The sequence below is a fragment of the Pristiophorus japonicus genome, chromosome 16 (assembly GCF_044704955.1).
Source record: "Pristiophorus japonicus isolate sPriJap1 chromosome 16, sPriJap1.hap1, whole genome shotgun sequence".
Taxonomy (NCBI): Eukaryota; Metazoa; Chordata; class Chondrichthyes; family Pristiophoridae; genus Pristiophorus; species Pristiophorus japonicus.
In genome coordinates this window covers 10392845-10537023 of record NC_091992.1, presented here as the reverse complement: position 1 = coordinate 10537023, position 144179 = coordinate 10392845, and the positions used below count along the sequence as shown (strand labels likewise).

The 144179-nt window shown below is 43.5% G+C and overlaps 1 protein-coding gene across 4 annotated transcripts; it reads right to left on the bottom strand.

Moving 5' to 3' along the window:
- Positions 1–28757: 28757 nt before the first annotated feature.
- Positions 28758–139386, bottom strand: ulk2 (unc-51 like autophagy activating kinase 2). Of its 4 annotated transcripts, XM_070856975.1 has the most exons (28): positions 138653–139386; positions 121590–121682; positions 119491–119532; positions 91380–91412; positions 89543–89579; positions 87747–87920; positions 84850–84923; positions 81287–81388; positions 79923–79981; positions 78645–78727; positions 77031–77081; positions 75330–75418; positions 72785–72956; positions 70033–70093; positions 67719–67811; positions 58240–58377; positions 53882–54027; positions 52723–52803; positions 47327–47598; positions 47007–47203; positions 45970–46079; positions 43579–43731; positions 42930–43138; positions 37970–38148; positions 36093–36211; positions 35167–35324; positions 32871–33006; positions 28758–31398 (listed from the first exon to the last, which is right to left on the bottom strand). In XM_070856975.1, the coding sequence occupies exons 1-28, from the start codon at positions 138740–138742 to the stop codon at positions 31331–31333; spliced, it is 3219 nt and encodes a 1072-aa protein (XP_070713076.1). In that variant the 5' UTR covers positions 138743–139386; the 3' UTR covers positions 28758–31330. The 4 variants fall into 4 exon arrangements, with proteins under 4 accessions (XP_070713076.1, XP_070713079.1, XP_070713077.1 ...); XM_070856978.1 differs by lacking the exon at positions 43579–43731 and having other exon boundaries at positions 138653–139383; XM_070856976.1 differs by lacking the exon at positions 67719–67811 and having other exon boundaries at positions 138653–139381.
- Positions 139387–144179: the final 4793 nt, after the last annotated feature.

Genomic DNA, 144179 nt, shown 5'->3' with positions numbered 1-144179 from the left:
AGTTAGGACATGGGGCAGCGAGCACAGGGGGCGATGGGTGAGCAGGACTCGGTGCGAGTTTGGACACGGGCTGCCGAGCTTTAAATGATTAAGGAAGAACAGAGTTAAAGCCTCTTCTGCCCACAGCCACAGCAGGAGCCCAGACGGCTTGCCGTGCTGGCACACTGTTGGCTGGGGCCCTCAGAATCAGGCAGCTCAGGAAACACCTGAGCAACTTTCACAGCAAAGAAAAGATTGAATGGCATCGAATTAAAATCACATCAGTGTTAATGGGCAGATCCTTCAATAGCACTGAATCACCTCCCAAACCCACGACCTCTACCACCTAGAAGGACAAGGGCAGCAGGGGCAGAGCGATTGAACTGACTGCCAGGAACAAGCTTATTGTGTTCAGTAGCAGTGTTTATATAACACCACCATCTCCACGTTCCCCTCCAAGTCACACACCATCCCGACTCGGAAATATATCGGCCGTTCCTTCATCGTCGCTGGGTCAAAATCCTGGAACTCCCTCCCTAACAGCACTGTGGAAGCATTTAAGACTGAGATGAGGAGGAATTTATTCACTCAGAGGGTGGAATTCCCTGCCCCCAAAAGGAGGCTCAGTTATTGAATATATCCAAGGCAGAGATCGATAGATGTTTGGACTCTCGGGGAATCAAGGGGTTATGGAGATCAGGTGGAAAAGTGGAGTTGAGGTAGAAGATCAGCCATGATCTTATTGAATGGTGGAGCAGGCTTGAGGGACTGAATGGCCTCCTCCTGCTACCATTTCCTATGTTATTAGCATCTTCACCACACGGACTGCAGCGGTTCAAGAAGGCGGCTCACCACCACCTTGTCAAGGGGCAAGTAGGGATGGGCAATAAATGCCGGCCTTGCCAGCGACGCCCACAACTCGAAGAGTGATAGAAGAAAAGAGATAGGGGGAGCTGGGGGATGTCGTCTCAGCGTGACTGACAATAAAATATCAGCTGCAATTATATTGGCAGAGTTGCAGTTTAGATTGGAAGTTTATGAGGAAGCTCCCACCTTTACACTCCTAATCTCCGATTCCCTTAATGTGGCAACAGTGTTTTCCTGGTTCTGCGAGTCAGTTGCCTGGAAAGGAAGTGGGATTGACCAATAACTGCCGTGAGCCAGCTCATAGACACCAGCCTCTCAGGATCCAAATTAAAATCGCATTAACGTTATCGGGCCGATTCCTTCAAGAATCTATTGGTTTATCCTCGCACAGTAAGCATCTGGATTTAAGGATGTAATATATTTGCTTCATGGATTCTTTGCTTAAGAATTCATAGCAACACATTGCTATTAAGAACTAGTTGGTTTATTAACGGCAAACCAGTCCCACCCACATTTTCCTTCTGTTATGTATTTAACCCTTTGTAACCTGCATCACACCTGACCACCAGAGGGCCCACCTGTTGGAGTCCCAAGGGATCCCAGCATCCCTTGGGAGCACAGTATATAAGCAGGCCACCCACGAGGTACCTGCACTCTGGAGTCTTAATAAAGGAGCTAAGGTCACACTTACTCATTATAAACAGTACTCAGTCTGACCATTTATTATGAGTGTAACACCTTCAATAACTGTCTGTCCCAGTTGTGACAGAGACTGTAATTCCCATATTGGACTGTTCAGTCACCTGAGAACTCACTTTTGGAGTGGAAGTAAGTCTTCCTCGATTTCGAGGGACTGCCGATGATGAGGTTTATTAGCAAAGGTTTAACAATTACACTACACATTACCAGTTCATCCGCCAGACTCACAACCACCTGCCTCATCGTGGATCCCCCGAACCCAAACTGGCTGGGGTTTTATTGAGTCTTGTGAACATCACGTGATTGGCTAAGCCACTCACAACTCAACAGTAATGTGTCTCTACTTATCTGTAGAGTAACTCCACGAGGCCTAGTGCTGTGCTTGAATTGTTGTGACCTTAGTCTCTTTATGGTAACCCAGAGTGAGGCAGCAATGTGGTGACCAGCCTTTTATACAACTGCTGCCTGGGCCTCCCACAGTTGCACCCTCTAGTGGTACCAGCATAGTATGTACAGAGTATACATATATGACAAACAGCTCTACAACAAAGCTGCGAGCATACTGACAGATGCATACATTACATAGCAGGAGCTAGATAAACACACGAAGGAGAAAGGAATAGAAGGATATGCAGATAGGGTGCGATGAATGGGGATGGGAGGAGGCCCGTGTGGAGGATAAATGCCAGCACCGACCTGTTGGGCTGAATGGCCTGTTTCTGTGCTGTACATTCTATGTAAGTGTTTTTAAATGGGTATAGATTAACCGGAGAAGTTTTAAGCTGAGAAGCTAATACAGCGTTGCAGAGGTTAATTTTTTCAGTGGGTGGCAATATTGCGTTCGCCCATTCTACACCACCATCCTCAGCTGGAAAATGATAAGAGTACTCGGAGCTTTTTAAGGAAGGCGGGGTCCACAGCAGCCCCGAAGAGAATATTTAATTGACAGTAAGAAAGCCTCATGTCATCTCATTACCCCTGGCCCAATGCTTGGCAAGGACAGGCTCTGCAATGTGTGCTCAGTAATCCAACCAATGCCCGAGAATAATGAAGTGTATCTGTGCTGTACTTAGTGATTAAAGAAACGTTATGCCCCTCTGCTTTTTAGAAACAATTTTTTATACATTCTCAGGATGTGGGTGTCACTGGCAAGGCCAGCATTGATCAGAGTGACTATATGCACTATGTTATTGCTGCACTTGCATCCTCTGGACTCCGCCCCCGATGCCTCTCGCGCATGCGCAAACTCTTCGGACCTGAAACCGGAACCGGAACCAGGGCCCCGATAAGTCCGCATGTTGTCCATTGCTGAAACATTGTTTGCGGCCTGCTGTGGGAGATAAAACATCGGAGGTAGTAGGAAAGAGAGAGAGAGAGGCAGTGGGCGGGAGAGAGAGGAGGTGGGCGGGGGGGGGGAGAGAGAGGAGGTGGGCGGGGGGAGAGAGAGAGGCGGCGGGCGAGGGGGGAGACACAGAGGCGGTGGGCGAGGGGTGGGGAGAGAGAGAGAGTGACACCGGGTGGGGGGTGGGGGGGGAAGAAAGAGTGACACGGGGGTTGGGAAAGAGAGAGTGACACGGGGGGGGGCATAGATGGGGAAGCGGGAGGGAGGATCGGAGAGGAGGGGGGAAATCAGGGAAGACGTATCACGTTCTTCCAATACCCTTTACACCCACAGTGGATGAAATCCGGAAGTCACGATACTGTCACGGTTCACTTCATACCCAATAAACCCGTTAACAATCCGTGACCCACACACAATGCCCCATCTATGGCATGGCGGGGGGGGAGGTAAGGTCAGGAACTGGGCTGGAGGGGGGGGGGATGAACTTCAGCTGGGGGAGGCATGCACAGGCTGTTGCGGGGGGGTAAGGAATGGGCTCGGGGATGGGGGAATAAGGAACTTGGGCTGGGGGAAGCATGCACTTGAGCTGGGGTCAGGGATTTTGGAGGATTTTGTTGGTGGCTCTATCTTCTCTGTGACTGCTTGCAGGGGAGTTTTGAAGTCAGAATGGCTCGAATTACACTTTGCAAAATAATGAACTTGGGCTGGGCGGTTCCAATTACACACTCCCGAGCAACTTCTGGATGTGGCTTATCCTCCACAGGGACCAATCAACAATCAGGTCATGTGATAATGGAGTGCCAATCAGACAGAAACAAATAACTGGGTCCTTTATTGTCCATCCCCAGTTGCCCATGGCAGAGAGCAATTAAGATTCAATCACATATAGGCCAGACCAGGTAAGGACGATAGGATTCCTTCCCTAAAGGACATTAGTGAATCAGTTGGGTATTTATGACAATCCGTTAGCTTTTTATTGGTAGCATTTCCAGATTTTAAAAAACTGAATTCAATTTCTTAAACTGTGATGGTGGGATTTGAACTCACAGTCTCCGGAATACTAGCCCAGTAACATAACCATTACCCTGCACCTACCCACTATACCAATCTGTACCTGCTTATTGATTCCCGCCCTGCCTGCTCCAACATGAGCAGACGTTGCTTCAGCCATTATCTCCTTACCCTCTGCAACACTCTCCCCCAGCTCAGCTTCCCTGCCAGGGTCGCCTCCCTCCCTCCCTGTCTTCAACAACCTCTTTCACACCTTTCTTTCCGACCGTTGTTTATCCTCCCCTCTGACCCTCTACCCTTTCTCCCTTCTGACCCTCTTCATTCCCCCTCCTGATCATTAAAGGTTGTGGGTTCGAGTCCCACTCCAGGGACTTGAGCACAGAAATCTAGGCTGACACTCCCAGTGCAGTGCTGAGGGAGTGCTGCACTGTCGGAGGTGCCGTCTTTTGGATGAGACGTTAAACCGAGGCCCCGTCTGCTCTCTCAGGTGGATGTAAAAAATCCCAGGGCACTATTTCGAAGAAGAGCAGGGGAGTTATCCCCGGTGTCCTGGGCCAATATTTATCTCTCAATCGATATAACACAGAAACAGATTATCTGGTCGTTATCATATTGCTGTTTGTGGGAGCTTGCTGTGCGCAAATTGACTGTCGGGTTTCCTACATTACAACAATGACTGCACTTTAAAAGTATTTAATTGGCTGCGTGTCCGGTGGTCGTGAAAGGTGCTATATAAATGTACATCTTTTCCTTTTTGACCCTCTTCATTCTCCCTCCTAACCCTCTTCCCATTCCCCCTCCTGATCCTCTTCCCATTCCCGCTTCTCATCCTCTTCCCCCTCCCCCTCCTCATCCTCTTCCCATCCTCCCTCCTCATCCTCTTCCCATTCCCCCTCCTCATCATTCTCCCTCCTCATCCTTTTCCCATTCTCTCTCCTAACCCTCTTCCCAGTCCCCTTCCCTTTCCCCCTCCTGTGTGGTGACCACTCATTATTCCCCACCCCCGGAAGGTGCTGTGAGAAGTCGCTGGGCATGTAATGAATGTGGATGTTTTTAAATGGGGTCTTTGTTCTATTATCAATAAGGTGATTGCTGTCTGGGTCAATAACATGAGCAAAGTCTGAGATTATAACTCATCGCAGCAACGGGGACCAGTGCAGAGTTGTAGGTGTCCTGGGGACATTTAAGGCCCTTAAATGACAGTAGATCAGCGGAGGATCAGCGGAGAATACATGCTGTCATGTCTTCAACTATCATTGTAACCCATGGATAAGCTGACCTAAGTTGTACACCTTGAGAACACTGACCACAGGGGCGAACTTGTAGGAAACACTCCTAACCTGGACTTTCAGATACAAAAGGGGAAGCTCCACCCACCTTCATCACTTGAGGTCTTGGTAATAAAGGTAACTGGTCACAGAGTGACCTTCTCTCAAGTATGGGCCTCGTGTGCATTTATACTGTATAGTAAGGACATATCATTAGCGACGAGAAACTGGGATTTAAACCACGTGAGCATGGCCACGAGCAGCACAGAAGAAAGGTACTGTGTTGGTGATGATTGAGACGACTTTATTGAGAGACTACAGCAAAGTTTTGTCACTAAGGGAATGGTTGGGACAGGATTCGGCCGACAAACGCAGGGTTCATCTCCTGATGGTTTGTGGATCCAGAAGGTACTTTCTGATGAAGGACCTTCTAGCGCCAGAGAAGCTGGCGAACAAGATGTTCGAAGAGCTCAGTAAGTTGATCGGGGAACACCTTAAACCGGCGAGCAGTATGCACATGGCGAGACACCGGTTTTACGCGCACTGGCGGTTAGAAGGGCAATGGACCAATCGACTGGTAATGGACCTTTTGTTTCCAACAATGGGGCCTCCAGCTTATGCTGGAGGTGTGGAGGCAAACACCCAGCCAGAGCTTGCAGGTATCAGCAATATACCTGCAGAAACTGCAACGTCAGCGATCACTTGGCGCGTATGTGCAGGAAGCCTGCAGCCAGGTCGATGTACGAGGAGGACGGGCCCTACGAGGCCAAATGAATACTGGGGGAAATTGCTGGAAGCTGAAGTTCAGCAAGTTCATGTGGAGCACATTTACAGTTCATATACCAGGACGCCACTGATAATGATGAAAGTGCTCCTCAATGGCATCCCAGTATTAACGGAGCTAGACACGAGGGCCAGCCAGTCCCTGATGAGTATCAAACAGTTCGAAAGGCTGTAAGTGTCCAAGGCCAGGAGGCCAAAATTATTGCCGATTGATGCACAGCTACGGACATATACAAAGGAGATCATTCCGGTGCTAGGCAGCGCCACGGTAGTCGTGACCCACAAAGATTCGGAGAACAGGTTGCCACTCTGGATTGTCCCGGAGGACTGTCCCGCACTACTGGGGAGGAGTTGGCTTGCTGTCATGAACTGGAAATGGGGCGATGTCAATGCAATTTCTTCTGTGGAGCAAGTATCATGCTCACAGGTCCTGGACAAATTTGACTCATTATTTCAACCTGGCATTGGCACTTTCATGGGGGCCAAGGTAGTGATTCACATAAACCCGGATGCCAGGCCAGTACACCACAAGGCCAGAGCGGTGCCGTATGTGATGTGGGAAACGATAGAATGCGAATTGAACCGTCCGTTGAGGGAAGGCATCATCTCGCCAGTCGAATTCAGTGACTGGGCGAGCCCGATCGTGCCGGTGCTCAAGGCGGATGGGTTGGTCAGGATATGTGGCGGTTACAAGGCCACCATCAATCGGGTGTCACTCTAAGACCAGTACCCGGTACCAAGAGCGGAGGACCTCTTTGCGACGCTATCCGGTGGCAAACTTTTTTCAAAATTGGACCTGACCTCAGCTTACATAACCCAGGAGCTGGCGAGTGAGTCGAAGAAGCTGACCACCATCACGACACACAAGGGGTTGTTTGAGTATAACAAATGAACGTTCGGGATTCGCTCTGCCGTCGCGATCTTTCAGCGAAATATGGAAAGCCTCCTCAAGTCGATTCCAAGGACGGTGGTTTTTCAGGACGACATCCTCATCACGGGTCGCGATACTAAAGAACACCTCCACAACCTGGAGGATGTGCTATGCAGACTGGACCGGGTAGGGCTGCGACTGAAAAAGGCGAAGTGCGTCTTCTTAGCTCCAGAGGTAGCATTCCTGGGGATGAGGGTAGCAGCAGACTGGATCAGACCTACTGCATCCAAAACGGAAGTGATCCAGAGAGTACCCAGACCCCGCAACACGACGGAGCTGTGTTCGTTCCTGGAGCTCCTGAACTATTTTGGTAACTTTCTTCCCAAATTGAGCACGCTGCTAGAGCCGCTACACGTGCTCCTGTGCAAAGGTCACGATTGGGTCTGGGGGGGACAGCCAGGAAAGGGCTTTTGATAGAGCACGCAATTTGTTATGTTCCAACAATCTGTTAACGCTATATGACCCGTGTAAGAAACTTGTGTTAACGTGTGATGCGTCGTCCTATGGGGTCGTGTGTGTGTTGCAGCATGTGAATGCCAATGGTCAGTTACAGCCGGTAGCTTATGCCTCCAGAAGTCTGTCCGGGCAGAAAGGGGCTACGGGATGATAGAAAAGGAAGCGTTAGCATGTGTATATGCAGTAAAAAAAATGCACCAGTACCTGTTTGGCAGGAAATTTGAGCTGCAGACAAATCACAAACCCCTAACATCCCTTTTGGCCGAAAACAAGGCCATAAATGCGAATGCATCGGCCCGCAACACAGAGGTGGGCACTTACATTAGCCGCCTATGACTATACAATTCGGCACAGACCGGGCGCCGAAAACTGTGCCGATGCACTCAGCAGGCTCCCACTAGCCACCACTGAGGGGGCAACTGAGCATGATGCTGAGATGGTCATGGCTGTTGAAGCTTTCGAAAGCAAAGTTTCACCTGTGACAGCCCGTCAGATTAAAGTCTGGACAAATAAAGACCCGCTACTGTCTTTAGTTAAGAAATGTGTCCTGAATGGGGACTGGGTAGCCATGTACGGGGCATGCCCTGTGGAATTTAAACCGTTTCATAGGCACAAGGATGAACTCTCGATTCAGGCCGATTGCCTACTGTGGGGAATCCGAGTAGTCATGCCCCAGATGGGCAGAGAGATGTTTATCAGAAAACTTCACAATGAGCACCTGGGCATTGTCATGATGAAGGCAATTGCCAGGTCACACGTTTGGTGGCCAGGGATAGATGCAGACCTGGAACTTTGTGTTCGCAGGTGCAACACGTGTGCTCAGCTGGGCAATGCACCCAGGGAAGCCTCCCTTAGCCCATGGTCCTGGCCCGCCAAGCCTTGGTCACGCATCCATGTGGACTATGCAGGTCCTTTCATGGGAAAAATGTTTTTGGTTGTAGTAAACGCCTACTCCAAATTGATCATTTTAAATTCAAGCATATCCTCTGCCACGGTAGAAAGTCTACGGGCAATGTTCGCCACCCACGGTCTACCAGATGTCTTGGTCAGCGACAATGGCCCGTGCTTTACAAGCATTGAATTCCAAGGCTTCATATCAGGCAATGGAATCAACCATGTCAGAACGGCACCGTTCAAGCCGGCCTCAAACGGCCAGGCGGAACGAGCAGTGCAGATAATCAAACAGGGGATGCTCAGAATCCAAGGGGGTTCCCTACAAAGCCGCTTATCACGCCTCCTGTTGGCCAATAGATCCCGACCACACTCGCTCACAGGGGTTCCACCCGCAGAGCTGCTAATGAAAAGGACGCTCAAAACCAGGTTATCCCTTTTACACCCTACTATGAAAAAAATCGTTGAGAGTAGGTGTCAGTCACAATGTGACTACCATGACAGGAATGCGAGGGCGCGATATTTTGATGTCAATGACCCTGTTTTTGTCTTTAATTACGCTGCAGGGCCCAAATGGCTTGCAGGCACTGTGATTGCCAAAGCGGGGAATAGGGTTTTGGTAGTTAAACTCACCAATGGACAAACCTGCCGCAAACACATGGATCAGACTAAAAGGAGGTTCAGCAACCCCATAGAAGAAGCAGAGGAAGAACACGATGTAGAGTTTACTCCACCACAGGTGACCGAACTAAAGGGAGGAGAGCCCAGTCACTGTGGGCAGTCCGGACAGGCCTGAGGCACCGCAAACAGCAGACACTCAGGCCAGCGCCCAACAACCGGAGCCCCAACTCAGGCGCTCTACAAGGGAGCGTAAACCACCAGAGAGACTTAACCTGTGATCCCAATAAGACTTTGGGGGGGGAGGTGATGTCATGTATTCAACTGTCATTGTAACCCATGTATAAACTGACCTAAGTTGTACACCTTGAGAACATTGACCACAAGGGGGTGAACTTGTGGGAGACACTCCTAACCTGGACTTTCAGGTATAAAAGGGGAAGCTCCACCCACCTTCATCACTTGAGGCCTTGGTAATAAAGGTAACTGGTCACAGAGTGACCTTCTCTCAAGTATGGGCCTCGTGTGCATTTATACTGTATAGTAAGGACGTATCAGTTGCCAGTGAGCGTAATTAATGAACCCCACTGATTTGCAAACCCTGGTGCTTCCCCATTAGGAGGCACAGCTGTACCTTGACAGATGGCTTCATAAAAGCTGTGCAAAATTAGCTTTGATTTGGACGGGTTTTTCATCACAAAGCAGGAACAGGCAAAGCTCAGCCATTTCGCATGTCTGGAGAGATCAGCTGAATTGTGTTTAGAATTACACAAGGCAAATAGGGAAGGGGTAGGTGCAGACTATCCTACCGCGATGGCCTAACCTTGGAGTAATGCTCCGAATTTACCATAAGCAACGCCTCGATTTCAAAATTCTCATCCTTGTTTTCATATCCCTCCATGGCCCTCGCCCCTCCCTATCTCTGTAATCACCTTCAGCCCCTCAACCCCCCTGAGATGTCTGCGCTCCTCTAATTCTGCCTTCTTGAGCATCCCTGATTATAATCGCTCCACCGTTGGTGGCCGTGCCTTCTGTTGCCTAGGCCCCAAGCTCCGGAACTCCCTGTCCAAACCTCTCCACCTCTACCTCTCTTTCCTCCTGCAAGGCGGTTCTTAAAACCGACCTCTTTGACCAAGCTTTTGATCACCTGCCCTAATTTCTCTTTGTGTAGCTCGGTGTCAAATTTTTTGTCTCATAATACTCCTGTGAAGTGCCTTGGGACGTTTCACTATGTTAAAGGCGCTATATAAATACAAGTTGTTGTTGTTGTTGGTTTCTACACCTTTTGCTATCCTACCTTCTTCTCTAAGGCACCCACACTCAAGCTTAAAGCAGTGCAGTTTCTCTAATCTGGCCTCATTGTTCAATCTATTAATGCTGGGAATCATGTGATGCTGCATCTGTTACGTCCTTAACTCTTAAACATAATCACACGAGGCACGTACTACAGACACTGTCACTCTGTGACCTTCACCTTTATTACCTGGATCAAGGAGTGCTGGCCCTGCGAGGGACCTCCCCTTATATACCTGAATCTCCAGGTAAGGATTGTCTCCCACAAGTACACCCCCTGTGGTCAAGGTGTGCATTTCGAGTAAGTATGTACAGTATGTAGTGGTTACATGAGGGTTACAATTGTATAAGGGTTACAGTAGTACGCTGGTTACATACATGACAGCATCTACATGGAATACATTTGTGTGATGCACTGTTTAATGGGTGTGTGATCAATGTTCCCTTTAAGCAGCACTCTGGAGCTGCCGCGCAGCCGGCTCACCAGCTGTTAAATGGGAAAAACCGCGCATGTGCAGTATTGTGAGTGGGCCCCACAGCCCCTTAAAGGGGCCGCACACCCCATTGTGTGCGATACTTCGTTTAATAGGTGTGTGTGATGAAAGATTGTGGGCCACCCCGACCTGTGTGAGAACACCAGCGCAGGTTGGGGCTATAAATAGAGCTGGAGCGCCGGGCCCTGGAACATTGTGGGCGGGAGGTGCGGTGAATGAGGGCACGGGGCCCAGAAGAGCCGAGGGCCCAGGGGCAGCACAGACCTGCCCACACTGCGATATGTGTGCGCACTAGGTCCGTGCAGCAGAGCAGGTCTCCAGTCGTCCTGGTTCAACCCTTGCCACTGGATAAAGGCCTAGTTCTGTCGAGCCCGTGTGGTGGCTGGTGTGCAACAGTCACCACACGTTAAAAAAATCCACGCACAGGCATCTTCCACCACCTCAACTGGAGTTCAGGACTGGAACATCGGGTCCTTCATTGAAACATCTGTGAACTCTTGTGGAAGCAAGTCATCCTCGTTCGAGGGACCGCCTGTGATGATGTGATGAAAGAGGTATGGTCGCAGATTGTCGGTGCGAGCCTCGAAACCTGCGAGGCCATCAGTGCCCACACGAGGCTGGTGGTCTCCACCAGTCACACTGGAGTCCCGGAGAGTGTAGCGTGTAGCCTTTCCGAGTTCCCCAGAGTCACACCCAGACCCACACCACCGGTGACTGGCGACGCCGGTCAAGAGGCTCGCCAGTAAGGAGCCGGGCCTTCCATACCCCGAGCCTCTCCCGTTCATTCCCAGATGGCGTCTCCAATGTCTCGCCCCCTAATACAGCAGGACTCTGGCCGCCTTGCTGCACAAACCCTTGGTGCCACTTTGGGTAGGGGCATCAGGCAAGGGAGGGGGGGATAAGGGTGAGGGCGGGGGAGCCAGTGGTAAAAGACAATCGGGGCAGGGGTTGTTGTTGTTATTTTATTAAAGATTTAAACATTTTCCAATTATGTTAATATTAAGTTATAAAGTTCAGAATGTTTATTAAAGTTTCAATGTTTCAAAATTACATTTACAAAGTTCTAAAAGTTTACATTTTTCATAAAATCTTTTGTTCACCGTAACAATTCCTGTGTAGCGTCTCATTTGCAGAATAAGAGGGGGAATAGTCCACATGGTGGGATGGAGTGGTCAGGCCATGGTCAAACCTGCCGTTCACTCTTCAAGCAAAGCGTTCAATTATGAGCTGCTGATATAAGGCTTTTGCAGCAGCAAAAGCTCCACGAGGCCTCCCCTGTGGTTGTGGTAGGGTGATGGCATGGGTTCCTCGCCAGGCTCCTCTTCCTCATCTTCCTCCTCCTGGTCCTCCATCTCCTCCTCCCAGCCTTTCTCCTGAGGTGGTCCTGCAATCCCCATTGGCAATTCCTGTCCCCTCTTGATGGCTAAGTTGTGCACAATGAACTCAGAGCCCTGCTGAGGGGGGTATGGCAGGCAGCCTCCAGAGTGGTCCAGGCATCGGAAGTGCTGCTTGAGCACTCCAATTGTCTGTTCGACGATATTGCATGTGGCTATATGGCTCTCATTATAGCGATGCTCGTCTTCTGTCTGAGGGTTCCGGAGGTGGGGGGGGGGAGGGGAGTCGTGAGCCAGGTGCCGAGGCCGTAACCTTTGTCCCTGAGCATCCAGCTCTGGCCTTGTGGCTGATGCTGGGGCAGGCCTGAGACAATGCTCTCACGCAAGATGAAAGTATCATAGATGCTCCCTGGATATTGGGCATTGACTTCCATGATGCACTGCGTATGGTCGCAGACGACCTGTACGTTCATGGAGTGGAATCACTTTCGGTTTTGGTAAACCTCTGGATTGTGTAAAAGTTCTCGCAGGACGATGTGCGTGCAGTCAATGGCACCCTGAACCTTGGGGAAACCAGCACATCGTCCAAAACTTACAGCCCCCTCATTCTGGGTCTCCTTGGTCATTGGGAAGCTTATGAAGTCCATCCTGTGTGTGTACAATGCAGCAGTCACCTGGCGAATGCAGTGATGTGTAGCGTACTGCGAGTTGGAGCATATGTCCCCCGCTGATGCCTGAAAGGAGCCGGAGGCATAGAAGGCAAGTGCCGCAGTCACCTTCACCTCCACGGGTGCAGCCCTTTTAGCGCGAGTAGGCTGTAGGTCTGCCTTTATGAGCTGGCATATCTCTGTGACCACCTCCTTTTGGAAGCGTAGCCTTCTAACACACGGTACTTCAGAGAGCTGCAGGTGTGAGCGCTTCTCCTTGTAAACTCATGGTAGTAGACTCCCAAGGTATGGAAAGTGGTCCACGTTGTCCAAGGCCGAGACGTAGATTTTGATGACTGGGGGGCAGTGCTGTGTGGCGGGGTCAGGTTGGTGGAGGACCTTTGTCTTACGGATGTTTAGTGTAAGACCCATGCTTTGTATGCCTCAGTGAAGGTGTTGACGATGGCTTGGAGTTCGGCCTCTGAGTGTGCGCAGACGTAAACGTCCAAGACCGCCCAGTGAAGGAAGAGCATCCGGGAGGGTGCTGAGCACCTTGAGTCTCGTCGCCGAAAGCATGCAGAAATCAAGCGCAGGCAGTGGAAGGAGCGTGCGGAAAACCAGACTCCCCACCCACCCTTTCCTCCAACCACTGTCTGTCCCACCTGCGACAGAGACTGTAATTCCAGCATTGAATTCACTTTTAGAGTGGAAGCAAGTCTTCCTCGATTTCGAGGGACTGCCTATGATGAAACTCGTGGGGAGTAACGCCTCCTCCCCATACGTCTGTGACCTCTTCTCTTACATTGAAAATACTCATCAATAAGCCTTCTTCCAGCTCGACGCCGTATAAATATAGTAGCCAGTATCAATGGCTGGCATAGTATGGCCTCCATCTTTTAAAATGTCCTTTAAAATGAACTATAAACTCTCATAAAACTTCACTATGAAAAACGCAGCCTTCTCCCACTCCTTGTCGATAGTGAGTTAGTCAAGGCAGCAATGGCCACGATATCATTGGCCTATGTCCCAAGACAATAACAGATGATTTAGTGACCCCTCTGGAAAGTGCAGACGTGTGGATGCTGAGTGAGAGGAGGCTGTGCCTGGCCAGGCCTGTCCCTACCCCTCCCCATACAGCCTGCTCTCCGGAGGCCGGGCGAAGGAAGAGAGCAAAGCTGAGCTGGGTGCAAAAAGGAAATGGAAAGATGGTCAGTGGGCAACTGAGATTTCTTGCTCTTTAAAACTGAAATAAAACAGGCACGAGACAGCGATTGGAAAGCAGCCTAAAGCATTACCAAGCAAACATCACTGTGATGCCAGATTGGTACAGTTACGCAGCACTGGAGTGGTGTTTGACATCAGTCTGACACCAGACCTGGGGATACAAGTTCAAGCAACAAGCAGAGCACCATTAAATGCCATTAAAAGCAGCACTATTTTTCCTTGAATGAATTATTCACTGTTTCAATGGAAGGTTGGACTCGATTTAAAGATGGCGTTTCAAAGGTCCGTTTTAAAGATGGCGCCATTAGTGCCGGGTGCGCCCGGGACGCGACTGCTTTTTGTTGGCGGGTTCCCGGGCAGACGCGACAACGGGCGATATGCTCAAAGGTTCCGCCCGGGGCCCGGCACTAGTGCGGCGTCGCCCGCTGAAAACATCGGGCGGGCGTGCCGTCGCAAAGCCACCGCCGAGAGTTCCGGCCGGGGCGCCAAAATGTTGTGCGCCCCGTTTTTGCGCCAAAAGAAATGAATCGTTTTTGCGCCCCGCCCAGGCGCTAAACGGGGTGCCAATGAGCCGAAAATCCAGTCCAATGCTTAACATGTGCATGAAGCGTGACTGAGGCTCCACCTCTTACAACAACACAAGGGGCCCTCTCTCCCACACCATTGCTGGAGCTTCCCCTCGACACTGGTTAACATGGGAGTGGTGTGAAGAGGCTTAATATCGTGTGGACAGAAAGCCCTTCTGTGATACAACAAACTTACATCCATATTTTCCGTGCGTTTCTGCATTTTTAAGAGTGGCAGGTTCTGTTGATGAGAAGCACACAGAGGACTGTGGAGCAGAATGTGTGCAAATCAATACAAACCTGTCACTGAAAGAAAAAAGAATCAATTCACAAATCACATTGTAGCTGCTGGGTTAAGCATAGGCCGCCCTTCATGAACCCAGGAAAAAGGGCGCAGGACTAATAGGCACCTCTTTAATCTGTAGCTGCACTCAATTCCAAGTGCTATTGCATTGATCCTAGAGTGTTTTATAATTACATGCGCGGTTATTCTCCTGAGGAAACACTTAGATCAATAAGCAGAGAATTATATTCTGCCATGTTACCTTCGCATGGACTGACTCACTGAAATCAGGCCTGCTTCTGAATATTGTGCTTGTTTCAGCATTTTTCTTCTTTTTTTGTCTTTGCTGGCATTGATTGCCCGTCCCTAATTGCCCCTCGAGAAGGTGGTGGTGAGCCGCCTTCTTGAACCGCTGCAGTCCGTGTGGTGAAGGTGCTCCCACAGTGCTGTTAGGGGAGGGAGTTCCAGGATTTTGACCCAGCGACGATGAAGGAAGTGGCGATATACCTACAGGTCGGGATGGTGTGTGACTCGGAGGGGAACGTGGAGGTGGTGGTGTTCCCATGCGCCTGCTGCCCTTGTCCTTCTAGGGGGTAGAGGTCACGGGTTTGGGAGGTGCTGCCGAAGAAGCCTTGGCGAGTTGCTGCAGTGTATCCTGTAGATGGTGCACACTGCAGCCACGGTGCGCCGGTGGTGGAGGGAGTGAATGTTGAAGGTGGTGGATGGGGGGGCCAATCAAGCGGCCTGCTTTTGCCCTGGATGGTGTCGAGCTTCTTGAGTGTTGTTGGAGCTGCACTCATCCAGGCAAGGGGTAAGCTGCTGGTACTTTCACTGCCCTTAAGGGAGCTCGGCCCCAAAGGATAGATGTAATTCCTTTTACGAACATACGGGCAATGATGGACAGGTAAAGACCAACGACTCTACTAAGGTACATGTGGCTGCGCAGTAATGAGAAAGGTCCTGCCCAGGCCGCTCATTGGCTTTTACACTGTGAATGCTGTGCATGCGCAGACATTTAAAGGGACCACGCACTAAACGAAACAGGCCATGCAGAACAAAGTGCAGCTCGCAGGGAACATTGGTAAAGACCCTCTGGTGCATCCAGCCCGTCCCACACAATTGCGATACTTTGCGCCTCACAACATTTACGCTCCCCACCCCCACCCAAAGCCAGGTGATCTCCCGGGAGAGACCAAAAAAACAGATAAACACCCCCAGGCCAATTTGGGGCGAGAACGCTGCAACATTCCTCTCCGACCCAACTAGGCGACTGAAACTAGTCCTAGCGATCACTCTGGCCCGGAATTCCCTGCAGTACCTACCCTTCTGTAAGAGGTGATCTCCGCCCCAACCAGAAACAGGTCCAGCTCTCGCTTGAAGGAATTCAGCGAATCAGCATCCACTGCAGAGACGGCAGCCTGTTCCACAGGTCCTCTATTCGCCGGGAAATTAACCATCTCCTGACAGCCAACCTGTATCTGGCCTTGCACAACTTCAATTGTGACCCCATGTCTTCCGTAACCTATTCAATTCTAACAAACTGTCAACTGGAACACAATCTATTCCCTTCATTATCTTATAAACCTCAATCAGATCAGCCCTAAGCCGATGCTTCTCCAGTGTAGAGTACCAACTCTTTTAGCCTATCTTGATAACTCAGATATTTTAGGCTGGGAATTTGTCTAGTGGCCCTCCCCTACACCCTCTCCAAAGCCTCTATATCACCCACCATGTGAGGAGACAAAAACTGGACACAGTATTCCAAGTCAGGCCTAACCAAGCTCTTGTACAATAGATTTTTGAATGTTAAAGGAATCAAGGGATAGGGCAGGAAGGAGGAGTTGAGGTAGAAAAATCAGCCATGATCTTGTTGAATGGTGGAGCAGGTTCGAGGGGCTGAATGGCCTACTCCTGCTCCTAATTCTTCTGTTCTTCCAAGGACAAAACAGTATGCCTCGCCTTGTACTCAATTGTCCTATGGAATGTCAGGTCCTTCATTGAAACACCCGTCAACTCATCTTTTTTGGTGTGGAAGCGTGTCATCCTCGACACGAGGGACTGCCTAATACTACCATAGCAGACATCTGCATGTGTAAAGTTTGCCTTCAGCGATTTCAGGATCATGCTGAATGTCCTTCTCCCCAGCACAGGCCACTGAGGATAACTGCATCGCCTCAGGTATTGCTCAGAGATCAGAGGCCTTAGCACAGAGCAGGGATCGAACCTGGAACTTGCATGGTTTGTGAAGCTCAACACCACATCACTTGGTGTATTTTGCCACTCAACCACCAAAGGAACAGCTAATTAACCCTTGGGGGGGAGAAATTCAATGGCATTGCACCCCACCATTAGCGCCTGCGAGGGGCGGTAATGGGGTGCTAAGGGGTTACCGACCGGGCGCGGCGAATTTAGCGACACCCACAAACTATTCCGGCGGCTTTGCGCTGGCACTTACCGCCTCGCTCTCTTGCGTCCCGTAGATCGTGACATCATCCGGTGCGCAGCGCCCCGATACCGCCCCGGGTGTGATATTCGTTTCCGCCCCCTGCGGCATCGCCGGGCATCAACAACAGAAGGCACGGCCACCAATGGTGGAGCGATTATCATCAGGGATACTCAAGAGGGCAGAATTAGAGGAGCGTAGACATCTCGGGGAGGGTGGTGGGGGGCGGATGGTTGTGGGGCAGGAGGAGATTACAGCGATAGGGAGGGGCGAGACTTGTTTTCAAATCCCTCCAAGACCATGGAGGGATTTGAAAACAAGGATGAGAATTTTGAAATCGCGGCGTTGCTTAACCAGAAGCCAATGTAGGTCAGCGAGCACAGGGGGTGATGGGTGAGCAGGACTTGGTGCAAGTTAGGACTCACTCAAACAACAGTAACAACACTTCAAAAGTAATGCATTGGCTGTTAATTGCTGTTGGATCTCCTGAGGATTTAAGAGGCAATATATAAGTGCAATTTATTGCTTGATCCATTTACTCCTTGTTAGCAAATTTCTTAATGGATGTCGCAAAAGGGTTAAATCAATCTTCATTGTGACGGAGCCCAGCTAGGGGTTGCCCACCTTCCAGGATTACCCTGGAGTCTCCAGGATTTGAAGATTAATCTCCTGGATAACTGCTGTGAGTAACCGAGGAGAAAAATCATGGGGGCAATAAAAAAAGTGTTTTATCTTTTCATTTTCTTTAAGCACTTTTGTTTATTTGTGTCAGCCGTGGCTCAGTGGGCAGCACTCTCGCCTCTGAGTCAGAAGGTCGTGGGTTCAAGTCCCACTCCAGGGACTCGAGCACAAAAAATCTAGGCTGCCACTCCAGAGCAGTGCTGAGGGTGTGCTGCACTGTTGGAGGTGCCTTCTTTCGGATGAGACGTTAAGCCGAGACCCCGTTTGCCCTCTCAGGTGGACGTAAAAGATTCCACGGCACTATTTCAAAGAAGAGCAGGGGAGTTATCCCCGGTGTCCTGACCAATATTTATCCCTCAATCAACATAACAAAAAAACAGATTGTCTGGGTCATTATCACATTGCTGTTTGTGGGAGCTTGCTGTGCACAAATTGGCTGCTGCGTTTCCCACATTACAACAGTGACTGCACTCCAAAGGTACTTCATTGGATGTAAAGCACTTTGAGACATCCGGTGACTGTGAAAGGCGCTATAGAAATGCAATTCTTTCTTTTAACTGGGCGGTTGGAGGTGGGAGATCTTGTGATGAATCCTCCAGGAATACATCCACCCAGAGTTGGTAACCCTAAAGCCAGCTGACACTCCAGGTATCGATTCTCTGATGAATATAGGCCCCTGGGAGAAGGTAATGATGGGCTCCTAGTACCCATACCTTAGGATAAGGCAGGTCCCTCGGGAGAGCAGAGAAAACGAAGGGACAGTGGGTTTAAAGGGTCAGCTTAAATAGAAATGTTTGATCCCAAACAGTCCCAGAAAGAGCTGCCTAAACCTAACTGTTGTGTTAAGCGATCAGCAGATAAAGTTACACAGTATTCAGCCCAACAGTTCCGTGTCAGTGTTTATGCTCCACACGAGCCCCCTCCCATCCTAAATCAGCTCACCCCATCGACATATCCTTCTATTCCTTTCTTCCTCATGTGTTTATCTAGCTTTCTCTTAAATGCATCTCTGTTGTTTGCCTCAACCACTCCCTGTGGTAGCGAGTTCCACATTCTCACCACTCTCTGGGTAAAGAAGTTTCTCCTGAATTCCATATTGTATTTATTAGTGACTATCTTATATTTATGGCCTCTAGTTCTGGTCTCGGCCACAAGTGGAAATATCCGCTCTACGTCTACCCTATCGAACCCTTTCATCATCGTAAAGACCTCTATCTAAGGTCACCTCTCAGTCTTTTTTCTAGAGAAAAGATCCGCGGCCTGTTCGTTCTTTCCTGATGGGTATAACCTCAGGTCTGATATCATTCGAGTAAATCTTTCTTACACCTTCCTCAGTGCCTCCATATCCTTTTTATAATAGGGAGAGCAGAACTGTTCACAGAACTTCAAGTGCGGTCTAACCAAGGTTCGATACAAGTATAACCTGAGAGAAAGTAAGGCAGGAAAGAAGATTCAAATGAAATACAAATCGATGTCAGTAGGAATTTTCTCAATACATTTCCTGGAGTCGCAGATGAAAGGTCCGAGATCCTGTCACCTACAATCAATCAGTCATGTACACAGTGTGTGAATTAGATTAATTGCAAGAACTGGGTCAATTCCCTGGGCCTCCAGAGACAAGGTCAGCCTGTGATAAGCAGAAACAGAGAATGAGAAACAATAACTCAAAGCTGCATAAGCAAATCAGATCTCGGCCAAAATTAGCATAGTGCAGGAGGCAGCTATTCGGCCCATCGAGCCTGTGCCAGCTATATATACTGGTATCTGATTCCACTTATTTTAACAAAGAAAACCCCTTCTGTTCCCGGTGACTGCCCCGATTGTGAACGAGCAAACCTGCGTGAACACAGTAAAGGGGGGCTAAAGTTTCAGAATTGTTATTTTTATTCGTTCTGGGATGTGGGCATCGCTGGCAAGGGCGGCATTTATTGCCCATCCCTAATTGCCCCTTGAGAAGGTGGTGGTGAGCCGCCTTCTTGAGCCGCTGCAGTCCGTGTGGTGAAGTTGCTCCCACAGTGCTGTTAGGGAGGGAGTTCCAGGATTGTGACCCAGCGACGATGAATAGCTCTTGCCGGCAAAATATGGAGAAAACAAACTCACACAGGGTGCCCCCGTCATACAAAAATTAATAATTTTCTATTAGCATATAGGAAATTGGATAAACACTTGAAGGGTGAAAAAATTTTTCAGGGCTATGGGGAAAGAGTGAATGGAACTAATTGGATAGTTCATAATCAATGAGCCTGCACAGGGCTGACTTGCCTCCTTTGGTGCTGAATCATTCTATGATATAACTTGGATTTATATAGCGCCTTTCACGACCACCGGACGTCTCAAAGCGCTTTACAGCCAATGAAGTACTTTTGAAGTGCAGTCACAGTTGTAATGTGGGAAACGCGGCAGGTAATTTGCACACAGCAAGCTCCCACAAACTGCAATGTGATAATGACCAGATCATTTTTTTTAAGTGAAATTGATTGAGGGATAGATATTGGACAAGACACCAGGGATTAGCCCCTGTTGTTATTCAAAATATTGCCATGGGATCTTTTACATCCACCTGAGAGGGCAGACGGGGCCTTAGTTTAACGTCTCATCTGAAAGATGGCACCTCTAACAGTGCAGCACTCCCTCAGCACTGCACTGGAGTGTCAGACTATATTATCATTTCAACCTTCTGACTCGAGGCGAGAGCATTACGCACTGAGCCACGGCTAACACGTTTTAAGGTTCCGATGACACAGTAAAACCATGATCGCGAGACACGAGAAGGTTTGTAAGAGTCATATGGAAATTGCAGTCTTAAAATGCCTATCTTTTTTTAAATCATTGAACATAGATGAGAGGTTGGGGAAATTATGTTATTCCATGAGGTCTGCCATCTTCTCAGCAGTGAGTGCTGGGGCAGATACTGATGGCCAAGTTGGATATCTGATGCATTATGATGTCTGCAACAAAGGATTATAAACACAATGGATTACTTGGAAATTAGAGTCAGTGTATATTAAAATCCATAGCAGTAATGTGCTGCATTATCAATACTTGCTCGGTTCTTGCAGAGCACATTGGAGAATGTGTTTCAAATTGAAGGCAATTAGCCCACGTTGCCTACAAAGTAAATGGAACACCTCACTTATTCGGAGGAGGTGATACTGAAGTGTTTTCACTGTTGAGATGGAATGCACTGCTGCTGGTGAGAACGTTAGATAAAGCGTTTTTTTTCTTCTTCAAACATTGTCAGGGAATACAATCCACCAGCACTCACTTGTAAGCCGTGTGGTACAATTCGCATTTTGGTTTAAAAATCAGACAATTCTGTCTGTTGGCCGCTGCTGTCTGCCGAGGTACAAATCGTTGGCCAATCGTGAAGACTGCAGGATTTTACGATCACACCTCCAACCCCACGTCCAAAGCAGTAGCTGCAGTGTGCACCAAGGACACAACAGAGCTTAGAATGCAAGGCACCTTTATGTAAAACTGCAGTCCACATCATAGAGTGGTTGCCACACAGGCCATATGGCCCATCGAGCCCGTGCTGGCTCTCTGCAAGAGCACTTTAGCTAGTCCCACTCCCCTGCCCTTTCCCTGGAGCCCTGCAAGTTTATTCCCTTCAGGTACCTGTCCAACTCCCTTTTGAAAGCTACAATTGAATGTGCCTCCACCTCCCTTTCAGGCCGTGCATTCCAGATCCTAACCACTTGCTGCCCATTTAAAACGGAAATGAGGAGGAATTTCTTCTCAGAGGGCCGTGAATCTTTGGAATTCTCTGCCCCAGAGAGCTGTGGAGGCTGGGTCATTGAATATATTTAAGGCAGAGATAGACAGATTTTTGAATGATAAGGGAGTCAAGGGTTAGGGGGAGCGGGCGGGGAAGTGGAGCCGAAGCCAAGATCAGATCAGCTATGATCTTATTGAATGGCGGAGCAGGCTCGAGGGGCCGAATAGTCCTATTTCTTATGTTCTGCGTAAAAAAAGGTTTTCCTCGCGTCACCTTTCGGTTCTTCTGCCAATCACCTCAACTCTTGTGTTCTCTGGTTCTCGACCCTTCCGCCAATGAGAACAGTTCCTCTCTATCTGCTCTGTCCAGACCTCATCAAATGCATCTGGCCTTTTGCAGTTAGAAATTACCAACTGACCAAGCTATCTCTTTCTGGCAGTGAAGCAGTTTCTCGTGGCTCTTGGGTTACTGCCATTGTATTCATCAACTCCGCATCTGGCTGCCATCTGATAGCGAGAACGGTGTCTCGGCTGTGATACAGGACCTCTTCTCTCACGAAAAAAAAAAAGTGGTGAAGCATCGTTAAAACACGTCTGCTGTTTACAGCATCCCCTGCCCACCTCACTGAGATTCTGAAAGAACTTTTAGCTGGGACTCAAAACAGAGCTCAAAATTCCACCCAAAATGTTAATTTCAAAAGCTGATGTATTGTTTTTTATTACAAAAGCAAAATACTGCGGATGCTGGAATCTGCAATAAAAACAGAAAATGCTGGAAATCTCAGCGGGTCAGGCAGCATCTGTGGCGAGAAACAGAGTTAAAGTTTCAGGCCGATGACCCTTCGTCAGATTTTCAGCCTTTTCTGTTTTTATATTGTTTTTATTTATAGTTTCAAGTATCATGAGGTTTTTTTGTCAAGATTACCACCTTGAAATCATTGCTGACTTTTCATTATTCTCTCATTAAAAATTTTCAATTACATTTTTGAAGCATCAAAGGGATTAAAGACAGTTCATTTTGTATTGGAATCAAAAATCTAGAGCCTTCTGGCAAGCAACTGTAAATTCTTTCAAACTGGCTTCATAGAAACATAGAAAATAGATGCAGGAGTAGGCCATTCGGCCCTTCGAGCCTGCACCACCATTCAATAAGATCATGGCTGATCATTCCCTCGGTACCCCTTTCCTGCTTTCTCTCCATACCCCTTGATCTCTTTAGCCATAAGGGCCATATCTAACTCCCTCTTGAATATATCCAATGAACTGGCATCAACAACTCTCTGCGGCAGGGAATTCCACAACTCTCTGAGTGAAGAAGTTTCTCCTCATCTCAGTCCTAAATGGCCTACCCCTTATCCTAAGACTATGTCCCCTGGTTCTGGACTTCCCCAACATCGGGAACATTCTTCCTGCATCTAACCTGTCCAGTCCCGTCAGAATCTTATACGTTTCTATGAGATCCCCTCTCATCCTTCTAAACTCCAGTGAATAAAGGCTCAGTTGATTCAGTCTCTCCTCATATGTCAGTCCAGCCATCCCTGGAATCAGTCTGGTGAACCTTCGCTGCACTCCCTCAATAGCAAGATCGTCCTTCCTCAGATTAGACGACCAAAACTGAACACAATATTCCAGGTGAGGCCTCACCAAGGCCCTGTACAACTGCAGTAAGACCTCCCTGCTCCTATACTCAAATCCCCTAGCTATGAAGGCCAACATATCATTTGCCTTCTCCACCGCCTGCTGTACCTGCATGCCAACTTTCAATGACTGATGAACCATGATACCCAGGTCTCGTTGCACCTCCCCTTTTCCTAATCTGCTGCCATTCAGATAATATTCTGCCTTCGTGTTTTTGCCCCCAAAGTGGATAACATCACATTTATCCATATTATACTGCATCCGCCAAGCATTTGCCCACTCACTTAACCTGTCCAAGTCACCCTGCAGCCTCTTAGCATCCTCCTCACAGCTCACACCACCACCCAGTTTAGTGTCATCTGCAAACTTGAAGATATTACACTCAATTCCTTCATCTAAATCGTTAATGTATATTGTAAATAGCTGGGTTCCCAGCACTGAGCCCTGCGGCACTCCACTAGACAAGCCTGCCATTCTGAAAAGGACCCGTTTATCCCGACTCTCAGCTTCCTGTCTGCCAACAAGTTCTCTATCCACATCAGTACATTACCCACAATACCATGTGCTTTGATTTTGCACACCAATTTCTTGTGCGGGACCTTGTCAAAAGCCTTTTGAAAGTCCAAATACACCACATCCACTGGTTCTCCCTTGTCAACTCTGCTAGTTACATCCTCAAAAAAAATTCCAGAAGATTCATCAAGCATGATTTCCCTTTCAAAAATCTATGCTGACTTGAACCGATCCTGTCACTGCTTTCCAAATGCGCTGCTATTTCATCCTTAATGATTGATTCCAACATTTTCCCCACTACTGATGTCAGGCTAACCGGTCTATAATTACCCATTTTCTCGCTCCCTCCTTTTTAAAAAAAGTGGTGTTACATTAGCTACCTTCCAGTCCATAGGAACTGATCCAGAGTCTATAGACTGTTGGAAAATGATCACCCATGCATCGACTATTTCTAGGGCCTCTTCCTTAAGTACTCTGGGATGCAGACTATCAGGCCCTGGGGATTTATCAGCCTTCAATCCCATCAATTTCCCTAACACAATTTCCCACCTAATAAGGATATCCTTCAGTTCCTCCTTCTCACTAGACCCACTGTCCTCTAGTACATTCGAAAGGTTATTTGTGTCTTCCTTCGTGAAGACAGAACCGAAGTATTTGTTCCATTTCTTTGTTCCCCATTATAAGTTCACCTGAATCCGACTGCAAGGGACCTACGTTTGTCTTCACTAATCTTTTTCTCTTCACATATTTATAGAAGCTTTTGCAGTCAGTTTTTATGTTCCCTGCAAGCTTCCTCTTGTACTCTATTTTCCCCTCTACTGAAGTTGCATGTTCAGCCATGAACTCATTGAATGGCGATGCAGGCTCGAAGGGCCGAATGGCCTACTCCTGCACCTATTTTCTATGTTTCTATGTAATTAAACCCTTAGTCCTCCTCTGTTGAATTCTAAATTTCTCCCAGTCCTCAGGTTTGTTGCTTTTTCTAGCCAATTTATATGCCTCTTCCTTAGTTTTAACACTATCCTTAATTTCCCTCGTTAGCCACGGTTGAGCCATCTTCCCAGTTTTATTTTTACGCCAGACAGGGATGTACAATTGCTGAAGTTCATCCATGTGATCTTTAAATGTTTGCCATTGCTTATCCACCGTCAACCCTTTAAGTATCCTTTGCCAATCTATTCTAACCAATTCACGCCTCATACCGTCGAAGTTATCTTTCCTTAAGTTCAGGACCCTAGTTTCCGAATTAACTGTGTCACTCTCCATCTTAATAAAGAATTCTACCATATTATGGTCACTCTTCCCCAAGGGGCCTCGCACAACAAGATTGCTAATTAGTCCCTTCTCATCGCACATCACCCAGTCTAGGATGGCCAGCTCTCTAGTTGGTTCCTTGACATATTGGTCTAGAAAACCATCCCGAATACACTCCAGGAAATCCTCCTCCACCTCACTGCTACCAGTTTGGTTAACCCAATCAATATGTAGATTAAAGTCGCCCATGATACTGCTGTACCTTTATTGCACACATCCCTTATTTCTTGTTTGATGGTATCCCCAACCTCACTACTACTGTTTGGTGGTCTGTACACAACTCCCACTAGCGTTTTCTGCCCTTTGATATTCTGCAGCTCCACCCATACCAATTCCACATCATCCAGGCTAATGTCCCTCCTTACTATTGCATTAATTTCCTCTTTAACCCTGCTTCCTTTTCCTCTCTGTCTATCCTTCCTAAATGTTGAATACCCCTGGATGTTGAGCTCCCAGCCTTGGTCACCCTGGAGCCATGTCTCCGTGATGCCAATTACATCATATCCGTTAACTGCTATCTGCGCAGTTAATTCGTCCACCTTATTCCGAATACTCCTCGCATTGAGGCACAGAGCCTTCAGGCTTGTCTTTTTAACACATTTTGCACCTTTAGAAATTTGCTGTAACGTGGCCCTTTTTGTTTTTGCCTTGGGTTTCTCTGCCCTCCACTTTTACTGTTCTCCTTTCTATCTTTTCCCTTTGTCTCCCTGCATAAATTCCCTTCCTCTAATCTGGAGCCAGAAATTTACAAGCACTTTCCAAAGAACATAAGAAATAGGAGCAGGAGCAGACCATTTACCCCCTCGAGCCTGCTCCGCTATTCAATAATATCATGGCTGATCTGATCCTGGGCTCAACTCTCGACTCCCCTGTAATTCAAAAATCTGTCGATCCCCATCTTAAATATATTCAATGACCCCCTCCACAGCTCTCTGGGGTGGGTAATTCCAAAGATTCACGACCCTCAAGAGAAGAAATTCTCCCTTATTCTGAAACTATGCCCTCGAGTTCCAGATTCCCGCACGAGGGAAAACATCCTCTCAGCATCTACCCTGTCGAGCCCCCTCAGAATCTTGTGTGTTTCAATACGATCACTTTTCAAATTTGAAAACTTTCGACCAACTCGAATTCATTGTTGGCTTCTTATTTACAGCAATTGGCCTTTATGGGAGATCACCTTAGACCCAGCTCTACCTCATAACACTCCTGTCACTATAACACAGGTGTTGGCCTAGTGGTAGCATTCCCATCTCTGAATCAGAAGGGTTGGGACTCTGCTCCAGAGAAGGCAGTCAAGTGGGGACTGCAACTATAGCTCTGAATTCTGGGTTGATATCCAGAGTGCGATACCTCCCTCTGATAGGTGTAGGTGTAGGTATCCCCCCTCCCCCATTGTATAGAGTGTGGGAGCCCATAAAACACTCCTGCCATATCGGATTAACTGCCCTATTGGCTGGTACAAAGATTGCCATGGAATGTGTCATCACGTTACAGCCTGTGAATCCTTCCACTGCTTCACATTGTTCTCCCAAAGTGACAATATGACAACTGTAAAACTGCAGATCATCCAAGCCCTGCCACTTGAGATCTGCTACTGTTTAATAAATGGAAGCATCCATTTTTGGTAGCTCCCTGGTCTGTGCTGAGCCAGCAACGGGTGCTGGCAATGGCGAGGTAGAGGAGGGAAAGTGCAACATCCCCACTGACACCTGGGAGACTCTGGCCAAAGATTGCCCCAAGTGGAGGAAGCGCATCCGGGGAGGTCGCCGAGCACCTCAAGTCTCAGTGCCGAGAGCATGCAGAAATCATGGGCAAAGGCAGCGGAAAGAGCGTGCGGCAAACCAGTTCCACCCTCCCTTTCCCTCAACGACTATCTGTCCCACCTGTGACAGGGACTGTGATTCTCGTACTGGACTGTTCAGCCACCAAAGGACTCATTTTAAGAGATGAAGCAAATCTTCCTCGATTCTGAGGGACTGCCTCTGATGATGAGAGGAGGGAAAAATCTCGAGCATTCATTACTTATTCTCCAATGACTCCTGTTGGAAAGTACAAGTATGTGGACACTAGATGAGAGTAGGATTGCGCTCTGCTGTTCGCCCCCCTCCCCAGTTAAAAAACTTGTTGATATTTAGCATCAAATGTTAGTATTCCTACTATGGAAGTGTTTTTCATAAGAACAGCAAACACATTGAGTGCCACCAAGGTTCTTACACTGACTGCTCCCATTGCCCATCTAGCTGGTTATTTTGATTAGAAGACTCAAAAACTTTGAAATAAACCACCAGCCCAAGCCCTAAGCGAATTCTGAGCATTTAACCGTTACCTGCTCTTGGCAGACATACGTGTATAGTGTTGCCTGGAAATCAAAGCCTTTGAACATTGTTGGGTAGTCCAAGGAAAGAGCTTTACTGGCCAACTTGGCTGTTATAGTAGCTCTAGGTATTTGGCTAATCTGTGGATTTCCTTCATGCCCTCTGACAATCTAGCAATGCCACCCCCCCCCCCCCTCCAAATCATATAAGGCTCTAAACATTAATCCCTTCAAAAATCCACAATCAAGTATTTATCTGTTACAAGACACCTTTTTATACAGGTGGACTACGCTAATGCAAAATACTTGATAAATTATAGTCCATTCTCCATACAGTCTGCTAATGTTCTCTCCTAAATTATGGTCAACCCCCACCTCCCCATCCATCCAGTCTTAATGTTCTCGCCTAAAGCCGCTAACATGTTTGGCTAAGAATCTACAGACATTCAGTACTTCCCGTCACCACAACCCAGCCCATGGCCGTTCTTCACCTGCAACCCTCATCATCATCATCATCATAGGCAGTCCCTCATGTCGAGGATGACTTGCTTCCACGCCAAAAAGGGATGAGTTCACAGGATTAACCAAGACCAGCTCTGCTGCACGGACCTAGTGCGCACACATCTCGCAGTGGGCCCTCGCCTCTTCTGGACAACCTTAGACAGTGAGTGGTGGCAGGTTTTCAGCCTCCACACCCGAGCCTTTCTCTGTCCTCACATGTGTCAACAAGAATCACCGGATGTTGGTGATTTTTCTGCTAGTCTAGCCCAGAAGCACACAAGACCAACTGAAGGTACACTGATACAAACCATCTAATGCAACAAAAAAAACAAAGATCAAAACTGGGAACTTCCTGAAGTGAAGATATTGGTTTAGAAAAATCTTTCCTTGCCCATTTTCAAAATCTTTCCCTTCTCGAGTCCCTTTGCACTGCACACCATTTCCCAGATGAAGAAGAATCTGTGCCTGGAACTCTGTACCTTGCTGCCTTACAAGTACACGTCCAGCATCCTTTTGGTATTCATTGTCTAAGCTCACATGAAGAATGGCCATTTGCATCATCAACTCCTGCTCGAATGGAGAAACATTTTGAAAGATAAAAACAGGGTACCACAGAGTGAAAGAATGCAGGTTTGAACCTGTGATTTTCTGCACAGATAGCTTCCTTTTTCAGACATTGCACTGCGGGTAAATGTGGGAGAGAGACCAGGTGCTCCCCAAATGCAGAGAAGAAAAGGATGTTTGGCAGCAGGGCAGAAAATAGCAGGTGCCTCTCTCGGTTTGTTTTCACCCTTTCCCCTTCCATCAATCGGTTTCAGATTTCATACAACTCAGACCCACAAAAGATAAAACATGAATAAGGTGCTCTCCGACTCTGGAGAGAGACACGCAGAGAGTCAGAAAATTGCAGAATGAAGACAGGACATCACACATTGTACACACAGTCAATCAAATGGACAAATCCATTAATATTCCAGGACAATTTTATTTCTGGCTTCTTAATGTACATCTATACAGGCCATATTAAAAAGGCTGCTACATAACAAGTGAATGTTTCTGCAACCTGATTTCATAAAGAGTATGCATGCCGTTATACACAAATGAGAGGTAGAAACACTGTATTAAAGACCTAATAGTACAAATATTTTATAAATAAAAACAGTCTTCAGAATTAATGGAATCGCTTACAGATAAATAAAAGTACACATTAGTTTCCGTTCATAAAATAAAGCGAGGGGGAAAATGTTGACAAGCCTCATGAACAAGCCAGATTCATTGCTACATGGGAAATATTTCAAATACACTGTCTCTGGGAGGTTAAACATGATTGTTATGAAGGATTTAGTTCAATATTCAAGTATTCAAGCAGCTGAGTAACAAAAAAAAGGAAAACAAAAATACTCAAGGGTGGAAAAAAACTAGTTACCAACTCTGGAACAGACTGCCCAGGGATAGGGGCAGGCCTGGTCTGCTGGGCAGCGAACAGCGTTGTACAAACTAACTAGGTGCGCAATTTCTTTTTTTTTAAAGAAAAGGGCAAGAATTGACACGGTTGGGGGAAATGAAGAAATAGAAAAGAATGTGACTGCTGATTCCTGGCCCACAAGTACCACGCTGCATCAGCCTTCTTTAAATATGTGTACTTCTTTCCAAGTTACCTCTTGCATTTTTTAAAAATTAAATTTTAAATTACAAAAATAAAATTTCCAATCAAGTACTCTTTCAAAGTCTTTCACAAGTGCCACCGGCTTAGTTGCAATCCTCCACCAGACTGCAGGACTCCCGTCTCTTGAACCTGAACCATTCAATCTAATCACACACACAATACAAAAATGGACAATTGTGCTTGTTCATTTGGTTTACATAGATATATATACACACACACAGGATGGGAACCGAATCTTGAATTCTTTACTTAACATGCCAGTGACAATATTGCCTTCTAGAAGCCAAAACCTGGGCTTCAAAACATTCCAAACCTTTTTGTAATCTGGTTCCCAGAGTCCTGATACTTTTTTTCCACCCCTGAAAATACTAAATGTTACATTAGTCTGCACAACAGGTTCTCAATCTACAGGAAAAACGCTTATCTCCATAATACTGTCTGAACAAACAGCATCATTAGCAATATTATCAGGCCCAGTGGCACAGTCACACTTATCACATGCACAACATAAAGCCAGCCCAAAAATATTATTTTAAAGTCAGCAATCACTGGCAAAAAGAGAAAAAAAATACTAGTTTCATTATATACAGACAGTTGCTCTATATGAACTACTCAAGTATTTAATAAGTAAAAAAAAAATGGAAAGGCTTGTAATTAATACAGGCTTTTTTTTTTTACAGTCTTTTTGAGTTGAAGTGTGAAGCACTCTGTGCTTCTTGCTCCAAACCAGACTTTACAATGTCTTTTGTTGAATGCATCGGAGCTTAACCTAAGACAGTTTTCTGGTTTCCTATTTCTTAAATGCAGTGTTTAAGGTGCTCCGTTTTACAAGGAGTTCTGCATAACGTCACTGTTAATCAAAGATGTTCCAAGAATTGTAGTAGTGCAATCAGGAAGTGGTTGTCTGTTGGAGCAAAGTCTTTGTGGTTTCAACAGCTCCTGTCCCCGGGAGCTTAAAAATAAAATAGCAAGAAAATCCCCTCTCTCTGTCCATCAAAAGTGATGCCCGGTTTTCCCTTCTGGTTTACAAGATCACGGGGGAGGGGGTTGGGGGGCTGTGGTCATCCCCTCTCGCCCCGTCGTCAACTTCCTATCCACATAAAGTGCTTGTCTCCTCCTTGATGATCGGTTTCTGTGGTTTTGATATGTATGTGATGTAGCATCAGAAGATACAAGGCAATGCGTGCCTTCGACTGGCTGTACAAGGATCCTGGTAAAACTTAAAACTGCTGTAAATAACTGTTGCTCACTTATCACACTGGTAGTGTCTTTTTTTCTAAAAAAAAACATAAAAGTTTCACTGGCAGAAAGACGACATGTCCATTTGCCACAGTACTGTATATACACAACAAATCAATCAAAGGGGACACAAAGTTCCTCTGTAACCCTGAACGTAGGTTTCTAAGCACCCAATGAGTTCTGTGACAAAAACAGTGGACAGCCTTCAGTTTGACCCTCCTGCTCGTGTTAACACACTCCAGTGATAAGCGGCTTTGGAAGCCAAAAGCAGTGACTCTGCCCCCGACGTCTACCTCTTTGAGGTAAACGGAAATGAAAGAATATGCTACATCATCGAGAGGGTTTTCCAGAAGTATTAAGCTATATTTATACATAAATTTCCTTTCTTTTGAAACGAGAACTCCTCTTTGGTAACTCTTCAAAAAAAAATGTCAATCGTTCTTCACTTTGTGGGTTGGCGTAGGCTGTGAAAAAAAAATAAAACCCAGTACGAACGGTTTTCCAAAATAGAGAGAAAAAAAAACACACACACAAAGGCAATTCCAAGATTCTGGGGCTTGATCCAGGAGACTTGGTGGTCCCTGCTCTGCTCTGCTGCAAGTGGTCCATTTCAGAAGGCTAGTTTTCATAGAGAGCCACCGTACCATGGCACAGTGCAGAGAGTCTGCGTTCAATGCTGGTCTTGTCTGCAAAAAAAAAGTAAAAATGTGTTTATTTAAAAAAAAATTAAAATGTCAACTGGTCCGCCTGTACAGATAACTCCAAATGACGTAGAATTGACCTATTGAAAGGTCAGCTATGGCTCAGTGGGTAGCACAATCACCTCTCAGTCAGAAGGTTATAGGCTCAAGTCCCACTCCAGGGACTTGAGCACTAAAAAAAATCTAGGCTAACACTGCACTGTCGGAGGCGGCGTCTTTCGGATGAGACGTTAAGCCGAGGCCCTATCTGCTATCTCAGGTGGATGTAAAATATCCCACGGCACTATTTCAAAGAAGAGCAGGGGAGTTATCCCTGGTGTCCTGGCCAATATTTATCGCTCAATCAACACAACAAAAAAAAAAATGATTATCTGGTCATTATCACATTGCTGTTTGTGGGAGCTTGTTGTGTGCAAATTGGCTGCCACATTTCCCACATTACAACAGTGACAATACTCCAAAAGTACTTCATTGGCTGTAAAGCGCTTTGAGATTTCCGGTGGTTGCGAAAGGCGCTATATAAATCCAAGTCTTTCTTTTTTCATTTCTCACAGCACGATCAATGGCCCGGTCCACCAATGTTCCCTTTCAGCTACGTGACCCTCTGGACCCCACACCCAGCCAGCCCGACGGCTTTTCAATGGCAACTGCCCATGCCACACTCTGTCGTAAGGAGTTGTAGGAGTCTGTGTGTTATAAATGTGAACTCCCTGTAACTCCATGCTGTTCAGTACTCACTGGCAGCCTTGCGCAACCATCTTGGGAAGATGACAAAATGTGGTCAAAAAGATACGTATTGAAGAGGTTTTTAAAATGGGAAAAGATGTAGAAAGGGGCAGCGGAAGAGAAGCAAGAGCGCGCTCCGGGAAGTAGGGCAAGCTCTGCCACCATTGGTGGAGCAGCTAGGGGGCGTGGCGGTGTCGGAGCCAGAGGACTGAAGATTGTGGCTAGAATATAGAGTTGAGGAGGTTGCAGAGGTAGGATAGGGTGAGATTTGTAAATGAGGATGATGATTTTAAATTTAACCCGTGGGGATGTTGCATCACGAAGCAGCTTTACTTGCAGTTCAGATTTTAAGGAGAACTACTTTACCATCGTAACCATTCCACTGGCTAAGGCCAATCAATCATAGCGTCTGTATTGTCGCTCTGGCCGAGATTAGCTAACTAATTTACATAATTTAGGGGTCTGACCAAACTTGCCTGGTTCAGCTGTTCATTGCCTAACCCTGCCCAACCATTGTCAGAGGCCATTGTTCAGCTTTCTAAAAGGAAGTTTTCATTTATGGGATTAAAACAGAAAATGCTGTCAATATAGAGCATGGAACGGAGATGGTAGTCCAATATTCCAGCTGCGGCCTTTCCAAAGGCCCAGCATTTACGTTTTTCAGAACTGTGTAGTTTTAGGATTTTTTTTGTTTTTAGCTCCACCATTTGAGTCTTTCTTTTTACCCTTACATTTGTGGATGTTGTCAATATCAGCGGGATCTTGCAGAGTCTTTGTCAAGCCTTCCAGCAGCAATGCTGCTTTGTGGTACCGGTATGTGATGTCCTCTGTTTGCTGGAACATTTCATCGAGTGCTGCTGACTGCACCTAGAGTTACAACAATGACAGTAGCAGAAACAGCTGACAATTCACAATGTTCAGTGCACCGTACAACACCCAGGGGACTGCATCAATATAGCCTAGAAATAGACACTTTCCTTAAAGACAATATATCGGAGTAAGTTGTTGTTGAACCAGTAGGGGAGAATCATAGAAATTTACAGCATGGAAAAAGGCCATTTCGGCCCATTGTGTCTGTGCCGGCCAACAAACAGCTATCCAGCCTAATCCCACTTTCCAGCTCTTGGTCCGTAGCGCTGTAAGTTACGGCACTTCAAGTGCACATCCAACTGCTTTTTAAATGTGATGAGGGTTTCTGCCTCTACTGCCCTTTCAGGCAGTGAGTTCCACACTCTGGGTGAAGAAATTTCCCTTCAAATCCCCTCTAAGCCTCCTACCAATTACTTTAAATCTATGCCCCCTGGTTGTTGACCCCTCTGCTAAGGGAAATATGTTCTTCCTATTGTCTCTATCTGGACCCTTCATCATTTTATACACCTCAATAAGGTCTCCCCTCAGCCTCTTCTGCTCCAAAGAAAACAAACCCAGCCTATTCAACCTTTGCTCATAACTAAAATTCTCCATTCCAGGCAACATCCTCGTAAATCTCCTCTGTACCCTCTCTAGTGCAATCGTTCCTGTAATGTGGCGACCAGAACTGCACGCAGTACTCCAGCTGTGGCCTAAGGGAGTGGGAGTGGGACTGATTAGATAGCTCTTTCACAGGGCAGGCACAACGGGTCCCTTCTGTGTTCTATCATTCTAAACTGAATTAAATATTGCTGCTAACTTTACATTGCTTTACAAAGTATTAGATAAGGAAAGAATTGACAAGTATCCAGTGAGTAATCCGACACTTTTGTTGCTGATCTGAAAAATGATTTACTCTCCGTTTAGACCATCCTGAACGAGCCCAGGTGAGATGGCAGACAAATAATCTGGTTTCAGGCTTCTGGCAATGGATAATTGGGCATACGAAAAGCAAAGTGTGCAGAAATGGCACAGGGCGAATCCAATTTTCCTCCCCTCCTTATAAGGAGGCACTTGCCTTCCAGTTTAGTTCTTCTCCCCCCTAACTTCCGAGATCATGAGGACGTTGTGTGGTATATAGCTGACTTGGGGTAGCCTTACAGCCTTTGACTGTTTCACCAGGCCTCCCCCTTCTCTAGAAGCATAACTATCCATCCAGGAGCTCAACATCTGACCAAGTTACCACATGCCGATGAATGTACCGTCCACAGTGAGACTCAAGGATGGCAATGTGAATGTCTGGACTATCACCCCACCCTAAGGAGATCCTCAAGATAATTTTGAAAATAGAAAGTCTAATCTCAATTGAAGACTGAAATCCAAAATCACCATTTTATTATTTCCTTTCCATTTTCCACTGTGTGGAATGGATAGGTTATGGACTCTGCCACAATAGCCAGTCTGTATGCAATCACCCAATACAAAGTATGTGTGACTGGAGAATTGTTGCCATGAAAGTTGCCCAGTGATGCAACATCTATATTGAAAATGTTATGTCTGAACGTACTTCCTGTTGTTAACTTTTCCCATTCCAAATTCCTATGCCCATATTTATAATGTATACGGGTCATGTTGTAATGACACCCTCCCGCCCAGCATACCACCTTCAGTTTTGTATCTCCCAGCTCCTGTGCAGTGTAGAATAGCTCCAACCAGCTCAACTTTCCCAAACTGACGCAAGCTTTTCAATTGAACTATTTCCATTTAACTATAAATGACAGGATAAAATTAAATTATGGAAAAGTAAAGACAGAATGCACAATTTTAAAATGGGGCCGGAATCCCCTGCCCTCAAACCCTGCTTCACCTGAAGACTACATCTGATCTCTATAACCCTGTGTGCAATGCCACAGGATATCGGCTAGACATTAAATAAAAATAAACTGATCATGCTATCCTTAGTTATTCACCTTTACCATACTGTTGGTTGTTCATTACCACATTACAACAGTGACTACACTCCAAAAGTACCTCATTGGCTGTAAAGCGCTTTGAGACATCTGGTGGCCGTGAAAGGCGCTATATAAATGCAAGTCTTTCTTTCTATTACAAAATTCAAATTAGGCAATCCTCTGTCAAAATACCTCTCGAAAACATAAGACACATGACAACAGTTACCATTTCCACAGCATAGCTGTAGATCAGTTTCTCGGCAGTGACACTGTTGATTTCATCCACGAATCTCTGCTTATCGGAGAAGAAGCGATTTAGTTTCTCAGTGAGTTTCTTGCAGAAGGAGATACAGCATTTGTAGCGGTCATTCAAATTTTTAACAACTGCACAAGAGAAGACATAGGGAGGATTACTGCAGCACAGGATTAATCTGATGCTCTATTTACAATTCGTGTCAACCACATTTCATGAAAAATAAATTAAATTAGGCATTTATTCAGCCAAGAGGTGTTTCCTCAATGTTGTGGAAGTTTAAGCCGATGGCATTATTAATATGCATGTACATACATCTGCAACATTCTTAAGTGATGAAGAGTTTTGGCATCAGTGACTGGCTATAAGGTTTCCACTGATAATGCACACGAGAATTGATCTTGTGTAAAAAAGGCAGTGTGTTTTGCTGTGTGTCTTTTTCTGCAGGAAGGAGGAGTGCATTGGGAATTAACATTTTTTCTGCATCAATTACAACTGCAAGGTCAGGTGAAACATAGGGGACTGAATACAGAGCTTGTGCTATGCTACAAATCCCGAAAGCCACAAATAGCATATGCATAGGCAGGTTATTTATCTTTGACATGATGACGACAGGAACTGGAAGAGGAGTATCAAATTGTAGAGTATCAAGATAGAACAGAAATGAGAAGGAATTTCCTCCCGCCTCCAATCACAGTACTTCAGAGAGCTGGATTTTGCAAACATTGCCACTCCAAAGAATGTTCAGTACCAGCCCTGAAAGTCTCCAATTTAATTTTGTGCTCATTTAAATTTACAGGTTGACCCCCCACCTAAATAGTTTTCTCTCCCTCCTGGCCCCCAAAACTGGTCGAAGGCCTTTGGAGTCATTGAATTTTCTGAAGAAAAGGCTTCAGTACCTTGCTTAACTGCTGTCGATGGGTTCAGCTTGCCTGATTTAACCCGGTCTTTGGCGAGGTGCAAAGAAGATGCTAAGAGCTGTGCTCCTTTCATGTATAGCACAAGCTGCTCCACTTGTCTGTAAAATAAATATAGGAATGAGTATTCCGTCAAATGTAGCATTTCACAGTCAGCCAACAAATATCTGACACATCCTCACGTCCCAATGTTCAGGAAGAAAGGGGAATGTGCAAAGCAGTAGTATTCCACACTGCAGCAAGACAGACACATGCCCGACACGAGACTCCCTCAGCAAGCGCTCTACTCGGAACTCCTACACGGCAAGCGAGCTCCAGGTGGGCAGAGGAAACACTTCAAGAACACTCTCAAAGCCTCCTTGATAAAGTGCAACATCCCCACCGGCACCTGGGAATCCCTGGCCAAAGACCGTCCAGATGGAGGAAGAGCATCCGGGAGGGCGCTGAACACCTCGAGTCTTGTCATCGAGAGCATGCAGAAACCAAGCTGAGACAGCGGAAAGAGCGTGTGGCAAACCTGTCCCACCCACCCCTTCCTTCAACCACTGTCTGCCCCATCTGTTAAAAGACTGTAATTCCATATTGGACTGTACAGCCACCCGAGAACTCACTTTCAGTGGAAGCAAGTCTTCCTCGATTTCGAGAGCCTGCCTATGATGATGCTGATGGAGTATTTAGAGAGGATGAAGCCTTGTTTACCATTAATACTTCAGTTCTCCAGTAAGGATACACTTTGGTCCTCAATGGCATCACATTGACAGAAAACTTCTTGCCTCCCAATCTTAGTCAAACCATCAAGGGTAGACATTTTCCACACTGCAGCAAGACAGACGACTGGAGGGATCCATCAGCCAGAGACACACCTTTGTATTACTTAGCAACCAGTCAGAGTGGCAGAACCCCAGAAGTATCTCGGCTGGCTGCTCTTTTAGGTTGGGAATGGTGCAGGAGAAACAAAAGCCCAAGTGTGCATGTACGCTTTTGGAACGGGGAGAAACATTTTACGTTTCTATCACCAGAATGTCTCATTTTTCAAAAGAAAGAAATGATTTGATTGTTCCAAATCACTCAATATTTACACATCATTTAAGATCATAAGAAATAAGAGCAGGAGTCAGCCCGACGGCCCCTCGAGCTTGCTCCGCCATTCAATAAGATCATGGCTGATCATCGACCTCAACTCCACTTTCCCGCCCAATCTCCAGATCCCTAGATTCCCCTGGAGTCCAAAATTCCGTATTTCAGCCTTGAATATATTCAGAGACTCTGCGTCCACAGCCCTCTGGGGCAGAGAATTCCAAAGATTCACAACCTGGTGAGTGAAGAAATTCCTCCTCATTTCTGTCTTAAATGGCCGACCACTTATCCTGAGACTGTGTCTCCCCCCCTAGTTCTAGAGGATAACCATCGGCCAGAAGTCACAACTTTCCTCATCAATGCTGTTCCATGAACGCATGAGCAAGAAATGCCGGGGGGAGGGGGCTCACCATCAGAGTTGCATTTTACTCACCACTCAGCAGTACCACCACCAAAATGGGACAAAATTCACACAGTGCAACCCGCCAACAGAGCTGCAGTCACTGACAAGGAGTTAAAAGTAATGAACAACTTTGTGCTCTACTGCTGTCAGAAGATATAAAAACCATGCCCAGATGCTTGTAACATGCACTGCAAAGGAAGACAGTGAATCGAGTGTATTTTTTAATTAATATATTCAGAGCAACCAGTCTCAATTGCCAAGATATTTAAAGCTTTCAATCCACCAATTAAGCAGCAGCTCCACACTAGATTTACTGACCTCCTCCCACACCCCCTCCCCTCCCACTCCAACAAAAAAGGTAAATAATAGAAGTACTAACCCCCACTCCTTGCTGAGACGACTGATCTGGTCAACCACTACACTCTCCTGGATTTGGTAGAGAGAGGCAGCGGAAGTCCCCAGGTCCAAACTACCTCCTTTCATCACTGCTATGTCCATAATGCATTCTGCAAACGTCAGCATTGTATTCAGATGGCGCAAGGTATCCGTATGCTCTCTCTACAGTCAACAAACAGGAAGAAAAAGTTACTTTTGTTTCTGGACTTTTACTTAGAACAAGCCCAATGTGTAATGTACTTAAGCCAACAGTATCTCACCAACTTCACTTCAATGAGTCATTGAGCAAAAGCCATTAAAAGCTCCTAGTGTTAACTATATTGAGGAGAATTATGTGTAATGTTTAAAATTATTGGTTTCTCAATCATAAAATAAACAAACAGCTCACAAACTAAAGTCTCAATGATTTGTAAAAGAGTAAGTAGGTAACATCACACTGATTATGCAGGCATTATATGTTGTTATACCAAGGCAACAAGATTACCCCACACCGTGAGTGACAATTTCAGCCATACCTTCAGGAAGAAGCCAATGAGAAGAGGGCATGCACTTTCCCCTGCAGTTAAAGGTAGGTAATCCCCAAAAAGCCTTTATGTGCCTATATTCTCTGGAGTTTAGAAGAATGAGGTGTGATTTCACTGAAACGTATACAATTCTTAGAGGGCTTGACAGGTAGATGCCGAGAGATTGTTTCCTCCTGGCTGGAGAGTCTAGAACGAGGGGTTATCGTCTCAGGATTAGTGCTCGGCCATTTAGGACTGAGATGAGAAGAAATTTCATTGCTCAGAGGGTTGTGAATCTTTGGAATTTTCTACACCAGAGGGCTGTGGATGCTCAGTCGTTGAGTATATTCAAGACTGATATTGATACATTTTTGGACACCAAGGGAATCGAGGGATATGGGGAGGAAAGTGGAGTTGAGGTAGATCTTATTGAATGGTGAAGCAGGTTCAAGGGGCCATATGGCCTACTGATGGTCCTATTTCTTATGTTCTTTAAGCTTGCCCCTCAGCAGCTGGTTGCAGATCAGCCGTGACTTACGAGGGGTTTGGTTTCTATTTTAGCATAACCATCAATAAAGTGAACACCTTGGACTGAAGGGAGCGAAGATGTGGGCTGTACCGGCGGGACGGCCAGGGTGGGACAGAGTAAGGATTTTACTGGGGAGAAGGGCATCAAAGGTGCAGGTGAGGGTGCGATTGAGCAGATCGGTAGCTGCAGAGATACCGTGAACAAACCGAGGACCAAAGACTAGACAGCTGCAAGTTTTGAAACTGCCGTTGAAAGGGACGTGGAGGAGAGATTTTTTTTTTAAAAACAGGGTTGGACGCAGAAGGAATTGGGGTTGGAAAGGGAATGTGAGTGGTGAGGGATACAAGTGATCAGAGATGGCTCTGTCTGTGATTGAATCAATGGGAATAGAGAGGCCGTGTGAGATGGCAAGGTCAAGGGGCTACCCATGAATATTGATAGGAGAATTTATATGGAGGGAGAGATTAAAGGAGAACAGGATTGTAGTGAACACAGCGGGAGAGGGCAAGGCGAGTTGAGAGAGAGGTTGAAATCACCGAAGATGAGAAGTAACTTGGTGGCGAGGCTGAGGGAGGAAAGCAATGAGGATATCTCTGAGAAATGTGGCGCGGGGCTTGGGTGGGTGGTAGAGAACGAGGATTTTAAAGCAGAGGTGGAATACGGTGAGGTGCTCCAAGCTGGAGGTGGTGCCAGAGTAGTAAGGGGGGAAGAGACCAGGAAGAGATTTGGTGATAAGACCCACAGTGGCTATTTGGACAGGACAGGTGGTGAAAGGTATAGCCAGGTGGTCTATAAAAAGACCGCATGGTTACCCAGTATAATATTTGTGAGCTTTACATTTGAAAACTTGTTAAAATGTTGTCACGGTCACTATAGAAATGGTCAGGTTTATAACAAAACCTGAAAGAAAAGAATAATTTTATTTATGGTAAAAACAGCACAGAAAGAGGCCATTCAGCCCAACCGGTTCATGCCGGTGTTTATGCTCCACTCGAGCCTCCTCCCTCCCTGCCTCATCTAACTCTCAGCATATTCCCTTCTCCCCCATATGCTTATCTAGCCTCCCCTTAAATGCATCAATACTATTTGCTTCAACTACTCCCTGTGTTTTCACTGACTTCACAAACCAATTGAGAGACAGCAGAATTAATGGAGGGCATTGTGTGCTATTTGCAGGGAGATCACTATCTCCTAAAATAGGTACAGTTTTTTTGTTTACATCTCAGCTGTTCTTTTTCAAACGCTCACTGGAGCAAATGATGCAACAGCACCCGATGTGCCAAATGGCACATAGGATAGAATGTCACATGATGAGCATGCTCAAATAGGAAGTTCACCAGGAGACATGGAAACAGATTTGTTGTTTCAGGTAAACAAACTACTCGAGCCCCTCAAGCATTCAGTTGTACAAGAATTGTCTGTTTAATAACCACCATTATACAATAGAAAACCCAGTCAAAAACTCATTTTCAGTCAGCCGGGGATAAGGAGATTTAAAAGACCACACAAAACAATCCATATAGCAACAGTACGCTGCACTGTCTCCTTCCTTCCTGTCTCGATAATGCGCACTCTTTTCAAAGTGTACAACTATAAATATAACTTAAGCTGTTTCCTGTTATGGTGCAAAGGATAATAAAAACTAGAGAAACAGGCTTTGCAACTGCAGTGGCTCCCCCACGATGCCGGTGAGACAAGACCAAGGCGGCTGGTTTGTAATACAGCTGCAAATCTCAACAAATGGGAACTTGTGGAAGATTTGGTAGGAAACTGAGAAGTGTAGAGGAACAAAGGGACCTTTGGAGTGCATATCCACAGATCCCTGAAGGTAGCAGGCCAGGTAGATAAGGCGGTTAAGAAGGCATATGGAATGCTTGCCTTTATTAGCTGAGGCATAGAATACAAGAGCAGGTGGGTTATGCTTGAACTGTAAAAAAGTTAGGCCACAGCTGGAGTACTGCGTGCAGTTCTGGTCACCACATTACAGGAAAGATGTGATTGCACTGGAGAGGGTACAGAGGAGATTTACGAGGATGTTGCTTGGACTGGAGCATTTTAGCTATGAGGAAATATTGGACAGGCTGGGGTTGTTTTCTTTGGAACGGAGGAGGCTGAGGAGAGATCTTATTGAGGTGTATAAAATTAAGAAGGGCCTAGATGGATAGGAAGGACCTGTTTCCCTTAGCAGAGGGGTCAACAACCAGGGGGCACATATTTAAAGTAATTGGTAGGAGATTTAGAGGGGATTTGAGGGGAAATGTTTTCACCCAGAGGGTGGAGGAGGTCTGGAACTCACTGCCTGAAAGGGTGGTAGAGGCATAAACCCTCATATTTACATGGATGTGCACTTGAAGTGCCGTAACCTACAAGGCTACGGACCAAGAGCTGGAACGCGGGATTAGGCTGGGTAGCTCTTTATCGGCCAGCATGGACACAATGGGCCGAAATAAGAACTAGGAGCACGAGTAGGCCATTTGGCCCCTCGAGCCTGCTCCGCTATTTAATAAGATCATGGCTGATCTGATCATGAAATGGCCTCCTTCCATGCTGTAAATTTCTATGATTCTTTTCATATTCAATGTGAAATTCACGCAGCCAACATCTGCTGTCAATTTCAGGAATCCCATATTTGTGCATGCTGGTTCTAACGCGCTTTACAGCAGCAATTCAATCTCTGGTAGCTTAACCACTCCTGGCCGCTCGTGCTCTATATTGCAGCACTGCTGCTGACAGCATTGCCAGATACGGTGCGGTAAGTTAAACGGGACGGCACTGCCGTCAGAGGTGCTTGGATGAAAAACAGCTGGGGTTTTTTTGCTGAGCTTATGGAGGCAGTAGGTGAGTAGCATTACAAACACTGCCAGCTACAGCAAAGACCAGGATCTTTTCTGGCTCTTTAGGGGTTCAGCACGACGCCACAGGCCAGGGCTGACAGTTTTTCACTCTGTGCTCTGTATATGCCATTGAGTCACATTAACCTAACACTGCGATTTTCCAATGCTGTGGAATTCACATCTTCCAATATTAGGATAGTCCACAGCACAAGGGCTCTTGGGCAATACCACAGTACTGTTTTGCGAAGCAGTTCTGTAATTACAGATAGGCCAGCGATCAACGCACACGCCCCAGAATTTATGGGGTTAAAGTAATACAGGGTCAAACGTTTGAACAGTTCAAGGATTTTTCAGGTTGTCAGGGTTTTGCTGGTACCATCAAACTTCCCTCTATGAACACATTCCACCATCTTTCCCTGCACCCTGACATTAAGGCAATGGAGGGTTGTCTGTGGACGCTAGGAAACCAGGGTTGAATTGCAGAGATGCAAGCATTAGTAATATACAAGTTTTATTTAAATTAACTTTGGGATCAGGGAATATACAGGCAGAATTGTCCCTCAAGAGCCCAAATAGGTGAGACAGAGTCCACAGTAAGGCACATTGTACAGTGTCTGCAGAAGGAATGAATTGATGGCCAAATGGCCATTACTAGTTTCATGCTTTCTTACATTCTTGAATTCGATATCAGGGTGTATTCATTTTTACCAAAAAATTAGCTCAATAGTTCAGGAATCTCTGAAAAACGGAATAATCCTCTGTTCGTGATCATTAAGGCTCAACACTTGTGACGATTTCCTTTTAGAGAAAATCGCATTGTATTTTCCACAGCAAAGTTTAATTGGGCATACCATCTTTACATGGGTTCAAATACTGAAAATGTACGATACAATTAAAATCAATCTATACATTGAGAGACTACATGTCTGACCTTGTAATATTACTTTGGCTCTGGGGCAACATTTCACGACCTGTAATTGCACAAAACAATTTGGTGGCCCAGAGTAACCACTCACTTGAAGGATCAAGTGAAACATACTTGTTTCTTCTTCAGTTCAAAGCGTTAAGGGAGCTCACCTCCATTAAAGTCTCTTCTGGCAGTTCCGGAGCTTCAAATGTGATAAACCCTTCTAAACTAGGAGGCGAGGTACCAAACGTCATGTACTTCAGACTTGACGGACCCTCTGCTCCAGGAGGCGAGGTGCCCATGTAAGCACCAGGCGGAGAGCCCATGTAAATGCGCCCACTGTTCGAGCAGAGAGATCCGAGTGGACTGTTTGAGCCAACTACAAGGAAAAGAGGGAAAAAGTTAAGCAGAAGGAACCTGTGGCCCTCAAGGTATAGTATTTTACTGATTGCTATGGAATAGCAGGAAATATACTGTTATAAAATTATGTAATTTCCAAACTAGGAGGATTTTAAGTCACTCAACCTTGTAAGAACAGTATTAAAGAAAAAAGGCAACTCATGCAAACTGCTGTTCCAAAATACATGATATAATCAAGACCATTTTCAAATGACACTCTGCCAGTATAATGACATCGTAGTCATCATGAAATAAGGGCTGATAAGCCATTTTGGAAAACAGATAATCACACCTTTGATGTCAACTCTCCTCCCCAAACCCCTGACCTCTTTTCCCCAGGTAACCTGTGTTGCAATGTGTAAGGCTATAGGCTGACTAAAGTCATGTATAGTTTTAATTTTGTCAGCAGTCAAGTCTTACCTGACATTGTCCTTGCTCTGGTGACCATGTGACTGCTATGGGGAGGGGTGACACTACTTGGTGGTGAACCTACAGTGAACACCACAGTCCTTGGGCTCACTCCTATCACCATTGCAGGGGAACCCACTGTCAAAACAGAAGCACCTGCTGGAGCTGGGCAGAAAGAAAAATAAATCATGCAAACAGGAAGAAATAGTGCAAAATGTGCAGACTGCAAAAAGCACCGCAATAGGACATACACAAACCACAGAATTTGCAAACACTTTGTGCACTATTTCTACTCTGTACTAAATTAAAATGTGTGAACTGGCTGGGTTCAAGCAGTATGCTGTGGCAATGTTTTGTGTTGTGTAACGGCAGGAGGCAAGCACCTCGCAAACGTTTCTCCACAAGGTGAGTTGTTGATGCCAGTTGGGTCATCAGAGGGAGAGGTGATAATCAGAGGCAAGGCATCTCCAGGAGGAGGAAAAGAAAACAAGTTCAATTGAGCTGCTATGGTGCACTTCAGTCGTGGAATATTAGCTTCATAATGCTCAATCTCCTGGATTACAATTATACATGGGTGCTGGGAGAAGGGATCGGAATACAAAGTGGAGGGAAAATATTGTCATTTTGGTAATCACTCAGATATATGCAACAATACAAACTTAACCAATCTATTCCACTTCTTCACAATAATCTCAAAGTTTTTTCTCCCCCATTTCTTGCTTTGTCTCATTGCCTTTCTCTCCCTGCAGGAGTTGACATGCACTCACTGTAGCCCTGTAGGTTGCAGCCCTCCAATACCTTGCTCATTTAATCATTCTTGCAGCCATTTGCAAGGCTGGGCAGTGGGTGCCCACAGGTAATTTAACAGTACATGTGACTAAAGCTGCCCTCACCCAGTGTGTGCACACTGGCACCAGTAGCAGAGTAACCGAGTGTGTGAATCGTAGAAATTTACAGCCCAGGAGGCAGCCATTCGGCCCATCGGGTCTGTGCCAGCCGAAAAAGAGCTAGCCAGCTTAATCCCACTTTCCAGCTGTAGCACTGTAGGTTACGGCACTTCAAGTGCATATCCAAGTATTTACTATATATGACAAATGTTTCTGCCTCTACCACCCTTTCAGGCAGTGAGTTCCAGTTGGGCCATCAGAGGGAGAGGTGATAATCAGAGGTAAGGCATCTCCAGCATCCCCACCACCCTCAAGGTGAAAAAAGTTCTCCTCAACTTCCCTCTAATCCTTCTACCAATTATTAAATCTCTGCTCCTTGGTTAAATCTCTGCTAAGGGGAATAGGTGCTTCCTATTTACTCTATCTAAGCCCCTCATAATTTTATACAAATCAATTAAATCTCCCCTCAGATTTTCTCACTGCTAAGTCCAGGGACACAGAGGCCAATTGTACCACTTAATTCCCAACCCAGCTTAGAATCAGCTAATTCAGTGCACACCAGGGACGTGCCTGGTATGCAGCAGCAGTGCAACGGTACCTTGATAAAAACATAATAGGAGCAGGAGTAAGCCATTTGGCCCCTCGAGCCTGCTCCGCCATTCAATAAGATCCTGGCTGATCTGATCATGGACTCGGCTCCACTTCTCTGCCCGTTCCCCATAACCCTTTACTCCCTTATCGCTCAAAAATCTGTATCTCCACCTTAAATATATTCAATGACCCAGCCTCCACAGCTCTCTGGGGCAGAGAATTCCATAGATTTACAACCCTCAGAAGAAATTTCTCCCCATCTCAGTTTTAAATGGGTGGCCCCTTATTCTAAGACTACGTCCCCTCGTTTTAGTTTCCCCTATGAGTGGAAATATCCTCTCCACATCCACCTTATCGAGTTCCCTCATTATCTTATAAGTTTCAATAAGATCACCTCTCATTCTTCTGAACTCCAATGTGTATAGACCCAACCTACTCAACCTTTCCTCATAAGTCAACCCCCTCATCTCCGGAATCAACCTAGTGAACCTTCTCTGATGGTACACTGACCGCTCTTGGTCTATAGCCCTATAGGTTACGGCATTGGTGTTCCATGACCCCTCCACTCACACACTAAACAGTTCTTCATCGATAATCTTTGGAAAACTCGCAGCAGGAAAATGGCGAGGGCAATAATTTCAAGATTTGAACAGACAGCTCCAGAATAGCATCAGTGGGAATATGGAAAAGGTCACCTGGTTGCCCTTTTAGCTGAAGCATGTTGCCAAGCATACAGGGATGAAGAGACTTAAAAGAAGTGAGCTGGTGACAAGGAACTTGTAAAAATCTCAATCTAGTTTTCGGTGGAGAAGATAATAAAAGAGATACTAGATATCAAATACAAAACTTAAGTAACTGGCATGAAGACGGAATTGAAGAGATATCCGTATAACAGTATCGGCATCGTAACGAGCAATTTCCTTACCTGTATCCATTGGACGCTCGGTATTGAGACTGTCTGTGCTGCCTTGATAGGTCTGCCCTCCAAATGTGGTCTTTATCACCTGATCTGATAATTTTCCTGTACTTACAGATCTGTAAAAAGATTAAAAACTGATTTTGTCTGGTTTAACAAAGGGATTCCAGTAATAAGCCAAATTTAGTGACAAAAGACAACATTGCGAACACGTGCATGCCAAAATATTCTGTATTTTTGGGGTAAACATTTATAGAAAGATTGCATTTATACAGCGCCTTTCATAACCTCAGGATATCCCAAAAGCTTTGCAGCCAATGAGGTACTTTTGAATGTAGTCACTGTTTTAATGTAGGAAAAACGGCAGCCAATTTGTGCACAGCAAGCTCGCACAAACAACAATGAGATAAATGATCAGATAATCTGTTTTTAGCGATGTTGGTTGAGGGAAAATAACATAAGAAATAGGAGCAGGAGTAGGCTAATTGGCCCCTCGAGCCTGCTCCGCCATTCAATAAGATCATGGCTGATCTGATCTTGGCCTCAACTCCACTTTCCTGCCCGCTCCCCATAACCCTCGACTCCCTATAAATATTAGCCAGGATACCGGGACGAACTTTCCTGCTCTTCTTTGCATAGTGCCGTGGTATTGTTTACATTCACCCAAGGGTTTAACGTCTCATCCGATGGCACTTCCGACAGTACAGAGAAATCCACAACCTTCTGACTTGGAGGCGAGAGTACCACCTCTGAGCCAAGGCTGAAACCATGATTATCAAGGTGAAGAATACAGCAATGCCATGTGGTAGCTTCATCAGCATTAAGCACCCTCAAGCAATGATGCAGCCCAGCCCAGATGCAGAATAAAGCTCACTCTACTCTGTACTAACAGGAAGTGTGAGTCGTCTCAGTCAATTCATCTATTGTCTGGGAGCAGGTTGCCTCCTTTTCCAGGAAACATATTTCACTTCTTTTGTTAATACAACCAGTCCAAATCAAGGATTAATATGGATTGCAGACATATCAAAGAACAAAGCAAATGGTACCTGCCAAAAGTAGTTTTATTCTCCTCAGAAGCCATACGCTTAGCACTTGCTTGTGGATAATGATAGGTGCAGAACTCCCGAGCCTCCAGCATGGCTTTGGATTGGATTGGCGGACTCTCGGTTAATCCTTGCTGTGCAGCCAAGGCAAGCAGATTGGAAGATGCTTGAGTTTTAGGTAGCTTGAGAGGAGCACTGGTCTACGGTAGCACAAACATGACAAACTTAAGTTCATGTGAAAAGCACCTTTCCCAACCTCCAGAATAAATTCAAAGAGTAACATTTTCATTCTCTGTAAGTGTGATCGCTGCACGTTTACATACCTTTGTTGGTGACCCAATGATGGTGGGCAACGGAGTTTTATGCAGCCAATCTGAACTCCGTGGAGATGTTCCCATGTGCTTTGTGGGGGAAGTACCGAGGCTGACTGGTCTGCTAGGCTGTGGAGAATGGCTACATCCATACCCTGCTGACGGAGGATAGACTGGGTCCGAGTGCTGCTTACGTAGCTTCTGTTTGCTCTGGTAGATGTCAGTAAGAGTTGGGGCACTCTGGAGTCTGGCACCCAATAAGTGTGATTGAGGAGATGGTGAACCTGGAAACAATAATATTTTGTTTTCAGTCTTAGGGAACGAAATATCAACACAAATCACCATTGATACGCTAATAAAATGCTACATTCCTTCCTTTGAATCTGATCCACTTTGCTATGGGCACGCTTACCTTGCTGCAGACCATAATATATCCTTTAATTACAACACCCGAGGAGAAATATCAGTAAAAAAGTGATATGCCCATCAAACTATAACTAGGCAGTTTCCAGAATTCCTTTATACACTAAAAAAAACCCCAGCAAAAATAAAGTGCTCAGTGCAAATGATCCAAACAGAATAGGCTCTCGTTAGCTACGAGAGGGGCATAACCCCCCTCAAAAGAATACACACAACTAAAAGCTATATGGTGTGGTTAACTATAGTTAATTATTCACTGCCACTTGAAGAAAAAGCGCAACCTCCCAGTGAACATGGAAAGAAGTGCTTGTTTAGTTTGGGTGGTTAGGGAATGTTTGCAGAATATGCCGACAGCAGATACCGTTGGGATGTCTGAATATTCTACTGGGGGGGGGGATCTTAATATATTTTTATGGCAATTATTGCATTGGACCTTAAACTGAAAAGCAGCTCCCGTCTAAGCAATTGGAGCTCAGAAGTTTAAAAATAAATAAACAAAGGCATAATTTTTCACGTAACAGGTTACATAAGCTGCAAGGCGTTACATATTTTTTTGCATATGCTGTGAATGACAATTATAACTCACTTGTTCATGTGAGGGAAACTCAGTCTCTTAATTTGAATCTTATCCTCTACGTACAGAAATATCGCTTTTTTGATTTGGTCACGCATTTAGGATAGTATTTTTGATTAATCTAAATGTCATGTTGTTCAAGCGTCAGTTTATTTCAGTCAGTACCATTTTACCTTTGGATCAGAAGGCTTTTCGTTTCAGCTTCATACCACGCAGCCGGAGAACATAATCTAGGCCGACATTCCAGTGCAATGTTGAGGCAGTGCTGTATGATCTGAAATGTCACCCTTCTGAGAGCACACCTGCCTGTTCTAATGGCTCAGGTAGATTTTATAAAACCCATGGCACTGAATAAAAGCAGCGAGTTCTCCCAGTTTCATGACCAACATTTCTCCCTCAACCAATACCAAAGCTTCCAGTCACTGCACCTTGAGATGGAATTCATTCTGTGAAACATTTGGTGAGTTGGTTTTGATGTAAAAGATTCCATATAAATAAGAATCATCTTTAGAAAGGTTTACTCGGCAAAATTTCCTTTCTCTGTTCAAAATTCAAGAATAATTCCCTTTTAATCCTGAACTGACTCATTTTAAATTGGATGGCAATAACTGCATAGATGATTTAGAAAGTGATTTGTTAGAAACATACTTTCACCATTTAAAAAAAATCCGTATAAGTCATCATTTCTTTCTTTATGAAACATTCTCATTACACACCCATTTCCTTTGTGAAATATTTTCATAGCACACCCATTTCCCGTGAAAGACTTCAGAAGATATTGACTGCAGTCTAACAGCCAGACTGAATTTTTTTTTAATAAAGAGAATGTAATACTACGGTTAACTATTATGTTTAAGTTTAACAGCACAACCCCAAACTATGACCTGACACCAGAGATTACATTTCTTTGTTACTCAGCCATAACCACAAATTATTCTATAAACCGACTAGTCAACTTTAAGATAGTTACAAATAGAACAAGTTACTTTCCCCCAAAGTATCGATGGCCCCCCAAAAAATCACTTCTTTCAAATATTGGATGTACAAGAAAACATTCTATATTGTACAAGCTGCACTCATATAGCAGCATTAAGGTAGTAAAACATTCCAAGGAGCTTCACAGGAAAAACTTTATACTGAGCCACAAAAAGGAGTTATTAGGAGAGATGACCAAAAGCTTGGCCAAATAGGTAGGTTTTAAGGAGCGTCTTAAAGGAGGAAAGCGAGGCGGAGAGGTTTAGGGAGGGAGTTCCAGAGCTTGGGGCCGAGGCAGCTGAAAGCATGTACGTGAAATAAATAGCAATCTATAAAAAAAGACTTGTATTTATGTAGCATCTTTCACGACCATCAGAGGCCCCAAAGTGCTTTGCAGACAATGAAGTACTTTTGAAGTGTAGGCACTTCACCGGAAGTGGCAGCCAATTTGTGCACAGCAAGCTCCCACAAACAGCAATGGGATAATGACCAGATAATCTGTTTTCCTACATTACAACAGTGACTACACTTCAAAAAGTACTTCATTGGTTATAAAGCATTTTGGGACGTCCGGTGGTCATGAAAGGCGCTATATAAATGCAGTCTTTCTTCTTTAGTGAGATTGACTGAGGGATAAATATTGCCCAGGTCACCAGGAGATAACTCCCCTGTTCTTCAAAGTAGTGCCATGGGATCTTTTATATCCATCTGAGAGAACAGATGGAGCTTCGGTTTAACGTCTCATCTGAAAGATGGCACCTCCGACAGTGCAGCGCTCCCTCAAATCTTTGTGCTCAAGGTTCTGCCGTGGGACTTGAACCCACAACCTTCTGACTCAGAGGCAAGAGTGCTACCCAATGAGCCATGGCTGACACCTTAAAAAAAAAATCATCGAAGGTCTGCGCACACTTCCTATCTGCATTATTAGCCTTTCTGTGGTCATGTTTTCTTGTCACACTTCGTCAAGTTACCCCCCCGATGGTCATATTTATAATGGGCCTGAACTTCCCGCGGGCGGATGCCTCTGAACCGCAATAAAACTACGCACCTACCTGATGGTCCCGGATCCACGGAGACTCGCGCTCCTGGGCCTCAATGCGTACTGCGGAGAGGCCCACGTATCTTAGCGCGTATGCTGTTCGCAAGCATCCCTGAGATTACGTGGGCCAACTCAACCAATCAGAAAGGGGATTCCTATTATGCGTATGGGGATTCCACCCCATAAGCTTAATACGAATCACACAAAAAATACATTTTTACAACACAAATACACAAATTTTAAAAAATTACACGTTTAAAATTAATTAAAATACAATTTAATTAAACATTTACAATTAAAATTTTATTTTTTGAAAAATAAATGTAACTTTTTTTTAAGGGGCCAAAAATAACATTTATTTTACGGGTTTTTGACATGATTTAAACCATTGTATTTTAATATTTATTCTCACCCAAAGGCTGGTTTAAAAAAAAGGCCTTGCTTTTGCCAGGTGTAAGGGTTTCATGGGCATTCGCTGGGCAAATAGCCCAACTCTCTGCCAGTGGATGACCATTTTCTGCACATGTGGAGGTTCTTGACAGATCGCAAGTTCCGGGTTTTTGCGCATGTGTAAGCCCGGAACTTGCGGGGCATTTACAGCTGCGTACATACCATGTACGCGGTCGTAGGCTTCCGGAAAATCCGGGCCACAGAGTTTTGACTTTCTAAGCTTGTTATGAGGCACTCTAGCCACTGGGTGGCTTTGTACCCAGCATGTAAACATTTGCACAGAACCTCAGAAAATTCAGGTCCTCTCGCCACCATCTTGTTTCATCTGTTTTTTAGTTTGAATTTCATGATTTCGGCTCGCCTGCCCTTTTTTCAGATTAATTTTAAATTGAGTAATTCCCTCCAATTTAGAAATGAGAGATCAGACTATAAGCAAATAGATTACATTAAATTAAAACATGAATTGGGTTTTCTCCCACATCCAAAATTGTATTCTTTCTATCATCAATCTGATCCTTCACACGTTGCTCAAAGCCTTGATTTATTTCTTAATTCATTCTTGGAATGTTGGCGTCATAAGCAAGGCAGGAATTTATTGCCCATCCCTAATCGCGTGTAAATTAAAAGCAATTACATTTTGTGTTCAAGCCTCTCCGCACTTCTCGCCTGGAGCAGCAGGGTATTTTTTTATTTATTCGTTCACGGGACGTGAGGGCTGCTGGCAAGGCCAGCATTTATTGCACATCCCGAACTGCCGTTGGGAAGGTGTTGGTGAGTCATCATCTTGAACCGCTGCAGTCCTTGTGGTGAAGGTACTCCGACAGTGCTGACTTTGCCGTAGCGGGTTGGGACAACTGAGTGGTCCGCTCGGCCATTTCAGGCGGCAGTTGAGAGTCAACCACATTGCTGAGAGTCTGGAGTCACATATAGGCCAGACCGCATGAAGGACATTAGTGAACCAGTTGGGTTTTTATGACAATCCTATAGTTTCATGGATATCATTACTGAGGATAGCTTTTTGATTCCAGATTTATTTAATTAACTGAATTTAAATTCCACCAGCTGCCGCGGTGGGATTTGAGCTCACGTCTCTGGACTATTAGTGCCGTCCTCTGGATTACTCGTCCAGTAACATAAGCGCTATGCTAGCGTACCTTATATTGTGAGCATTCCTCTAAGAAGATGCCACAGATGAGACAGGCTTGTAGTCGTTGGAGCAGCATGGCTAGTCCCTTATTCCTTCCTAGCCCCTAATCCAGAGTAGCATTACCAATACCTGCCCACCTCCCTACTCGGAAGTATGGCCGTTCTTGAAGCCTGCTCCACAAGATCTCCTTACGACCGAGCAGCAAAGTCAGTCCCCACCCCCATTGAACAATATGACCTGTTCCTGACCGCTCACCGCCAATCATCTTCCCCCCCCCCCCCCCCCCCACCCTCAAGCGCCCCTGCATCAAACTCAGGCCAGTCCCGAACCTTTGGTGTCCTTCTTTACAGATCTCTCTAACTTGGTCAGCTGCCACGTTTGCAGCAGGTATGCAATCAGTGACCTCTGCAACATTCAAGATATTTTAGACTTTCCTTATTGGCATGGGTTTATCCAGTGAATAAGCTCAACTATACAGACCAGAAAGGCACCAGATCCACCCCCAGTCTGCGTGAAGTTAGCTGAGCTCTACGTAATAAACAATATCCCTCAAAGAAAGAGAGTATAGCAGGGATCATTTGGAGCAATACACTAGAACCGACTGAATGAATAAACTGTTTCGTGAAGAAATTTCATTAATTGTGGAAAAGCCTAGTCATGGTTATCCATAGAATCTCGTAACTGAAAATAGGTACTTTACAACACAGCGGAACAGAAACTTGCTCCAATATCCTTTTTACTTGGTAATGCACATTCCGTAAAACAACTGGTATGTGAGATTTACCATTTCCCATAACGCTTACCTGATGGGGTTCTGGATTTTGACTCGTGGCCCTGAGGCAGGCCGCAGCAGCAATGACTAAGCTGTTCAGGGATAGTCCCAACTGCGGAAACATGTCATCGTTAATAAATCGCATCTGAACCATATCAAAAGGAAATCATTTTAACATTACTGCTGCTCCATCAAGCATTTCAATGAACTGGACGACTTATGAAAGCCAACATCAAAAGTTTTTAGAAATATCATCGAGAGAAAGAGGAGGAAATGTGGGTCGATTAAAGACAGATGCAAGCAAGACTATAATGGATAATAAGAAAATGGTGGACTTCTTAAATTAGCACTTTGTATCAGTTTTCACAGTACAGTACAGGAAAGGACAAAATACCAGCGATACAAGGGAACCGAAAAATAAGACAAGGGAAGGAGTTTAGTAGATTTAATACATGTTTTTTATGGTAACAGAGAAAATAATGGGACTTAAGATAGACAAATCTCCAGGACCTAATGGTTTCCACCCCAAGGTATTAAAATAAATTGGTGCTGCAATTGTAGATGCTTTAGTCATCATTTCCCAATGTCTAGGTTCAGCAATTCTGCCTTTGGATTGAAAAATTGCAAATATCATGAAACTATTTTAAGTAGGGAAGGAAAGAAGTCAGATAACTACAGACTAATCAGATTAACGTCAACTGTGGGGAAATTACTGGAATCTATCAGAGACGGAGTGATTGAAGCACTTGAACAGGTATCAGTTGATCAGAGAGTCAGCATGGATTTGTGAAGGGAGGTCATGATTGAGAATTCAGGAAGCATTTCTTCACACAACGGGTCATGGAAATCTGGAACTTGCTACCCCAAAAAGCTGGATCAATTGAAATTAACATTTTCAAGACTAAGATCAACAGATTTAGGTATCAAGGGATATGAAGCAAATTAAGTTGAGGTGCAGATCTGTCATGATCTAAATGAACGGTGGAACAGGCTCGCGGGTCTGAGTAACCCACTCCTGTTCCAATGTCAAAAAAACCCTCTTTACTGGGAACGATGTACTCTACAGGGTACATTGTATGATAGGCTAATGCAGGACAAGTGTTGCCTTTCATGTGATTATGTTTAAGTTGTAGCACAAACAACTGAACAAAAAAGTCGAATACAACACTGAATTCGTTCCTCATACATACCCAGAGGTGAAGGAGAGTAAGGCCGGGAGGATCCAGTGGAGAGTCTGCGGCCTGGATTTTGTGGTGCATCTGCTGCGACTGGTGACACAGATGTTGGCTTCACAAAACCCATTGGGCTTGTGTTAGATCTCTTCACCATTCCAGACCTAAAAAGTTCATAAAGCAAACAATGAGTTCGCAACAACTTGGTAAAACGTCCAAAGGCGCTTCACAGGAGCGTTAACAAAATTTGACACCAAGCCACATATTAGGGTAGGTGATCAAAAACCTGGTCAAAGAGGTAGGTTTTGAGGAGCGTCTTAAAGGAGGAGAGAGAGGTGTAGAGAGGTTTAGGGAGGGAATTCCAGAACTGAGGGCCTAGGCAGTTGAAGGCACGGCCGCCAATGGTGGAGCAATTAAAATTCAGGATGCGCAAGAGGCCAGAATTGGAGGAGCGCATAGATCTTGGAGGTTTGTAGGGCTGGAGGAGGTTACAGTGATAGGGAGGGGCAAAGCCATGGAGCCATTTGAAAACAAGGATGAGAATTTTAAAATCGAGATGTTGCCAGACCAGAAGCCAATGTAGGTCGGCGAGCACAGGGACGATGGGTGAACGGGACTTAATTAGAGTTAGGATACGGGTGTCAGAATTTTGGATGAGCTAATATCTGCTCCACTACTCTCCTTTTCCCATCTTTTGTAAAGGTGACAATTATTCCTGGGATACTGTTCCACAGATATTCGAAGCCCTCAAATATCTCATCCAGGTGGCCGTTCTTTATGTGTGAGCTCAGAAAATGCTCGTCTCCATTACAGCTTAGCCTTATCTAGTCCTTCCTTGATGTTTGCAGAAGCAAATGTTTACAGCAAGAAATACTGGACAGCAATTAAAAGAGCCCCAAGCTAAATTTCTGCACCATAATCTGGGAGCACCGAACCCCTCTGCCATTACAGCACAGAAGCGATAACTTAGCATAGATTGTGGATTGAACCTTAGTGGGCAGGAGAAGACTGTTGGGTCTATCTATCCAAGTTTTCCCTTGGTGCATTTCTAGTAACTCTGAATCCCATTTGTTGGTAAGAACCTGTCTAGCTCCTTCTTGACATCAAAAAAAGGATTCTTATTCCACCTCTCATGCCACATATTTACCACCATCCTGCATTCCCTATAATCACCTTGTCAGTAAATTACCAGCTAACAGATGATTTGTTCTATTTATATCACACAATTTAGTGAATTGGTAACTGGTTCTATGGGTTCGTGGTAAAAAAAACAACCACCCTTGAAACCTGCCTCCAGGTGGCATAACATACAAGCTCCACTGTTAAGTCAGTTTCTATTCTTTGGTTTACGGCTGCTAGGTGTAAGAGATTTTTCCATAATGGTGACTTGTTGAGATTAATTCTCTCTTCATTTATAGAAAGCATTTTCTGCCTTTATTCTGGGCCTCCCTGCGGCAGACACCATTGATGTTCTGAGGAGGATGAGTGGCCAGTCATACACTCCCAACTCTCTGCCAATGCTCCTCTTTTACCTTGCGGGAGGATAACTTATCTATTGCTTTTCTTTCTTACTGTGGGCCAGCCTCTGCTTGCAGCTCCTTTAAAAAGCATGAATGAGACTGGGAATTCAATACATGGAGAACCCACAGGTGGACAGAAACCACTCCATTGCACGTAAAATTGGGAGCATTAGCAGACTGCACCAAACTACAAAAATACAAATTAATCCCTGCTAGTCACATTTTTATTGGTATTACTGCAGTTTAAACAAACCATACAGTCAGTTAAAAGGAGCCTAACTTATGCCCTACAGAGTACGTATCGAAGGTTGTCTCAATACAAACAACGGGAACACAAAGGATTTTTAGTCATTTCATGCAATGCAACTCTTGATGAAAAATCACCTGGAATCGTTTCCAGTATTTCAACAGCCCATTTTTTCAGCAGTTTAGTAGTGTAACCTTTTTGGTGCACAAACATGTTCTAAGCTGCAGGACATACATTTGTACCCCAATAAAACTAAACGACCCTTTGGCAATCTAAACTGAGTTTCTGATATTGCACTGGGCTACTGCTGCAAGTAGCTCTGAATCCAGTAGTACACCTTTTGTGGCACAAAGACCCAAGCTTAAGGGGATCGCCTCCTCACCCCCACTCAGACACCGCCACTGCAGATCATAGTTATTTCTCTTTCGTCAAATCGAAATCTAATGTTCTGAAATATAGAGTGTAGCTGATTTTGTATTCATTCTTGGGATGTGGGCTTTGCTGGCTCGACTGGCATTTATTGCCCATCTTGAGTTGCTCTGAGAAGGTGGAGGTAGGTCTTCTAGAACCACAAAGTGGGTTGATACAATTGGGTGCTTGCTAAGTCATTTCAGAGGGCAGTTAACAGTCAACCACGTTAGTGCAGGACTGGAGTCACATATAGGCCAGACCAGGTAAGCACGACAAGTTTCCTTCCCTAAACATTAGTGAGCCAGTTGAGATTTTAACCACAATCCAACAGCTTCATGGTCACTTTTATGGATATCAGGTTTATTTTTAAAGTTCCAGATTTGTTTAAACTAAATTCAAATTCTCAAACTTCCATGCTAGCATTTGAACTCTCAACTCTTGGAATATTAAATCAGGCCTCTGGATTACTTATCCAGTAGCATAACCGCTACACTACTGAACAGAGCGGATCGGAAAGAGAATTGTAAATCAAGAGCATTTCATCCAGGTTACACTTGTGCACTTAATGGGAGCCAGTTTCCTCGTCAGGGTGCGGGGGAGGGGGGGGGGGGGAGGAAAGTGGATGTAAAGAAAGGAGAAGGAAAACCTTTCAATTCACAAATGGGAGGCGAGGAGACAGGTAGAGAGAAGATACAAGAATTTTAAAAATGAAAAAAAAACGTACTGTTAAAAGTTGTGTCTGTAAGAAGGTATATATGTAATGATTTGTAGAGAGTGCCTCTAGTGCTGACTGGTCTACCCATGTAGTACAGGTAGAACATCCAAAATCCGGAGTTCTAAAAACCGGAATTGTCCGAAAACCAGACATTATGCAGATTGCAAGAGTCACTGTTCGGAATCCGGAAATATTTCCCGAAACCAGACTTTTAAGCTGTACATACCTTTTTCAAACATGAATCCAAAAAAAATACGCAAACCAGCGCGGCCCAGCCACGAGGTTTCCGGATTCGGGACGTCGTATTTTCTTCTCCGAAATCTGGAAATAACCCAAACTCGGCCCAGGGATTTCCGGATTCTGGACGTCGGATTTCTTCTCCAAAATCAGGGAAAACCCGAATGGCTTCGGTCCCGAGGTTTCCGGATGCTGTACCCGTATCATCAATCACGTAGTCAGCATGGACAGATTCCAAACCTTAAGCAGAAATCACTCAGGACATCCCCCTCACAACCCAAAGTCACCTTCAGTCACTACAGTTCCAAAATAATATACAAAACGTGTACTATAAAACAGCTCATCTGTGCCTGCATCCACCCATGACCCTACACATCGCCTGTTCTGCCTCCCACTCACTTCCTTCCGGCTTCAAGTCTTGCCAGCTCCTCTGACCCGATTCCAGGCTATGTCCCACCCGTTACCACGGTCACCCATTCTACGTATCTGGAGTTGATAGCAGTGATCTGCAGGCTCCAGAAAAGGAGCAGATGTCTTCAGCATCCGCACAGTCTCAACTTATCAGAACCAACAAAATCTCAAAATCAGTGCTCTGTATGTCCCCGCATTATGCTAGCCTGTGCGTCAGCTTAAAACTCCTGCTCCCAGTACTGGCACCATGAGCAACAACACAGATCCTCCGGTACAAATGAATGTAGACATCTATCTTTAGCTATATTAGCATCCTGTTAGCTCAGACGTTCTGCTGCCAACTGAATCGTACCATTTATGATGCAGTATCGGTTCATTCCTGAGCAAATATCCCATCAACTGTAATAAATCCTGGTGTTTTTAAAAATGCCTTGGAAAATCCTACAATTGTATCTCGTCTTGCAATTGGGACTGAAAGCAGCTGCAGTATCTCACCTATCGGGATGAAATTTATCCAAGTATTAAATCACAGCAAAAAATTAAAGATGCTCAGATAGGAACTGATTGTGTGGAAAAAGCACACACAGTTACTCTGCTTAAGCTCCACCCGCATCGTAGTAAGACATGGCACTGAGAATCATATATGTAGCACTGTAATCTGGTACAAGGTTAGGTTGCAACCAAGAAATTTAAAAACTACTGGTAAGAAAATTTGGAATGCGAGACCTGACATTTTGAGATTGTGAAAACGCTGCTATATTCTTTACAGTTAAAATTTGTGCAAGCATGTTAGCATTACATGCTAGAGTACACAGAATACAAGTAAGTAACGTACCTGGGTGACCCATAGGGATTAGTGTTATGGCTGGAGGAGACATGCAGGTTCTGCTCAATCCGCTGGTAGTTTCGAATCTGCGTAGGGACGGGAATCGGAGCTGACTCGGTGCGGGGGGACACTGGAGGTGGACACTGCCTGGAGTCAAAACACACAAGAACTGGCCATGAGGCAGGAGTTACAGCCCCTCGGTGTATCTGAACCATTATCTGGCTGTTAAAATATTCGGCATTTAAAAATATCTCGAGCAGCTGCTATGCAACATCAACCTGGCGAGCAGGAGCCAGCAACACTTCAGTTTCTCTCTTGTAAACAATGCTCCACTTGAAATATGACTACTGATTGTGGGAGTTTCGTGCAAACTTCTTCTCAACTTTGTCTGGGTTAAACGAATGAAGTACAACTGGTAGCTGGTAGCTGGATAGGAGGCTGTACTCTAAATTAATATATTAAAAAAATATTTACACAGCTTTACCCTTCCCCCATCCAGCTACATCAGATTACATAAAACCTAGAAGTTCCAAGAAAACAAATATAGGGAACGTCACTGGGAACACATTGTCCCAAGGCAGCACCAACTGGTGTATCAGAATCAAAAGCTGGCGATCAACATCACAACGGAAGTGAGTCACAAGGGAAAAAAAGATTAATCGAAACAAGTAACCCAGTTCAAGTGCAGGGCAACAGCGTATGCTGACAAATATATCTCAGACTGACTGTTGACATTCAGTACCTTGCATGCAGTTTGAGTTAATGACGCCTGCAGAAACACTCTTGCTACAGGTCTCATTTGCCTTGAGCTCAGTCCTTCTCCAGTAAATTTCCAAGAATTCTAGCCTTAATGAAAACACTAGCACCAAAAAACAGCAAAAAAAATAGTTGCACAAGTTAACCCACCTTTCGCCAAATGGAAATATTGGCTGAGTACTTTGCATTTTCTGAGTGAAAGTGATTAATCTAGAATTAGTTTAAATCATCCTGAACCATCTGTAACCTTAACTACAGGGGGTATAGTTGGTCGTTGACGCTCCCCTCCCATCCTCTCCCCTCCATAAATGATGCAGTTTTAGCTTACTCAAACAATGTCGAAATGTTCTGAAATCCTTTACATTTCTTAAATTCTATTTGTAACATCTGAAACATACAGAATGTCCTGCTTACGATGTAACATTGACATTGAGTGTCAAGCCTAAAATCAAAAAGACTTTCTTTAGTGGGGCGGGGGGGGGGGGGAAGAGAAGGGGTGCAATCATTATATTTCAATTCTTCCACTTTACTGACACTTGGACAATGAAAAGCAGCATTAATTAGGATTACAGCCAATGCTAGGTATCAAGAGTATTAGGGCCGGGAGCAGAACAGGAAAAGGAATCTATGGTTGGTATTCATGTAATATTTCATAGTAATTTTTACCAAAATGAAGGAACATGTTAAAGTGCAAGAAATACACTTTATTGAAAGTATAAACGTGTATGAAATGCTAATATAATTCACGAGTATTCTCCTTACTAAAAGGCAATGAAATAACTGGAATATTTTTTTGTATTTTGCTAAAATGATAATAGCAGCCAAAATATATCCATCCAGTTAAAATATTTTTCTCTTTAAATCCTCTCTGAGGGCACTCCCCACTTCTTGGCTGAGAAGAGCGGACAATCTTTGCTTAGACTTCGGCCAAACATAATTCTAGGGGAATACAGGAGTGGCATGGATCCACATACCCCAGGTCACATGCCTCTGCAAACATCCCATCTGAGAGTAAGAAATGAATTGCAAAGAACAAGGGCCATGTCCCAGTACTTTATACGTTACATACACCGCATCACGCCACTGAATTGTGTAAAATAACGAAAACTAAAGAGAAAGTGTTTGTATTACTTTGAACAAAGTGACAACAGCAAGTCATTTAACAACATTTATTTACAGCATGGTTAACCAAGAAGTCTTTGAAAATAGGGCTCCTTAGGCGTTGCGACAGTTAAATGCGTTATATGGTGTGGTATGAAGCCAGACAGACAACAAATCTTCCAGGTTCAATCCCTAGTATACATCAAGTTTATGCTCTTTCAGCAGGGGGGGGGGCGATGGGCGATGGTGGTGGCAGAGTTTGCCTCGCATACCTGGACATTTCTTGGATGGAAGGGGATGGTGGGCAAAAATCAGATTTAATTCCTGCCATTGACCCCTGCTGCATAGTACACATGTGGACCAGATGAGAACAGATGTCCCACCACATTCAATAGTAACAATTTTAGGTCGCATTTAAAGAATGGTCATTTGGGTAAAGTACTTGGAGGTCAGCCAGGGCCCATGAAACTGTAACCGAGCACAAGTCAGCATCTTTAGCAAAGAGGAGAATATGGGAAACAAAGTCTTAAAAAATATTATAATCTAATCAGAGCCCCACATAAAACAGAATTCCACTCTTGGCAGATATCTGAAGTGCAATAAAGGAAATGGTTTTAACTAAATAGTTAAGCTATTTAAGTCATAGCCCTGGAAAACAGAATGCACAATTTCCTTCCTGAGACACCTTTGTAAATGAAAACTACCGTCTCCCCTTACAACAGTGGCTGAAACTGGGTTGATTCTAGAGATGCCAGTACCTTGCTCAAGTGGCCATTCTTCCATTTTTTTTTACATTAATTCCTGGGACCTGGGCGCCACAGGCAAGGCCGGCATTTATTGCCCATCCCTAATTGCCCTTGAGAAGGTGGTATTGAGCCGCCGCCTTGAACCGCTGCAGTCCATGTTAGGGAGGGAGTTCCAGGATTTTTATCCAGCGACGATGCCATTCCAAGTCAGGATGGTGTGTGGCTTGGAGGGGAACTTGCAGATGATGATATTCCCATGTGTCTGCTGCCCTTGTCCTTCTAGGTGGTAGAGATCGTGGATTTGGGAGATGCTGTCGAAGAAGCCTTGGTGAATTGCTGCGGCGCATCTTGCAGATGATTACGGACATTGTACCTGTACCCGGAATCCTCGGGACTGAATCAGTTCCGGTTTTGGGGTTTTTCCGGATTTCAAACAAGCAAATCAATAGACTGAAATCCGGAATCCTTGACCGAATCCGTGCTGGATTTTGGGTTTTTGCCTCAAAAATTTCCTATTTTCAGATAATAATTCCGGATGACTCCATCAGCTATGCGCAAAATGTTCGGTTTTCGGACAATTCCAGTTTTCGGAGTTCAGGATTCTGGATGTTGCAGCCACGGTGCGCCAGTAATGGAGGGAGGGAATTTTTAAGGTGGTGGATGGGTGTCAATCAAGTGGGCTGCTCTGAGTTCGATAGTGTCGAGCTTCTTGCGTGTTGTTAGAGCTGCATTAATCCAGGTAAGTGGAGAGTATTCTATCACACTCCTGACTTGTGCCTTGTAGATGGTGGAAAGGCTTTGGGGAGTCAGGTGGTGAGACACACGCCACAGAATACCCAGCCTCTGGCCTACTGTTGTGGCCACAGTATTTATGTGACTGGTCCAGATAAGTTTCTGGTCAATGGTGACCCACCCCCGCCTCGCAGGATGTTGATGGTGGCGGAATCGGCAATGGTAAAGCTGTTGAATGTCAAGAGGTGGTGGGTGAGACGCAGGCAGCGGAAAGAGTGTGCGGCAAACCAGTCCCACCCACCCCTTCCCTCAACGACTATCTGTCCCACCTGTGACAAGAGACTGTGGTTCTCGTATTGGACTGTTCGGCTACCTAAGAACTCATTTTTTGAGTGGAAGCAAGTCTACTCGATTCCAAGGGACTGCCTATGATGATGATGATGATGATGGAGATAGTCAGTGCTTGGCACTTGGGTAGCACAAATGTTCCTTTCCACTTATCAGCCCAAGCCTGAATGTTGTCCAGGTCTTGCTGCAAGTGGGCATGGACTGCTTCATTATCTGAGGAGTTGCGAGTGGTACTGATGAACACTGTGCAATCATTAGTGAACATCCCCAATTTTGACCTTATGATGGAAGGAAGGTCATTGATGAAGCAGCTGCAAATGGTTGGGCCAAGGACACTGTCCTGAGCAACTCCTGCAGAGATGTCCTGCAGGTGAGATGATTCACCACCAACAACCTTTGTGCTAGTTATGAATCCAGCCAGTGGAGACTTTTCCCCGCTTTCCATTGACTTTAATTTTACTTGGGCTCCTCGATGCCATACTCAGTCAAATGCTGCCCTGATGTCAAGGGCAATCACTCGCACCTCACCTCTGGAATTTATCCACGTTTGGACCAAGAATGGGCCTATACTCTCTGGAGTTTAGAAGGATGAGGTGATCTCATTGAAATATAGAAGATTCTGAAGGGGATTGACAGGGTAGATGCTGATAGATTGTTACTCCTGGCTGGAGTGTCTAGAACGAGGGGTCACTGTCTCAGGATAATGGGAAGGCCATTTAAGGAGGAATTTCTTCACTCAGAGGGTTGTGAATCTTTGGAATTTTCTGTCCCAGAGGACTGTGAATGCTGAGTCTCTGAATATATTCAAGGCTGCGATTTTTGGAGTCTAGGGAATCAAGGGATATGAAGATCAGGCAGGAAAGTGGAGTTGCGGTCGATGATCAGCCATGATATTGAATGGCGGAGCAGGTTCGATGGGCTGTAGGGCCTACGCCTGCTTCTATTTCCTATATTCTTATAAGGGTATCAAAGGATACAAAATGGAGTGGAGATACAGATCAGACATGAACTGATCGAATAGCTGAACAGGCGCAAGAGGCTGACTGACCTGCTCATGATCCTATAGCGCTCTCACTGCCAACCAAACTTCAGTTCTCTTTATTTAGAAACATATACCAATGGATTCCATTTCCACTGGGCCACTCGTGGATTTTGTAAACCAATGGTATAAGAATAGTTGCTATTTAAATACAATTATGAAAATACTGTACATTTACACTGTTCAATAAGCCCAAAGATCAAACAAAAAAGAACTAAAACCTCAAACTTTTTCTGTAAAATAAAAGCACATTTGATTCGCAAATAGAAAATACACTGGGTAGTTTTATTCAAAACAACCTACTCATATCACAATTACAGTAAATCATTTTTACTGGACATGCATGTGAGTTACAAGGTCACCACCCAGTGTTTATTCTGCATAAACCACCAACCACTCCCTGTTGTATATCCTTTATTTAAGCAGCACAAACAACATGAATAAAATTCAGAATAGAACATGTTTAAAAAGCCACAGTTGGCCAGGGGCGAACACACACGACGTTCCTCAATAATAGACTTGGGTTCAACTTTGCAATAAACACGTGTCAAATGGTCCTGTAAAAAAGCACCGTGCTTTGTTTGTAATCTACAGCGGTTAACACAAGTTGGCAGAAGCCGATGACGAGCGCTCAAAAAATAAAGTCCGAGGTGCTGGAAGTTAGGCAGCAACATAAACTAACTTTTTGGGGTTATTTCTTTCCAGCTACTCCATGTTCCTCCTCACCGTTTATCATTCTCTGGCCAAAAGGGTGGGCAGGCATCATTCTCCCAGATCTCTACTCTGCTCTATAAGCAGCTGCTGGGAGATACGTAGGTGTAGTGCAGTTCACTCACTCACCCACTGATTTCCCCCCGCTCCCTCCCTTTTTGTAGGGAAGCATCTTTTGTTGGGCACCTTCCCAACAACTTGGGCATAATTTGGGAACTCACCGGTGTGAACGTGTATCCCATTATTCCGTGGCACACAGCGCTGATACACCAACCCATTGCGCCACAAGGGTGCAGATCCAATGGAGTCTTAAAGGAAGAAAAACTGCATTATCCTAAAATACACGCAGAAAAAAAAAACTCCAGTACAGTCAGCTCAATCTCCATTTGTAATTTCTCATCAGCAAAAATGTACATTATGTACACATTTGTGATAACTATGACCTAACAGTTACCATTAACAGAGCCCCGAAGCAGCTTTCCTTATATTTTTTGTATTGCAAATAAAGGACATCAATGCAGGGAAATGGGAGCATTTGGAAATCCTAACTTTTGCAGCCTTTAAATTAGTATTTCGCTGGCAAATGAATATTTAGAAATATGCACTGCATACCATCGCCTACAAAACAGCAACGCTGATTTCTTTTTCTCTGCCCCACCCCAATCTCTTCTGCAGTAGAGTTCCATGGGGATTGGTGGACCTCTTGTACCTCTAGTAATTGGCCATTCTTCTTGTGAGTATAGACATCAAGTATAGGCAGGGTACTGACTGCGGGAGGCACAATAATCAATTACAACATCCACACATGTGCACTTTCCTTTGAAGGGCAATGAACAATGGTACTGGCAACCCTTGGCTGAATTATAGTGCTCTATGATGTCCTAGATATCAGCAAAGCACAGAGCAAGGATTAAACCTGGGACCTTTATGATCTGAAGGACTCAGTACCATACCGTGTGGTGCATTTAACCATTAAGGCAGTTAAAGCATAACTAATTTGTATCAATTTGATGGAATTAAATGTTTAGAAATACAAACTAAGCCAAGGCACATTTGTTAATCTCGCCAGGAAATGTTCTGCACTTCAGATACTTGCTGTTGAGCCAGTTATTCTGCTAGGCTGAAACTGACATGCTTGAGGCAGGCCAATAGCAACAATACAGCGATCCACACAACTCCACAGCTGGAATTTAAATCCCAGTCGGAATATTTACATCAACTTCCTCCAGAAAGCAAATTCCAAGTTTCATCTTGGTCTTCATGAGCAATGGAAACCTACCTTAGTTAAATGCAACTTCTGACAGGCCAAACAAAGCAGCACAATGCTTTGGCCAGAGAATTGCCAACGTATGTTTAATTTTTTAAAATGTGTCTGTTCAAGTACGGTTGAAGTTGAAAGGTCAAATAGGGTAGTATTAAATATCAGCTTAGCTCAGTTGGTAGCACTATTGCCCTGCGATCGGTTTGAGCGGCACTCCAGGCCTTGTTCACATCTGACACTTCAGTGCAGCACTGAGGAAGTGCTGCATGTCAGAGGTGCCGTCTTTTAGATGATAATTTAATGCAAAGCCCTGTATCTCTATTCAGGTAAAGGTGAAAGATTCTACTGCACTATTTGAAGAGCAGTGAGATCTCCTGGTGTCCTGACCAACATTACCATCTGCAACCAACACCATCATAAACAGATTAACACATTATTCACCTCACTTGCCATTTGTGACAACTCACTGCAGAGGAAGTGGCAGCTGTGTTTGCTTACTTAACAGCAACCTCACTTCAAAAGTCATTCACAGGCTGTGACGTGCTTTGAGACATCCTGTGTACATGATCAGATGCTATATAAATTCAGCTCAATTATTCCCATAATTTTGCTGTGACACGAGAGCTGATTATTTTGGTGCATGTCTGACACAAATTACTCAAGCTACAAAAACAACATTTACGAACCATCGTAGTGAAGATAAGTGATATTAATGTTGCATTTTTAAAGGGAACTGGATGATGATGATGAGATAATAGTACTGAAATGAGTGTAAAGATTTCTGAAGCACTAAAGATGGCACCAAAGCCAGTATGAGAGAACTCCTCTTGCTTTACAGATAAGTGAACCAATTTTTAAATGAATAGATTGATATGGCTTTTGTTCTGGATTTGGTACAAATCCACCAAACATTTTGGATTTATGAAGGTAGAAGCTATCCACAGATGAATGCAACATAACATAAATCTGATGCTTTGAAGGACTGAAGTTTTCTCTTGAAATTCATAATTCTAGAAGTACAAAGCAGAATTTAAGAAATGTACAAATCCTAAGAACATTTCGCTCAGTAGAAATGCCACCTATCCTCCAAAAAATTCCCCACAATTACCTGGAAGACACAATATGAAGTCCCATGGAGTATTATTTGTGTCCCACAAGTCAGCTGACTGGATAAGCCACAATTAAATCAGCAGCAAGTTCTGGTCAGCACACGAGGGATTATAAATATATTCCACTGGTCTTTGTAACATGCTTATTTATACCGTATATTCGTTTGACAATGCATTAGGCAAACTGGATTAAAAGAAAATAATAGGTTTTACTGGTGCAACAAATTTCTCTGTGGTTTGGCTCCAGTGCAGAAGGAAACGGTGAATGATAATTGATCTTTAGATATGCGGAGTGGATTTAGGATGTTTATACATTCATTTTTAAAAAGAAACTTATAATGTTTAAAAGGATAGCTCCTGGAAGTAGAATCTGATAACGGCCATGTGAAAATGATTCATAAAATGACTGTGATGGTATAAAATACTGTGCTAAAAGGTTTAATGGAATATTGGAGGTTGGTTTACATTGCACTAACCCACCATTACCTTGTTAGTACTTATATACGACATGGCAGTTAGTAAACTTGATAAATGCAGGTGATTTCCAACAACAGTAATTTTGATGTAGGGGATGCCACGTGACGGGGGGGACATGGTGTCATTTTCGATGCTGTACAAAGAAAATTCATCATGCTCCACTTAATAGAAACACCCAGCTTAGTTGCTTTCCATAGGATGTTGTAAACAAAGGCTCATACGTTGAAAGTTCCCTTCCCGTTCACAAAATGCGTTAACTTCCCTCATGCAAATTGCTATTGCTGGTCAAAAATCTCAAGGGTGCTGATCTGAAAAACTAATAGTTACCCAAAATGTTTAAACTATAATCCATCACAGCTCTTTCAGTTATTAATAGTCGTGCATCAAAGACAAAAAGAAGTTGTAAACTCCATTCAGTTTGTTCAAGTCTTGTTTTAAATGACTTCAATGTGTCTCTCTAACAGATAATTAAACACTGGGAAGGGGTTTCCGCTAGTTTTGTACCCAGATTCGAGCGCAATCTAGGCCGAATCGGCCAAACCAGCGCAAAAGATTGGGGACTTTAAAATGTAGGTGAGTTATGTCCAAAAGCACTTGCACAATCTTTTACACTGGTTCACGATATAATTCGCCTGAATCAGGCCCCAGCCACAAATGCGTCACGCCCTCAGGTGAGGACTGAGAGATTCTGCAGGTTGTGCTGGTTCAGAAAGGCTCTTCAAATTGCGTTAATTTTAAAAGATTTTCTCATCAAAAAATATTTAATTTATTCAGAAACTGACCAGTGTGCACCAATGAAACTATTAAATGGTTCACTATAGTTTTTTTTTAAAAAAAAGTGATTTTCAATTAAAAATCCGGTTACTCTCAGGCAGAGCATGGACGCCCTTATTAACAATGCTTATTATTGGTGATAAACACATTGTCAGCTGTATTAATAAAACTGCACTAGGTTACCACTCTTAAATACAAAGAATACTTTTTAATGGAAAAAAATAAACTATGTTCTATTACGCTGCCCGATTGCAATGGTTCATGGAAGATTTTACATTTGTGATTATGCAAAGGAATTTTACCGGGAGCCTGAAGCCGCAACTTAAACAGCACAATTTCAAGCGCATCTGGGGTGTAATTTCCCGACTGCGCCCAAAGCGGAAACTCTACCCCTGGATGTTTATTTCTCTATAAACTCTACATGAAGGTCCTACCTGTTGGCCGAGCTAGAAGAGCTTGACCTGGACGAGGCTGAGGAAGGTCTCTGCAGAGCTGCTGAGCCCCCTGAAGAGGTTAGAGGTGACTGCCTAATAAGTTTGTGGAGAAACAAAATCGAAGATGCTGATTTACTTTTCTTATTTTAAATCTACTATTTGCCCGGTGAACTTTTTGAGTATTTCAGCCTCAAGGCTCAGACCTCAATACAGCCTCCTCCTGGCTGGCTAAGATCAAACATTTGCCATGAACCTTTTCTCAGGACTTCCTTGAGAATACAGTGTTAAGAGTAATATCGATTTTAATTTTGCCAGAGTTACAGATCTTTCACATGAGCAAAATTGACAGTCAATAAAAACTTGAAATTTTGGTACAGCTAATGTACCTGTTTTTTTGTTAATCTCTTGGATTGCTATTTGCATCTCAGCAGTAAAAACTATCACAAATATATTCAGTAAAACAAAAGCACAATTTATTATTCAGTCATTGATAGTTAAATTATTAAAAGATTAGAAAGAACTTTGAAACTGATTGAATAGAAAAAGTTAAGTGAATATTTATTGTACTGTGATGTAATGCTGCATTATATTTGCAGGAGTTCGTACTTCAACAGGATTGTTTTACTCGAGCGAATGAATGTTTAGACATCACCAAAACAGTTCACACATACAAACACAAAACAAGGAGCTGTGTTTGTTCCAGAGCAAGATGCACCATGTTCATCTTCAAAGATTGCAGAGCCTGGCAAAGGAATGCATCCCACCCCGAAGCCAGGAAGGCAACAGAATTTAAATGAGGCTAAACTGACAGTTGTGAGTGTCTGACAATTCCCAGCATCACATGAATAATTGTCTAATCAATGATGCGGTTTCTCAAGATACTCAATAATAATGAAATATCTTTATAGCAAGCAATCCATGGAATGGCACATAGTCTTATACAGACAACATTCGTTCAGATACAGATTCAAATTGAGATTGGACATTGGATAAGAACACAATATAAAGTCCAAAGTGAAAAAGGCCATTGGCCCATCCCACCCATGGGTCCATATATTCCTAATGAACTCCAATTCTTCCCACTCCCACCCAACCACACAGCTGATCTTCTACAAGGAGTACAAAAGCCTAGAAATTACTGTTAGAAATATTAGCGGACAAAGTATCTGTGCTGCATTCCTTTGTATGGGTTGTATTGAAACCAATGGTGAATTGAAGAGGATTTACTGTGATTGAAAGGCTGCATTAGAGGGAGCAGCGTGTGGCTGCCCGGCCCGGAAATTGGCACAGTTCCGGCCTGCAAGACCATCAGCAGGCTGGGGACATCAGAGGGAGCAACGTGCAGCGGCATACCACTGCAGGAGGGCGGCGGCTGCGAAGTCAGGTCGCTGATTGCAGTGCGGGCAGGCACAGCAGCGGGGGGGAAAAGGCGCGGCAAGAGCTTGTAGAAGGAAGTGACCGGGGCCCAGGAGAGACGCGAGTCTGGGGCCCACAAGAGACGAAGGCCCAAGGGCAGCACGAGCCAGCCCACACTGCTATATGTGTGTGAACTAGGTCCATGCAGCAGAGCTGGTCTCCAGTCGTCTTGGGTAATCCTTGCCACTGGACTAAGCCCGTGTGGTGACTGGTGTGCAACGGTCACCACACGTTAAAAAAAATCCAAGCACGGGCATCTTCCACCATCCAAGATGTAGTTCGGGATCTGGAATATTAGGTCCTTCATTGAAACACCTGTGAACTCATTCCTTTTTGGCGTGGAAGCAAGTCATTCTCGCTTTGAGGGACTGCCTATGATGATGATGATTTTATTGAAAAGGTTAAACCATGTATAGTAAATGGCTAACACTTTTGTTAAAACACCAAAGAGGGAAAGATCATACAAGAGTATTAATGATTCATTTGTTATTATTGTCAAGAGTAATTTCTCCGCTCAAGTTCCTTCTCCTATATCCTCTGAAAAAGAAAATCAAAAATTGCTATTAACCCTCATTTCTCAAATGATGTTGATCTGGCTCCTTTTAAAGGTGACCCCAAATCAACAAGCTTCTCTAGGGGTTCACATTTCTAGTATCCTAGGGTGGGGACAAATTCTACTTTACAGCCTTGTGTCCCCTTTAATCCTAAAATCACTGTCCAAGCAACTAACTTACTCCACTGTAACTTGCTTTACCGGCAGTTTAAAAACAAACAGTATCTCTATATGTGCATCCTGTTCACGTCATGTTTTCCAATGAATGTAGCACAGCTCCAAAGTCATTCCTCTATCACTATTCAACAATCACAAACTATAGAATTTTAGTTGACTCATACGTACCCTCCACACATCAAAAATTCACTGGAAGCTCGCCTGCCAACCGTCCCCAATGGCATGTCATCTGTATAAAGTTTCAGAACAGACTTAGAAACAGAAACTTTGTTGGAAACACCAAAATTCTTTCCAAGGAAGACACAATGGTTAAAGATAGATAAGTGTTGCTGAGTGCAATAACTTCTAAAAAAGGAGTTGGATTTTAAAAAAAGACTACAGAATTGTGCAAGCAATACATCTGATAAATATTTTCTGATGCTGTATTTATTTCACAAGAGCACGGTTACAACAGAATAACGTTTGCTGGTATATTATGCGAGTATAATTAATTAGAAACAAGTATCAAATCAAGTTTCAAACCCAAATTAGCTCTTCAACTGATCCATTTTCGGCTCATTCAAAAAGACCCAATTTGGGCCATTTCTGCCCATTGCAATTTCAGCCCCAGCTGCCCCATCAGGTGTCAACCTTGGCTTGATGGCCGCACTCTCGCCTCTTATGGTTTGAAGGCCAACTCCAGAGACCAACTGCCTCTTGGGTGCACATAAAAGATCCCATGGCATTATTTGAAGAGGAGCAGGGTAGTTCTCCCACTAACCTGGCCAACATTTCTAAAACAGATATCTGCTTATTTATCTCCTTGCTGTTTGTGAGATCTAGTGTGCAAATTGGGTGCCGTGTTTGTCTACCCTCATTTCATTGCCGACATTACAACAGTGACTACACTTCAATGGCTATGAAGCACTTTGGGACACCCAAGGTCCTAAAGGCACTATACAAATGCAAGTGCTTTGTTCTTTAAAATTAAAAAATAACTCTAAGTAGTCTTTGTGGATAATCCACAAATGGTCAAGTGGAGAACATGTCTGAAGGCTTATGTCAATCCCTAGAACTCTAGAGTCTGTAGCTGCTTTCATATTGTGGTTAGTGGCATTTTAGGGCCACCAGGTTCCAAACTGCAGGTCTTGCAAATCCAACAGAATCCACAGTAAACATCCTGAATTTGTTGAGGTTGATCACTGTGAACATTTTTTTTTTTTTAAAACCAGGTCTTCCTGGCAGCAACTCTAGGGTTGGCACCACCATCTTTGGACACCTGCATATTGGTAGTCAGAGCCGGTAATGCTGCACTAAACCCAATATAAAAACAGCCGGGCTAGAAAACGGTATTTTTTCTTCAAAATTACCATTTCCGCTTCACTATTAGGCTGTAAATTCAAACTTTAATTTGTGCAGCGGTAAAAATCCGCGTTGCACGAGGATTCGCAGCGCAAACTGCGATCCTCGCCACATTTAGTCTCAGGCCGATGGCACTGCGAGTTGGGCCTCGAGAGGGAGGAAAAACACCAAAACATAAATTGGAAAAAAAAAATGACAAAATATTCACAAGGCACTTATCAATGGAATCGCTGAAAAAGAATTAATAAAAACTTTAGCTTGCCTTTTTTGCAGGTCTTCATACTTACTGCAGCTCCACGGGCTGCATCGTAGCTTTTTACGTCGGTATTTTTCGCGCAAAATACAGATGCGCAGAGAGCCAAATTTTTGGCGAAAACATTATTTCGGGTCTTGCACGGCGGCACTTCTTTCCCCGGCGGTACATGAAAACTGCCGCCGCAAAAAGTCACCGAAATTCCCGCCAACTGTTTTTTTGCCAAATATGGTGAAATATCGCAAAAATAAAACAGTTGCAAAGTCGGCGAATTTCTAGCCCACATCATCGACCAGGCTATTACCGCATAACCTAGGCGTAAATAAAGTGTAAGTTTTGGACCTTCTGAAACCAGAAGAAACTGGAGCAACCAGCCTTATTAGTGATTTGTGAAAATGCTGATGGGAACTATTGGAACCTATAGCATAACTACACTTTAGCTGCACAAAATAATACCAAGACATTAAGCAGTTACAAGTCACACAATTAAGTATGACCAAGCTAATCTGGGTAAATCATCGTGACACAATGTAAACACCCATTTGTCACTCACTATAAATGCTTTGCTTTGTTGTGAAGGAGTGTCTGAAGTTGCAACACTCTATAACGTTAAACACTATGTTGAAGGACACCAACTTAGTTTTCATTTAAAAATGAATGGAATTGTGGAATCCAATCCTGAAAATACCTTTAAATTTCCCAGAAACCTATGCAATAAAAACAGAATTTGGTTTATTTCAGTCACTTTAAGCCAATTGCCCCAATTATAAATGGATAGAATTGTGGTTGTGCAATCCCTAAAAAAGCTGGTAAAAATCCTGGAATCCTGTGCAAAAATAAGGGAATTTGACTTATCTATCCACAATAAATCAGTGGCCTTTAGTATGATGCATGGAAAATTTGGAGGGGGCAGGAAAAAATCTATTCAGAAAACTGAATACAAGTATGATTTCACTTCATTATTTATATTTTTGGCAAACATTTTTGTGCTAAATTGAGGCAAGTTATTCGATTGCTGGGATTGAAACACTTCTCTATTTTGGGCATCCCCAAATCATACAGAATAAAGCACCTTTACTCAATGCAGCAACTTGCTTTAACCCCAAACTCGGGAGATGCAATGTGTAAAAGGAGCTGGGAAAAAGCTGACAAAAGTCTAACTTTTACAAATCAGTAAGCACACCCTAATAGCCTATGTTGCAGCAATGCAATCAAACTGTTCAGAAATCCCCAGTTTTTCTTTCCTGTTTAGATAGTTACAAAGACACGTGTGAAGGTTTGAGATGAGTGAAGCAAAACCATCAAAAGCAAAGAGCAGTTGCTTACATGACTGATCGGAAGAGATGCTATGTGGAACTAGAACAAAGTCATCTGTGTCACATGAAGAGTTCTTACTGCCACTGCTGGCAGAGTCTTTGGAAACCTGCAGATAGTTAGGCGGGCCCAAAGGCGGCGAAGACAGAGTGTCCTCCTGTATGCGTTGCATGTCTGGCAAGGACTGAAAAAAGAGAAAACAAGTTCTATTATACTAACTATATCAGAAGGTAGTGTTAGACTTCACCTTTATAATCATGTGGTGGCCAGGGCCATTAGAGGGAGCAGTGAGTGGCGGCTCGGCCCGGAAATTGGCGCAGTCCCGGCCTGCAAGACCATCAGCAGGCCGGGGCTATTGGAGGGAGCAACGTGTGGCAGCATACCACTGCAGAGAGCAGCGCGTGCTGCTGCTGGAGGGCGATGGCTATGAAGCCAGGTCGCTGATTGCAGTGCGGGCAGGCACAGCAGGAGGGGCGAAGGAGCAGTAAGAGTCCGTAGAGGAAAGTGACCGGGGCCCAAGAGAGGCGTGAATCTGGGGCCCAGAAGAGGCGAAGGCCCAGGGGCAGCACGGGCCAGCCCACACTGCGATGTGTGCACGCGCTTGGTCTGTGCAGCAGAGCAGGTCTCCAGTTAATCTTGGGTAATCCTTGCCACTGGACCAAGACCTAACTCTGTCAAGCCCGTGTGGTGGCTGGTGTGCAACAGCCACCACACGTTAAAAAAATCCAAGCAAGGGCATCGTCCACCCTTCACGATGTAATTCTGGATCTGGAATATTAGGTCCTTCATTGAAACACCTGTGAACTCATCCCTTTTTGGCGTGGAAGCAAGTCATCCTCGCTTCGAGGGACTGCCTATGATGATGATAATCATGGAGCTGTATTAGTAAAATTACAAACTGCAGCTATTCTGCAAGATTTCTTCTAGAACACAAAACAGATTTAGACAGATGGTTGCTTAAAATAAAATTACCCTTTGAGGATTGCAGTTGTATATTTATTTCACCATATAAAATATAAGGCAAGATTAGACTGGTCCATTTTCTCTGCAATGTATTAATTCCTCTATTCACAGCATTATAACCAGAATTTAGAATGGCCTCTGAAAGGTAAAGGTACATTACCTTTGCGAAAAACAGACCAAGACACCTAACCACGAAAGTATCCTTCAAAGCCAATGTCCTTGAGGAAAAGCAGTACTTGGTCCCAATCATACTTGAACTTTATAATCTGGTTCTGCCTGCTCTGAAGGGTTAGACACCGTGTAACACAACACTTAAGCTTTAGATAGAAAAATTCACTTCAATGGAAAAAGGTTTGCTGGCCACTAAGCCAAAACATTCTATGACAATAGATGGTGTCACAATGTCTTTTACTGGACACTCAACAAGCCACTTGATATATTGTTGATCACCTACCATTTTCAAGTTATCTGGTCATGTTTTAGGGGCTACAGCAAAACACAAAAGGTTACACGCTCGGGCAGCTTCGAACCAGAAGTCTCGAGTTGGAGTTTGAACACTGCTGCTGACTAGCACAAGCTTGTTTCACTTCAGTGAAGTTTATTTTTCTGCAAAGCCACCTCACAGAAAGAATGCAGAGAAGCAAAAAATTCCATCGCAAGGGTCGGAAAATATTCGTCACAAACCATCATCAGGGAGATCCCAGTTATGGACAAGTCCACACACCAGACCTTTTACCTTCTAAGCTTGGGAGATTGTCAAAAAGATGAAAGCAAATGGCAATGAAATATACAAGTGGGGCAAGTTGAAGATTACATAACTGGACTATAATTTAAATCGTCACGGGTGGCATGCAAGACAGAAGGCCATCATTCCAACTTTGGTATCTGAGCTTCAAATCCAGTTGCCAATAAAGGGAGGAACAAGTTGTTCTGGTACACCACACAGTGTGCTTGGCGTAATAGAATACCAACAAAATAGAGCTGATATCCTGACGAACGGTCATCAACCTGAAACGTTAACTCTGTTTCTCTCTCCACAGATGCTGCCTGACCTGCTGAGTATTTCCAGCATTTTGTTTTTCTTTTATATTAGAGCAGATATCAGGCTGTGTACAGAAATGTATAATAAGCTGTAGTTATATGCGTAAGCTTATTCTACAGCTAGCTTTGATACAAAAAATGCAAACTTAGCTGGAATACAAATTAGATTGGCATGAGAGAGAATTGGAGTGACGTGGGCTATGAAATTAGCATCAAGCTAATTTCTCTGCAAATAAATTACAGCATGCTATATCTCTGCGGACTGGTTTAATTTCTGTGTCTGCAACTCGAGGTTAATAATTTTTCTTGATTATCTCTCTATTAAATGGGTATTCTTTGACCTGAAATGACTATCAGTCTTGCTAAACTCGAATTAAATATAAAATGTGAAAGCAAGAAATCTTTATAGCAGTTTCAAATCGTTCACTTACCAATAATTACCAATTAATGAAACTAGCGAGAGTCAGATTAATTCATCATTTAACACCAATGGCAGAAATTTAGTCAGATGCTATGTGGAATGAATAATGCATCAATAAAATCGGCTACTTACAGGAGGAGAGGCAAAATGACAAGATGGCGAGCTGCTGCAAGAGCTACCAGAAACAGAACCAGGGCACGTGGGTACAGGCACAGGGCACGCTGCAGATATAATCATTCCAATCTATTAGATTTAAAAGCTATATTTCATTACGGCTTTGCACTAGAATATTCAATTTAATTGATCAGATGTATTTCACGCACTCTCCCCATCATTCAACCAGGCCCTAAATTCAACAGGGCAAGATGAAGTGACAGAATAGTAACGTGGAGAAGATGAGTGCCATAATATCATGCTTCCATTTTCCTTGAAGCCGTCGCACAAAGAGGTAAAGGGAAGTTTGAACAACAATGCCAGCAGTGACGGGATAACTACTGACTGCTGTTCTATGCTTGCAGCAGAAAAATACCACTCAAGTCACAGAAATAATCTTTACTATGAAATAATGCCCTCTGCCAGCTTCAGCCTCTCCCATTCTGCTGACATCAATTATTTTGTTTTCTTGGATAGGCCATCTGCTAATTTTTTTTTAAAACACAGTACGTCAAGAACATTAGTTAATATAACAATATTAGCAGCAGAAGCTATAGTTTAAAAGTTTGTTTAACTTTCCAGTGCTACAGAAGAGTTTACTTGTCCAGCTGTCTTCAGGGTATGGGGACTGCTAATCGGTCTGCTGGGAGGGTAACTTCCGAGGTTGATACGGTTTTAGGTGTCAAAGATTGACTGGCCCCATTTATGAAATGACCATGTCAACCGTTATAGTTTATTGGATCAAGAAACATTCTCAATCTGAATTTTATCTAGTGAAAGCCCTCTTTTTTTTTAAAAACTGGCTGTTGCCACCAATTAAATATACAATAAGTGTCAATAGGAGAGGAAACCAATCCTTCTTGGTAGTCTGTCGTATCCAACAAAGACGTTGATGTGCTAATCATCAATGGCATGTGTCTTCAAGTGGCTGTATCGGCCAATTCTGGATGCACATAGTCAACGACAAATTGGCAAAAACCTCAAATATCATTCATGATACTCCCTCATACAAAAATATGTAAAACAGATGAACTGCAGATGGTCAATAGCATGTATACAATCTATATAAATTCCACTTACCTCCTTCCTCTACTAACTGCCCCCCCACCCCACCCCCGCAAAAAAAACTTCACACAAAATAACCAGGACAAGCGTCAGGGTAAGTTGATTACCTTCGCATAACTGGTCGTAGTCGTGATGGATGGGCATACAATGTGGGAGATACGAAGTTACAAAACATAATCTGTGCATTTAGATGTAAATTATAAATGGGGAGGGGGGGTGAAACCATTTTCCAGCATCTAGGCTAAAGTCAACAGCCAGTTGAGACAGAAGTTATGAAATTTAAATCAATACAAGCTGTTAATTTACACTGAATAGAAATTGGAAGAACATTCATGTGAACATTAGGCTCAAATAAGAACTCTTGTATAAACTCTTGCTCTGGCAGACTTTAGTTACCCCCGAGGGTGAATTGGCTAAGTACTGTCAGTTGCTTTGGGCAGGAGGTCGTAAACTGGCTGAGGTGGGATCTTTCTCTGCATTGTCCAAGTAGAATTTATGAAGAGAGCCATTAATTGTTAGTATCATCTGCCCTATAAACCAAAGGGTGATTGCAGTGATTTTCCCCACAATTTAGTAAAGCCCAACAAATTTCAGTAAGTAAAATCAGAGACTTACATTTTTTGACCGACGGTGTTTGATCCATGAAAGGATGGTTAAAGAATGTTTCTGCAAAACAAAACTTCAAGAGTTTGTGCCAGCTTTTATTCTTTGAAGTTCTAAAATCCTGTTCATTTTGAGCTGCCTCAGACTCGTGAGCAGATTCCAGGGAACAAATATTACAAGCCAAAAATATATTCATCATTTGACTCAAAGGTATTGTAAATATATTCATTTTCCAGTAAAACATGACATTTTAAACTTAACATTCAATGCTCTTATTGGACACAAATATAAATGGTGCTGTAGAAGTATAGCACAACTGCTGATCGGAGTCAAACAACAGCCAGCTGGGATTAATATATGAAGCTGAAAGTAAACTGTTAATTTCCACTGCACAGAAATTGAAAGAACACCCACCCATGTGAATGACAAAATTAGACTCAATTAAGAACTCCTGTATGATCTCCAGTATTGGCAGACATTCGCTTTCCCTGGGGGGATGAGTTTGTCAACCAGAGTCAGTGTCTCATGGAAAATAATTATTTATTCTGGTTTGGGTTGATTCCCTCTCTGCATTGTCCAATACAAGCAGGCTGACAAACATGCAGTCATGCCATTTCTGGGTGGGCCTTTTCTAGCTCAAGACTGGGGAAGAAAATTGTGGATGTGGCTAGAAAACAGTGTTTTAAAAAAAATATGTACATCACAAGGATGGTGCACAAACTCTAATTTAACAATGTATCACACAATATTAACATAATACAACAACTTGCATTCATATAGTGCCTTTAACGTAGTAAAACATTCCAAGGTGCTTTTAAGACACTCCTGAAAACCTACCCTTTTTGGTCACCTGACCCAACATCTCATGTGGTTTGGTGTTAAATTTTGTTTCGTAACGCTCCTGTTAAGCACCTTAGAAATCTTTACTACGATAAAGGTATTGCTGTTAGGACAGGTGACCAAAAGCTTGGTCAAACAGGTAGTTTTTAAGGAGCATCTTAAAAGGAGGGTGGAGAGTTAGAGAGGTAAAGAAATTTAAGGAGGAAATTTGAAAGCTTTGGGGCTAGGCAGCTGAAAACACAGCCACCAATGATCCAACAATGACAATTGGGGGTGCACAAGATGCCAGAATTGGAGGAGTACAGAGATCTCGGAGGGTTGTAGAGCTGCAGAAGATTACAGAGATAGGGAGTGTCGAGGCCATGGAGTGATTTGAAAACAATGATGATAATTTTAAAATTGAGGCACTGCTGGACCGGGAGCCAATGTAGGTCTGCGAGCACAGGAGTGATCGGTGAAAGGGATTTGGTGCGAGCTGGGATATGGGCAGCTGTGTTTTGGATGAGCTCAATTTTACAGAAGGTGCATAAGGTGGGAGACCCGCCAAGAGAGCATTGGAATAGTCAAGTCTACAGGGTAACAAAAGGCATGGATGAGGGTTTCAGCAGCAGATGAGCTGAGGCAAAGGCAGGGACAGGTGATGTTACGGAGGTGGAAGTAGGCAGTCTTGGTGATGGAGAAGATACGAGGTCAATACAAGGAACTGAATGATTGAATTATGATCCGCTAGGTCCAAAAGACTGCAACTATAATATTAAACGAGGAAACTGAAAATCAGTAACTTACCAAAATCCATTCTGTCCTTCTGGTTTCTCTGAAGCAAGCCAATCAATAGGCCACCCAGGTGACTAGAAGTTTCACCTGGAATGCTGTTTGATAAAGAAGTCACCATTCATCAGTAGAAAACAAAGGGAAGCAATAATGCAAGACCAAACCATAAAATTAAGCATGCTCAGTTTTAATATTTGAGTGAGGGAAAGTAATGGTGTAACTGAAGTTCACTACACAACATGGACTTGCACTATAGTCATTGGTCCATCTGCCCTGTCAATTGGTCAATCATTCTAAACTCCTTTCTCCCCATGTTTAGCAAGCCCACATTCCTTAGTAAAAACATCAGCACATGAAACCATGCAATCATTTTCAATTACGTTGGCCGGTACAGGCTGATGGGATTGAAGCTTCTGCTCTTGGCTTTAACAGTCTTATGTGGATTCTGCATGGGAAGTCTGGTTCTACAGCACAGAACTGCCAACCATTTGGTTCCAATTAACAAGCTCGTTTAGAAAGATCTTAAGGGCGGATGATGTGGGGAAATTGAAAATCTGTTATTGCATAGATTGCGCTTCTCAGGTCAAAGTTAGAGCATGTTACTAAAGTTGTAGGGAGAGAGTTTTCACTGAGTGCAGCAGTGCTATAACAGATCAGTTAGTGCTCAGTGTCAGCACAGTGGCAAAAATGAAAGTGTGCAACTTCCGAGCTCCAACACCGTTGACAGTTCAAAGCACTAAGTTGTTCAAAAGGACAATAATGCATTGACTAAGCGACAATTGTATAATCCTAATCACAGTGAATAAGTAGTGTTTAATTCAGAACTCGTTTCACAGTGCTCAAGCAAATCTCCAAGCAAAATTAATAGCAGCAGTCTCTAAAAATATGCCCAGCAAGAAGTTCACTTCTACATATGCACATTGAAACGTTTTGCCTGTTCAGAACTAAATTTGATAATGAACATGTGGGATTAATATTTTTTGTCCATCCCAGTTCTGTGGAACAGCCCTGGATACAATCCTTCTAAAACTGGTGACAGAAAATTGTACCAAGTCCCAGAGTTAAAACAGAAGGAGGCAGAGCATTGTGGCTACATGCTTTCAGGAAACCCATATTCTATGATGCATAATATGCAAGAATATGCACCACTCTGTATTCCCACTTGTGGAAAAACCTCAACAAAAAGATAACTACAACACACTTATAGAAACATAGAAAATAGGTGCAGGAGTAGGCCAAACTTATTTTAGATATGTATTTTTTAGATGAAAGATCAAGTAGGTAGACACTCACTTAGGCACTAAAGTCTTGTTCTTCTCATAGAAGAGCCTTAAATCTTGTGGGCTGTTAGCCTACAACAAAAAGACATTCAAACTTCAAAATGTAAATTAGGTGCTGGTTCAGTTATATGAGAGAGAGAGAGAGAGAGAGAGAGAGAGAGAGAGAGAGAGAGAAAAAGAGAGAAAGAAAGAGGGGGGGGCAGGGCGGGGGAGAGAGAGAGAACAATAACCATTCGGAAATTGCCCATCTGGGTGTAAGCATTGAGTAATGTGCCACATATTTCAAATTCTAGATTTTAAAACACTGAACTGTTGAACAGACGTTACACAGATAACTATAATCATCGGTTTAGTGTATGTGACCTAATTCTGATGTCATAATAAGCTGATGAATGTTAATCAGCTTTATCCTGCAGTGTGCGAAAATAAATAAAGTATTTCCCTTTTTCATTTTGTTTGTGTGCGTGGCGATAGCGATTGCACGTCAAGTTATGCAATGTGTGTAAAGCACTTTGGGACATCCCAAGTGACATGAAAGGTGCTATATAAATGCGACTTTTTTTAATAAGCAGTTGTCTCTCGTGCCACATGGTAAGAGGGTGGGCAGGTTTATTGCCCCCCACCTTCCCCTACTGCATTTGGTGTTTATGTTCCCCAGTAATATTCAACTCTTCGAACTGGTCCTGAATGATTTATGCACCCCACTGTAGACATGCACACCCCTGAATAAACATCGCATACAATCCATGTTATCCAGGATTCTCTTTCATCTTAGAAGAGCTCTTCAAAGAGGAGAAAATCTGAGAAATCAAGATTAAAAATAAGCATGTACTAACTCCATTAAAATGTTATCCCTGCTCTCAACCCCTGCAAGTCATTCCCAGCTAACAAACTCCATAAGCAAGGCTCATTGCTAACAATCTGAGATCCATTTGTTTACCTGCCAACATGGTAACTGTAAGGTTTGACAATAACAATACGAATTCCAGTATAGTTAAACCTCCACCACTTGCAGTGCAAACACCCATTTCTCACAGGACAAAGCCTTGTGTGAGGTGTCACATCATTACCCAGTTATTCATGTACATGCATAAAACCTACATAATGTTTCGCTTCCATGTTTGTACTGTTTTTGCCTTCGTACCCATGCCCACCATATTGTTGTACCATATGTGCAAGGTGTCAAATCTGGTTACTCTTGATTACCGAATGTCCTTTACCCCCAAAGTGGTGGTAGAGGGTCCTTTCACCATGGCAAATAATGGAATTTCTAGTGCACTTTACACAAACTACTGCACCATTTGAAAAAATATAACCAAATTGTATCAAAACATTCAAAGGTGCATCCTATAAAAGCACCTTCCTCTCGATATCTACCTGGAAAGGAGGCTTGCCAACAAGGCACTGAAATATTACAGTGCCTATACTCCAGAGGTCTGCCTTGGCATCATAATGTTGCGACATGATGACCTCAGGTGCCTGAAACAGAAGAAATATCAATAGTATAAAGGAGGGAGAAGCCATTACATCGTATTTCAGTCCCTATCCTAGCTGTAATTAAGTATCCTATTAAACGCCCCAACAGAAGGCTCCAAGCTTCTTTCCCCAATCTGGTTATTTTCTTCGTCACCAAGATATAATTAATAAAATGGTTTCCATCTTTAAGTGTCCATGTAGATTGCCCGTGTACTATCACATGCATAACAGGGAGCAATCAATTGTCAGAATCACAAGAAAGAAACTGGTCGATTCTTACACTCGACACCTTTATCACTTTTGTATTTCCCTCCAAGATCAACAAACCTACGACTGAGTAATCTTTTGGACTGTAGCATGTAATGCATAACTCACAATACATATGGAATAATATGAGCAGGGACAAATTTATACACGATTGTGCAGTGGATATGGCTCGAACAGTGTGGTAACACTTTCCACATGACTATTTTCCATCAGCACAAGGTGTGCCTCGTGACCCTGTATCACATTTTCACCCCCTTCAAATTTCAGGAAAGGTGAAGAAACCAAAGAAATACATGTGAAAGCGTCAAAGACCCTTAAAAAACCGTCTCCCCCCACACAAAAACAATTGCTTCTGAAGCTATATTAAAACCTACATATTGCAAGGGGGATGAAGTATAAAAGTAGGGAAGTCCTGCTATAACTGTACAGGGTATTGGTGAGACCACACCTGGAGTACTGTGTAAAGTTTTGGTCTCCGTATTTAAAGAAGGATATACTTGCATTGGAGGCAGTTCAGAGAAGGTTCACGAGGTTGATTCCTGAGATGAAGGGGTTGTCTTATGAAAAAAGGATGAGCAGGTTGGGCCTATACACATTGGATTTTAGAAGAATGAGAGGTGATCTTATTGAAACATAGAAGATACCGAGGAGGCTTGACAAGGTAAATGCAGAGAGGATATTTCCACTCACAGGGGAATCTAGAACTAGGAGTCATAGTTTAAGAATAAGGGATCGTCCATTTAGAATGGGATGAGGAGGAATTTCTTCTCTGAGGGTCGTAAATCTGTGGAATTCTCTGCCCCAGAGAGCTGTGGAGGTGGGTCACTGAATGCATTTAAGGTGGAGAGAGACAAAATTTTGAACATTAAGGGAGTAAAGGGTTATGGGGAGCGGGCAGGGAAGTAGAGCTGAGCCCATGATCAGATCAGCCATGATCTTATTAAATGGCGGAGCAGGCTCGAGGGGCCGAATGGCCTGCTCCTGCTCCTATTTCATATGTTCTTGGGCCCAAGTTTCGAGCCGCGCCTAGAACGGCGCAGTCCCGACCTGGACGCCCGTTTTTCGCGCCACAAAGTGCGCCTAAAAAAAACCTCTGTATTCCCTGCAGGTCCTCTGGCCCTCGGCGCAGCGCAGCAGGAGCTGTAGGGGGCGGAGCCAGGTCCCTGCGCTGAAAACAGTGCCGGGACCTCTGCACATGCGCGCTACAGTGGGCACGCAAGTGCAGTAGCTCCAGGCGCCCGAAACTGTGTGGGAGGGGCCCGAAGCACGCAGCCCCTAGCCCTGGCCGAATGGCCTCACTGGGGCTGCGTGAATAAGGCTCCTCCCACGGCCAGCTCCTGCTTCCTCCCGACCCGACTCCCGCCCCCCTCCCCCCCCGGACCGGACCCCCTCCCCCCCCCCCCGCCCCCGGACCGACCTCCCGCCCTCGGACCGGACCCGCTCTCTTTCCCCCCCCCCCCCTGCCTCCGGACTGGATCCGACCTGACCTCCCTCTCCCTCCCTCCCTCCGCCCGACCCGAACCGACCTCCCTCCCACCACCTCCCCCGACCCGACCCAACGCCACCTACCTGTAAATCTGGTGCTGGGGACGGGCCCTGCCCGAAGTCTCGGGCCCGGCCTGTTCAGCCTCCCTCCCCCTTCTCCTTCCCCCCCCCCCCAATCTCCTTCTCCCCCCCTCCCCCCTTCTCCACCATCCCTCCCCCTCCCCCCCTCTGCTCCCCCCCTCCCCTCGCTGTCAGAAACACAGACACTGACAGACAGAGAATGAGAGACACACAGACAGACAGAGATACACACACTGAGGGGGGCATCCCAGCACGCTGTTGGAGGGCTCCCGGTGCTGCAGTCGGTAAGTAGAAAATGTTTTATTTATTGATTTAAAAAAAAAATTATTTCTTATTAATTTTTTTTGATTGATTTATTGATGTATTTATCATTTATTATTGATGATGGCTCTTTATTTATAAAACTGAAGTGTTTAATGTTTGTAAACTTCCCTTTAAACACCCCCCCCCCCCCCAACCATTCCCTACACCTGATTTTCTAAAGTGTAGACAAGGTTTTTTCGAGCGTACAAAAATCTTCACTTACTCCATTCTAAGTTAGTTTGGAGTAAGTTTTCACTCATGAAACTTTGAAATCAGGCGTTAGTGGCCGGACACGCCCCCTTTTGAAAAAAAAAATTCTGTTCCAAAGTGAAACTGTTCAAACTGACTAGAACTGGAGCAAACTAAATGACGAGAATTCTGATTTCTAAGATACTCCGTTCTACACCAGTTGCTCCTAAAAATCAGGAGCAAATCATGTGGAAATTGGGGCCCTTATGTTTATGTATAATCCCCACCACTGCCAACCTGAAAAATCACTGCACTCAGCAGCCATTCTCCTTCATCTCTTTAAATTTTCTGACCAACTATATCCCAGTGCGATATTACATTTAAACTCAGAGATTACCACTTGGGTCAGTTGAGTCTATGTGCAAAATAGCCAAGTCAAAAAATCCATATACAATCCCAAAATTAACTACCTACAGATTGCAACTTATTGTATGGTGAGGCATACTATCTCCTCCCATTTCTCCCTCGCTCTCCTCCCTACCATCACTCCAGTAAAACAGCTTATGCAGTTGCACCAGGGAGAGTAGAGTTGAGGAGGGCACTGTGGAAAACCAACGGGTGTGTGACATCAAGCTGCAGCATCCTAATGGATTTCTAATAGAGATCAAGTTGATTTTGTTAGTTACACATTTACCACTCCGCTCATTCTCTTGCTTTAGGTTTCCACATGCTCCACACCATATTCTCGCTAAGAGGGTAGGCAGCCGGGCAATTAGTCCCATTAATGCCACACTCCTTAGTTACAAAGAGATGCTAAAAGGCACGGAGAGGTGATTTGGCTTTGCATTTGCCTCATTATAACAGAAGTAGGTAATTTGGTCAGCACTTAAGACCCACTCCCCCACCAACCTCTGAGGCACAAACCTGTATGTGTGTCTAAGTTGCATTTCTTGCTATCTGAAGGGGGTGGGGATAGAGCGGCTGAAACAATATTTACAAGTTGCATCATTGAAGTGCAGATTGCAAACACAAGTACATATAATTACTCAATTATAAAAGCACAGTGCTGCACAAGATATGCAACATTTCCGCAACAATCTCCATCCATTTAGAAGAAACCACGCTGATACTTCACTCACCATGTACATGGGAGACCCACAAAGAGTGGCAGCCATCATGTTACTCTGTAAATACCGGGCAAAGCCAAAGTCAGCTGCAGGGAAATACAAAGAAATGTTCTGCAATATTTTCAATAATTTGAAACACATGATTTTCCACCCCCCCCCCCCTCCCCCAACAACATCTGACTAAAGAAAACAAGCTTGAAGAAAGGAAAGACTTGCAATTATATTGCATCGGAGATAGATAGATTTTTGGGCACTAGGGGAATCAAGGGATATGAGGATCGGATGGGAAAATGGAGTTGAGGTCGAAGATCAGCCATGATCTTATTGAATGGCAGAGCTGGCTCGAAGTGCCGTATGGCCTACTCCTGCTCCCAATTCTTATGCTCTTATCTCATCATGTCCCAACATCTCAAAGCCATTTATATATAGTGAATTACTGTGAAGGACATTGACTTATGTAGTCATATGTAGCAGTCATTTTTCACACAGAGAAGACCCCACAAACAGCGATGCGATGAATGGCCTGTTATTTTTCTTTAAAGTGGCACTGATTGGTAATGAGGAAATTATGACGCGGGGAATATTGTAACCGTTCTTACTGTGTCTTATTAAAACACAGTTGTAACTGAAGCAAAGCACCACCTTAATGTAATTTTAAGAGAAAAACATATCTGCAGTGCAACACAGCCTTCTCAGTAACTAAAGATAGTCAGATTCAAGAAACTGGAATGAAATGAAGAATCTCGTACATGTCCGAAGAAAGTTTAAAACTTAATTAGAATGATTGTAACATAGCTGGTCAGGTGACTCAAAACATACTTGTAGGTCACTCTTCTATATCAGTTCAATTCATAGCATTTACAAGCACTTAAAAAAAGGATAAGGACTATGATCAAAAGTAAAAAAAAAATACACAAACTAGATATTAAAATAATGACAGATCTTTGCAACTATTTTTAAATGGGGCAGTGACAACAAAATTGGACATTTAAGCAGTATTATTCAAGTCTATACAGGAGCTGACTGCCTCTTTAAGAAATCAGTCGCTTGTTCTTGGACAATGCCAAAAACAAAATACTTTCAACCAGAAAAAAGACAATTAAAAAAACAGAATCTGGAATAAAAACAGAAAATGCTGGAAATACACAGCAAGTCCAACAGCATCCAAAGTGTAGACTCTTCAGTTCTGATGTTCTTTTCTTGAGATAATGAGTGACCTGCAATTTGTGTTTAATTTGAAACTCCAGAATTACACTGGAGTATTTATTTTAGTTTATGCAGTACAGACTGAATTATTCTGTTTACCAAATAACTGCCATAAATGGAGTATGACACTGCCTGCTGTTTTGTGAGCGTGATGCCTCTGTTTATAACCCAAGCACATTCATGCTTGCCTTTCAGCAAAGTTGTAAATAATCTATGTGCTTGGAATTACTCAACCAGAATAGGAATTCTTAGAACTTCCCGGGTGAATGTGTAGTGCAGCAGTAAATACAAGTGTTGTGCCAGGTTTCTGAGAGAGAGCAATCCTAGATTAAATCCCTTATGTCACTTGAATTAGCTGCTGTCAAAGCAGATGTCATGGCATCTGTTCTCATTTTGTAATTTCTTTTGATTAAACAATAATTCTCCCCTCATCTCCTGAAGGCCCCGACTCTTGCTGGGGACCAGCTCCACGCCCAAGAAGAATGTATCATGTGAGAGTCTGGACAGAGTGTGCTGGAAAGTTATTAAATTATCATAGCTAAGCAGTCCTGCTGTCAACAGGCATCCACACACTTTCCAACTAGAGTTACTGGATGTCAATGGTGAGCGAGGTTCCTGACTATTTTCCCTCTTCCATAGACCAGAAGCATTGAGGCAAACTGCAGCACCCAACTGCTGCTAGCGCCGACTTCCTTTCAAAGTTATTCACTAGGGCAAGTGCTTCAAGGCATTTGAGACATGTCGTAAGATCCTATTTAAATGCACACCTACTTTCTAACTCAGCACCAACAGTGAATTGAACACGAGACTTTGTGACAGTACAATGCTAGACTCTGGTTTTACTCGAGGCTAGAAGTGCCCTGCGAGCCATCTGTGACCCTCGAATCCTAACAATTTTGCCCATAAAGCTCAGGCAACTCAGTTCCATTGGAGCTGATATTTCTTGTGTCAGCCGTGGCTAGCACCCTTCTAGCACTCTGGAAGGTTGTGTTCCAGGGACTTGAACACATAAATCCAGACTAACTCTCCAGTGCAGTGCTGAGGGAGCGCTGCACTGTCGGAGGTGCCGTATTTCAGATGAGACATTTAACCGAGGCCCTGTCTGCCCTCTTAGGTGGACGTAAAAGATCCCATGGCACTATTTCGAAGAGGAGCAGGGGAGTTATCCCTGATGTACTGACCAATATTTATCCCTCAATCAACACGACAAAAACAGATTATCTGGTCATTATCACATTGCTGTTTGTGGGACCTTCCTGTGCACATGTTGACTGCCATGTTTCCCACATTACAACAGTGACTACATTCCAAAAGTACTTCATTGGCTGTAAAGCACTTTGAGATGTCTGGTGGTCGTGAAAAGCGCTATATAAATGCAAGTCTTTTTCTCTTTTCTGTCCTGTTAGGTGGTGTGGAAAGGGCTGTTCCCTCAGGAAACATCACAATCTGTGGAATCAGCAGCTTGAGCTGTATGTAGATTAATGGGAACACTGTAGTTCTCAAGGCTCAGCTCAGAGAAAACTTGGGACACTCCGGCACAAAACTATCAAGAAACCATTCAGAAAATTCAGCTAAAACATTTAAGAGCAAGATAGTGCAATCTCCAATTCTTCAAAGGGAGAGGAGAGGCATTACAATCTGCAGGTAATGCTTCACACACAAGACTGATTTTGCTAGAGATAACAACAATCTTTTAGATTTACCTATTTTGACACGAATGCCATTCATAGTAGACTTTTTCCGGCTGACATAGGACAGTAGAATATTCTGTGGTTTCAGATCTCGATGGATTATTCCTTTGTTGTGAAGTATTCGCATAGCAGCTGCGATCTGCTGGAGAAAGACTCTAATGGTGTCTTCGCTAAGTGTCCCTTTGGCTATTCAAAGTAAAGAATTTGTTTTAATACAAAATCTGGGGTATAATGTTTTTACAAAATCTGATATCAGAGGCACTATATGACTGCAGTGATATTTCTAGAAGTGTAAACAGCTAACTAGACTTTTGAAACAAACTAAAAAAAACCTAGTCTCAAACACGAACTAAAATTGGCAGTACTGGAAACACTCAGATCAGGCAGCATCTTTGAGTGTGAACCTGTTGTCACAACGAGTTTGATGAAGGGTCCACATCTGAAACATTAACTCCTCTGTTCCCTTCACAAATGTTCCTGATCTGCTCAGTGCTTCCAGCATTTTCAGTTTTTGACTGACACTGCTACATCCTGTTCATTCGCAACAAGAGGTGTGCTTGGTGCAGAACCAAGGAGGTCCATTTCCCCTTCCGCAGGGAACGTTTGTGCAAATCTGAATGCCAAAACATTCCTGACAATCAATATAATTACAACGCTGTAGAGAGCACGTCTTTACATCTATAGAGTCAGACTTTAGCATAAAATACAGTTTAACTGCTTTGCCCCCAAAATGATTGCAACATCTTATTTACACACTTATCCTGAATGAAGTGATCTGTTCCAATAACGGTGCACGGTAATCACATTTATTTCTGATTTAAAGCCGGGGATCCGTTATAAAGAGGAAGATACACCCAATGAAGTCAATGTTATTTTCCAGCTTAAGGTTTGGAGAAGTGTGAGACCATGTTTTTATTACCCTGGTGTTACTTCATTTCAGCAGTTTAGAGGAATTTAAAATAAATGTGTGACTATTGTGGCATTTTGTAGGTACCTGCTTTTCCAATAATGTGACTATAACCTAGAATTCAACTAACTGAAATCCAAAAGGACATTCTCAAAATGTCTTTGGTCAAAAAGATTATACATCAGAACACCAATTAATGTCAAGCAATTACAATACAACTATTTTCAGAGTATTCAACTTTCCTTCCATTCTCCATCTTAAATATACAAAATTTTCACCAGAGGTTGTTATTGTTGGTCACTCAGTTTTACAGATAAACATGCCCTGACCTACCAACTGCCATAAAGTGAAGATTAAAAAGTAAACATTCAAATGATGCAGCATGAACAATGATGCAAAACCAAACAAATATTTTCAGTTATGCAAATATATCTGGATGTATTTGAAAGGTCAGAATCCAACAATAGCAGCTGATCAGCACAACAGTGTACAACGGACTCCCAACATAAGCTGGCCTGCTCGCTCGCTTGCAAAAAGGAAAGCAAGGGAACTGCGCTGAATCCTGACCCCAGCAGTGGGAGAGGAAGAACAGAACATGGTGTTTCAAACAAAATTTAAGTACAAGAGGGAAACGGAAATTTGAACAGTATTTTGCAGCACAGAAAACTACAGGTTCAAAGTTACTGATACAGTATGGTCTCAAATGTTCAATTTACAAACTTCAACATCTCTTTATACAAGCACATATATTTAAATAGGGAGGTGCTGCATTTACCCCTTTCGTATTGATGAGGTCAGCAGCTATCACTGCATCACAGTTTAGAACACTAATCCTTTGAACACTATCCAGCGAAAGGAGTTAATGCTCACATCAATTGTAATAAAGAGCGTTTTAGTTTACCTTGCAGATAATCTGCCAGGTCACCTCCATTGCAGTACTGTGAAGAGGAAGGGAAAAAAATATCAATGTAATACTTTCAAGCCACTAGTAGCTTAAAATTAAAATACCATGTATTTTTGACACAATAAAGTGTCCCATGTTTTAAAAAATGGATTTTTTTTTGTGGCTATTCAATGAGAAAATGAAATTAGCACACTTACAGACTACTGCCTAACTTCACTGATCACAATTATCTACCCAGGAGCTGGCTCAAAGCAGCATCAGTGATGCAGTCTCTAAATACTCAGCCTGTTGCATCCCTGCCTTTTAGTCTGAAGAATAGATACCCTGACTGTGTGGCAAGAATGGGTGTACTTCATGAAAGAGATGGAAGATAAAAGGTGGTGGAGCAAAGTTGAAGATAGAACAAACCTACATTTTCACCTTACCCTGACAAAAGTAGTAATGTTGGGTAGCTGCCTGACAATTGCAAATACAAAACGCTGCAGACCTTAGATTAAATATCAGTGCAATTGAACATTACAACAGTACAAATAATGAGGCTCAATAACAAAGATTTTGGATAGCTGGAAACAGACTGCAATTGGCAACAGATTACTTGGATGGTAAAGCAAAAGCAAAATTTAGCTATCCAAAAGGACTTGAAAGTTAGCAGTATATAGCTACTGGATGGCAACTAGTCAGTTGGTTAAGTCTCCACTTTCCTCCAGAGCTTTCCTAAACTCAAACAGCATGAGTACCCAACAACTTGTATTTATATAGCGCCTTTAATGTAGTGAAATGTCCCAAGGCGCTTGACAGGAGTATTATGAGATAAAAAATGTCACACCGAGCCGCATAAGTAAAAATTAGCGCAGGAAGAGGGATATTTTAAGGAGTGTTTTAAAAGAGGAGGCGGAGAGGTTTAGGCAGGGAGTTCCAGAGCTTGGGGCCTAGGCAACAGAAGGCACGGCCACTGATGGTTGAACGATTATGATCTGAAGACAACAGCACAGTGATGGAAGAGCGAGAACAGCCTATAGGTTTAGAAAATATTTTAAAAATCGGTTTGCACTGACCATACCAATTAAACCAAAAAAAATGTTTTTGAAATTATCAAAAGTCTCATTGGCAGTTCTCACAATTTACTTATGCAAGTACCAAGATGACCAGTCTTTGATTTATTGCATGGCATTCTTAATCCTTTTGGCTTGTTTTAAATGGATTGGTACATTTCTTAATCATTACAGAAATAAGGTGTGAGAGCATGCATGCCAATATGAATCTCTCAATTCTCTCGCCCAGTACAATCACCTGCAAGTCTGACAAGCAAGTGGGTGAGCTGCCCGCAGGCCTTTGCCAACATCACTGTGAATCGTGCCGCAGCGCAGTGATTCCACGCCTCAGATTTCTGCAACTGACGGGCAGCACCTGCAAAGTGGTGACATGGTGGAAATTATTCCCATTTCTCTCTCTCTCTGCTCGGGCAATGCAACTTGGTGCTCCAATGCACTGTGCTACAAGAAAGGCACATTATCCTGGAGCTGACGGCATCAACAAATATTGGTCAATCAGCTAGCGAATCCTGAGAACCCTAATTGGATGGTTCAAATCTTAAGTAACTGAACTGGATAACCAGAACGAAGATGTAAACAAACACATCCAAGTGGATAATTCAATACATTCAGCTCGTCAGATAGATGAGTCTGTGAGGTCTATATTTTCAGGTTTATCAATTATGAAAGGAGAGCTGTACCTGTAACTATAAAAATGTAAATACTCCATCACAGTGTATCCTGTTCCATCATTCAGGATAAACAACATCTGAATAGAGAATTAAAGTATCCTTTAGACTTACCTCCATCACCAAGTGAACAGAGTTTGGAGTCTCCTGAAATGGAAAAAAAAAGTGAGCAATTATTAACTTTAATCATAGAATCATAGAAAATTACAATACAGAGGGAGGCCATTCGCACATCATGTCCGTTAGTTACAGATTTAAGAAAAAAAAACATTTCGGAAGGGATGAAAAATACTGACTTGCCCAGGAACATGTTGCATAGGAGTACACACTGCAGAGAAACAATAGCTGACTTCAGCTGAGAAAATACTTCAAATATGACAACATACAGAGTTGTGTATCTCTTAAGCCAATTCTATAAGCACTTCTAAAGAATCATTAAATAAGTTTTAGTGTCAAGACCCGACAACAATATTGGGCCAGAATATGCAGCAGCAGGGCATCGATTGGTGTCTGTCGTTAAGTTGGACATGCCCTTACATGTTTAGGTTTTAAAATGTTGTGCATGACAAGTTGCTGAAAGTGCGAGGATAACTTCTCTCGCTATATGCCCCAGGCTGTATCATTTGTTTCTCGCTGCATTACTGCTCATTTCTCACTCCCTTAATTCCACCAGGGACCCATCTTTCCGTCATTCTGGTCGCTGGAGTTCGCTCCCAAAACTACTTTACTTCCTGCCTTTAAAACTCTCCTAAAAAACCATCGCTTCTACTCTGTCTTTGTTCTCTTATTGCTCCTCCCACACACAATTTTCCTCCTTTCCTTGTTCAGTATCCATCTCTCTGGTTTTCCAGTACTCCAGCTGTTTATGTGAGAAGTGCTATATGAATGTTGTTGTTGCTTTCACAGAACCTCATCAAAGTATCAACATAAACTGTAGAAAACGTTGTGGCCCAAACTACCCAACCTTCAAAAATGGATGACAGATAAAAATAAGATACTTGTTAGTTAAATACTCCCTTTAGACAAAATGAATACAAATATTTTAAACAGCAATTGCAAAACCAAACTGAAGAATCATGGTCATAAACTTTGATTGGTAATGAATACTAAAGTACTGTTTATCCATTTATGTTTCTACCAGTAACGAGTCAAATCTATGCCGCTTTGGTCAATACAAACTCCATTAGCAGACGTCGGTGATAACCGGCCTCAGAAATTGTCAAAATTCAGGATTGTACCATGGAGTGGTAAATGGAAGTTGGCATGTCCATGATTTCCCAACCTCGACCATGTCACCAGGGTGAGCACCAAAATAAAGAGAAATAGAGGAAAAACTAGAAAATGCAATTGCCCTGCCCACCACGCGACAATTCTGGAGATATGAATATGGTACAATAGACAATGGGGAATAGTTGAATATTAAAGCATCTCAAATATTTAACCAGAACAACTATTCATTATGGCCAGTATGAATTCTTGTAATTGTAAACTCTTACTGTGTCTTCAGACTGGGCTGTGGATGGGAAAAGTTTGTTTTGCCTGTCGAGGCTGAAGAACAAAGTCATTTAAAAATCACAGGGCTCACGTTTGTTTCAGGTTTCACATTCATAGAATCATAGAAATTTACAGCACGGAAGGAGGTCATTTCGGCCCATCGTGTCTGCGCCGGCCGACAAAGAGCTATCCAGCCTAATCCCACTTTCCAGCTCTTTGTCCGTAGCCTTGCAGGTTACGGCTCTTCAAGTGCACATCCAAATACTTTTTAAATGTGGTGAGGGTTTCTGCCTCTTCCACCCTTTCAGGCAGTGAGTTCCAGACCCCCCACCACCCTCTGGCTGAAGAAATTTCCCCTCATACCCCCTCTAAACCTTCTATCAATTACTTTAAATCTATGCTGCTTGGTTGCTGACCCCTTTGCTAAGGGAAATGGATCCGTCCTATCTAGACCCCTCATAATTTTATACATCTCAAAAGGGTCTCCCCTCAGCCTCCTCTGTTCCAAAGAAAACAACCCCAGCCTATCCAATCTTGCCTCATAGCTAAAATTCCAGTCCAGCCAACATCCTCGTAAATCTTCTCTGTACCCTTCTCTAGTGCAATCACATCTTTCCTGTAATGTGACGACCAGAACTGCACGCAGTTCTCTAGCTGTGGCCTAACTAGTGTTTCTTTACAGTTCAAGCATAACCTCCCTGCTCTTGTATTCTATGCCTCGGTTAATAAAGGCAAGTATTCCGTATGCCTTCTTAACCACGATACATCACCTTGCTTTGTTGTAATATTAAGTATGGTTAAATTTTCTGTGAAACCTGGTCATAATGAACATTTTGCTTAGCAAGAGCACATTCTTTTCAGATCACGAGCATTAATGGCTTGCAGTAGAGCCTCACACTGAAAAGTGGGCGAAATATCAAAAACAGCAGCTGGCAACCGACTATAAATATCACTCCCAGCAGTGTGCGTGCACGTGACTAGTCAGATGTCAGCATGTGCCGAGCTCTTCCCAGTATTGAAACTGAATCCATTCACAGCAAATACCTGCATACAGTACACCTATCTTACTCATTTGTATATTTATCTTTCTGAAGTTCTGTGTCTCGAATGTAAATTCAGGCAACCCCTTGATGAATGTGCAAGAAAACAAAAAAATAAAATACCTGAACCAACGCTTTTCTAACAAAATGCTTTGGCAGATTAACCAAAACAGACCCCGACTATATTAAGATAAAGGAAGACAAATCAACAGGACTGAACAGAAACGTAAAACAAAGTTACTTTGCAATATCCAGAGATGGTAAGCTAGCTTCAGTTGGGCAAGAAAACCCCTCCCAGAAAAACAGAGTTCAATGGAGGGCAGAGAGAGAACCCTCCAGTGACTGGAGTCATAACTGATACAAAGGAAGATGGTTGTGGTTGTCAGACGCCAATCATCGCAGGCCCAGGAGTTCCTCAGGAAAACGCCCTCAATCCAACCATCTTCAGCTATTTCATCAATGGCCTTCCCTCCATCATAAAGTCAGCAGTGGGGTTGTTTGCTAGCAATTCCAGTACTCAGCTCCATCAATGAAGCAACGCATTCCAACCTGCTGCAGGACCTGGACAACACCCAAGGTAGGGCTGACAAGTAACAGGTAACATTTGTCACATAGGTGCCAGATAATGACCATCTCAAACAAGAGAAAGCCCAGCCATCTTTCCCCAACCTTCAATGGAATCACCATCGCCAAATCCTCAACCATCAACATCTTGGGGATTGCCAGTGACCAGAAGCATAAAGGGATCAGTCTTATAAATACTGTTGCTAGACAAGTAAGGCCGAGGCTGATTATTCTGTGGCAAGTCGCTTATCTCCTGACCCTTCAATACCGATTGACCTTCTATAATGCTCATTAGGAATGTGATGGAATACTCACCACTAGCGTGAATGGGTGCAGCCACAAAAACACAAGCAACTCGATACCATTCAGGATAGAGCAGTTCACCGGATTGGCTGCCTGCCACTAGACTCAATATCCACCTTCCTCGATTACCAGCGCACTGGGGCTGCAGTACATACAATTTAAAGGATGCACTGCACCAACTCACCAAGGTTACTTCAAGAGTACCTTCCCTACAACCTCAACCACTGAAAAGGACAAAAGCAGAAATGTAGAGGGAATACTATCAAGCTTCCTCCCGTCACACACCATATTGATTTGAATTTATATTGGCATTCCTTCACAGTTGCTGGTTCAATATCATGAAATCCCTTACCCAATAACCTTTGTCGAAACAGGGAATGCGGGGTTTCAAGGAGAACCCCACCACCACCTTCTCAATGACGTGCAAATGATCAATGAATGCAGCTTCGCAAGCGCTGCCCATAATCCCGAATTTTAAAAATCTGTGCACAGATTACCTGAGAACAAACATTCAGTATTCTATTCACACCATCACCAAGACTGCCAACTTCCACGTACACTTTAACTATCTTCCCCCAACTGCTGAAACCCATACCCGTGCTCGTCATCTCCGGACTTCATGATTCCAATACTAGTCTTGCTGACCTTCCTTCATCCACACTAACTCCAACCTGTTCCAAATGTAGCTGCTCGCATCTCATCCTACTCAAAGCTCACCATTATACTCATCCTCTATGACCTTCCACAAGCTCTCTTCTACCTTCAATTTAAAATTCACATCCGTGTATTCCTCCACGACCTCACTCTGCAACCGCCACTAGACAAACTCTCCTTCCTGTACTCTTTGGTCTTCTGACTCTGTAATGGTAGAGATCACCAGAATGAAAAGGAAAAGGAGATATTTCTTTTTTAAAAGTCTTCAAAATTATCTTGTGCCAAATGCCGCATGGAATTAGACATTTTTGTGCGGCATAAATATGTCCGACAAAGAGGAAACAAAATGTTATGTTTTCTTCTTTGGTTATGCATCCCCAAGCTATATTCCACTGGCTACCAAGCCTCTGCCAAAACTTCACGAGTCAGCTGCCAGATGGAGTGTAAATTACAGTCCTAAATAATTGATCCTTATTTCTCCTCCTTTCCTTCCTCTACCGTCTCTCCAACAGGCTGATTAGGATATATTAGTCGGTCATGAGGATGAGCCTATTTTCCCAATATTTGGTGCTAAAGCATGCTGAAGAACTATTCCATTCAATTACCACTGCATTATCCACACAAGGTTTTCATGTGCGTCAACTTCACAATAAACAGCTCTTTGGAAGCAATTTTCCAGATTACTAAACATATTTGCAATGTCACACAACACAAATATTAGAACAATGTCATCCGAATACTCTTGGGCTGAAAAATGCTGGAAATACTCAGGTCAGGCAGCATCTATGGAGAGAGAAACTGAGTTAACGTTTCAGATCGATGACCTTTCCATGGGTTCTGATGAAAGGTCACTTTGCCTTTTTTTCCAGCATCCATAGTTTTTTGCTTTAATACTCTTGGGCTAACTGGTTTCCTGTTTTTCTTCAATTACACGAGGATCTTTCTCTTTTCCCTCCCAAAAGCACCAACTGCTGCTGACGTATAGTTCCAAAGGTACCAGTTACCTCCTATCTCACCCAACCAGCTTGAAATGCAATGATTCACAGCATTTGGAATCATAAATTGGGGCAGGGAATGACAGCTATACCCACATGCTTCACACTGGACAGTGATCATAGCTGATTTAACTCCTTTATAGCCCAGGAGCACAGGATTATATTTTTATAGCATTCCAAGCTCAATACAGGCAGTTTAGATTCTCGCACCCTGCTGTACAGCAACAAATGCAAATTGAATCCCTGGCGGGAGGGAGAATAAAATCTCACATTTGCTACTGAAACAGCCACAATCATCAACTTGTTAACTGCCTTAGGATCAAGGCCTATTGGAAGAGGTGCCCTTAGACACAAAATAATTCAGAAGTATGTGGAACTGGAAACTATAAAATAGACACACCATCATAGGCAGTCCCTTGAAACAAAGATGACTTGCTTCCATGCCAAAAATGGAACACCACTGTTGAATGTTCAGTGGATTATAAACAAGGTGGTGCATTACAATGTTCAGAGGGGAATTATTGCTCTGGCTTAGCTCTGGGTTTAACAACGGCTTTTATTCCATATCTGGCCTTTACTTTTGTAGCAACATTTATATTTCTGCTAATGGCACTGTTGAAGCCGGATGTGCCAGCAGTGTTTCAGTACTTTGCTGCACTTCCACCAACGTCAGAACTGCTGTCTGTGATGATGTAGTGAACTAAGTGGAACAAAAATGACATTTGCAAACTGCAGCTGGAAATGAAATGATTCACAGCATTTGGAATCATAAATCAATGGGCTGAAGAAGTGTACTTTAGACACAAAATAATTCAGAAGCATGTGGTTTAAGCCACTCATGTCTGTCAGATGTGAGTCAGTGGCTTGCTTTGTTTTATAAATTGCTCTGCAATTACATACATCTTGCAAAAAAAACACATTAGTCTATCCCGTGCACAAACATACTGCAGGTAATGCAGCAAGAGAGAATTAAAAGGAGATGAAACAGGTCTGCTAGAACTCGCACTTAGATAATATATTCACTACATACAGGTTAATGAGTGTGGGTTTCAGAGATCTATTATAATTACTGAGTGATGAACAGTTTGTATCGAAACAACTTGTCTTTTAATGAACTTTATACCCATGAAAGGGCTGGACACCAACTTTTCCAGCCATTTACTTCCTCAATACGTGATCCAAGGTTAACTGCAGATAGTTACAAACTATTTATTTCTTGGGCGTTATAGTGGCGCACAATATTGCTGCACCAAAACACTTTGAAGCAAAGCTAGATCATAGTTCCCTACACAGGGAGCTCACGATTCCTGTCAAGTCATACTGTAGAGGAAAGCAATAGGACTGAATGTAACAGAATGTGCAAAATACTACAGCCTGGCCCAATTAGAATCAGTTGCTCTAAAATTGTAGCTGCTTATTTCTAATTCGTTTCACCACTGTATGATTGGAAAAATGTATGAATATATCCATTTAAAAAGGACCAAAAAAGCACATTATGGACCACAGGAGTGTTAGATAACAACTTGAAACCAAGAGAGAAAAAAAATTAATACAATGTCTTTGCAAATGACTGTAAAGCAAGTTTAATATATATATACACAATTGTGTGAAATATTTCATCTGCACATACAATCTAGCCTCAGTTTTCTCGATTTACCAATCCAGACTGTGTTCTGCAAACTGACCAAAGTTTTCTTCTATCGCTATTGAACAAAAATACTTTATGAGCAGAACAGCACTGCTCAAGCTTTCTTTGTCGCTTCTCTGATAAGCTATCTTTTATACAATGGTTGTGGTCTGTAGTGTAAGGCTCATTTCAACCGTCCTCAGCTATGCATAGCCTTGTACTGATAATTTGCTGCTTTTCCCCAGATTATACATCTGTTAATTTTATAAATGGGGGGAAAATGTTGAATCCATCTCTCCCAATCTATATTCTGTCTACAGCCCACTAATGCATTTTTGAAGGAGTTGGTTTCCGGTACAAGAAAAATCAGGTGATATGTTCCCCGTTGGCATTTTCTCATTGTGATATGACTAATTATGGTCATCTTATCATGGACCAATGACATGAGACTTTTCTGTCACATTGCACCCACTCAGAAGTCGCGATTACTGTTGGCCAATGAGATGTCTAGAAAGTGACAATCAATTGGAACATTTACATGATTATGATTGGTCAATGAGATTGCTTGTAAAAGCACCCTCAGCAATTTTATTTTTAAAAAGTCAAACAAGAAAAACTAACTTGATCACACAACACAAGGTCATGACTGCCACTGCCATGACGCACAACAACTATAGTATTCCTCTGTAATGCTGTAAATAAATGAGGTAGGTCAGCATTACTTATTTCGTATTCCTATAATCAATATTAATGCTAAAATTGGGACATTAGTCTGTCACTGCATAAATACCAAAAGGGTCCATTTGAACGTCCTGTCTAAAGTGGACATGGTGTGTTAGGATTTGTAGCTTGCAGCATCACTCAGAACTTGTATGGTATCCAACTTCTTTTGCTCTTTAGGTTACTCCCCCACCTTGTCTCACTACCATGTTGTTATCTCAAGGACACGAACGGGTAACTTGTCCCCAGGGCTCATTCGACACGAACTAATCATCAAAAGTTACAATAAGAGCATCTAGATTGACTATTTTTTTTTAAAGTTCCCTCCCTCTAGGAAAGTGCACCCCCACCCCAATAAACTCTGATTGTCGAGCTAAAACTGGGCACTCAACACAAGAAGAATCTGATCTCTTTATAATTTGATACATCAGGATAAACCACTATAATGACAACCGATTTGAGCACAGCAAAATTCTTGGATAAAGTGAGTAGATCCTCCTGAAATACTATTGCAAGCTTTAATATACTAACTAGAATTAACAAGGCTAGTGAGCAATCTAAGGAAGTAGGCATGTGAAAGAGAGGAAAACAACATACAAAACAAACTGCTGCTAGAAAATGTTGTTCCGACCCATTGGTGTTAAGGTGCAGCTGGATGTCGAGGTGCAGCCTAGCCACTGTATTCTATCTGACCACATGACTGATTGCTGCACAAAGTGTAAGTTTGTAAACATGAAATGGAGTGTTGCAGTAGGAATATTCAAGCACAATTAATGGAACAGCCTGGTACAGGAGTTAGGATCTTCACTGCCGCCCTGCCACAGTGTCATGCTGCCGCAGCAGAACTTTTACAACAGGTTTTTTTTCATATTTTTTATTTTATTAAAGCAAACATACAATCAGTTCATGTTGCCAGACACGATCAGCACTGCAAAGACTTCATTCTATGTATAAGTCCTTAGTATTTTACCATCATCCATGCCACTGTTACCTCTAGATGTGACTAATCCCTTGCTCTGCTGGCTGGTCTCCCATCTTCCACCCTCCATAAACTTCACGTCATCCAGAACTCAGTTGGCCCCCACCCTAATTCTCACCGTCCCGTTTGCCCATCACCCCTGTGCTCTCTGACCTACATTGGCTTCAGGTACTGTTACACCTCAATTTTTAATTTCTCATCCCCATGTTTAAATCCCTCCATGGCATCGCCGCTCCCCATCTCTGCAAGCTCCTCCAGTCCTACAGCGAGTAAATTAACATGCAGCATGCACCTAGACTTTGTTTAAAAACTTGCCAGGTAAAGAGCAGAATGAGTAAGAAAGTCAAGTAATTCAACTGCTCGTAGAATGATGTCTAGTTTACTAGAGTTTAAGAACGAACAGATCCAACAATTCAAGAGAAATTTCTTCACCCAGAGAGCGGTGAGAATGTGGAACTCGCTACCACGAGTGGTTGTGGCAAATAGCATAATTGAATTTAAGAAGCAACTAGAAAAGAACATGAGGGAGAAAGGTATAGAAGGATAAGGTGGATATTCTTAATAGGGTGGACGAATTAACTGCGCAGGCAGCTATTAATGAATATGATATAATTGGGATTACGGAGACATGGCTCCAGGGTGACCAAGGCTGGGAACTCAACATCCAGGGATATTCAACATTCAGGAAGAATAGACAGAAAGGAAAATGAGGTGGTGTAGCGTTGCTGACTAAAGAGGAATTTAACGCAATAGTAAGGAAGGACATTAGCTTGGATGATGCGGAATCTGTATGGGTAGAGCTGCGGAATACCAAAGGGCAGAAAACGCTAGTGGGAGTTGTGTACAGACCACCAAACAGTAGTAGTGAGGTTGGGGACAGCATCAAACAAGAAATTAGGGGTGCATACAATAAAGATACAGCAGTTATCATGGGCGACTTTAATCTACATATAGATTGGAATAACCAAACTGGTAGCAATACGGTGGAGGAGGATTTTCTAGAGTGTATTAGGGATGGTTTTCTAGGCCAGTATGTCGAAGAACCAACTAGAGCGCTGGCCATCCTAGACTGGGTGATGTGTAATGAGAAAGGACTAATTAGCAATCTTGTTGTGCGTGGCCCCTTGGGGAAGAATGACCATAATATGGTAAAATTCTTTATTAAGATGGAGAGTGACACAGTTAATTCAGAGACTAGGGTCCTGAACTTAAGGAAAGGTAACTTCAATAGTATGAGATGTGAATTGGCTAGAATAGACTGGTAAATGATACTTAAAGGGTTGACGGGGAATAGGCAATGGCAAACCTTTAAAGATCACATGGATAAGCTTCAACAATTGTACATCCCTGTCTGGAGTAAAAATAAAACGGGGAGGGTGGCTCAGCCGTGGCTAACAAGGGAAATTAAGGATAGTGTTAAATCCAAGGAAGAGGCATATAAATTGGCCAGAAAAAGCAGCAAACCTGAGGACTGGGAGAAATTTAGAATTCAGCAGAGGGGGACAAAGGGTGTAATTAGGAGGGGGAAAGTAGAGTATGAGAGGAAGCTTGCTGGGAACATAAAAATTGACTGCAAAAGCTTCTATAGATATGTGAAGAGAAAAAGATTAGTGAAGACAAACATAGGTCCCTTGCAGTCAGAATCAGGTGAATTAATAATGGGGAACAAAGATTTGGCACACCAATTGAACAAATACTTTGGTTCTGTCTTCACGAAGGAAGTCACAAATATCCTTCCGGATGTACTAGGGGACTGAGGGTCTAGCGAGAAAGAGGAACTGAAGGAGATCCTTATTAGTCAGAAAATTGTGTTCGGGAAATTGATGGGATTGAAGGCCGATAAATCCCCAGGGCTGATAGTCTGCATCCCAGAGTACTTAAGGAAGTGGCCCTAGAAATAGTGGATGCATTGGTGATCATTTTCCAACAGTCTAGCGACTCTGGATCAGTTCCTATGGACTGGAGGGCAGCTAATGTAACACCACTTTTTAAGAAGGGAGGGAGAGAGAAGCCAGGTAATTATAGACCAGTTCGCCTGACATCAGTAGTGGGGAAAATGTTGGAGTCAATTATTAAAGATGAAATAGCAGCGCATTTGGAAGGCAGTGACAGGATCATGAAAGGGAAATCATGCTTGACAAATCTTCTAGAATTTTTTGAGGATGTAACTAGTAGAGTGGACAAGGAAGAACCAGTGGACATGGTGTATTTGGACTTTCAAAAGGCTTTTGACAAGGTCCCACACAAGAGATTAGTGTACAAAATTAAAGCACATGGTATTGGGGGTAATGTATTGACGTGGATAGAGAACTGGTTGGCAGACAGAAAGCACAGAGTCGGGATAAACGGGTCCTTTTCAGAATGGCAGACAGTGACTAGTGGGGTGCCGCAGGGCTCAGTGCTGGGACCCCAGCTATTTATAATATACATCAATGATTTAGATGAAGGAATTGAGTGTAATATCTCCAAGTTTGTAAATGACACGAAGCTGGGTGGCGGTGTGAGCTGTGAGGAGGATGCTAAGAGGCTGCAGGGTGACTTGGACAGGTTAGGTGAGTGGGCAAATGCATGGCAGATGCAGTATAATGTGGATAAATGTGAGGTTATCCACTTTGGTGGCAAAAACATGAAGGCAGAATATTATCTGAATAACGGCAGATTAGGAAAAGGGGAGGTGCAACGAGACCTGGGTGCCATGGTACATCAGTCATTGAAAGTTGGCATGCAGGTACAGCAGGCGGTGAAGTCGACAGATGGCATGTTGGCATTCATAGCTAGGGGATTTGAGTATAAGAACAGGGAGGTCTTACTGCAGTTGTATAGGGCCTTGGTGAGGCCTCACCTGGAACACTGTGTTAGTTTTGGTCTCCTAATCTGAGGAAGGACGTTCTTGCTATTGAGGGATTGCAGCGAAGGTTCACCAGACCGATTCCCGGGATGGCAGGATTGACATATGAGGAGAGACTGGACCGACTGGGCCTGTATTCACTGGAGTTTAGAAGAATTAGATGCAGGTTCGATGCAGGAAGAATGTTCCCGATGTTGGGGAAGTCCAGAACCAGGGGTCACAGTCTAAGGAGAAGGGGTAAGCCATTTAGGACCAAGATGAGGAGAAACTTCTTCACTCAGAGAGTTGTTAACCTGTGGAATTCTCTACCACAGAGAGTTGTTGATGCCAGTTCATTAGATATATTCAAGAGGGAGTTAGATATGGCCCTTACGGCTAAAGGGATCAAGGGGTATAGAGAGAAAGCAGGAAAGGGGTACTGAGGTGAATGATCAGCCATGATCTTATTGAATGTTGGTGCAGGCTCGAATGGACGAATGGCCTACTCCTGCACCTATTTTATATGTTTCTATGATATGCAGATAGGGTGAGATGAAGTAGGCTGGGAGGAGGCTCCCACCGTGGCTAACTAAAGAAATAAAAGACGGTATCCAATTAAAAACAAGGGCATACAAAGTGGCCAAAACTAGTGCGAGGACAGAAGACTGGAAAGCTTTTAAAAGCCAGCAAAGAACGACTAAAAAAATGATTAAGAAAGGGAAGATAGACTATAAAAGTAAACTAGCACAAAATATAAAAACAGATAGCATGAGTTTCTATAGGTATATAAAAAGGAAAAGAGTGGCTAAAATAAATGTTGGTCCCTTAGAGGATGAGATTGGGGAATTAGTAATGGGGAACATGGAGATGGCAGAAACTTTGAACAAATATTTTGTATCAGTCTTTACGGTAGAGGACACTAACAATATTCCAGCTATGGTGGGGAGGGAAAGAGAGGAACTTAACACAATCACAATCACTAAGGAGGTGGTACTCAGTATGGTAATGGGACTAAAGGCAGATAAATCCCCCGAACCTGATGGCTTGCAGCCTCGGGTCTTAGGAGAAGTAGCAGCAGGGATTGTGGATGCATTGGTTGTAATTTACCAAAATTCCCTGGATTCTGGGGAGGTCCCAGCAGATTGGAAAACTGCAAATGTAATGCCCCTATTTAAAAAAGGAGACAGACAAAACGCAGGAAAGTATAGACCAGTTAGCCTAACATATGTGATTAGGAAAATGTTGGAGTCCATTATTAGCGAAGCAGTAGCAGGACATTTGGATAAGCAAAATTCGGTCAGGCAGAGTCAGCATGGATTTATGAAGGGGAAGTCATGTTTGACAAATTTGCTGGAGTTCTTTGAGGATGTAACAAACAGGGTCGATAAAGGGGAACCAGTGGATGTGGTGTATTTGGACTTCCAGAAGGCATTTGACAAGGTGCCACATAAAAGGTTACTGCACAAGATAAAAGTTCACGGGGTTGGGGGTAATACATTAGCATGGTTAGAGGATTGGCTAACTAACAGAGAGTCAGGATAAATGGTTCGTTCACTGGTTGGCAACCAGTAACTAGTGGGGTGCCGCAGGGATCAGTGCTGGGTCCCCAACTATTTACAATCTATCATAACGACTTGGAAGAAGGACTGATTGTAATGTAGCCAAGTTTGCTGACGATACAAAGATGGGAGGAAAAGCAATGTGTGAGGAGGCCACAAAAAATCTGCAAAAGGAACAGACAGGCTAAGTGAGTGGGCAAAAAGTTGGCAGATGGAATATAATGTTGGAAAGTGTGAGGTCAAGCACTTCAAAGAGCAAGTTATTATTTAAAGGGAGAAAGATTGCAAAGTGCCGCAGTACAGCGGGACCTGGGAGGTACTTGTGCATGAAACACAATAGGATAGTATGCAGGTACAGCAAGTGATCAGGAAGGCCAATGGTATCTTGGCCTTAATTGCAAAGGGGATGGAGTATAAAAGCAGGGAAGTCTTGCTACAGCTTTACAAGGTTTTGGTGAAGCCACACCTGGAATAATGCGTGCAGTTTTGGTTTCCATATTTACGAAAGGATATACTTGCTTTGGAGGCAGTTCAGAGAAGGTTCACTTGATTGATTCCGGGGACGAGGGGGTTGACTTATGAGGAAAGGTTGAGTAGGTTGGGCCTCTACTCATTGGCGTTCAGAAGAATGAGAGGCGATCTTATCGAAACGTGTAAGATTATGAGGGGGCTTGACAAGGTGGATGCAGAGAGGATGTTCCCAATGATGGGGGAGACTAGAACTAGAGAGCATGATCTTAGAATAAGAGGCCACCCATTTAAAACAAAGATGAGAAGAAATTTATTCGCTCAGAGGTTGGTAAATCTGTGGAATTCGCTGCCTCAGAGAGCTGTGGAAGCTGGGATATTGAATAAATTTAAGACAGAAATAGACAGTTTCTTAAACGATAAGGGGATAAGGGGAGCAGGCGGGGAAGTGGAGCTGAATCCATGATCAGATCAGCCATGATCTTATTGAATGGCGGAGCAGGCTCGAGGGGCCGTATGGCCGCCTACTGCTCCTCTTTCTTATGTTCTTGTGTTCTCGGCTCGTGTGGAGCTTAAACCTGTTGGGCCGAATGGCCTGCTTCTGTGCTGTAATTTTTAATGTGATTCTAAACAATTATCGTACTTTATATAAAAGGCAGTAAGCCTAATTGAGCAAAGAAAAAATGTTTTTTTGAAAGTTCTTTTCCAATCATTCACGTTTGAACCTCTAAGAATAAATTTATTGATGGCAAAGGAGGAAAATAGCCTTTTTGGAAATTCCTCATTCTTATGCAACAGTCTCAGAACATTAAACTCTCCAACTGACTGCAGTGGAGAACAAAATATTGTGTATATAAATCACAAAGAATAACTTTATGGGCCCAAATTTCCACAGGATAAAAAACGGGCGCCCCTCCGAGCTGGGCGCCCGTTTTCGCGCCTAAATCGGTACCAGAAAAAAACGCGCTACTCTCGAGTGCTTTGCAGCTCCTTGTCTGTTTGGTGTGGCGCCCAGGGGGCGGAGCCTACACTCGCGCCGATTTTGCAAGTGGGAGGGGGCGGGTACTATTTATATGAGTTTTTTTCCTGCCGGCAACGCTGCGCGTGCGCGTTGGAGCGTTCGCGCACGCGCAGTGTGAAGGAAACATTGGCACTCGGCCATTTTTGTAGTTCTTTGTAGCTGTTTAATTTTTGAACATATTTTAATAAAAGCACATTGCCATCAGCACATCAGCACTGAGGCTACCCTTCTCACTGTCTCCTTCCCCTCCCCACCCTCCACGGCAACAAACGGCGGTTTCCTCCCCCTCCCTCCCCTCCACGGCAACAAACGGCGGTTTCCTCCCCCTCCCTCCCCTCCACGGCAACAAACGGCGGTTTCCTCCCCCTCCCCTCCGCGGCAACAAATGGCGGTTTCCTTCCCCACCCCCCGCGGGAACGAACGGTGGCTGAAGCACTTTCACACAGGTAGGAAGATGGTTTATTTAATCTTTTCTTTGCTTATAAATGTTTATTCAGGTTGGATTTATTTGTATAATATTTGTAGAAGTATAAATAAGGATTGATTGTAGAATTTAATGACTTCCCTCCCCCCCCACCTCGTTCTGGACGCCTAATTTGTAACCTGCGCCTGATTTTTTAATGTGTAGAACAGGTTTTTTCAGTTCGACAAAAATCTTCACTTGCTCCATTCTACTTTAGTTTGGAGTACGTTTTCACTGTGGAAACTTTGAAATCAGGCATCAGTGGCCGGACACGCCCCCTTTTGAAGAAAAAATTCTGTTCCAAAGTAGAACTGTTCTACCTGACTAGAACTGCAGAAAAAAAAATGTGGAGAATTGCGATTTCTAAGATAGTCCGTTCTCCACCAGTTGCTCCTAAAAATCAGGCGCAAATCATGTGGAAACTTGGGCCCTAAAAGTTACGGCAACAAGTAGTAACTTAAAATAGTAAAAAGTAGTCTTCAGCATTCCCTAGAATATCTAAACTGGTCTAAACCTAAACTGCGAATGGCAGTGAAGATGGGATTCAAAGAGTCGAACAAAATCTCACTACTGCAATACCTTTACTTAGCAGGTTTTTGTGTTAAAAATAGTTTTTGTGTTAAAAATAGTTTTATGACGTTTTTCTCATGTCTAAGCAAGATTTCTGCTTAGGTTGCAACAGTGGAACATCATTTTCTGTTTTCACTTCAGATTACCATATCCGTAGTTTATACTCCCTTAAGTGTTCTTCCCGTTTCAAACCACATCCTATAATTCTACATTCTATATAAATATCCACACGAGTTTCAGAAAACCCATTTATATTTTAATTAACACATCTTCCCATCTTTTTCTATTTCTAAACTGCCACATTGAAATAATTGATAAATGCAGTAAAGCACAACAGAAAGCACGTTCTCCTGTTTAATCACTGCAGTACCTCGTTAATATTCTAATCCACTACTCCAAAACCATAAACAACATCAAACCTGCAGTCATCAGGAAAAAAATCCTTGCTGACATGGAATGGTTTTTTTTGATCATTAGCCCAGAAGAAGGTAGCTTTCAATATCAGAACTCCTGTCTACAGGGATTAAAGCTGCCAATTTAAAGCCCAGCTCCTTTGTTTTAGTGCTTCAATGTAAAAAATGATTTAGGCAAATACATTCTGTGGGGATGAGGGGGAGGGGAAGAGAGAGCAACCGAAGACTGCCACAGCGATTTTCTGATTATAAACTGCAAGTCTTATTGGACTGGGAAAAAAAGGTGAAACATGTACTTGCAGCACAAAAATATAAGAATTTACGTATTTCAAAACAAATGCAGTGAATCTAAAATGAAGATGGCAGCATTCGATTCAGAATTGGAAATGTTTCTGCTGGAAACTCCAGTACTAATGACACGATCACAATAGATACAGAGGAGGAAGATTATTCAGTGCGTCCAAGCCTATCCATTCAGTGGTAATCTACTGGTCCTTCCTCCCCCATCAAAACTGCAAACTGCTCCTGAAATGATTTCTGGGTTTCTCCTCTGCTACCTTGCCTCGAAGCCCATTCCACGTGTATGAACAATTTTGATAAGTCCTAAATTTGCATTTTGCAAGTTTGAACCCGTGTACCGCTCTCCTGTGACAGTTCTTCAAAATTCATTCTTGGGATGTGGGCATCGCTGGCAAGGACAGCATTTATTGCCCATCCTTAATTGCCCTCGAGAAGGTGGTGGTGAGCCACCTTCTTGAACCGCTGCAGTCCATGTGGTGAAGGTGCTCCCACAGTGCTGTTGGGGTGGGGGGGGGGGGGGAGTTCCAGGATTTTGACCCAACAACGATGAAGGAACGGCCAATATATTTCCAAGTTGGGATAGTGTATGACTTGGAGGGGAACTTGCAGATGGTGGTGCTCCCATGTGCCTGCTGCCCTTGTCCTTCTAGATGGTAGAGTTCATGGGTTTGGGAGGTTTTAACTTGCAAATGTTCCCGATTCATCCTTTTTGCACAGTTTACGATCTTATACAACTCTATGAATTTCCTTCTATATCACCGAGTGAAAGTGTGCAATATAACTGTCAGCTAGACACAAGTCTTTGTGAACACAAGCCCAATCGCACCACTTGCGTAAATTTCATAACGAATTATCAGATTGGAGTATCAATTAGATACAGAATATTTAACAGAGACTCATATGAATATCAGAATTAGGAGGAGGAGTAGGCCATTCGGTCCCTCGAGCCATTCAATAAGGTCATGGCTGAACTTCGACCTTAACTCCACTTTTCTGCCTGATCCCCATATCCTCTGGAGTCCAAAAATCTATCTATCTCAGCCTTGAATATACTCAACAACTTTGGGGTAGAGAATTCCAAAATATTCACAACCCTCTGAGTGAAGAAATTCCTCCTCGTCTCAGTCTTAAAAGGTCGGCCCCTTATCCTGAGATTATGCCCCCTGGTTCTAGACTCTCCAGCTAGGGGAAACAATCTTCTCAGCATCTACCCTGTCAATCCCCCTCAGAATCTTACATGTTTCAATTACATCACCTCTCATTCTTCTAAACTCCAGAGAGTATAGGCCAATCTACTCAATCTCTTCTCATTGGACAACCCGCTCATCCCAGGGATCCATCTAGTGAACCTTCATTGCACCATATCTAAGCCAAGTATATCCTTCCTGAAATAAGGCGACCAAAATTGTACACAGTACTCCAGGTTTGGTCTCACCAGAGCCCTGTACAGTTAAAGCAAGACTTCCTTACTCTTGTACTCGAACCCTCTAGCAATAAATGCCAAAATGCCATTTGCTTTCCTAATTGCTTACTGCATCTGCATACTAACCCTCTGTGTTTCTTGTACTAGGGCACCTAAATCTCTCTGAACACCAACATTTAATAGCTTCTCATCATTCGAAAAATATTATTTCTCTATTCTTCCTACCAAAGTGAATAACCTCACATTTCCCACATTATACTCCATCTGCCACCTCATTGCCCACTCATTTAACCTATCTATACCTCTTTGCGTCCTTACATCTTACTTTTCCACCTAGCTTTGCATCGTCAGCAAACTTGGATACGTTGCACTTGGTCCCTTCACCTAATATGAAATATTATTTATATTTTCACAAGCGAGGACTACCCAATGATTCATTACAAGCACAAATTAGTTAGAAGATCCTCTTAAGAATGACAGTGCAATCCTACGTGAGTGATAACGTTCTTTACATCAAATATACTGCATTTACAGCATTAGTTTACGAGTCTCGAACACTACTGCTGGGAACCATCTTCCACTACTACAATGGATTATGCAAAACATGATTTCTCCAAGCCTGCCACGTGACAAGATAACTTCCTTCCCCAGTGGAGCTTCTCTTCCTACTTCCACCATCACACCATGTTTTTCACATGCATATCTTTCTCTTTGTCTCCCTGATTCTTAGTTATTTATCCTTCAATTTCATGGAACTTAAACAATGCAAATAATATGACCCATGATCAGAGAGAACTCCCTCAAAAACACAGACCCATGACAGACCACAAATTTATAACCAAATATCCCCCTCCACTCAACATAATCTACCTCAACAATCTTAGCTTTTAAAATACTTAACACACCAGAAAGTATCAAATGAACCAAGAATAAAGCACTGTGTCATATCTAATATAACTAATCTGCCCCTACTTTCCCAAATAACACAAACCTCCTCCCAATCCGGCTTCTGTCTGGGCTTGAATACCCATCTTTCTAGTTTCTCCCTTTCCCACCCACGCAATCCAAGATCATCTCCTCCATGAGACCTAATTCCAGCTCCCTCAACCCCATAAACGCCCGATTCCCCCCAACTTCCCTTTCTGGCTTCCATGACATCAGATATCGCAAATGGCTCTCAATTTTCCAGCATTGCGCCCCTCCCTTTCAAAACCACAGCCATCACACATGCTTCTCAAAAAAACCCTCCGTCTCTGATATCCATGATAACTCCAGCCCCATCTCCATTCTCCTTTTCTTCGACAAGATCCTTGAATGTGGTGTTACTTCCCAGAGCCTACCTCTCCCCAATCCCGTGTGAATCCCTCCAATCAGATTTCCACCCTATCACAGAATTGAAACAGCCTTAACCAAACTCGCCGACAGCCGCCATGACTGCCACCATGATATTTTAACCCACCTCATCCACCGTAACTTCCTCACCCTAAACAGTGGGAAGACCGAAGCCTTTGCTTGCAGCCCCTACCACAAACTCCATAAGCTCGCCACCAATTACATTCCTTTCCCTGGCCACTGTATCAGGCTGAATCGGACTATTCACAGCCTGGATATACTGTTCAATCACAAACTGAACTTCCAACTCTATATTCTCTCCATCACAAAGCCCGTCAAATTGCACCTTCATAGTATCATCCATCATCGTATTTATCTCAGCCCATCTGCCAATGAAACCTTCATACATGCCTTGTCACCACCAGGTTTAATTATTACAAAGCTCTCCTGGCTGGTTTTCCATACTCCACAAACTTCAGCTCATTCAAAACTCTGCTGCATATATCCTTTCCCACACCAAGTCTTGCTTGTCCATCATACCTGACCTCGCCTTAGTTCTCAGTACTCCCACCACTCTCTCTATGCCTTAAACTTACAATTGTCATCCTTGTGTTTAAATTTCTCCACAGCTTCATCCCTCCCCATCTCTAGCCTCATCCAGCCCTACAACATCTCTCCTTTTGAACTCTGGCTCGGTGGTTTTTTCTCCCCCTCAGGCCACTGTGAAGTGCCTTGGGATGTTGTTATGCTAACGGTGCTATATAAATGCAAGTTGTTGTTGATGTCTGTGGTGCAGTCCCAGATCAATAGATGGATTATTGGCCGTAAACCACTGTTGCCAAACATGTTTATTCTTTTACAATCCTATCTGCAGTATTTTAAATCCACCCTTCAAAACCCCCTGCACCCACAAAGTATGGCAAGATCCTGGTTAAGACAGAGCTGTGCAATACCTTACCAGATAAAAAAAACCATAAAAACATTATGTAGCTTGCAGGATGGAATTGAGTTACTGCCCATAGGATTCGGAACTATACTTTGCAAGTGGCTGTTCAGACCAGTAACTGTAGACTCAATTGCCTGAATAATTCACTGAAATGACTTACCAACTTTGTTGCCACTATGTGTAGGAGAATAATGCACATTCCTGGTCATATCTTGAACACACAATGTACACATATAAAATTCTTTACAGCAGATTTCAACATTGAATGAAACAGTGATAAACAAGTCATCTCTATTGTTTGAATTGTGTACATTCTACTCTGGTAATGCCAAAGTTTGAATTTGACTATGATTTACAATGGGGTCAAAGCAATCAAGTTAAAAGAATTAACAATAAATATGCTTGTAAAGGACGCCATGTCCTCTCAGTAATTGTTTTATTATTTAAAATAAAATCCCCTCACCGTTAAAACAAAGTCCAAATCCAAGAATTTTAAATGTTTTTCTGCAAGAGACCCTGATGAGTGACAAAAGTAACTAGATGACAAACTCAAGCACGACAAGTAACATTTTGGTAAGTTTGCTTAATTTGGGAGATTCCAGAAGATTGGAAAGTGGCCAGGTAACAATACTGTTTTTAAACAAAGAGTTCAGAAATACATGTAAGTTTAACATTAGTGTTAGGAAACAACTGATGTTAACAATTGCCAAAGCAATGACTCACAAAAGGAAGATCTACTTTATTGACTGGAAGGTTTCTGAAAATATTACTGATGCTGCACAATGGCAATGAGGCGGATAGAATGTGCTTGGATTGTCAAACTTTCTGACGAGGTCCCACATCAGCGATTATTAGTCAGGTCACAAAATGGGGAAAAAGATCAGCAGAGGATAGAAAATTGGTTTAAAACAGGAAACAAAGGGCATCCTTAATTTGAGGCAGTCTCAAGCTTGAAAGAGGTCAAGACCAGGGTTACCCAGGGATTAGTTTTGAGACCCTTGCTTTTTCCAATATGTGACAGCAAGCGAAATTTCCAAGTTTACAGAGGATACCAACATGAAAATGATGAGCAAAAATGTAACTATATTCAGAAGGATTCAATCGAATAGATGACAGAGGCAATTAAGTGCAAAATGATTGATATGAGAGAAATACATCAAAAATAGAGAGTATTATACAAAAGATAACTTGCATTTTTTAGCACTTCAAGGTTTCTCAGAAGCATCCTAAAGTGCTCCACATGGAATAAATTATATTGTGCAGTAACTTATGTAGGGGTCAGTGTGGCAGCTTTTTTGCATAAAGCAACAAGGGCCTACCAACGGTAATGAGATGTTTTGTTTTGGTGGCGTTGATTAAGGGAGGAATGGTGGATTGGCCAAAAAACCAAGAGAACTGCCTGCTTTTCTTCAAAGGAGGACCTTTAACATCCACCCGAGGCACTGGAATAAGCAGATGGAGCCATCGTTTATTTCATTGACATATACAAAATTCTGAGGAGGATTGACCGGGTTGATGCTGGGAGGCTGTTTCCACTGTTTGGAGAGTCTAGAACGAGGGCACATAGTCTCAGGATAGGGAGTCGGCCATTTAGGACTGAGATTAGGAGGAATTTCTTCACTAGAGGGTTGTGAATCTTTGGAATTCTCCGCCCCACAGGGCTGTGGATGCTGAATCGTTAAGTATATTCAAAGGTGAGATAGATGGATTTTTGGACATGGGAAATCAAGGGATATGGGGATCGGGCGGGAAAGTGGAGTTGAGGTCGATGTTCAGCCATGATCTTATTGAGTGGGCTCGAAGGGCCGTATCGCCTTCTCCTGCTCCCAATTCTGATGTTCTTATGTTTAACATTGACTTGAAGGACAATGAAGATTCAGCACTCCCGCAATACTGCAATGAAGTATCAAACTAGGTTATGCACTCAAGGCTCTTGAAGTGAATAAACTGTTTCAAGCTGTAATGGGACAAATTTGGAGAAGGGATTTAGGGATATGGTGTGAAGGCAAGTAGGCTGAGATCAAATGTCATTACTGAAAATACTCAAACCTTTACATGTTTTGGAAAAAAAGACTCCATCAGAGCTGTATGCGAAGAACTGAAAGTGCTGTTTGGAGAGCATTTCAGGCAGTTCAATACTCAGAACTCAAGTCCCACCATAATGGCTGCTGGGACATTAATTTTCAGGCATCATTAAGTAAGCCGTGGCAATCAATTCACAGTCACATAATATAAAGCAGTAATTAGATGGCAGCCACATGCAAATGACTATTACAACTTCCTTAATGGGGCCTGAAAACAAATATCCATTTGTAATATACAATCTCACGGTGTGACAGCTGTAACACAAAGCACTCACTCTCCTGAGGTGGCCTGAATTTGGGGTGTGATGCAAGGCCTGGCCCACCCCACCGTGAAGACTTTCTATTCTCTCCTATGCTTCATACTCACTTATGATGCATCCGGTTTAGTTTTGGATGAAATGGCATCATCTCAGATAGCATGCCAGAAATTTACATCCTGCACGCATGCCTGAACAAGAGTGACACCCAGGATGGAGAGACCTGGTGCAAGGGTCAGGTCTTGAACTCCAACTCGCACTCAAATGTGCAAATGAAACTAAAATGGGAGGCACTGCAAACACCATTCTCTCATAGCAGTTAAATGACGCTCCTACCTTTAATGGCAAGCTGAATGAATAGTTAAAGCACTGAACATGAAATCTAATGGATATATGTCTGCTTGGGTATGAACCCTACTTCAGGTACCAGTTTAGTTTGATCACAACTAGGAAGAGGTTGATAAAATACATAATGACCAGGATAGCTTGGGGAGCTGGGCTAAAAATGTCAGATGTCACAATGTGGGCAAATACAAAATCAGAAGATTGGGAAAGGGTAATAACTAGTAATAATATAAGCTAACCTAGTATTATTCTACAATACAAGATGAAGAGATAGATTGAGGGTACTGGTCGATAGACCGACGAAGCTGTTAGCTCAGTGCACACCAACAGTAGAGAGCTAATATGAACTTGATAGCTAGATGAATTGATTTTTGAGTTTGTGCAGTGCACTGGTTAGGTCACACTACAGTGCTGTGTACAATTCTGGTTACTCATGAGAAATTAATCCAGGCATTGGACAGCGCGTCGCAAAGGACAACTAAATTGCTAGCTGAGATTATAAACACCTGAGTTATAAGAGGCTGCAGAAGTTGGGAATTTTTACACCAGAGAAGAGAAGGCTCAGGTGTAATGTTATTGAAGCATTCAAGACCCAAAAGGATTTCATATAACTGACTCCAAGCTGTGTTCTGAAAGTTGTTGTTAAAAAGCACGTGCTAGTCTTGGGTAAAGAGCCCTGTTGCATAGATAGACACTACAATTCAACACAATTAAAATAATGTCAAAAACATTGTTGGACTCTGAATATACCCTGTACAGCAAACAAAAGTGTGAAATGCTTCCTTAGAATTAAACAGAATTGATATGCGTTGAAAAGCAAAATTAAAACAGCAACTGGTCCCAACTGGAACTGGGAACTCACCATGTGAGAAATTACCAGATGGACATTTTGCAAATCAATCTTAGTCCATTGCTAGTCCTCTTCTAAAACTATGGCTCTCAAACTTCAAAGGTGCTCCAGCATGTATTAATGCACCCCTAGGGACCCCTGTGCTAACTTCCAAAGCCATTGCCAGCTCGTCAGAGGAAAACTATCATGGCAGAAATCATTTATATATTAGTATAAAACAGAAATAACATTCAACAAAATACAGAAGTCTGATGAATTTAGTGACCTCCTGGGATCCCCTCACAGACTCCCTATGACTCAGGGTCCCTAGTTTGTAAATCTATGTTCCAAAACACATCAAAATTCGAGTTACAATGAACTCGCAACTGTTCAAATTCTTTTACCAAGTTCAAGTACATTTGCACTCAGAACCCTAGACAAACTGGATCATCTTCATCTGCCAGGATGACCTGCAATGTCAATACGGAACGGTTAGTATTTGTGAAAAGTACTGGAAAACAAAACTCCTTTCTTATATTTAAGAAAGCATTTATAATTTTATTTTTTTTTAAAGCTAGCTATGGCGTGCAAATGCATTAAAACAAAACGGGGAAAGAAAAACACACATCCAGCTTCTTAGTCTGAATGCACAAAGAAAATTACTTTAAAACCAACTCTGACCGTATCTGAAATGTGAGCTAGTTGCTGAATGAAACAAAGTCATCTATATTACTGAAAAAAAAACTACAAAAATCAACTGACGGCAATATGTGCCTATATTGTACTAACTCTGTTGCTGCACTATAATAAAACGCCCAAGATCCTCACTGTATCTGTAACGCCAAAACATTTGTGGATTGAATTCTGCAAATTGGAGGAAACCGCAAGATTATTTTCTAACTCCAGTTTTGTTATATACAGTGCAGTTGAGCAGCATTAGAGTCTCAAATTTATGAGCGAAGTGATACACAGTAGGTAAACAGAATTTTAGAAAAAATATTAGGGTAAAGGGTCCTCCATAATGATCGTCTTTGTCACAAGTGTAAAAAGTGGACTAAAAAACTATACAAAAAAGAAATAAATCCTGCCACTTTCTGCTAATTGTCTGATCTTGAGAGAACATGGAGAGGTTGTTGTGAGAAAAAACTAAGGACCCAAGCAGCTGCTGCTGCTGCCAACAGGGCCTTTAATTGACCTCAGGATCCATTTAAACCATTACCCCACAAGGAAAACCTAGGCAGTGGCCTTAAAGCATCAGGCTAGCAGCTAAACACAACAATGCTCCAAATTGCAGACTACCCAGAAAGACACAATGCTAATCTGCATTTATAAAGTTTTACATCCAGTGCATGCCCATTACAATAAAAATAAAATCTAAGGGTAATTTAATTTTTTTTAAAAAAGTCATTCCTGATTTTTTTTTTTACCTTTGATAATCTGGTCTCGACCAAGGATTGGAGCTGGAAGTTTTGTTTTGGCAATGTGCATACATTTCTCTCAACAGTTGGTCTCTGGTGGACTTCAGGATCTGCCTCCTGAAACCACTCCCCCACAGGGAGTGCCTGAGCTGTAGCCTTAAAGGGATTAGACACAGCTCCATCTTAGCAGCTAAACAGCACAAGACTATGCTCCTGACCCACAGAATACCCATGATCAATGCCACAGGGGTTAGCTAATATTACATTTTAAAAACTGAACCCCCCCCCCCACCCCCTCAATTAGATTACTGTATTGGAATAATTCCCCAGTGTCCATTATTTTCTATTTAACATGCAGTAGTTTCTTTCCTCAACATCCTCCTCTTGGGATATAATAGAGAGCTGCCATGTTATTGGTCATCATCCAGCATGAACTGTGTGGCACACAGGCTTGTAAAAGCCAAACTAAAGCACAGTTCAGTGGATCAACTACAAAAAAAAATCTACTGCAATTTTTGTTTTGTTCCCACACTGACATTTAACATTTTAGACAGTGCATTACCCAATTTCTGGTATTTCAGAGCCGGAGAAGCAAGCATCAACAATGCTGAAATTCCAGCCTTCTGAAAAACCACAACAGCAATTTTGCTCTGGTATCCAGCATGAGCTTTGATTTTTGCAAATGCATAGTGCAGTTTACTTTAGCAGAATGAAAGAAAGGAGGGGGAAAAAAAATCACTTCTGTAACTTTCCTTTCCAATGTTGTTTCCAGCTCGCAAAGAAAGGAAGAGGAATGGCTTATATAATCATGTTTTACTTCAGATGCTGACTACTTCTTCCTGCTGTCATGGCAAGACTCCTCCGCAGCCAATTTTATACCTTGTGTAGCAACTCAACAGCAGGTACTGTTCTGGCCCATTTGTAAACATCTCCGTCTGTTGTCAGATGGAGCGCTCAGCTGTGAATAACTCCATCCAGCAACCCAGTGAGAAACTGCAGTTCTTGGCCATCAAGAGGTTGGAAGCTTAACACTCAACTAAAATTTGTACATAAATATAGCAACTACCCTTTGCTAATAGATTGGAAAAAGTACATGATCATCATCATAGGCAGTCCCTCGGAATCGAGGAAGACTTGCTTCCACTCCTGAAGTGAGTTCTTTGGTGGCTGAAGAGTCCAATATGAGAGCCAGAGACTCTGTCACAGGTGGGACAGATAATCGTTGAGGGAAGGGATGGGTGGGACTGGTTTGCCGCACGCTCTTTCCGCTGTCTGTGCTTGATTTTTGCATGCTCTCGACGTTGAGACTCAAAAAAGTACATAAAGCAACATTAAATACAAGGCTGACGGGCTTTGTGCAGGTTCCCCATTTTGTTGCAAAGAACTCACCCATATTCAAAGAATGACATCCTGCTGCTTTATTATGGTAACTGCCACAATTTAGCATCTTCGGCAATTGTGGGTGACTGCCAGGTTTACCACTTCACAACACCAACACTGTGGATCTAGAAGCTCAGGTAGCCTTTCTGACCACAATTGTTTCTTCAGATTTTTACGGTCATAGAATCATGGAATGTTTACAGCACTTCTAGATCAGTACCTGCATACATCGACATCTGTAACAGCTGATCACAGATAGCTGCGTTTCAAAGTTTGGTTACATTCAAGGTAGTCACACAAACAAAATATCTATCTCCTCAAGTACTGTGCAATAGCCTTCGATCCCTCCTTTGTCACACACACTCACACAGACCATTTACGCCACAACTTTTCACATAAATCAAGCACCGATTGAATCCTGAAGTCATGTTTTTCACACTAAAAACACATCAGAACAACGAATATCAAACAACCCTGATATCACATCAGAAGCACGTTAAGTTAGTTAGTAGTCCATACTACTTCTTGATCTAACTGCTACCTAGAAAACCACATCCCCCCAATTTCTGATTATATTCCACCCTCCTCCATTGAGTACATGTAAAATGTTGCAAAAGTATCAGTCCAACTCGGTGGGTGTTTCTGCTCTACAGGTTTGCCCACATGGGTGTGGTTACAATATATGGGCTTCCAGATTAAATTCCTTTTAAGAATATACAGTAAAATGCCACAGGCAACGATGTAAGTATTTTTGACACATTAATGGCACTATATAGTGGTAACAGGAGCATGAGCAGACATATTGGGCACAAACTGCCTGCAACTTGGCTCATTAAGCAAAGTGCTGTGAAAAAATAGAAATATCATGCTGATGCAGTAGGAAGTGTTTTTTTGAGGCACAGTTAAGGCACATTAGTGTTGGGGCCAAGCATTTGGCCTTGCTGTACCTACTCAAAAAATGTTGCCCTGGATTGCGAGCAGATAACGGTGCAGCGAGGACAACACGGCATCTGAAACCTTGGTGATCGACAGGACCAACTGTATCTCCTTAACCAATGAGATTTAAGGTTTGAGAAATATATAGCGGAAGGACTGAGAATGGGTGAATCCCAATGTCAAATCAGGTACAAAAGAGAAGTAAAGAGAGGGAAAGAAAGAGAAATGAAATGCATGAATTAAAAAAAAATGTAACTTTTTCAATTCACTACTTGAAAACTTCACACTTTGAATTGTTCACTTTCTAGACGAGATGTTGATTGACAGTCATTAACAATTATCATGTCATTAAGAGTACTTATGCTGTTAATTGCTAGACAACTTTCTATGGCGAGTTTAATGGGCAACTAATTTACAAATATAGCAACTTTATGAAACTTGTATGGAGGTTAAGGGAGAGATGCCATTTTCGCGAAGGTAACGCAAATCGTCCAGCAACTTGTGGCGATTGCAATTCACAGGGTATCTCTTCCATGCCACAAGCTGCTAACTGATCTGCTCATTAATAATGGTGTGAGTCATTCACAGGGTGTTATTTTTTTCAGCAAATAATATGGAGTAGGTCACAACAAAACAAAAAGCTTCAATGCAGTTTGCTGTGTTCAAGTTGTGTTTAGAAGAGTTTTAAAAACAAGTTCTTCACTCTATGTAACACTTCAATAAGGATAGTTTAGGTAGTGTAATTTAAAACAAATATGCTGAAGTACAAGCAGTATATATACTGCAGCATATATATAACCAGAACTGAATGAGGTAATCTCTGGGTCAGTGATCAAAGTTAGCAGACAAAATATAATTAGACTGAGAAATCGCATGCACATCTTCTGCTAAATGATCTGGTATTATCCTGACCCCGTGCTCTGGTGGTAAAACACTGATGCAACAAACCGTGCTAATGGTGCACATTGTTAACAGTGGTTCTGTATTTTAGAGAAAACACATCCCTAAAAAACTTCAACACTAAATATTTCTCTTCCCTTAAATAATAAACTTTTATTATTTTAGCGGAGTACAGAAACTTCAATCTGTAAAATCAAATTAACTCATGTCCATAAGAGACAGATGACGTAGCTCTTGGGTACACCCACATTAATTAATTTGTATATTTAGCTAGTTTTGACTTGAAATGATAGCTATAATAAATGCTCTTTGAAAGAACGGTTAATTAATTACTATAAAAGTGACAAAAACAAACCAGAGTAATACTAAGCATCTTACCTGAACATCATAAAGTGCTACGATGTTCTCGTGTTGAAGCTCCTAAAATGAAAAGCACAAAATCAGAACTGAAATAATGTACAGAGGAAACAACTGAAGCTTAGTCCTTCTATTATTGTAACAGGGCACAGCAGAATCTTTCAAGTCTTTTTTTTGTTTTTCTCACAAGAAAGATATTCATTTTTTCAACCATGTATCAGACACTAATAAAGTTGTGTAAAGGAAGGTGGTACAGCTCCTGGTAGTAGAGAGAAGGTGGTGATGGCTATGGAAATACAGGAATCTGACCTACATATCTCTATTAAATACGGCTGTCCAAACTACCTTTCTTACATCATAGTGATCACCAAACTGAGCTGATCAGTCAAGGTGAGCAGTATTCATCGGCTACTTCGGCAGGGTTTCATTTGTGTAAATCATACAGCCTCAAAATCTCTTACAGCTACCAGTAAGACATTGGGCATCACAGTACTGCAACAAAGCAACACTCGCTCTGCTTTGAAAACGATAGTGGCAAAGATTAAACACCAAGTGAACATTTGCACATATTAAAGGCCCATATTTTCAGTGTAATAAATGTTCTATTTATTACCATGTTTATTTTGGTGATTTGGCAAGTACTTTGGAAAGCAACATAAGTTACTTTCAAAGCATCCGCAGGATTGTCCCAAGAATTTTTTTTAAGGAGGCCTGTGCATCACATAAGCAAGGCAAATGGGGAATTGAAAGGAAAAAAACAAAACATATAAGTAGTGCTTGTATCAATATCAAAATTAAACCAATTTCCAAGTGCCAGTAATATCTAATGAAAGAATGAAATTGGGCAACATGACAATATAAATAAAACATTGTACCACTAGATGTCACGAGCATAGTTAGAAAATACATCATACCACATGGTTCACCATTACAACAACAACTTGTATTTATATACAAACCAACTTGTTAAATTACAAGGAGCGATCACACAAATTAGGGTTGTATTCCCTGGAATGTAGACGGTTAATGGATGATTTGATCGAAGTTTTCAAGATAACAGGAACTGATGGGCTAGAGAGAGAGAAACTATTTCTGCTGGTTGGCGAGTCTAGGACTAGATGGCATAGTCTAAAAATGTCAGAGCTTTCAGGAGTGAAGTTAGGGCTAGAATTTCCCCAGCCTAACGTGATTTTTTTTTTGCGTTAAAAGTGCTTTTTTGTTCTTAAAATGAAGTGGTCAAAATTTCGTAAGAATGGCGTTTTGAAAATGTCGCCAAAAATCGAATCACCAATGTGCAACGCAGAAAAAAAATGCACCGCCTAAGTTTGGCCATTCGGCTAACCCGTTTTGGGATGAAAACAAATGCACGAGAAAAGCAGGTGTGCAGTCTCAGAACCGTCAGTAAGTAGGAAGACCTGCGAAAAAGGTAAGTTAAGGTTTTTATTTTTTAATTCTTTTGCAGCAATTAAGGGTCTTGTAAATGTTTTGTGAATATTTTGCAATTTTTTTGTTGTTTTCTCTCCCCTCCTGGGGTCTGTATTTCTGGTGTTGATAGGCCTCGGGTTAAAGTTGGCGACATCGCGCTTTTTAACGCCAATCGTTGTGCAACACTTTTTTTTTAAAAAAAGGACAGCTGTATTTTGTGGCCAAATTTACCCCCTTAAAAAATGGCGCAACTTTTATTCTTATTTATTCATTAAAATGTCATTATTTTTAAAATAAGGACAGGCTGGGGAATTTCTAGTCCAAAGGGTGGTAGAAGTTTTGAATTCTCTTCTGCAAACAGCAATTGATAGCTAGATCAATTGTTAATTTCAAATCTGAGATTGATAGATTTTTGTGAACCAAAGGTATTAAGGGATATGGGCCAAAGGATATGATGGAATTAGGTCACATATCGGCCAGGATCTCAATGAATGGCAAAGTCGGCTCAAGGAGCTAAATCTACTCCTGTTCCTGTTCCCAACTTGAATCCAGTACCAGACTCATGAAAATAGCACATGGAAATTGCTACTTGAGTGTCTATTTTTAAGTGGAGTAAACTAATATCCAAGCACTGAACATAATTTCACAACCTTTATTTTATCTACTGACAAATCAGACACAAGGGAACACTGTACCTTTAATATTTTGATTTCTTTCCCGAGCAGGATTTGCGATTTTGACAGATTTTTCTTGTTTATGCATTTCACGGCTACTTCCCAATCTGATTTCTAAGGGAAGATAAACAAAGTGATTTACCAATGCAGATGAGAGATTAAATTTAACGCTGCAGAACACCTGAGAAAAAGCACGGCAACTGTAGTGTTCCAACACAGATATATATGCAACGTTTATCTGTTTTTTGTTATCTTCACCGAGTTAAGAGATGAATCATTCAAATATAGCTTAGCCCCAACCAAAGCAGCATTAACTAATGTTCAATGAGATCCTGTCATGCACCGTCTGCAAAAACATGCCAACAAACACTCCTGAGCTGTTGGCAGCATTTACACAACACTGAGCACAGTAACTGAAAGAAAGATCATCGTCTTTGAGGACTGCAATACCTAAATAACAGAACAAAGGCACTTTAAGATTTTTGCTTATTCCAAAAAAATGAAGGAACAGAGAGGTGACACAGCTTAACATGGAAATTTTACATAATGTAGCACTTTTTAACAGCAAAGATGTTATTTTTGATTCTGAAAAATCAGCCAGTGGCCAGGGTTAAAGAATGTGTATCATTTTATTCTTCTCCCTTCCTCCCATTTTCAAGTTATTTATCTTTTGCCTTATTCTTCAGCTTTTCATGCACAATTCTTCAACCTTGAGGTGGTGGTAATTAACCAAACTGGCAGAAAGATGGCATATACAGGAGTATTCTGGGCCAGTTCGTTTTCTTTTAATCTCCTCTTCCTTCCTGCAATTAAGTGCTTTATCTCTGCTCAATGTCTGCCAACAGTTGGGTTTTATGCTTTGAAAAGAAATTAATTTTTTTAAATTTGCGTTGATATGTATGTAACTACTAGTTTAAAAATACTTAAAATAAGTATCTATGGTATCAGTTTCAGGTTATAGCTAGCATGCACATTTGATGATTGCACCTAATTACCTGTTCGAAACAGTGTTGTAATAAATGCACATTTACATAAAGTATGTACATCTTTCTTTCCCGACATGAAAGTCGATTAATGTTTTATATAGCTTTGCGAGGAACAGAAAATCTTAATATAATTAAGACGGCAAAACCACGATGCAGTGAAAATATCAGAGCCTAGCTTCTTCACACAGGTGGCTAGGATTTGCAGTTCTAATTTCAGCTACAAGCATCCCCATGGTCAGGTATAACACAGGTTCAATAGAGTTATGCCTTTGCTATACTAGAATTATCACACTAGATGCATGTTGTTGTAAATTTGGAGCAAAAATTCTGCCACAAAGCAGCCAATTGATGGGTTCTGCTTCGAGCGATGCGATCTGAAAGTAATGTGAAGCCACAAAAAGTTATGCAACTCCAGTAAACAAGTGGATTTGGCACATCACACTGTGCACTCAACACCACATACACAGGTACAAACCCATCCATCCCCTTCAAGTTAGTTGATCCTTGCCAATAATAAGTGTATTGCTGGGAAAAATGGGCTCCGCATACTTTGTTTCCTCAAAAATAATCTCGCATTTTTAGATACATATGCAGTGACCTTTTGTGTTTCAGAGGAACCCAGAGTAGAACAGACCACAAGCAGTATAAAATCAGACAGCAAGAACAAAACATAGCTGTTTATCAGGCTGAACTGATGCATAATAAAATAAAGACACAAATCCCTCTTTACTCTGTCGCGAGAACACTTCAAAAATGCAACTTCAGTTGATCATCATCGCTTACTACATCAGTGTGACACTTCCATTCCATTACCATAATCTTCGGAGGTTTCCCATTAGTGCTGAATTGAACATGATTTAGTGCCAGAGGGAGGTTTAGCTGTTCCATCTAGTAACTAGTTGAGCCTCCCAAAGTATGAACCTTGCAACAGACCCATTTTCATCACTATGTGCCTGGAGGACAATATGTTGCACAACCCAATCCCCCCCCCGAATGAGTTTAATTCAACGCTGCTGTATAGAAAACAGAAACTGACTGACATTGTCCTTTCTTTCCTGAAAGCCAAGTTTGAAACTCAATCAGATAACAACTTGTTTTTATGTAGCGCCTTTAATGTAGTAAAATGTCCTAAGGTGCTTCAGAGGAGTATTTTAAATCCAAAAATTTGACACTGAGCCACATAAGAAAGACGTGCATTTATATAGCGCCTTTCGCGACCACCAAACATCTCAAAGCGCTTTACAGCCAATGACGTACTTTTAAAATGTAGTCACTGTTGTAATGTGGAATACACAGCAGCCAACTTGCGCACAGTAAACTTCCACTCACAGCAATGTGATAATGACCAGATAATCTGTTTTTTTGTGTTATGTTGATGGAGGGATAAATATTGGCCAGGACCGGGGAGAACTCCCCTGCTCTTCTTTGAAATAATGCCATGGGATCTTTTACGATCAGACGGGACCTCGGTTTAGCATCTCATCTGAAAGACAGCACCTCCGACAGTGCAGCACTCCCTCAGCACTGCAGTGGAGCGTCAGCCTAGATTTTTGTGCTCAAGTTCCTGGAGTGGGACTCGAACCTATGCGGTGCAGGCTAGAAGGGCTGAATGGCCTGCTCCTGCACCTATTTTCTATGTTTCTGACTCAGGGGCAAGTGTGCTACCCACTGAGCCACAGTTGACACCACCACCACCATAAGGAGAAATTAGGGCAGATGACCAAAAGCCTGGTCAAAGAGGTAGGTTTTAAAGAGTGTCTTAACGGAGGAAAGAGAGGCGGAGAGGTATAGGCAGGCAATTCCAGAGCTTTTCCTATGACAGTTCGCATGGGTTATATATCAGTAGTCATTCAAAAATACCATTAGTGACCGTAAATGAAGAAATGAGAACGTCACACTGATATAGCATAAATGCTCTGAAGATAACCATAACCTACATGCAATGACACTGCATTTAATCCAGGAAAAGGTACAAATTACACTGAGGATTTTACAAGCTCATTTTACATTTTGAAGCTGAAATAAAAGTTCAGCTTTTTGCACCAGTCTGCTTTGGAATTTATACACAACTGAAATGTGAAAAATTGACCTAACCAATCAGGTTTAAAACACAAACAGAACAGAGCGTATTAAGGATTATTAATGCCCCAAAATGCTATAGGAAATGGAATAAAAATAAAAAATGTTCGAAACACATAGCAGGTCAGTCAGCATCTATGGAGTTCATTTTTCTGGTTTCGACCCTCCCTCAAAATAACGAAGGATCGACATCCAAAATGTTCATTCATCTGTTCACTCCATAGATGCTGCCAGACCGGTTATGCGTTTCCCACATCACAACAATGACACTTCAAAAGTACTTCATTGACTGTAAAGCGCTTTGGGATGTCCTGGGTCATGAAAGGTGCTAATAAATGCAAGTCTTTTTCTTTTTTTCCAGCACCTGCAGTTTTTGTTTTATTTTTCTCTATATTTCGGTGTTGCAGGATACCAGTGTCCAGTGGCAGTCAATCCAGTGGCATCACAAGAAAGGAAGAACCTGCATTTATAGGACACATCCGGCTCACAGCCTAAAGTATACCCTAAAGCTCCTCACAACCAATGGATTACTTCTGAGGTCAAGTGACTGTGTGTAGGCAAAAAGTGTACCTCATTTGCATACAAAGTCCCACAGACTGCAAATGAGGAGAATCAGTTAATCTGTTTTTGGTGGCATTCTTCTTCTTAGGCAGTCCCTCGGAGTCGAGGATGACTTGCTTCCACACTAATATGAGTTCTCAGGTGACTGAAGAGACCAATGTGGGACCTACAGTCTCTGTCACTGGTGGGGCAGATGATGGTTGAAGGGGTGGGTGGTGGGGGAGCTTGGGTTGTCATTGCGCTCCTTCTGCTGTTTGCGTTTGGGTTCCACATGCTCCTGGCAAAGAGACGCGAGGTGTTCGGTGCCTTCCCGGATGCTTCTCCTCCACTTTGAGCGGTCTTGGGCCAATGATTCCCAGGTGTCAGTGGGGGATGTTGCAATTTTTCAAGGAGGCTTTGAGGGTGTCCTTGAAGCATTTCCTTTGCCCACCTGGGGCTCGCTTGCCGTGTCGGAGCTCAGAGTAGAGCGCTTGCTTTGGGAGTCTAGTGTCGGGCATGCGGACAATGTGGCCCGTCCATCGGAGCTGTTCAAGCGTGGTCAATGCTGGGGGTGTTGGCCTGAGCGAGAACACTGACATTGGTGCGCCTATCCTGCCAATGGATTTTTAGGATCTTTAGGATCTTGCAGAGGCAGCGTTGGTGGTACTTCTTCAGTGCTTTGAGGTGCCTGCTGTACATTAATTTAGGGAGGACTGGTCAAGACACTTGGAGAACACCTGGCACTTTTTCAAAAAGTACCCTAGGATCTTTTACATCTATCTGAACAACCTATCAGATAGGGCTTCGGTATAAAGGCTTAGCCGAAATGACAGTAACTCCTACAATGCAACACTCCCTCAATTCTGCACTGCTGTCAATATGCTCAAGTCTTGGGAGTAGTATAGGAACCCTTAATCTTCTCACTCAGAGGCAAAGGTGATACCAACTGAGCAAAACTGCAAAGCTCTCTGGATATAGGGCCAGAAATTGGTGAAAGCTAAGTTCCACCCAAGTACCGTCCAAAGGATCGCTGAGATCCTGACGGTACTTTGGGCGGAAGTTTCATGGAAAAATCTGGGAAAGACCGCCCGGTGGCAAAAATGGGACTTACACGCTGATTCTGGGTGGCAGCTCCCATTCTCAGCAGCAAATGCAATCCTCGGCAAAATATCGCCGAGGATTGAGTCAGGCCCCGGGAAGGGGGAACTGATGAAATAAAATGTTTTCAAAACATTTTTTTTTTAAAAACACTAAGGGACCCCATCCACCTGAATCCCTGCAAAAAAATTAAAGAAAAGTGGACTAACTTTTTTTTGCAGGTCTTCATACTTACCGTTGAGGTTAGACCTGCCTCCACGTGGCGGTCTTTTCCTCTGCTGCAGCGGAGAACCGCCCAGACCAAACTGGCAGCTCAGCGGGCGGGAGGACGCTTATGGGCGGCGCACCCAGCGGACGGTACCCAGCGGTCTTCTCTCCCCGTCACAGGAGGCCTCTACCAAACTCGCTCGGAGGGGAGACCGCCCAGAAACCAGGGTGACCGCAGAGAAAACTCGGCAGCAACGGACGGTAAGTCCACCAATTTCAGGTCCATAGAATTACACCACTGGTAATTGACTTTAAACATAGCTTTTACACAATGTGCGTTCTTTTTCTTTTATTGAATAGCCTTGATAAAGGGCCAATACACATAATACAAGACACCATCAAGGCTCTAAAAGTACAGGAGGAAAGACATGCAGATTTCAGATTTTACATGTAAGCAGGCTCCACTGATGGCCCTTTACACAGCAGCTGAACTACTCAGACTAGAAAAGTTACAGATTCTGTCCATGTTGAATCAGCTGGTCACAGCCAGCATGGTAGCAGTAGTACCACATTTGGCCTCAGTACCCTGGAAGGGTTTTTTTGGGGGGGGCAAGGGAGGACAAGAGTGGGGCTGGCCCAGGTTTAATGCCCCTTATCCACCAAACACTCTGCAAGTGCATTTGACAAGATCGACTTGAATTTGGTGACCTCTGCAATCAAGAAGCCGAGCAACACTCACTGTCACAGCTCACACATGAATAATGGCGATGTGGAACAAATACCAAAGGGGAACCAGCACGTACAGAAACACACCCCAGCAAGTAGTCAATACTGACAGGAAAGGACAGTAGAAAAATGGTCAAGGAGAAATAAATGCAAAAGTACATTTTGTAATGACAGACAGTATCTCGTCCGAATTAGAAATCCAAGATTGTATAATCAAGTTAGATAGAGCGCTTGGACTGAAAGGAACAAAATAAAATGCAATGTAAAACCACGAGAATGTCAATTGCAAAATTTAAACAGGTCACGAATCTGAAAGTTGACAAAAAGCTTCAAAGCTTAAAAAATTTGAAAATGGATGCAATCATAAGTGAACAAATCAGAAAAACGTTTAGCTAAAACAAGTCATTGTAAGAAGTCCGATTATTGAGCTACCAATAGGCACAGACACAAACAATCACCCTGCTTCCTAAGGATTTTCGGCCAATTACAAACAGGTACACAGGACATTCTAGGCTAGTTTCCCTCCTCTTCATTGCTCCCTTCCTTCTGGATGGCATTCCTACAATTTCTCTCCAGTCTCCTACCCCTCTTCCTGCCTGATGGTGTCAGGTATTTGCTGTGCGGGCATGTTAGACATTCTGTGGTACAAATGTTGACTCACCTATAAAAAGGGTGTAGAGTGCGGAAAATCAAACCTTGGGATTTATATTTTAGTCCTGCCCACATTCAAATTGTTCTTAATTGTGTTGCTTCCTCCAGCTTTTAACCAGGCTGTTGAATAATTACTGTGCCTAACTGGCGGGACCAGTTTCATCCCACAGAAGCACAGCTCGTATTAGTTGATTGAGGACCACTAATGGCAGTGTTAGAAAGTATGGCAACAGGCGGCAGCAAAATGCGGGCAGGCAAACAAAACCAAGACACAGTAGAGGGTTGAAGGAGAATTTTTTAAATGGTTAGGAGTGGAAGGAGAGGCATCATTGGGAGCCACAGATGTTAAGCATAACCTATCCGTGCACACAGCCAGAGTTCAGTCAGCTTGAACTGAAATACAAAGTGCAAAAATTAGAGATTTTTAAAAAGAAAATAACAGAATAGAAACAGGATAAGTATTTTTTCCAGCCTTATAGGATCACAGTAATTTGAGAAAGAAATAGGGATGTTGCAGAATGATGCATCATATATGATTTTAGTCCCTGAAAAGTACAAGCAATGCTCCAATAATTGCATTAAAAAGACAATGAGCTAGTTATACCTGTGTCATGGGATACTGTGAATTAAGAAACTTCTGATTCCCTGCACTCGTACTTTAAGCTATTTGTTAACCTACCATGGCATTGCTCATACAAAAACAATTTTAAATGTGTCTCCATATAATTGCCTCTTTGCTCATCTTCCAGACTACTACTTTGTCTTCCTCTCTGCCCATTTGTGTTCTATTCTGTGTGTGAATCTCTCGCTCACTCTGTCAATCTTTGATTTCTTCTCTTGCAGTAAGGAAACGCAGTCCCAATAGATGGAGGTGACTACTTCACTATGCGGCTATTGAAGCACTGAGTGCCTTAACACTCTGGCACAGCATGTACATTATAGGCTACTACTCTGCAGATTCATTTTTTTGCAGGATATCCAAGACAAAAAAAGGGACTTTTTAAATGCGGCCAATACCCCAATCGAACTTTGGCTGCCAGGATATGCTTCAATAGGCAAAATAGCTTTTATTTTGTCCCTGACTTTTCTCATTTCTCAACGTTATTGATTGATCGTGCTATAGAGCTACACTTGAATTGTATTACATATACAGATGATATCATTCAGTAAGTTGTGCTTATCCAAAATCTCATCTGTAATGATTGTTAACTGCTGTAAAAGCAGTTTTACTAGTTTACTGTAATTTAAACTTGCAACAGTGCTGCTGGTGAAGTGAAATAGCTTACCATTATTTAGCACAAAACTTGTGGCAAGTCATTATTGGGACTACACCAATGGTAAATATTGAATATTACACAGCAGGGTACAGCAGTGCCAGACTGACCTCCCAGTGACAGTCTCGTTTTTTTTTCTAAACCACTGGTTTCAGCAAATCCAGTGACAGTTCACAGAACCCCTGGCAAAGTGCATGTCCAACGTCACCAGAACAAAGTGAGCTGGCCATTCTTAAAGATGCAAGCACCGACTCACACCTCTGGCACAACCTTACAGAAGTGGGTCCTGTTCCAAATTCTGCCTCATCTGTCCCAATTGCTCTGCTCTTGAGCCCTCCCCACTCCAGCAATGTTGGGCTCCGTGACTTTAATTCTTTACAATAGGGACTATTATTAATAACACACACAGTTTGTGCACTGAAACAGCTCATCACCTTCCTTTGCGCTGAAACTACAGCAAACCGAGATTGAATGGTGAGGTGCATCACAAGACAAACTGTGTGCTACTGAAATAGTTCCCTGAGAAAATTAGCATCTTTAGTAAAGTCATTATGCATGTATAGCTTGCATGTACACAAGGAGGGAGAATTACAGGATCTATTGCAGTGACTGTAATGAAAACTTCAATGTCATTTTTTTTTCCGCACCAAATTGATCGTGCAATTGAATTGTTATATTGACATGTCCTTACCATTTGAAATCTCAATACCACCACATCCTTTAAAGGACACGCACAGGGTAACTTTGCTCAAGAGCATATAGTTCCAAAGAACAGCATTTTTGGAGCAAAAAGTCATTGTGCAGACAAACTGAGTGGAGTGCCAGTGGTTACACAAGAATTGTGAAAATCATAGTTACACAAGAGTCACATCAGCATTGCTGACTACTGATCCAAAATAACCAGAACCCTTCGATTAACAAACAATGGCTAAACCAAGACCAATTATTTCTGTCAGGTTTTCTCCACTGGAACAAATCGCACGAAGAAAAAATTACAACAGTTCTTGCAAGCATTATATAAACTGGCTTCTCTATGCAGCTACTGCAACACAAGGAGCAAAAATCAGGGACTGCAGCAGCAAAAATCCAGCCTCAAGCCAAATCTTCAATTATTCCTGTCCTGATAAAAGGAGACAAATGACAATCCAGGAAAGAAAGCCATTTTACGAACTTGTATTTGTAAGGAAGTGAATCCCTTTGGTGTCCTTCCAGGCCACACAATGGAAGGACAATCTTCTTCTATGTCACTACCAATGACATTCTAAAACATGCACAAGGAATTATATGGCAAGAGTCTGCAGAGAAGTCTCAAGCATCAGCTGTGGCTCAGTGGGGACTCTCGTCTCTCAGTTAGAAGGTTGTGGGCTCAAGCCCCACTCCAGGTCTTGGATACATAAGCCAGGCTGACATTTGAGTGCAATATTGACGGAATGCTGCACTGTCAGAGGTGCTGTTTTGGGTAACATTAAATTAAGGCTCCATCCATTTGATCTGGTGGTTCAGGTGGACACAAAAAAAACATACCAATTCATAACAGAGTTCTACCAATATCCTGGCCAACATTCCTCATTCAAGCAAAACAAAATTAAATATGCAATCATCTGACTTGCTGTTTGTGGCATCTTACTGTCCATACACTGGCTGCACTCCAGAAATGTGATGTGCTTTGGACATCCTGAGGATGTGATACTAGACAACTGGCTTCTTCTGTTTGGCATCTTTCCACTATGTGACAGATCTCAATACGAGCAAACCCCACTATTGTACTGTGTCACGTTGCTGCACAAACTCACTATATCACTCCTTACATTTAACAAAACTGTAAGCATCCCCAACTTTTCAGAGTTGTCCAAATAATGTTGAATTTTCCTTAAATTCTGCAATCATTTCAGTCCAAATTATTACTCTGTTGAAAGCTTTTTATTGAGCCTCCCTTTAAAATCAAAATGAATCTGGGCATAGCTCAGTGAGACATTACATGTGTACATCAATTACATGAGTACAGATCCTGTAATTCCCTGATCTAGCCCTGCCTAAGCAAAGAGAAATTCAGATTCTTAATGGGCAGGTGAGCAGCAGCATTAATGGTGCTCTGCCTATTTGTCTTGAAATGGATACTTATGTTGGAAAAGATCAAAAAATTTGGAAAATTGGGATCTCCAATAACTCAAAGGGTAAATCCACGGCTTGGTGTAGCAATAGGGATCAGGAAGATCCCAGGGACTGTCCCTGGTCTGTCCTGGATATCTAAAACAGGGCAGCACTGGAGTCACAAACATTGATCCCTGCGTTTCTAGGCACGGGGTCGATAGAAACATAGAAAATAGGTGCAGGAGTAGGCCATTCGGCCCTTCGAGCCTGCACCGCCATTCAATGAGTCCATGGCTGAACATGCAACTTCAGTACCCCATTCCTGCTTTCTCTCCATACCCCTTGATCCCTTTAACCGTAAGGGCCATATCTAACTCCTTCTTGAATATATCCAATGAACTGGCATCAACAACTCTCTGCGGCAGGGAATTCCACAGGTCAACAACTCTGAGTGAAGAAGTTTCTCCTCATCTCAGTCCTAAATGGCCTACCCCTTATCCTAAGACTATGTCCCCTGGTTCTGGACTTCCCCAACATCGAGAACATTCTTCCCGCATTTAACCTGTCCAGTTCCGTCAGAATCTTATATGTTTCTATGAGATCCCCTCTCATCCTTTTAAACGCCAGTGAATAAAGGCCCAGTTGATCCAGTCTCTCATGTGTCAGCCCAGCCATCCCTGGAATCAATCTGGTGAACCTTCGCTGCACTCCCTCAATAGCAAGAACATCCTTCCTCAGACAAGGAGACCAAAACTGAATACAATATTCCAGGTGAGGCCTCACTAAGGCCCTGTACAACTGCAGTAAGACCTCCCTGCTCTAAAATTCAAATCCTCTAGCTATGAAGGCCAACATACTATTTGCCTTCTTTACCGCCTGCTGTGCCCACTTTCAGTGACTGATGAACCATGACACCCAGGTCTCATTGCACCTCCCCTTTTTCTAGTCTGCCGCCATTCAGATAATATTCTGCCTTCGTGTTTTTGTCCCCAAAGTGGATAACCTCACATTTATCCACATTATACTGCATCTGCATGTACTTGCCCACTCACCTAATCTGTCCAAGTCACCCTGCAGCCTCTTAGCGTCCTCCTCACAGCTCACACCGCCACCCAGCTTAGTGTCATCCGCAAACTTGGAGATATTACACTCTATTCCTTCATCCAAATCGTTAATGTATATTGTAAAGAGCTGGGGTCCCAGCACTGAGTCCTGCAGCACTCCACTAGTAACTGCCTGCCATTCTGAAAAGGACCCGTTTATCCAGCCTGCTTCCTGCCTGCCAACCAGTTCTCTATCCACGTCAGTATATTACCCCCAATACCATGCGCTTTGATTTTGTACACCAATCTCTTGTGCGGGACCTTGTCAAAAGCCTTTTGAAAGTCCAAATACACCACATCCACTGGTTCTCCCTTATCCACTCTACTAATTACCTCCTCAAAAAATTCCAGAAGATTCGTCAAGCATGATTTCCCTTTCATAAATCCATGTGGAATTGGTCCGATCCTGTCACTGCTTTCCAAATGGGCTGCTATTTCATCCTTAATGATTGATTCCAACATTTTCCCCACTACTGATGTCAGGCTAACTAGTCCATAATTACCCACTTTCTCTCCCTCCTTTTTTAAAAAGTGGCGTTACATTAGCTACCCTCCAGTCCATTGGAACTGATCCAGAGTCAATAGATTGTTGGAAAATGATCACCAATGCATCCACTATTTCTAGGGCCACTTCCTTAAGTACTCTGGGATGCAGAGATTTATCGGCCTTCAATCCATCAATTTCCCTAACACAATTGTGGGGAGAAGAATAAACTGAACATTCCTGATTATTGTCCAGTAAGCCCAGGGGGATACTTGTATACAGACAGAATTGGGCTTGACTGCGAGGGACTGCTCTCTACAACCATCATCATAGGCAGTTCCTTGAAATCGAGGAAGACTTGCTTTCACTCCAAAAGTGAGTTCTTGGGTGACTGAACAGTCCAATACGGGAATTACAGTCTCTGTCACAGGTGGGACAGACAGTCGTTGAGGGAAAGGGTGGGTGGGACTGGTTTGCCGCACGCTCCTTCTGCTGCCTGCACTTATTTTCTGCATGTTCTCGGTGACAAGACTTAAAGTGCTGCGCTCTCCCGGATGCTCTTCCTCCACTTAGGGCGGTCTTTGGCCAGGGATTCCCAGGTGTCGGTGGGGATGTTGCACTTTATCAGGGAGGCTTTGAGGGTGTCCTTGAAACATTTCCTCTGCCCACCTGGGGATCGCTTGCCGAGTAGGAGTTCAGAGTAGAGCGCTTGCTTTGGGAGTCTTGTGTCGGGCATGTGGACAATGTGGCCCGCCCAACGGAGCTGGTCGAGTGTGGTCAGTGCTTCGATGCCGAGAATGCTTGCCTGATCGAGAACACTGACGTTGGTGCATCTATACTCCTAGGGGATATGCAGGATCTTGCGGAGACATAGTTGGTGGTATTTCTCCAGCAACTTGAGGTGTCTACGTCTGAGCCATGCAGGAAGGTGGGTATCACTACAGCCCTGTGGACCATAAGTTTGGTGCCAAATTTGAGGTTCTGGTCTTCGAACACTCTTCCTCAGGCGAGTGAAGGCTGCGCTGGCACACTGCCGCACTGGAGGCGGTGTTGGGCCTCGTTGTCGACGTCTGCCCTTGCTGATAGTGGGCTCCCGAGGTATAGAAAATGGTCCACGTTGTCCAAGGCCGCGCGTGGATTTTGATGACTAGGGGGCAGTGCTGTGTGGTGGGATCAGGTTGGTGGAGAACCTTTGTCTTACGGATGTTTAGTGTACGCCTCGGTGAAGATGTTGACGATGGCTTGGAGTTCAGCCTTTGAATGTGCGCAGACGCAAGCGTCGCCTGCGTACTGTAGTTCAATGACAGAGGACGGGACGGTTTTGGATCTAGTCTGGAGATGACGATGGTTGAACAGGTTCCCACAGGTTCTGTATTTTAGTTCCACTCCAGTGGTGAGATGGAGCACTGCAGCGAGGAAGATCAAGAGGAGGGTTGGCACGATGACGCAGCCCTGCTTGACCCTGGTCTGAATGTGGATTGGGTCTGTGGTGGATCCGTTGGTCAGGATCACAGCTTGCATGTCGTCATGGAGCAGGCAGTGTCAAAGGCCTTTGTGAAGTTAAAGGCGGCCATATACAAGGGTTGGTGCTGTTCCCTGCAATTTCTCTTGCAGTTGTCACGCAGTGAAGATCATGTCCGTTGTACCCCGTAGTGGATGGAATCCGCACTGTGACTCTGGGAGGAGCTCTTCAGCCAGAGGGAGAAGACGGTTGAAGAGGATTTTAGCGATGACTTTCCCAGTGGCCAACAGGGAGATTCCTCTGTAGTTGTCGCAGTCGGACTTGTCCCCTTTTTTAATGATGGTCACGATTACGGCATCTCGGAGATCTCCAGGCATGCACTCCTCCTTCCAGATGAGAGAGATGAGGTCATGCATTCGCGCCAATAATGCCTCTCCGCCTTACTTTATAGTGGCTTAGCAGGGATTCCATCTGCTCCCGATGCCTTGTTGTTCTTGAGCGGGTGGCCTTTTCTACCTCGAGCAGGGCTGGGGTTTTGCTGAGATAGTGGCGGGTAGCATGCTGTGGGATGGAGTCGAGGACACTCATGTCTAAGGCAGAGTGTCGATTAAGGAGATCTTCAAAGTGTTCCTTCCAGCGTGCCCTGGCTGTCCGTAGGGACGCGGGACAGGGATTGTTTGAGGCTGGAATAGAACACCTCTTTGGTCTCATCTGCTGCCTCGAGTGTTACGGCGTGCGCACTGATAACTGTGGTGCACTGGATAGGGCGAGCCGGAGAGTCATGACACATTCGCTAATCCCGCAGGGGGGAGTCTCTGAGGCGGTCAACCAGCTCGTTCTTGATGGCAAAACCAACTCCATGAAGGCGGTGTTCTTCTGGTTTGCCTTTCCAGAAGGTGGTGTAACCTCCACCTTGTTCTTTGAGCTGGCTTTCCCCTGCCCGCCAGGTCTCACTTAGGGCGGCGATGTCAGCATCGAAGCGTCTAAGTTCCCGGGCAACGATGGTGAAGCGGTTTTTCGGTCTGTCGCTGTTGGAGTTGTCCATGAGGATCCTGACGTTCCAGGTCCCGGACTTCATTTTGAAGGGTAGAAGATGCCTGTGCACGAGTTCTTTTAACATGGGGTGGTCTCCACAACCACACCTTCTGTCACTAATCATTGTCGAGGGTCACATATGAAGAATTTGGCTGAGGTACCAGAGGCTACCAATGCAACCACATTCCAGCGTAAGTTGCTACCCTCAGGAGAAACTGAGACACTAACTTCAATAGGAACAAGGTGGATATTTAGCCCCTCGAGCCTGTTCCACCATTCAATAAGATCATGGCTGATCAGTGACCTAACTCCATATGTCCGCCTTTGCCTCATATCCCTTAACACCTTTGGTTAACAAACATCTATTAATGTCATTTAAAATTAACAACTGATCTTGCATCAATTGCCATTTGTGGAAGAGATTTCCAAATTTTTACCACCGTGTGTGTAGAAGTGTTTCCTAATTTCACTCCTGAAAGTTCTGGCTCTGATTTTTAGACTATGTCGCCAAGTGCTATACTCACCAACCAGCAGAAATAGTTTCTCTCTATCTACCCTATCTGTTCCCCTTAATATCCTGCAAACTTCTTTCAAATCACCCCTTCACCTTCTAAATTCCAGGGAGTACAACCCTAGTTTGTGTAATCTCTCCTCATAATTATCCCTTGGAGTCCAGGGTAAATTTTTTTTAAGAAGCACAAATTCAATAATCACAAACTCAGTGATCATTTGTATTTAATACCCTCGCCCCAAAAAACACAACGGTAGGAAGTCAACAAACTAGCAAAGCTCAACATGACCTACTGACTGTCACTAGATTTATTTCCATTTCGTTGCAAAGCAGATTTCTGTTTGTCATACTTGTTGGAGTCGGCTTCCACAAACGCCAGGCACCCTCCAGTATCTCACTCGTGCCCACGTGTGATCCATGACAGCGAGTGTCAGTGGAACTTTGCCCAATCCTGGCTCGCCCAACATTCATTTCAGCCAGAGCCAACAGGAGTGGGAACTGGAGTCTATTTCCCCTTCCCGACCCAGCATCATTGAGGCTCATCAATGCAACCCGAATGTTGCTACAGCTGAGACCAGTTCATTTACAACAGATGGGGATCGAAGCTAGCACCTCCCCGACAGTATTTAAAGGGAGCAACAAAGTGTGTGAAGACCTCTGTAGGGTCAGACATTCAGAGATTGTGTCACATGCTCAAATACTTGACAACATGGAAACACGGACTCCTGGAAAGACAACCAGGAAGTAATGAGCAAGTTCACTGCATGAACAGTGAAATCTATCATAATGACAAAGAGATCACTTGCTTTTCATATTATGAAATGTACACTGCATCTAACTATAACCCATGCTAACCACCAATGTCAAGAGGCTTTCATATAACCATGAAATACCTGTACAATTTTAAAAGGAAGGAAAATAATGCATTGTTTTGCACTCAGAGGAAACTTTTGTTTCTTTTAGTGGAGGGAAAGGAAGGTGTACTGTTAAGCCCATGCTGGCATATGGTCATCTATTATGCATTAGACACATTGCACCACTCGAGAGACACAGAAAACGGTTATAGGTAACGGAAAACTCCCAAAATACAAGACCATGGCAGTGAAAAATATAGTTATCAATAAACAGAGCAAAAAGTCACATTTACTCTATATCAATGCTATAAACATTAAGATGCATTTACTCTATATTAATGCTATAAACACACAAATATATATACTTACAAAAATACATACAAATACAAAACACATTATACACACAATACACAAACACACTATAACTATACACACAAATACACACTGTATATATACATACACACAAATACACTGTATACATACATACACATTGTATACATACAAACACTATACACACACACTATACACACAAACCACACACACAAACCACACAAACACTAAACACATACAAACACACACAATACACACACAAACACTAAACACACAGAGACACTATACACAGACACTATACACACACAATACACAGACACTATACACACACAATACACACACTATACACACACAATACACAGACACTATACACAGACACTATACACAGACACTATACACAGACACTATACACAGACACTATACACACACAATAGGCACTATACACACACACACAATAGGCACTATACACACACACACAATAGGCACTATACACACACACACAATAGGCACTATACACACACAAATAGGCACTATACACACACACACACAATAGGCACTATACACACACACACACACAATAGGCACTATACACACACAAATAGGCACTATACACACACACACACAATAGGCACTATACACACACACACACAATAGGCACTATACACACACACACACAATAGGCACTATACACACACACACACAATAGGCACTATACACACACACACACAATAGGCACTATACACACACACACACAATAGGCACTATACACACACACACAATAGGCACTATACACACACACACACAATAGGCACTATACACACACACACAATAGGCACTATACACACACACACACACAATAGGCACTATACACACACACACACAATACACAGACACTATACACACACACACACACAATACACAGACACTATACACACAATACACAGACACTATACACACACACACACACAATACAGACACTATACACACACACACAATACACAGACACTATACACACACACAATACACAGACACTATACACAGACACTATACACACTACACAGACACTATACACACACACTACACAGACACACTACAGACACTATACACAATACACAGACACTATACACACAATACACAGACACTATACACACACACAATACAGACATTATACACACACAATACACAGACACTATACACACACACACAATACACAGACACTATACACACACACACAATACACAGACACTATACACACACACACAATACACAGACACTATACACACACACACAATACACAGACACTATACACACACACACAATACACAGACACTATACACACACAATACACAGACACTATACACACACACACAATACACAGACACTATACACACAATACACAGACACTATACACACAATACACAGACACTATACACACACTACACGTTATACATTTGATTATAACTTTCTGTAAACTTGTATATGAAAAGTATATTGCCGTATGTCTGGAAAACATTTGCAGAGTCCCCACGCGAAATAGCAGCGATAATTCAAACAGCTTGACAGCACTGATGGCAACTCAAGTCAGAGAAAAAAACACACCCCCACCCGCTTTAAAACAATAAGCAGGTCCCGTCCCCCCCCCTCCCTGGTTACCTTCCTGTGGCGGCCTTTGAAGACCACGGCGAAGGCCCCGTGTCCGATCAGATCTTTCCTGTTGTACTCGAACTCGCCCACCGCCTCCATGGCCGGCAGCGCCCGGGGGCTAAGAGCAGGAGCAGGGGGACGGGGCCGGAGAAGCGGAGCTCGCCGCTGGCAGCGTTGCTTCCTCCCTGACAAAATAACTCACGCAGCGAAGCCCGACTTTCCCGGCGACCGCCGGCAACTCTGAAGAAGAAGAAGCAGCAGCAGCTCTCCCACCATAATCCCATTCCACTGGTGCTTGAATTCTGCGCATACTTAGTATTAAATATGTATATTATGTATATTTATGTACAGAGTGGAAAGAACATTGAAGCCCCTCAACAACAAAAAAATTGGGAGTTTTTTTTTTGGTTGTTGTTGCTGAGAGTTTATACGGTTGTTTTTTTTATTGTTTCTTTTGTCATGGCTAGCGGCTTTCGCTGTGACCCAGCCGCCACCCCACAGCTCGGCAATCACTCCTCCACCCCGGCCGCCGACTGACCGACTATTGCGAGCCGGCCGCCGCACCGCGCTTTATAAAGGGCCGCGGCACGCCCGCCCTGCGTCACCGTCTCCTTCCACCTCCGCCAAAGAGTGCGCCCGTTCTCTCCCCGCTTAAGGCCACTGCCGGCCGCTTTCCGTCCGGGGTTCTGTCACCGTTGGGAGAAACGTGAGGGTTCCCGACTGGTTGGCGGCGGCGGCGACGCCTGACAACGGGAGGGGGGGCAATGAATATAACGGTTTGTTTGTTTTTCTCTCCCTCTGTGCTCCTCCGCCTCCTGCTGAACCCTGCCTTCGCACTGCCGCCTATCGCTCCGCCAGGTTTGTTTACATGGTGCACGCGGCGCACTCCGTCCGTGCTCGTCCGCCGTCTACAAAATAGGCCCTGCCCTTTCCTTCCCTCCCCATATTGTTAGCCTTCAAAATCCCTTTCACTTGAGCTCATCCAATCACAAACCTGCTTTAACAAGTTGTTGCATTCCGTGGGAGGAGGGGGGCAAAGATATTCATGTGACTTAATCCAGGCAATGATTTGTTGTTTTGGAAGAGATGTCCTTCTGTGGGATGTTCCTTGGCCTGTGCTTCATTTCCGGCCCTTAGGTATGCGCAAGGCTTGATTGACAGGTGCCAAATGCCCTTCAACATGTCCATTGTCGCGTCAGCCATAGCTCAGTGGACAGCACACTAGTCTCTGAGTCAGGTCATGGGTTCAAGTCCCACTCCAGGGACTTGAGCTCAAAAAGTCTAGGCTGACACTCCCAGTGCAGTGCTGAGGGAGTGCTGCACTGTCAGAGGTGCAGTCTTTCAGATGAGATATTAAACCAAGGTCCCCTTCTGCCCTCTCAGGTGGACGTAAAAGATCCCATGGCACTATTTCAAAGAAGAGCAGGGGAGTTATCTCCGGTGTCCTGGGCCAATATTTATCCCTCAGTCATCCTAACACAAAAACATTGCTGTTTGTGGGAGCTTGCTGTGCACAAATTGGCTGCTGCGTTTCCTACATTACAACAGTGACTACACTTCAAAGAGTACTGCATTGGCTGTGAAGCGATTTGAGACGTCCGGTGGTCGTGAAAGGCAACTCTTTCTTTTCATACAATGGTGACAGCACGGAAGGAGGCCATTTGGCCCGCCGAACCTGTGCCGGCTCTCTGCAAGAGCACTTTATCGAGACCCACTCCCCACCCTTTCCCCGTAATGGGTCCCTCTGTACTACTCACAAGGAATTGGGGCAATGACTCCCTCTGGACTGTCCACAGGGACGGGCACATGGCCTCTTGCTGCTAACTGAATTCACCTCATCTCTTTATTCTTGGACATGTGCTTGAAAAGTCATGAGTGTTAACCTTGCACAATTCCCACTAGCAGCAACCCAGATAGAAATCACTGAACTTGACAGAAAAACAATTCTTTGTCGACACTTGTGTTGTTATGAGATTGAGGGCTCACCACTTTTGTAAGGATGCCCAAGATTCTTCTCGTCATTATGTCAGTATGCAATTATAGAATCATATACAGCACAAGGATGAGGCCATACAGCCTCTTTGAAAGAGAACATGAGAACATAGGAATTAGCAAGAGTCGGCCATTCGACCCCTCGAGCCTGCTCCGTCATTCAATAAAATCACAGCTGATCTTCGACCTCAACTCCACTTTCCCACCCCGTTTCCATATCTCTTGATTCCCCTAGAGTCCAAAAATTGACTTATCTCAGCCTTGAATATGCTCACGACTCAGTATCCTCAGCCCTTTGGGGTAGAGAATTCCAAAGGTTCCAAACCCCGAACTAGAGCTATTGAATTAGTCCCACTTCCCTGCTGTTCAACAACTTACATTTATCTAAGTGCCTTTAACATAGAAACACATCCCAAGGTGCTTCACAGGAGCAATTATCAAACAAAATTTGACAACGAGCCACGTAAGGAGCTTTTAGGACAGGTGACCAAAAGCTTGGTCAGAGAGGTAGATCTATTGTGGCCGATTATTATTGAATATATTCAAGGCGGAGAGCAGTAGATTTTTGGAGCCTGGGGGAATCAAGTGATTTGGGGATCGGATGGGAAAGTGGAGTTGAGGTCGGTGATCAGCCTTGATGCTATTGAATGGCGGAGCAGGCTCGAGGGGGCGTATGGCCGATTCCTGCTCTTATTTCTTATGTCCTTAAAGAGTGTCTTAAAGGAGGAGAGGCGGAGGGAGGGAATTCCAGAACTTAGGGTCTAAACAGCTGAAGGCACAGCTGCCAATGATGAAGTGATTAAAATCGGGGGTGTGCAGGAGGCCAGAATTGGAGGAGCGTCAAAATCTAGGAGGGTTGTAGGGCTGGAGGAGGTTAGAGAGATAGGGAAAAGGGCGAGACTGTGGAGAAATCTGCAAACCAGGATTGAAAATTGTAAAATGATTTATTCCGTTCCCTTTTACTATTGGATTTGCTTCCACCACCCTTTCAGGCAGTGTATTCCAGATTATCATCATAGGCAGTCCCGCGAAATGAGGATGACTTGCTTCCACGCCAAAAAGGGATGAGTTCACAGGTGTTTCAATGAACCAAATATTCCAGATCCCGAACTAAATGTTGAAGGGTGGAAGATGCCTGTGCGTGGATTTTTTTATTGTGTGGTGGCCGTTGCACACCAGCCACCACACGGGCTCGACAGAGGACGGTCTTGGTCCAGTGGCAAAGGTTACCCAAGGCAACTGGAGACCAGTTCTGCTGCACGGGCCTAATGCGCACACATATCACAGTATTCCAGATCATAACAATCTATATCACTTACTATGCGAATCAAGTGTTGTTTTTAAACAATTGGTGAATAAAACTCTTATTTGACGTCACCTTATGCCTGATTTATTATGTCCTTTCTTATGAACCTTGACAGTGTCCTGTATTTAGCCCACGGCTCTTCGCCAAATTTCTCAATAAAAAAAAGATAAGCATGATGCTGGATAATAAAAAGAGTTCAAATATAGTGCAAGGCACCAGTATAATAAGTAAGGGTTTGTAAACGGAGCATAAAGTTCAAGTGTTTTGTGAACAGCACTGAATCCGGATATTGCATTACAGCTTCTAACGCAATCAACTCAATAGTTGCTTTACGTATTACGGTTTATTTGCTGTAAATAAAAGTGTTGACTGCCTGGTTTTTGTACTGTCCACAGTCGGTTGCTATAACAGCCTGCTGAAAGCAACAGCAGTTTTTACATCACAAGATAATAAGATAGCTGGAAATCCTTTTAGACCATCGCATCTTGGCAGAGTACCAACCCTGCCATTCTAAGCCTGCAATACGACCAACATGCTTACAATGAATGGCCAACATATCAAACAGACAGCTGATTTATTTGTATAGGAGAAAATGTCAGCTACGTCAATCTGTTGTCACAGTCACCAGGCCACAACATTCCCTGAAGTAAAATTAACGTCGGGCACCAAGGGTTCCCGAGACATTTTGTCATGGCTCCTTGCGGCTAACTTTTTTTTTCTTATTCGTTCACGGGATGTGGGTGTCGCTGACTGGGCCGGCATTTATTGGCCATCCCTAATTGCCCTCGAGAAGGTGGTGGTGAGCCGCCTTCTTGAACCGCTGCAGTCCGTGTGGTGAAGGTGCTCCCACAGCGCTGTTAGGGAGGGTGTTCCGGGATTTTGACCCAACGACGATGAAGGAACGGCCGATATACTTCCAAGTCAGGATGTGTGTGTGACTTGGAGGGGAATGTGGAGGTGGTGGTGTTCCCATGCGCCTGCCGCCCTTGTATTCCTGAGTGGCTGAACTCAACCGCAGTGGCAGAGGTCACAACCCTGCCTCGGTGGAGAGGGAATGAAGTGGGAAGGGAGAAAAATAAAATATGGCAGAAAAAGCAGCACAGTTATAGATGCCAAGGATTTCCTTGGTGACGTCCCAATATAAACCAAACCTTTTAGCCTGTCCTAAATTTATATGTACAGTAACTACATTTCACTGTTATGACCATGAATAATGGATTTATTGCAGGAATACAGTGCAAGTAGTTTCCACTCTGTGATAGACATCGGATGTGTGTAGGATTACAACAGGTCCGTGTGTGGTTTTTACAGTGCCGGCTATTCTAACTGTTCTCGGAGCAAAGCCCATTCCTCTCCTCGCTGGACTCACTGAACCAGAGGATATTTCTTACAATTTAGCAAAATAAACTGCAACAAAGCAGTTCCAGTCAACTGGGAGTGAAAGCTCGGGTCTTCCCCACCAAGAGCAAGAACCAACCACAACAAAATTAATCTTCACTCTTCAGAAAACTCTGGAGTTCCCTCACTAAACCTCTCCATCTCTCTTTCTTCCTTCAAGACACTCCTTAAAACCTACTTCTTTGACCCAGCTCCTATCCCAATATCTCCTTATGTGGCTCGGTGTCAAATTTTGTTTGATAACGCACCTGTGAAGCATCTCATGACATTTTACGACGTTAAAGGCGTTATATAAATACAAGTTGTTCTTTTCCAGCAACAGGGTCAACATCTGTTCAGCAAGCAAAGTACAGGTTGAATCTCCCTTATCCGGCAACCTCGGGACCTGGCCTGTGCTGGATAAGGGATTTTGCCAGACGACGGGAGGTCACGCCGGCTCCCCCAGACTTACCGGGTACTGCCGACCTGGGACACCAACAACACCCACGCTGTGTCCTCGGGCTGACCTCCTCACCTCCCGCTGCTCGCCGACCTCATCTGGGCCCCGACCCCGCACCAAGAGATCTGGCTGCTTCCACCCAGGGTCGGGTCTGCCGACGCCGGAATGCTGCAAAATGGCAGGCTCGATGGCTGCAGTTGCCTGCGCGAGTGTCGGGCTCTCGCTCTCTCTCTCGGGGGCTGTAGGTGGTGGGGGAGGGGGGGGGGGGTCGGTGAGGGAGGGGGGAGGCCGGCACTGATTCTCCGGATCACCAGCCATCCCCACATTCGACGCTGCAGCAGCCCCCGCCAGTTCCAAACACAGACCCGACCCCCTGCCGGGAATGGTGGCGAACGAGGGGT

Coding starts and splice junctions, on each gene's coding strand:
- ulk2 (XM_070856975.1), bottom strand. CDS start 138,742: ATGGAGGCGGTGGGCGAGTTCGAGTACAACAGGAAAGATCTGATCGGA. Junction 46,080..47,006: donor AATAAAACTACTTTTGGCAG/GTACCATTTGCT, acceptor ATCTTTTTACAG/ATCTGTAAGTACAGGAAAAT. Junction 36,212..37,969: donor CGTCTCAGCAAGGAGTGGGG/GTTAGTACTTCT, acceptor TTTATTTTACAG/ACAAGTGGAGCAGCTTGTGC.